General features: G+C 43.6%; 1 long non-coding RNA gene across 1 annotated transcript; it reads right to left on the reverse strand.

Annotated features, from left to right (window-relative positions):
* Window positions 1-16,248: 16,248 nt before the first annotated feature.
* Window positions 16,249-83,604, reverse strand: LOC146862089 (uncharacterized). Its single transcript, XR_014978372.1, has 5 exons — window positions 83,440-83,604; window positions 68,984-69,628; window positions 68,512-68,896; window positions 16,783-16,973; window positions 16,249-16,367 (listed from the first exon to the last, which is right to left on the reverse strand). It is a non-coding gene; the product is annotated as an uncharacterized LOC146862089 (long non-coding RNA).
* Window positions 83,605-144,179: the final 60,575 nt, after the last annotated feature.

The raw sequence follows: 144,179 nt of genomic DNA on the forward strand, positions 1-144,179 counted from the left end.
ATCAATACCAAGAGGCCGAAACGCTCCTTTGATCTTCCCTGTATACAGATACAATTTCCTGAGTGAGCACTTTATTTTTGTGGATCTTGCAATAGTATTGCTGGTTTGCTTCCCTAGCTAATACAGTGAAATCCTTGCCTAGCCGTGGGTGCTTCAAGGAAGCCTTAAGGAGTTTGCTAATAATTTGATATATATATCTATATCTATATATATATATATATATATACAAATATATTTGGCAGAGAGGTAGTCCTCAGGTCAGGGAAGTGCCTTTTGGAGTCAATCTGTTCAGTATTTCCTGAGAAAATTGCAGTTAAAAGCACATAAATATCTATAGCCGCGCACCGTGCGCGCACCGTGCGCACACCGTGCGCGCACCCTGACGTGCGTGAGCGTAATTCTGATTGGTGGTTACATGTCAGTCAACGTTCGAATCGGTCGAAATCAGGAAGTGTAGGCCGCCATTTTGGTTGTTGTGGGTGCGAGACTGAAAAAGAGAGGTGGCGAACGTGAAAAGGGGGCAGGGTAGAGAGTTCCTGACCCCCTAGCCTTTGTCAGGGGGTCCCTAAAGGACCCCGAAGGGTGAAAAAACATTTTTTTTAAAAAAAAAAAATCGCGGGGTGCGCGCAAGGTGCGCGCACGGTGAAAAATATATATAAAAATAAATAAATAATACATACATAACTTAGCATTTAAAAAAACGTACAAATTCACATAAAAAACCATAGGTTTCACACACGTTATATTTAGGAATTAGCATTTAAAAAACCTTGCAAATTCACTTAAAAAACCATAGGTTTCACACATGTTATAGTTAGGTGGACATTTCACTCGTAAAAAACCAATGAAATTCCACCATTATAGTTAGTTCAGATAACTATAACTCGCGCGACCGTCACTCTATCACAAGGATGATGTCATCAGTGATGTCATGAGTGATGCCACTGACCATGTCATGAGTGATGTAATATGTGACGTCATGAGCACTGGATTGCGGGCGCGCGAGTTATAGTTATCTGAACTAACTATAACGGTGGAATTTCATTGTTTTTTTACAAGTGAAATGTCCACCTAGCTATAACATGTGTGAAACCTATGTTTTTTTAAGTGAATATATATATATTCACAGAAAAAACCATAGGTTTCAGGGAGGCTATAGTTAGCTGGACATTTCACTCGTACAAAACCATTAAAATTCCCCCATTATAGTTAGTTCAGCTAACTATAACTCGCGCCCCCGCAATGCACTGCTGATGACGTCACATATTACATCACTCATGACATGGTCAGTGACATCACTGATGACATCATCCAGTGTCTGTGTGTTTCTGTAAAGTTTAAATATGTTTATTATATATAGGGAAAGGCATATTGAAGAGTGAGTGGGTGTATAAGTGTGTGAATGGATGATTTTGTAGGTGCGTGACTGACTATAAGAGAGTGATTAAACGTATCTTACTGAATGCATGGGTTAGTGACTAAACTGTGTGAATATCTGTATCCGCCTGTCTGTTGGTGTGTAAGCGGCTGCATGGGTTTGCAAATAGCTACATGAGTGTCTATATGGGTTATAGATTGGTTGTCTGAGTATCTGTATGGGTGCCTGAGTGTTTGTAAGGTGGGGTGTGTGTGACTCTGTGCACAGATGTGTGAGTGGGTGATTCACTGGGTGCATGGTTTCAAAAGTGCATCTGTGATGGACTGTATGGGTGGGTGAGTGTGTGTATGGTTGTGTTAGTGAGTGAATGTATATTTCAGTGGTACATGTGTGAGTAGCTACATATGTGAAAGGCAGTATATATGTGTGTTGGAGTACATAAATGGCTATAAGTGAGAGTGTGTGATTGTGAGAGTCCTGTACTGAGTGACCATAAGTATGAGTGACTGTACGTGTGAGTGAGTGGATGGGTGTGTAGAACTAAGAATCAGTACGTGGGTATGTAGTTATTGGTGTTGGAGTGTCTATGGTTTTGAAAATGGCAGTCTGTAATTTAGAGTGGGTGTATCAAAGGGTATATTAGGGTGTGAGAAGAGGCATCAAATTATCACATGGAGGATGTCATCAGTGATGTCATCAGTGATGTCATTTCAGATGTCATCAGTCATGTCATCAGTCATGTCACTGACCATGTCATGAGTGATGTAATATGTGACGTCATCAGCAGTGCATTGCGGGGGGCGCAAGTTATAGTTAGCTGAACTAACTGTAATGGGGGAATTTCAATGGTTTTGTACAAGTGAAATGTCCAGCTAACTATAACACCCCTGAAACCTATGGTTTTTTTCTGTGAATTTCTAAGGTTTTTTAAAAAGCTCATTCCTAACTATAACGTGCCTGAAACCTATGGTTTTTTAAGTGAATTTCAAAGGTTTTTTAGATGCTAATTTCTAACTTTAACGTAACTGAAACCTATGGTTTTTAAGTGAATTTCGAAGCTTTTTTAAATGCTAGTTTCTAACTATGCCTACAGAGGTAGGACATGTGAAGAAAGAAGAAAAACACACAGAAAGAAGAAAAAGAAATGCAGAAAGAAGCTACAGAAGTCCTCAAAGACAAAGAAAAGTGCAGGAAGAAGGAAGACGTGCTGAAAAAACAAACAGAGGAGGATGAAAGAGTCTTTGTTGCAAAATCATCCTGTACCCTCACATTTTTCAGATGGGTACTGGTGGTAACTGACTCTGACTAACCAGTCCTAGAGCCAGTGCTATGCTAAAAGACACTTAGAATACAGTTAAAACACCTACATACACTAGGGAACACTATGCGTTGGGGTACCCCTGTATTAGCATGACCTCCTCTGTAAGCCCCTAGTATATAATAGGGCAGGGGTATTAAAACTACCTCTTAAACCATCCCACAGGGTGCGTTTGCACACTGGTGAAGGGAGGGGGGGCTGAGCTGACGTGTGCAAACACGCCCTATGGCCATTTTAATTTAGGGGATAAAGTCCCCTTGAATCCTGAGTGTCCCTTGGGTACAACTAGCCCATCAGGTATCTCTAGTTAGCACCACAGAGCTGCGTTGCAGAGAAAATGGGCACGGCCTGGACCACCTCTCTGCAACGCAGCACAGTGGTGCTTACTGGAAGCACCTGGTGGACTTGTTGGCTCCCATGGGCCTTCATGATTGAAGGGGAGTTATTTCCCCAACTTAAAACGCGCCATAGGGCGTGTTTGCACACGTCACCTCAGGCCCCGTCCCCTCCCTTCCCCACTGTGTAAAGACGCCCTGTGGCCATTTTAAGTTGGGAGATTAACTCCCCTTGAATCCTGAGGGTCCATAGGGGCAAATTAGCCCACTAGGTACCTCCAGTAAGCACCATTGCAGAGAGGTGCAAAAAGGGGCACAGCCTACACCACCTCTCTGCAACGCAGTACAGTGGCAATCCCCCCACGGTCCCGCCAGCTCCCCGCCTCCTGCGAGAGCCGGCATTGCTTTTCCACATGGGAAGCTGCTAACACGCAGCTCCCCGTGTGGAAAAGCAATTTGGTTTGAATTTTGAAAGAGAGAGCAGGTTTCCCTGCTCTCTCTTTCAAAATTCAAACCAAGTTTGCTATGGCAGGGCGGGAGCCACGAGGCTCCCGCCATGCCATAGCACACAGCAGTGTCCTGGGGAGTGGGCACCCGGGACACTGCTGGAGCCGGCCCTGGGGGGTGGTGGTCCCCTGGGCCATCATTGGCTCCAGGGGGGTCGCGCGGACCCCCTCCCACCAATTTACAAAGCCCCGGGGGGTGGTGGTCCCCGGGGCTGGGGGGTCCATCACAGACCCCCCAATTTACATATTTAGAGCCTCGGGGAGGTGGTGGTCCCGGGGGCATGTGGCGGGGCTTGACCCGTCCATTCGCCGCCCCGCTCCCGCCTCCCAGCTGCTCCTCCCTCCCTCCCCGCCTTAAATGGGGGCCGCTGTGCGGCCGCGCCGCTGGCGCACCAGAGGCAAGCCCGTCTGAGCCCGTCCGCGCCTGGACCGCGACTAGCGCCAGGATCCCTGGACCCCGCAAATGCCACGACGCCATACCCCGATACAATGCCAGCACACTCCACGCACTCAACGCCGGTAGAGACCACACCTGCTTCCAAGCTGCCCCAAAACAGACCCACGGACCTTTCACCTGCCGCACCTGCAGCTTCAACTGCGACAGAGCCACCAAACCTCTAAGGACCGGACCCAACCACCTCCACTGCATACTCCTGAACACCCGCTCCACACGCAAACACGCCGTCGAGCTCTGGGACCTGCTCGACACCTCCACACCAGACGATGCCTTCCAGACCAAGAACTGGTGGAACGACTCCTCGGCACCCGACATCGCCATAGCCGTCCCGGACGGCTACAAGATCACCCACAGGGACCGCGCCAATGGAATCGGAGGAGGAATTGCCATCATCCACAAGTCCTCCATCAAGATCTCCACCCACTCAGACGACACCCTCAACACCGCTGAACACCTGCACTTCCGGATCCACACCGACCCCAACACCACCATCAGAGGAACACTCGTCTACAGACCCCCCGGACACCGGGCACAGTTCAGCGACTCCATTGCCGACCTCGCCAGCACCCACACTCTCGCCTCCACAGACTACATCCTCCTCGGGGACCTGAACTCCCACCTCGAAAACAACAACGACGCCAACTCCACCTGCCTGATCGCCAACCTCGGCCTCAGACAACTCGTCACAGCTCCCACCCACGCCGCCGGCCACACACTTGACCCCATCTTCTCCACCAACACCCACGTCTCCTTCGACCACACCACCGAACTCCACTGGACCGACCACCGCTGCATCCATTTCACCTTCAACAAGGCCACCACGCACCACCGCACCCAACAGCTGCCCCGCCGCTGCTGGAGCAAAGTCACAGAGGACCAGCTGACCACCACCCTTGCCCAGAACCCACCCACCGACCACACCGACCCAGACATCGCCACCCGCAATCTCAGACAGTGGATCAACGACTGCGCCAACACCCTCGCCCCGCTCAAGAAACCCTCCAACAGCCACACCAGCAAGAAAGCCACCTGGTTCACCGAAGAGCTCCAGACCTCCAAACGAGCATGCCGAAAACTGAAGAAGAAATGGCTCCACAAACAAACACCAGTCAGCCACGCAGCCCACATGGACGCCACTCGCAGACATCACCACCTCATCAGACTCGCCAAGAGATCTTCCTTCAAAGCCCGCCTAGACAACAACGCACACAACAGCAAAGAGCTCTTCAGCATCGTGAAGGAACTCTCCAACCCCAGCGCCAACGCCAACAACATCCCGCCCTCACAAGAACTGTGCGACGCGCTGGCCACCTTCTTCCACCGCAAGATCGTGGACTTCCATGACAGCTTCAACACCCCAACCGCCCCAACAACGACAGGCCGCACCCACCCGACGAACACTACCCGCATCAACGGCCTGACCTCCTGGACCAAAGTTACCGATGACGAGACACGCAAGGTCATGAACTCCATCCACTCAGGATCACCATCAGACCCCTGCCCACACCACGTATTCAACAAAGCAGACGAAGCCATCGCACCCCAACTATGGAAAGTCATCAACATCTCCTTCGAGACATCTACATTCCCGGAAAGCTGGAAGCACGCCGAGATCAACGCCCTTCTCAAGAAGCCCAAGGCGGATCCCAAGGACCTCAAGAACTTCCGGCCCATCTCCCTGCTCCTGTTCCCAGCGAAGATCATCAAGAAAATCGTCAACATACAACTGACCCTCCACCTCGAGGACAACAACATCTTAGACCCGTCCCAGTCCGGATTCAGAAGAAACCATAGCACCGAGACAGCGCCCTCATCGCCGCCACAGACGACATCAGGCGCCAACTAGACAACGGCGAAACATCAGCCCTTGTCCTCCTGGACCTGTCAGCCGCCTTCGACACGGTCTGCCACCACACAATAAAGACACGCCTCCAAGAAGCCGGAATCCAAGAGAAGGCCTCCAACTGGACCAAGTTCTTCCTCACCGGCAGAACCCAGAGCGTCTGCCACCTTTCCGTTCTGAAGCCACCAACATCATCTACGGCATACCCCAGGGCTCTTCCCTCAGCCCGACACTGTTCAACGTCTACATGGCCCCCCTCGCACAAGTGGCCTGTCAGCATGACCTCAACATCATCTCCTACGCCGACGACACCCAGCTCATCATCTCCCTCACCAAGGACCTGCACACCGCCAAAACCAACCTCCACAAGGGTATGAAGGCCGTCGCCGAATGGTTGAGGAGCAGCCGACTGAAGCTGAACTCAGACAAGACGGAGATCCTCATCCTCGGACCAACCCCATCAGCCTGGGACGACTCCTGGTGGCCAACCACGCTGGGAGCAGCACCAACACCCACTGACTACGCACGCAACCTAGGAATCATCCTCGACTCCTCCCTCTCCATGTCGAAGCAGGTCAACGCCGTCTCCTCCTCCTGCTACAACACCCTCCGCATGCTCCACAGGATCTACAAGTGGATCCCTACTCTGCCTGATCCTCAATATCCCTCGCCGCAGCCACATCACCCCCCACCTGAGAGACCTACACTGGCTCCCCGTCAACAAAAGGATCAACTTCAGACTCCTCACCCACGCACACAAAGCACTCCACGACACCGGACCAGCCTACCTTAACAGCAGACTCAGCTTCTACACCCCCGCCCTCCAACTCCGCTCTGCCAGCCTCACCCTCGCCGCTGTTCCTCGCATCCAACGAGCGACCTCCGGCGGCAGATCCTTCTCCTTCCTCGCCGCCAAGACCTGGAACACCCTGCCTACCCTCCTGCGGCAGACCCAAGACCTACTCACCTTCAGAAGACTCCTCAAGACCTGGCTCTTCGAGAAGTAGCTGCACCTCCACCCCCCCCCCCCCCCTCAGCGCCTTGAGACCCTCACGGGTAAGTAGTGCGCTTTACAAGTAGATTGATTGATTGATTGAGTGATTGATTGACTTTAATACAAAAAGCTGGCGGCCATATTGGCCTGGTCACGATGTGAAAATTCAGGAATTGATACAATAAAGAAAACAAAACAAGTGTTAATATGTACACAATGTCATTTCAGCATATCTTGCCCCGTGACCGCCATACCTGTATGTTCGACAACGGGACTTATTCATAATAAACATACTTAGAATTGCAAACATCAACATAAACAATGGACTACAAATTACTTTAAAGTGAAAGGCTATCGGCCATATTAATCTGGGCACGTTGCATATTATAATGGTTCTTACACGAAAGAAAAGGAAAAAAAGGGGTGTTAATATACACACACTATCCCTAAATAAAGTTCTAGCGATTATAGTTCCATTCCATTCACAGCTCATTTGAGATGTCATGAGTGATGTCATGAGTGATGTAACTGACCATGTCATGAATGATGTAATGTCTGAGGTCATTAGCAGTACATTGCGGGGGCATACGTTATAGTTAGCTCAGGTATCTATAACTGCTGAATCTCACTGGTTGTGTATGAGTGAAATCTGAGTCTAACTATATCTTTGTTTGTTTCAGCAAATTTCTAGTTTTTTTTTTACGTTAAGTAAGATGCATATCACAATGGATGGTGGGGGGTTGTAAGCAGGGCCTGGCATTGTGCTGCCCCCATTCAAGCTTCCTGCTCCTGCCTTCCCTCCTCCTAGCCATCCATTGTCCAAGTCCATGTCCCTGCTCCCTTAGTACAGCTCTGTGTGGCTGTTGTTCTGCCACTGGCCTTCCCGCCTTCTCTGAACAGTTAGCTTGCTGCCCCATCCCCCTCCTCCCTATCCTCTGTTGTCTGAATCCATGGACTAGCCTCCTCACTCCTGCCATGCATGGTCTGATGTGCTGCCACTGCCCTCCATTTAGCATGATGTACCATTCCACTCCTCATGCCCTCCATTACCCAATTCTATGCCCCATCATTGACCTCCTGCTTAGCCTCTGTGCTTAGCTTGCTGCCTCTATTCTCCTTCCCCCTGCCCTTCGATGTCTTTGTGCATGCCCCTGCTCCATCCTTTTTGCCCACCATGTTCCATGGACCAGCCACTCCTATCTACTCTGAGTGTTCTGTTGAGCTGCCACTCCCCTCCCACCTGCCTAGCATTCTCAGATGACTGTAACCTGTCCCTGCCACCTCCACCCTGCCTGTCCACATTCCATGCCCCTATGTCCTTCCTCCTGTCCTCCATGGTCCATTTTACTGCCACACCCGTCTGCCCTCCCTGGTCTGTTGTGTTGCAACTGCTCCTCCTGCCTGCCCCACGTGGTCTGTTGTGAGGCTCCTTCCCCTGAACTCTCTTGTCTGTGCCCAGGTCCTGACCCTCCCTTCTATCCTCCATGGTCCTTTGTGCATGGCCCTGCACCCTCCTTCTTGCCAATCATAGCCATTGTGCTGCCACTAACCCTCCCGCTTGCCATGCATGGTCTTCTGTGCTGCCACAGCCCCTCCCACCTTCCCTGTGTGGTCAGCTACCTACCCCTGACCCCCTTCCACCTTCCCTCCATGGTCTGTGTGTATGCCATCATAGTCTCACTGTTGCTCTCCATGCTGTGTCTTGCTTCTAGTGCCCATCCTGCCTGACCTCCATGGTCATCTTGCTGCTCCTGCCCCCTTGCCCCCAGCCCTCTGTTTCCATGTGCAGACCCCTATTCCCTCCCTCCTGGCTTGTCTGTTCCATTGTAATGCCCCTTATCCGTCCCTCTTGCCCTTTATGGTTTGTTATGCTGCAGCTTTCTCTCCTGTCTGTCCATTATGGTCAGCTAGCTACCATTGCCTCTTTCCCCTCTGTTCTCTGTTGTCCATGTGCATGGTCCTGTCCCCTCCCTATTGCTTTCTATGGATTGTTGTGCTGCACCTCCGTCCCGCATGCCCTGTGTGGTGTATTGTGCTGCTGCAAACCCTGATGCCTGCCCTGTAGGGTCAGTCTGGTGCACCTCTCCATGTCCCTCCTGTCCTCTGTTATCCGAGTCCATGTCCCTACCCCAATTCCTCCTGCCTTTCATGATCCAATGTACCATACTTGCTAAAATTTTGAACTTGTTAAGAGGGAGATTTTGAAAAAAAACTGGGGTATTGATTTTTCCCTTTGACTTACATTGAAAAAGAGGAGATTGTAGACAGGAGACAGATCAAATAAAGCCCATTTGGGCTTAAAAACATTGGATGTTTCCTGGCTGAATCGGGTCTGTTGGCATGTATGGTTCTACAACCACTTCCTCTTCCTTCTCCCCACAATGGTCTATTATATTGCCACAGCCTCTCGTGCTATTCCTGTATTGTTGGTTTGTTGCCCCTGTCCCCCTTTCCACTGTCCTCCATAGTCTGTTGTGCTGCCACTGCCCTTCCTGCCTGTCCAGTGTGGTAAAATTGTTGCCTCTGCACCCTCCTACCTGCCTTCAATTTTCAGAGTCCGTGCCCCTGGCCTCTGCCTCTCAACAGTATCCTAATGAACAACTAGATTGCTAACATTCTATATTTATTACAAAAGTGTGGAACACCTGAAGTCATCTTGATGTAATCAAAACTGTAATACCTAGAGTATTTCCTTTAGAAATTACATATATGAGAGGGTCTTATTTGCATCAAAATTATGGTTAGTGCTCTAAAAAACTAAAATGAGGACTTATTTTCTGAGTTTTCAAATAGCGAAAAAGCACTTTTAAATTATTTGTTATCTTTATGTTTTTTTATCCAGTTGACCACTTGATTAAATGTTGCACTTAAGGGAGAGGATGTGGTGTTACTTCCAGAGCTGCAGACTTTGCAACTTGGGAACCAGGATGGAGTTTCTGCTTCAGCTCGACATTCTGTGATTCTGGTCAAATCACTTAATCTCCCCATGTCTACAACCAAAATGAATTTGTTCTTGTGTGATGTAACCAATGCTCATGTAACGCACTCCAATACCTGACAAGTCTGCACTATATAAAACTGCAAAAACACAAAAAATAAAAAAGGGTTTTGCACACTTCTGTCATTGGGCTACATGTGGGCTACATGTGGGTGATATTTGTACTACATTTGGGCTCTTTTATCTCTGGTGGCCATCTTGGGAGATTTATTTGTTAGGAAGTTTCCTAATTTCCTCATTTACTCCAGTCTCCTCAGTAGGAAATGCTTTCAGTTTTTTACTTTGATTCCATCAAGAAGGTATTCAGATATGTCACATGCCATAAATTCTGAATGTTAGCACTCTAGTTGCTCAAGTAGATCACTGTAGTAAAGCTACTGCTCACCAGGGAAGTCTGCTGCTGGTATTGAAAGTGCATGTTTCAGTCTGCATGTCAGAATTCTTTAATGAAATAGAAGAGGATTTGAGAAGTCACTCAAAATGTGCCCTAATTTTTCTTTCTGCAGCACTAATCATACTTTCTATGGCAAAATGAACCCCCTCATTTTGTTTCTTTTTAAATTATATGTTTTAAGAGTTACCATTTTATTCCAATTAAGATGGCTTCAGGTGTGCAATACGTTTGTCATAAGTAGGACTGTTAACGCTCTAGTTGTTCTTTAGAACACTCTGGGAAGCTGCAGTAGAACACAAAGGAATCAACTGACAGTCTCTGCCCTTGTTGGATGTACATGTTTTACTGAGAATGTCAGACTTCATTCTCACATGACTGAGAAAGATAATGTGAATTTACAGAAAATATGCTCCCAGTTTAGCTTATAGATCACCTCCCAAACCTCTGTGGGAAAAGCATGAGAAAATAGTTTTCTCTCAAACATGATTCATGATATCCAGCAGAAGGCCTTTTCACATGGTAAAATCACCTTAGAACACACCACAATTCCTAAAATGAGTATGGTACCATCAACAAATGATGTATAATGTAACTAAAGTCTTAAAACCTTCTAATAACTGCAATGCTTTTTAATGAGGTGCTATCATGTATATTGGTCCCAAGAGGGCTGCCAACGCTTCTTGGATGAAGTTCTAACAGCCAATCAGATCTCACGATGAGATGTGTGGTTAGGCTCCGCCCAGATATATATATTTCTTTTTCCATTAATATTTTAAAAACTACTGAACTGATTTACACCATTTAACTAAAAGGCAAGACTCTGAACCAAGGGCTACCTTTTTGCTAAATTTGGTGTTATTCCGTTCAGCAGTTCGGGCTGTAGCTGCGACTAAAGGTTCCTATGGAAAATTGCATGGAGAAAACATGTTTTGGGACCCCCCTTTTTTCTCAGCCCCCGCTTGCCAAATCATCCCGAAACTTTCAAGATAGGAGCAGACTGGAGCACCCCACGAGTATTTAAACTTTCGTGAAGATTCGTCAATCGACGCCAAAGTTATTGGGAATAGAATGTTGCGATCTTCCTATTGTAAATAGGTCCTAACTATAACTACCTACTGGCAACCGCCAGTAGGTAATATATATATATATTATATATATAGGTAGTTATAGTTAGGACCAAGTTTCCATAGGAAGAACATTTTTAGTTTTGCTTATAAATTTGGCGTCGTTTGATGAATCTTCATTAAATTTTCCAAACAAATTCTTTGTTCATATCAGCTCCTATGTTGAAAGTTTGGGTGTGATTCGTCAAGGGGGGGCTGAAAAAAAAGAGGGGTCCCAAAACATGTTTTCTCCATGCAATTTCCATAGGAAACTTTAGACAAGGCTACAGGTCGAACGGGTGAACGGTATTACCCCAAATTTGGCAGGGAGAAGGGTCTTGGTCTAGAAAGCACACTTTTGTTTATTTGGTTTAAATCCGTTAAGTAGTTTTGGAGAAATATCAAAATTTTCAGATATCGATATTTGGGAATTCTGCCATATGATTGGCTGAGGCGTTACGAGCACGAGCTTTCTGCTTATTGTCTGCAAGCTGTTGCAACTAGGAAGTGTTGGCAGCCATTTTGTGATTCAGTTGAAATGAGTAAGGGGAAAAAAGGGCGAAAAGAGTAGGAAACAGGAGGATAGGAGCACTGTAACGTGGGGGAGTGCGAAGCGAAGTAGTCACTCCTACCGGTCTGAAAGTGCGGTGTTGCTCAGAGTGACATGGTGCTGAGATGAGATGCTGCTACACTCGGGTATGAAACCGAGAGCCCAAACTGTGAGCTCATTGCTGTAAAGTGATGTGCTCTGGTCTTTGTAGCATACCTGTGCAAGTAGTGTTAGTAAGCGTTTATAACATACAGGGAGTGGGAAGCGAACTACTAAGCTCTACCGTGCGTTTATACTATACCAGAAGTGGGAAGCGAAGTACTCATGCCTACCGGTGTGAAAACTTGGGGATCAAACTGAGCTGATTGCTGTAAAGTGATGGGCTCTGGGCGCTGTAGCATACTGGCCTTTGTAGTATAACTGTATAAGTAGTATTAGTATGCGTTTATACTATACAGGGAGTGGGAAGCAAACTACTCACCCCTACTGGTCTGAAGACTCGGGGATTAAATCGTGAGCTCATTGCTGTAAAGTGATGTGCTATGGGCGCTGTAGCATACCTGTGGAAGTAGTGTTAGTTTGCGTTTATACAGTACAGGGAGTGGAAAGCGAACTACTCACTCCTACCGGTCTCAAGACTCGTGGATGAAACCATGAGCTCATTGCTGTAAAGTAATGTGCTCTGTGAAGTATTACAATGTAAGTCATAGTAGAATGTTAGTGTGTAATGCTACTAGAATGTAAGTATGTAATGTTAGAATGTAGGGCTGTCATGAGGGGGATCTTGTGGAGTTTGTACTCCTTACTTACTTAAAGTCAAAATATTCAAATATAACCAGGATTGGTTTTCCATAAAGTGCCAAGTGCTTCATCTTAAAATACTAGATTTTTAGATAAAATCGTGTGAACATGGCTTCCCTGAAAGTGTTTACAGTCAAGCATAAACTTTAAGTACAGTGATTTTTGTTTGTTTGTGGGAATCACGCATGGTTACATATATTAAAATTTCCTGTGATTCACAATAAAAATAAAATTTTAAAATTTGAGTCCTTTTTTGATCCTTATAAAATTAGCTGCCAATAAAAATCTGCTGGTACCAAATACAATGAGTTTTGAAGTGTCGGTTTTTAGGCTACGCAACATTTCAAGGTATTTTCCGACACATAACTTCCTGCCCAAAGGTTTTATCCATTTGTTTCTTGGCACTCTATAGGCAGGGCAGAAGAATAGAACGTGTGCTACATCCTCTTTAGTTCCTATGTTACATTGGGAACACCTATCATCAATTTCCCCTCTCTCTCTCTGGGCAGACCCCCAATTAGATGTAAAAGACTTGGTCTGGAAAGTGCCGTACCTAAATTTAAGATACAGTACTTTGGCGAGTTGGGGCTCGATCTCATCCAGAAATTGCTCATAGCGGGGGTTTATTTTGAACATCAGAAATTGAGAGGTAAGAGGACCAGCATCACAGTTTGTAACAACATTGTGCATGATAAAATTCCAGTAGATGATTTTTATTTCCTGCTTTGAGGCAGGAATGAGCAGGTTCGGGTTTACCCAGAATCTGCTCAGACCCAAGTCCAGCAGCCATTTGCGAATGTGATTCAACCACGGAAAACTGAGGTTAGTATCTAGGGCCAGGAGTTCACTTAATGATTGTCTATATGTGTGAAGTTCCTCTGTCGTCCAGATTCTTATCCAGTAGGACAGGGTCATCCATACAGCCCTGTGGCCCAAACGTTTGATGCCTAAATCCATCATGAGGGGGGTCAATGGTGTATTTTGTGGGAGTGCAACAAATCTCCTCAAGATCTTATTTTCCCCCTTAGTTAGAGTCGAGAGGGAACCCCCCCCCCTAACTCTGAGCCATATAGCGCAGCAGATTGGGCCCTTGCCTTATAGACTTCCAGGGCTGGGGTAATGGTCTTTGACGTGGTTGCGTGCTGCATTAAAATTGTTCTTGATTTTGTAATCTGCGGGTTCCATGAAAGTTTAGAGTAAATGTTCACACCAAGGTAGATAACATTTGGGACACACTCTAGGCTCATTCCGTTCAGCTCAATATTACGCTTGAAACATTTATGGGGTCTAATTGACATGTATTTAGTCTTTGCGGGATTGATTTCCAAACCTTTTGAATTACAATATTCATTAAGTGAATTCAAAAGGTTTTGCAGACCCTTTGGTGTTTGCGACAATAATACTGTATTGTCAGCAAAGGTAAGAGCACAGACATGATTCCCCCCCAGCTTCGGGGAATCATGGTGAGATCTTTGCAGGAACTCAACCATGTCATTGACATATAAAAGGAAGAGGGTTGGCGCCAGGACACATCCCTGGCGCACACCTCTATTAACTGGTATTTCTTCGGTGAGTTCTACCGCCTGGCCCCAACGTACTCTAGCGAAGTTCTTCTCGTGCAGCCTGACCAACTGTGTTAGGATGTTTTTAGGTACTCCCTGTTGCAGTAAGTTTGACCACAATAGATCTCTAGGGATCGAATCAAAAGCGGCCTTTAAGTCTATAAAGGCCCCATATAGATGGCCGGCTCTTAGCCTGGTATATTTCCAGGCTGTTACTATCAATCTAAACACCTGATCTATGGTGCTCGTCCGTTCCCTAAAACCTGCTTGATAGGGGGAGAGTATGTTATTTACAGACATCCAGTCTTTTAGCTTATCTAGGATTTGTTTTGCGTAAACCTTTTGTGAAATATCCAACAGGCTAATAGGTCTGTAGTTAGCGGGGTCGTCCCTGCCACCCTTTTTGTATATTGGGACAATCTCCGCTCCCTTCCAGGATTCAGGGATTGGCTGCCCTCCTGCAATTGCATTACTCAATAGATTGATGTATGGTACCCACACGTCTGGTGTATGTTTAAAAAGGTCGCCTGGTATTCTATCGGGGCCAGGTGCTTTTGAGGGCTTGATAGTATCCAAGGCCCGTCTAGTATCTTCAATACTAAAGGACAACGGAGCAATCGTGGTTGATGACATAAGGTTTCCGATGTCACAGCTGTGGCCACTCTTCGTAGGAACTAGGGAAGCATACAAGTGGGCAAAATGCCTGTGCCAGGTACCTGGATCCAAATTATGATCGAGAGCTTGGATTCCTGGTTTCTTCCCATTTGCGATAATCCGCCAAAATGAGGATTGATCGCCCGCTTTAGCTGCCATTAGCAATTCTCCCCAACTTGCGTCTTCCCAACTCCTACGAGCTACATTCAGGGTTCTATTATATAATGTCCTCGCTTCTCTAATAGCCAGAGGGTCCTTGGCAAAGAGTGCCTTCATTAGGAGTTGTTTTTTTTCAATACAATCTTTACTAAACCAAGGGAGAAGGTAAAAAGAAGGCAGCACTCACCAATATTTTGAGCTTCCTTGCGTTCTGCTGAAGACCCGTTTTCTTGGTGAAGCTGTTTCTACTCATCCCAGGGTCGTCGGCTCATCGAACTATGTCATCCAACCTCTGGTAGGATTTACATTTTTGGATTTTGGGCTTCCTCTGCCTCTTCACTACACTCTGGTCGCTGTACAACATGTGTGCAAGTAGTGTTAGTATGGGTTTATACTAATTCTGTAGTTATGCAGTAACCAATGCATCATGGCCCTATGGAGCGCCACCTCCCAGGCGCAGCTCATACTATGTACCGGGGTGTGCATCCGCAGGACATTTATGTTTGCTATTACAGGGCGGGAACATGGCTTCCACCCTGTGATAGCAAATCCTTGTTTGCCTTGTTGAAGAGAGAGGAGGAAAACCTCGCATCACTTCAATAAAGCGGATCCGGATGGTAAAAATGGAGAAAAAAAAATGAAGCGGGGTCTCACCCGTTCATTTAAATGAGCCCCCTGGTGGGTAATGTTCCGGGGCCTATTCTATTATTATATTGCGGGGTCTCTGCAGCACTGGGGACCTTAATCTCACATGTAAATTAGGCGCGGGAGGGCTCAGAGATGTTTTGCAGCCTAGGGGATCGCCACCTCCCCGGGTATTGTTCAGTAATTGTTCGGGGGGCTTCGAGGCCAGCTCAAGTCCGGGGATTGTCACCCTCCAGGACTTCACTTAAATATGCAGGGCGGGCGTCGACAGTCCCTGAAGCCTCGGTGGCCCTAGGCAGTGCCTTATTGGTTCTGTAATCACACAGGCAGTACTCATGGTGTTATAAAGCGATACACTCATAGAACCCTTGCAGTTGTAGAATTACCTAGGCTTTATTTATGTATTAGTCTGTTGGTTTATATTTGGTAGGTGCACTGCAAAATTAAAAATGTTTTCTCTCATAACCTCCTATCAACTGCAGATTTTCACAATGAACTACAGCCAAGTGTTGTCAGAAAAAGAAGACCCATACACTCACTTATTTATTGGTAAAAAAAAATTACTTTTATTAAAACAACACAAATAAATGGAAGCGCAACTTTATTGGAACAAACAACAGTAAAACATGAAATAAGTGGGTGGGACTCTTCCGGAAGCAGCGTACAAAACCTGCAAGACAAAAAAGAAACATAAGTATGTGTGCCATGTCCAAGAGAAAAAGAAAGGTAGTCAGAATGAAAGGAAGAAAGTGAGAATGGGACAGAGAGCGAGTGGGTGGAAGGGAGAAGGGGAGGGAGAGTCAAAAGAACAGAGGGAGGAGAAGACAGAGCGTTGGCCTACTGCACCCAGCCCTCACTGTTCACCTCCTGTCACCCGTGTGTCTGGAACGCTGGGGTCCGCGAGAAAGAGTGAGGTCCAGCATGTATTTAAATTGAAACAGAGTTATGAATGAGGCCAGAGATTACATTATTATCTACGGCAACATCGCTTGCCTGCACCTGTGCACCCAGGCTGCTGCACCCCAGCCCTTTCCCCTGCACTGTGCTCAATTGCAGCTTGTGCGCACCAAGGCTTCACTGCTCACCTGCCACAATCGGTGTGTCCAAAGACGTGCCGGTACGACCTCCAACTCCGGGGTGCCGCTCTCAGGGTGGAACAGCAGGTCTCCAGTCGTGAACGGTGTCTTGATACCATGATGGAAGGTGTCAGAATGCCCAGGGCCTCATCACGGGCTGAGCATCCGCTCCGCCAATTATGGTGCCACTAACTCAGTGTCTGAAAAGGGAGAAATAATATAATGCTGGAAACGTCTTGAGGTAAATGAAGGTTTATTTCAAGCTTAATAGAGAACACCAGTTGAGTGCATCCTTCCTTCTTGAAGTACGATCTACCAACTAATAGTGGTAATCGTGGTTCAAAGGTTAAATAATAATATGTTATGCCAACGTTCACATACAAAGGAACAGAGCGCATGCTAAAAGCATAATGTGCACGTGCAATGCAGTGGCGGAAGCCTGTGTGCAAGTACACTTAGTAATCAGCTCACTACAGTGCCCCTAAAGCCAATGCCATGTGTCTGTAGGGCAGCGCTGCCCGCTGGATCAGGCCTACAGTACGGTCCAGCAGGTCCTTAAAATGAGACAGAGATGTGACTGAATGAGGTCAGAGATCACATCATTACGCACGGCAACATCGCTTGTTTGTACCTGTGCACCCAGGCTGATGCAACCCACCCCTCCCGCCGCACCACACTCAATTGCAGCTCCTGTGCACCCAGGCCCCACTGCCCCCCTGCTGTCATTGGTGTGTGTCCAAACACGAAGGCCAGCAGGGTTCACAATTCAGATCTAGTTTTGATTTCCGGGATGGTGTACACCTCATGGATCCCTTTTTTTTTATTGCGCATTGTGATATGCGAGGTGGATGGGCCATATCACCTGAGGCAGTGTGGAATAACTGGGACATGTGGCATCATCGTTATCCTATTTATATGTACACAAAGTGGGCTGGGCTTGCATACGCCAGGCCACCGTAGGGGGTGTGAATAATTATTCCGGGGACCTGGACGTTGTTCAGTTCCTACCTGAGCAGGAAGAGTACTTATGTGTGTGTCCCTGTTGCAGTTTTGACGTCGCACAATCTGCAATTTACATTAATGTAGCATGTATCGGGAGGGAGGCAACTATCGCTAATGAAATGCTGTCTGAAAACATTGAATGGACAACATCACATCTCGTTGTCAAGCTTGTGGATATGCGAAAACACACATGTCAATGGTGTGCGGTATTATTGAAAGTGTTGCTATCGCGAAGAGCACACATGTGAATGTGCTCGGATGGAGGGAGGATCAGCAGTGAGGCTACATCATACACAGTGATAACGCTCATTACAGTCAAGCAATGCATGTCAAACGTGAATCTGAAAGTCTCACATATGACACACTACTATACTGGTAAAGCCTGAAAACAGAGCATACTGCAACACAAATCTACACATTACTCTTTACTGTTTGTCACATGTGATCTAGGATGTGCACTCTGCCCGTGGCTGATGATACCCCTTCGAGCCACCAATACCCAGGCCGAAAGGCAGCACAATAATGCGCACACACCAGGGGCATCGTGTAACACACATTTGTTTTTTGATGTAATGTTTCAGATGCATGGCCATCACACGTGGAAGGCTACTGTGCAGAGCATGAATATTGATCAAGAAGATCGTTGAATGTTGTGTGAACTATAAGATATGTGTACACAACAAAAAACTTTTAAAAAAAGCTCGCTAAGCAGAAGAGGTGTCTCTCATCAAACGCTGTAGAGAGAATGACTAAAATGGGTGGGGTCCTCCAACTGTTACAATGGGAAATGTTATGAACCAATCGAATGCTTTTTTTTAAGGTCACATGGCAATCGCGCACTGAGCGCGCAAGGAGGCCTCACTCGATGTGATTTTGAGAAAATATATTTACCATAATATAAGTTTATTACAGTTAGAAATATATAAATGTTTAAAATGTTTTAGATTATCGCTTGCTATCATATGCACTTTAAACTTATTTAGATATAGTTTTGAGACATAAAAAAATGAGGAAATGGTGTACCCAGCGTGATACCATACGTCTATGACATAACACAGGGCCTGGCAGCGTGCACTCGTCGCATACGGAACGCGCAGCCTGCGTGACCCCATACATATATGAAGCAACACGTGGCTTGGTACCGCGCACCCGTCGCATACCAAACTAGCAGCTGGCGCGACCTTATACGTATATGATGTTAGGCGGGACGCGGTGCTACGAAGCCGTTGGATATGAAATGCGCACCCTTAACGAGTTTTGCAATATGGCGGATAGGATTCACGTGCTGATGGAGCTTGGTACACTACCGGTACAGGAGTCCAGTTTTCTCAACAACAAAAAAAAGATATACATGCCTTTTGTGGAAGATATAAAAAAATTACATAATCTTTCAAATAAAAAAAAGGATAATAGAGTTCCAAAATAGAAAATAAAAATAGAAAAAATATAGGTTTTATAAATATTTAAATATGAAATTAACATTTAAAAAACCTTCGAAATTCACTGAAAAAACCATAGGTTTTACAGACGTTATAGTTAGGAATTAGCATTTAAAAAACCTTAGAAATTCACTGAGAAAACCATAGGTTTCAGGGACGTTATAGTTAGTTGGACATTTGACTCATATAAAACCAGAGAAATTTGCCCGTTATAGTTAGTTGAGCTAACTATGAGTCGCGCGCCCGCAATGCACTGGTGATGACATTACATATTACATCACTCATGACATGGTCAGTGACATCACTCATGACATCACTGATGACATCACTGATGACATCATCCTCGTGATACTCTGATGCACATACTGATGCCCTAATATAAACTTTGATACACGCACTTTAAAATACAGACTGCTATTTTTGAAACCATACACACAACAATGCCAGATATTACATACCACCCACTATTTCCTAGGTCTACACACACATCCAGTCACTAATACATGCAGTTACTCATCAATACAGTACTATAATATGCACTCATACACCTATACATACAGTCACACTCCGCCACTCATCCATAGAGTTACTCACACACCTAGTTAGTCATGCAAAGAATCTATCACATACCCATTTACTCATGTATACAGGTATACACACCAACTCCATTATTTATACACACACCACATCACTTATTTATGCAGATACTAACACATACTTACTGTCTCATACAATCACTGATACAAGCAGACACCCATTTATACACCCACTCTTCAAATAAATTTCTCTCACGTATAGTCATTTATATACTCCAACACTCACATATACTGCCTTAAAACATATGTAGTTACTCACACATATACCACTGAGACATTCATTCACTCACCAACACACCCATACACACTCTAACTCACCCATACAGCCCTTCCCAGATACACTTTTGAATCCATACAACCAGTGAATCACCCACTCAGACATCTATGCACATAGTCACACACCCCCCACCCACCTACACAGACACTCAGGCACCCATACAGATACTGAGACAACAAATCAATAACCCATATAGACACTTGTGTAGATATTCACCAAGCCATGTAGCCACTTATACACCAACTGAGACACTAATACAGACTTTCACACAGTTTAGTCACTAACCCATGCATTCAGTAACATATGTTCAATCACTCACTTATACAGTCAGTCACGCACCTACTAAATAATCCATTCATGCACTTGTAAATCCACTCATTTTTCAATACACCTTGGCATAGATATATATGAAAAATATTGAAACTTTACAGAAACACACATTCACTGGATGATGTCATCAGTGATGTCATCAGTGATGTCATTTGAGATGTCATCAGTGATGTCACTGACCATGTCATGAGTGATGTAATATGTGACGTCATCACCAGTGCATTGCGGGCGCGTGAGTTATAATTAGCTCAATTAACAATAACGGGCGAATTGCTCTGGTTTTATATGAGTCAAATGTCCAACTAACTATAACGTCCCTGAAACCTATGGTTTTTTCAGTGAATTTCTAAGGTGTTTTTTAAATACTAATTCCTAACTATAACGTCTGTAAAACCAATGTTTTTTTCAGTGAATCTCTCTCTCTCTCTCTCTCTCTCTCTCTATATATATATATATATATATATATATTACCTACTGGCGGTCGCCAGTAGGTAGTTATAGTTAGGACCCCTTTTCCATAGGAAATCCGCAACATTCTATTTTGAATAACTTTGGCGCCGGTCGATGAATCCTCGCGAATTTCTCAAAATAGGTGGGGCGCTACGCTCCGCTCCTACCCTGAAAGTCTCGGGGGGATTCGTCAAGCGGGGGCTGAGATAAAAGGGGGGTCCCAAAACGCGTTTTTCCCATGCATTTTTCCATAGGACCTTTAGACAGAGCTACAGCCCGAACGGCTGAACAGAATTACTAGAAATTTGGCAGAGAGGTAGTCCCTATGTCAAGGAAGTGCCTTTTGTAGGTTTGGTGTAAATCTGTTCAGTAGATTCTGAGAAAATAGCCTTTAAATCAATATATATATCTGAGCCCGCTTACGGTACGCTTACCGTACGCTTACCGTACGCGTACGGTGGCGTGCGCGAGCGCGATTCTGATTGGCTCCTAGATCTTAGTAAACATTCGAATCGGCCGAAACCAGGAAGCGGCGTCCGCCATTTTGTCTCTCGCACTGAGTGTTATTTATCAAACATGATGCCCAAAAACATGTTACGGGGCTGTTTTGACAACTCCCTCCCACATAGTCATGTTGAGGGAGTCCCCAAACATCCCCCAAGAGCAAAAACGGTTTTATTTTTTTTTCGGCAATTTCGCCGAGTACGCTTATCGTACGCTTACCGTAAGCGTACGGTAAAAAATAGAAATAAAAAAAACACTATCCACACTTATCCCACCCCCTGTGCTTTTGGTGGCCGTAGGCCACCAAATGTACAGGGCTTATTACATCAGTAAAAAAACTATATTTTGGCAACATGAAATTATAAAATCGAAATAAAAGAAACACTATCCACATTGACCCCACCCCCTGTGCTTTTGGTGGCCGAAGGCCACCAAATGTACAGGGCTTATTAAAGTTGATAAAAACCGTGCACGGAACGCACTGCGTTAAGTGGGCGCGCACGCCTCGAATGGCGTAAAGTAACTTAGCATTTAAAAAACCGTACAAATTCACTGACAAAACCATAGGTTTCACACACGTTATAGTTAGGAATTAGCATTTAAAAAACCTTGCAAATTCACTGAATAAACCATAGGTTTCACACATGTTATAGTTAGCGGAAATTTTACTGATAAAAAACCAATGAAATTGCCCCGTTATAGTTAGTGCTGGCAACTATAACTCACGCGACCGCAATCTTCTGCTGATGACATATGTGTCTTTATAAAAAAAAATATTTGTAATATATGTATAGCTAAAAATGTATGGAAGAAGACATGGGCAAATAAGTGTCTAAATACAGTATTAGCATCAGCAGAGGATTGCGGTCGCGTGAGTTATAGTTGCCAGCACTATCTATAACGGGGCAATTTCATTGGTTTTTTATCAGTAAAATTTCCGCTAACTATAACATGTGTGAAACCTATGGTTTTTTCAGTGAATATATATATATATATATATATATATATATATATATATATATATATATATATATATATAATTATATATATACATATATATATAATAATTATATATATTCACTGAGGTTAAAGGAGGTTACAGTTATAGCTAGCAGAGTTAACTATAACTTGCGCCTCCGCAATGCACTGCTTGTGACCTCACATATTACTTCACTCATGACATGTCCTATGACATAATTTATGACATCACTAATGACATCTCAAATGATAATATTGATGACACCTGAAAAGGGTGGGAAAGTGACTAGTGGGAAACCCTCAGAAGTTCCCTGGGCATCCGTGACATGAAGACATTCTGGAATGTGGTAAACATGGGTAGCCCTGAAGGAAAGCCGGCAATAGAGACAAACGTAGGGGCAAATGTGTGGAAGGACCATTTAGAGTCCCTCTAGTCGAAGGCAAAGCCAGAGGTCAACATAGCGAGCAACGTATGCTACTCCCTGCAGGCTGATCGCTCTAATGTAACCACGATTACCCCTAGATCGGCGGATGATACCCCGATGATTTCCCTCACAGAGGTAACCGGTGCTCTAAACCAAATCGCTCCTGATAAGGCACCAGGGTTAGACAGGATCCCCGGGGATTTATTCAGTAGTGAACCGACTATCTGGGCTCCTTATCTCTGGATTTTATTTAACGCTGTCATGCAAGGCATGGCAATCCCTGCTAGCTGGGCTGGGGCTGAAATAATACCAGTTTGCAAAAAGGGATCCCCGATATCGCTCACAAATTATAGGCCTATAAGCCTTATTGACATTAGCCAAAATGTTTTTGCACGTGTGTTGTTACACTGTCTGCAGAGCTGGATGGAGGAGCACAAACTTCTTAACCCTTTACAAGCAGGGTTTAGAGACAAAATGTCCACATTGGATAAGAACTTCAGGCTACAATTATTACACTGGAAGACCGTGTGTATAGAGGGTGGCAGCCTCTATCTAATTTTTGAATACCTGAAATCTGCATTCGATCTGGTCCCTAGAGATAAGCTGTGTGCAGTCCTGCTAGAGATGGGGGTGCCGTTATATTTGTTTCAAATCATAAAGGGGTTACACAAAGGAAATTACGTGCAAATAAGATTTGACAAGCATGGGGAACTCACCACACCCATCCCTGTAGATAGTGGAGTATGCCAAGGTTGCGTTCTTGTCCCGACCCTTTTTAGTTTTTTTATAAACTGATTAGTTGACTTTATAAATACCAAAAAGGATTTAGATGCACCCAAGCTGGCAGCATGTAAGATCCCGGCCATGATGTTTGCCGACGATACTTTGTTATTATCAAAATCACCAATGGGTATACAGAGGGTCCTAAACAAATTTGACACCTTCTGCAAGGGAAGGGGGCTTGAGATTAATCTGCAAAAAACAAAATTCATGGTATTTAACTCAGCCAAAAGTACCCGATCGAACCCATGTTTAGACGGTAGACCCATTGAGAGGGTATCTGTCTTTGATTATCTCAGCATTACAGTCACTGAAAAAATGGACTGGGGGGCACAAATCAAAAAAACAGCCTGAAGTTAGTGCAAACAACAGGGGGTTTGTCCAAGGTGTTCCGAAACTCTAGCCATAAACCGGTGGGCCCAGTAGTAGATCTATATAAGGTTGAAGCTTGAGATGCTGCCCTATATGGAGCTGAAATATGGGGCCACGGTCGCATTGATAGGCTAACACAAACGGAAAATTCCTTTTTTAGACAATTGTTTGGTCTCCCCGTAGTACCCCACTCATACCACTATGATTAGATCTGAGGAAGAAGTTTCTCTAAGACCCCTTTTATTCTGGAGACGTTTGTGGGTTACCCCAGAATTGCTTGAGTACAGAGAAGAAGTAAGAGAGGTTATGAGTTTACCTGGGGCGAAGAGACTACCATGGCTCATATGTCTGGGTTATCTGTGAGATAATCCAGAAAGTACATGTCCCACAGTCCCAAGGAAAGAGTTAAAGGTTAACTACCGGGAGTATAAACTGGCCCAGCTACAGGGAAACCACTCAGTGGGAAAACTTACTTTATGGAAATCAAAGAGCAGTACATACTAGAGCCGGCACCTAATGACATCAAGCCGGCTGCCGCAAGGAAGCTCTATCTACAATTTAGGCATGGGGTATTACCACTGCGTGCTTTCACGAATAAATGGGCGGGCCTACAAACAATGGGTTGCCCGGCCTGCAATAGCGCAGAATAATCAAGGGGCATATTATCAAGGACGGCGTTAAAAATTATCGCCACTTTAGCGGCAGAAAACTGCGGCTAAAGCGGCGATAATGGGCTTGATAATATGCCCTGGAGAATTCCAATAGAAGTCCATGTTCTGGTGTGAACATGGGCTTCTATTGGAATTCTCCAGGGCATATTATCAAGCCCATTATCGCCGCTTTAGCGGCAGTTTTATGCCGCTAAATCGGCGATAATTTTAACGCCGTCCTTGATAATATGCCCCTTAGATTTTTCACAGCCTGCTGAGCAGAAAATCGGGATTTTATTAAAGACACGGAGGCTAATATTATGCAAATCTCCTTTATTGCCACAGTTCAGCAGCAACAATTGAAGAACATAGAACTTTAATGAACATTCCAATGAGACATAAAAGTCCTCCATGACCATCCATCTTCCTTCCTTGTTAGACTGCGAAGAAAAAAGTTCAAGATGTAGAAAACAGGAATTCAATTGAAGACAGCTATCCAACTCGTGGTCCGGAGGGAAGGAAATTCTTATTCTGAAAGAAAAAGAATAGATTTCCGTAATAACTTCCTAAAACATCATAAAACATCAGGGTTTCATTTAAAAAAAGTGGTGGGATAATATTAGCCTCCGTGTCCTTCATAAAAATCCAGATTTCCTGCTCAGCAGGCTGTGAAAAATCTAAATTTTATGGCACAATACGGAGGCCATATTATGCAATTTCAAAGTGCATTGAGAACATTATCAATCACATTAGAGATTTGTCTGAAATAACAATTCTTAAACATACTATCATTTGACCAGTCTGCTGCTCTAAGTATTTCTTGCAGCCCCCCACCCAGAAAGTAGGCTTTGGAAGCTGATGCACCTCTGAGAGAGTGTGCTTCAAAAATAGAGGTGTCCACACCACTTTCATACATGCCTTCCCTCACCCATCTTGCCAAGGTTGGTGACGAAACTCCCCTATGAGGAGATCTGTGGGAAATTAGTAATTGACTCTCATTCAGTCTCAGACTTTGAGTTCTTTTCTCGTTCTCTTTCAAACATTTAACCACACAGAGTCTTTCATTTTGAGGGAAGAAGGGGTAAAAGATAGAAGAGGACATAATTCTGGTTCTCTTTTTGAGGTAAAAACAAACATCCTCTGGTTGAAAGGCCCTGCTTGAAATATCTAAAGCTTTGACATCTGAAGTTCTTCTGAAGGATACTAGACATAACAAAACGGTAAGTTTAAGTGAGATGCGCTTTAAAGAAAGAGAGGAGTTGTCTCCCCAGGAGGATAGGGTATGAAGTTCAAGTGTAACGTCCCAAAAGGCGGTATATTTAGTGGTTGGAGGGTTAAGAACTCTCATACTTCTCATTATCTTTTTGGTTAGCAAATTCTGTCCGACAGAGAGGCCATTAACTGAGGAGTGGGCTGCAGAAATAGCGGATCTATAGACATTTACGGTCCTGTAAGACAGGCCTGAAGTAAAAAGTTCTGACAGATAGTTAACAACATGTACTAAATCAACTGAAACGGGGTTGAAAACACCAGCGAACCCATTTATTCCATGCCAGTCGATATGCTTTCCTTGTTCCAGATGCCCATGACTCAGAGATGAGTCTGAAAGCATTTGACGAAAGCCCTGGGATTCGCCACTGTCGCCTGAAATCTTCCATGCCGTCACAATCAGAAGACCCTGTTCTACGAGAGGGTGAACGTCCCCTTCTGGACCCAAGAGTATTCCTCTGAACGAAGGTATTAAGATTGGGAAGTCTATGCTCATTTCCATGATGACTGGAAACCAGGTTTGAGATCTCCAAAGGAAAGTTATCACAACGATGCTCGCTCTGTAGCGTCGAGCGTGGAGGAGAAGACGAGGAAGCATTGCAAATGGCGGGAAAGCATAGGGAGCTAAACCGCTCCAATCTTGGAGGAAGGCGTCTACCTTCTGAGCCTGAGGATCCAGTCTCCACCTGAAGAATTCCTTCAGTTGAGTGTTCAACCGGTCCGCAAATAAATCCATCCTGAAGGGACCCCATCTGGAATAGATAGTCAAAACCAGAACCAGTCTACTACACCATTGTTCAAATCAGGAATGTGTTCCGCTATAACTGATATTCCTTTGCTCAAACACTGTACAAGATTTTTTCTTGTTTATGACAAAACCTAGGTGTTCTAGAAGTTGTATTGCGAGGTCCATATGAAGGGAAACGGTCTGTTTTGATTGGGCCATTATAAGGATATTGTCGAGGTATATGATTAGTCTCACTCCCCTTTCCCTGAGCCAAGCAGTTATGGGGCGAAGTACCTTGGTGAAGCAGCAAGGGGCGGACGATAGTCCGAAAGGGAGACTGCAAAATTGGTATAATTTTCCCTCCCATGTGAATTGGAGGAATTTCTGATGAGGTTTCCAGATCGGGATTGTCAGATAAGCGTCTTTTAAGTCCAGTCTTGTCAGCCAGTCCACCTTTCTTAAAATGTCCCTTAAAGGTGTATTCCCTCTATCTTGAAGTGATGGTAGACTACCCAGTGATTTAAGTCTTTTAGATTTATGACAGGTCTCTGTTCTTTGTTCTTCTTCTCTACCAGGAAGATGTTGCTGAGGAAGCCTAATTGTGTTCCCTCGATAATTGCCCCTTTCTTTAGTAAGTCTTTTGTCTCTTGAGAGACCAGATCTCTGTCTTTGGATGAGAAGGTAATCCTTCGTGGGTGTCTTGTCTGGAAGAGGATATCGGTGAAGACTATCTTGTAACCCTTCACTGTATTCAATACCCAAGAGTCTTTAGTTACTAAATCCCAATTGCCAGCAAATTGGCGTAGTCTCCCTCCCACCCTTGGAGGGGTATCTGAAAGATCTTTCAAGGTTCCTACCTGATGAGAAAGAACGTTGTCTCCGCTCGCCTCTGAAGGGTCGTCCGCGGTTCCTATGCCTCTGTGGGTAAAATTGTTGGGTGCCGTAGTTGTTGTTAAATCTGCCGCCACAGCCCATGAAGGGTCTTGAGCGGGGTATTCCACAACTGGGGAAACAACTCCGCATTCTCCCGACCCTGGTAAAAACTCTATCTTGAAAGACTTTTTAAATTTCTTTCTGGGACTTTTGGATGGAACTAAAGGCGCCAACCTACCATTTCCTTGATAAAGTCTTTTCCGAAAAGAAGGCCTTGGGAGTTAGGACCTCCGTCTTTTTTGGCTAATTCGATCAATTTAGGATCGATCTTCAATAGCAGCCATTTCCTTCTCTCCATGGAGATGGCGGTATTGGCATTGCCAATAAGGCATATAGCCCTCTGTACCCATTCTCTAAGTTCTTTAGGGTCCATTTAGTAATTTCCCAGGTAGGCTGATTCGGCCATCTCAAATATATTTGTGAGTAGGCCTATGGTGTTGAGACATGCCTTTCCTGGGGTCTTTGTTGTTCTTAGCTATGAAAGCTACTACCTTGGGATCTAGATCCGGAGTCATAGCCACTTTATTGGGTAGGGAGGGGAGCGGACATTCAGATCAGAGTCTGGATCTTACTTCTTTTGGGATCTCTTTCCTCAACCAAAAGGATAGGTAGTACGTGATGTGTTGAGATGGGGTCCACTCCGGAGATAGGGGGTGTTTAATTAATAAAGGATCGAACATTTCCTCGCCCAATGGATCCACCTGTGCCATGTTGGACCCCGAGGCCTTACATGCCTCTTCAGAGCTTCCCGTTCCCCTCAGTTGTAATTCTTCCACATGAGTATTGAATCCAGAGGAGCAGGATAGCTCGATTTCTGGTTCAGAGCTATCGTCGCTATCTATGTGGATAGGGAGCTCTGGGCCCTTTTCTTGCCCATCTGGGTTGCCCAAGGCACCAGTCTTGTCACCGCCTAGAGAGCGTGAGTGGATGAAGGTTTTAGGTTTCTTTGTGCCCTTTGTTTGGTTTCCTCCAGAAGCCCTCTTCTTGGGAGCCTTGTCTGCTCTGTTATGTTTACTTGTAGAGGGGTGTGATGTATGGGATATGGACTCTATTTTTTTATTTATTGTGTCATCAATCAAGCCCAAAACCTTCTTGAGAGCCTTGTTGACTAGCTCCTCCGATTTCTTCATTCTTATTGGAGTAATATTATAGGTCAAGTGCGGTTTTAATGAGGGTAAACGTTTTTTTATAATGATCCTCTATAGATAAGGGTAGGCCTCTTTTTTTTATATTATAAATTTAAATACATTTTAGTGTGGGTAAGACGTTTTTTATAATGGTCTCTTATGGGTAAAAGTAGCTTTTAGCAGGTCCTACCGAGGAGGTTGTATCCCAATCAGCTGATCCGAGTGATAAAGCCAGTTATTTGGAACTGCCGGTATCACGTCAGGGACAGCTGATTTGTCCCAATTAACTAAAATGGTGCAGGCGTTGTGTCTATTGAATCTTGCGCAAAGTCTTAAAATGGCCGCCACGCACATAGCAACATGGTGGTTGCCTGCCAAGGCACTTTCTTTAATTTGATTTAACCCGGCCCTCCTCGAAGCGTACGATCGCGTCAAGGGGGCCGGAATGAGAGGTTCTCCGTAGCGGATCACTCGCTAAGGGTGTCTCCGGGCGATTTGATGGAGATACAGCGAGGGAAGCGGAGGTACGGCGCGGAGAAATTAGCACGATAGCGCGTTATTCAAAGGGATGCATTGATAGCGCGTTATTCAAAGGGACACGTTGTGTGAGGTACTCATTGTGCGCGCGCGCCGCCAGTGTGAGTTAAAAGTATACAGAGAAATCAGTGAAAGCCTATTCCGGTTCAATATAAAATCGGAGACAAAGCGACAGGGGTAAAATTGTGGGTTAAGACATATAAAAGAGGAAGGGTATGGTTAATACTACTTAATAAAGAGAGAAGGTGAAAGATTCAAAAGGTTTAGTAAAACATTTGAACCAATATGCTTAGCAAGTTAATAATAATCAGCAACTACCAAGAAAGTAGTTATCAATAGTCAGAGAGTATATCAGACAGTCAAAGTCTAAAAAAGCGTTAAGCTGTAAAGTAATACTTGTCTTTCTGAGCAGCAGCAACAAAGAAGGAAGATGGCTGGTCATGGAGGACTTTTATGTCTCATTGGAATGTTCACTGAAGTGCTATGTTCTTCAATGGTTGCTGCTGAGCTGTGGCAATAAAGGAGATTTGCATAATATGGCCTCCGTGTCGTGCCATAAAATCCGAATACCACTTGTTCTTTTTCTGTACTGGCTATAAGAAAGCAATAAAACGATGGCTGGTCCAGATATGCAGAAATTTGGGAAGTAGGCAATGTTCAGAGGCTTTCAGGCTACTAAAATATGATGCTAGCCTCCCCATAGCTTTCTCGGTGGCAGGCTTCTTACTTTCCATGTGGTGTACCCGTAGAGTTTTCCTAAAAACGTCCCCCAAAGATGGTGATTAAATCTGTGCACATCCTTTTGTAACTGAAGGAATTTTATTCAAATTGTATGTGTATGTTACCATCATTTTAATAATGTATTTTTATCATGGTGTATATTACTTCAGTGAGCAGGACTATTAAGAAGTTGAATTGACGTCCAAGGGTTCACAACAATGGTTTTTTTAGCTTTCTCTGATTGAAGTTAATTGTTAATGTATGAAATCTTCTCCAATTAAATAAGGCATAGGACATTTCTTATTCTATATTGTACAAGCACTTTAATGTATCCAGCTATGATTCTAATAAACCCCTTATTGACTGATACAAGCACTTATATACACACACACACACATACTATTGTTTGAATAGTCGATCTGAGAGATAGAGCAAGAACGGAAAAATAGCCTGATATTGTATATTGAACAAATGTACTGCATAAGCAATTATTTGCAGATCGTTAAATCAGGATTGATTATAATATAGATTTCTGCAGGCCACATTATGTACTTAGTACACAATGCCATATGATGTTTGTATATTTTTTTACTTGTTTTTATTATAAATGAAATGTTAGATCCTGTTTGAATGCTTTTATGGTCTCACTGACCAAAATAAAGTTTTACAACAATATTGATGACATCACTAATGACATCATCCAAGCTTCGCTTCTTCACATTATTCTATAAATTAGTATGGCATGAGAGGACTGAAAGTAAGCACAAAATAGCTCAGAATAATATAAAGCATCATTAATGCCATCACAGACACAACTCTCTTAGGTGTAGCAAGCATGTATTATGTGCAACATTGCCCCTATACCATAGACTTTACGGGTAGTCTAGTCAACATTAATAATCAACCATGGATATATGGGAAACCCTCATTGCACAGGGTGCTCAATATGAATACAACTGTTCAGAGAAAGTTAATTTCCTCAAGATACTCAACGTTGGTTCCAAAATTAATGCCCACCTATGGACAGCTTTTACCTGTATAATTTCACCCCTTGGAGATAGAATGCAAGGTGCAAGGTAGCTGATTCAAAACCAACAAATTGGAATATTTGGTAGGGAATGAATCTGGTCAGAAGTATTGACAAAGATTAGTTAGGCAAGTGGTGTATCCAAAGACACTTATGGCAATGCTAGGACTGAGGAAGAGGAGGGTACAAGGAGGATCATTGTATACATGCCAACATTTTATAACAGGAAAGTGGGAGATTTGAAAAAAAAGAATCGGGGAATGTATTTTATCCATTAATTCTATTAAATTAGAGGAAATTTGAGGCAGGAGACGGCTAAAACAAAGCCATTTTTGGCTTCAATAATCATAATTCTCCTGTCTGAATTGGGGTCTCTGGCATGTGTGTGACATTGGAGCGAAACATGATTCTTCTAAAAGCTTTAGCAGAACACTCCTTAATAGCTCAAAAAGGTACAAGACTCACTAGCTCTTATGGGATGTGAATGACAAAATACGTTCCCGTAGCTTCTTACAAGAACACAAACTATTTTAAGAGACGCAAGAGAACTGAGAAGACTTGGGGTGAAATAGTAGGTAGTTTAAATACAGGAAAGAAAATTGATGAATGTATTACTGAAGAACATGTTTTGCTTTGAAGATTAAATAGGACTACGACCTCAGTGGACCAGAACAACCAAACTCCACCATAGACAGGGCCTGATTCACAAAGGTACTTGCGTGTAGAAACAAAAATTACGAGTGCGGAGTCCCTGCACTCGTGGCGAGGTCTCCCAACTCGTGGCGGAATCTCCACACAGAGCACTCTCTGCAGGGCGCCATACGGAGATCAGCCCCAAAGTGTTGAGATACCACACTCGTAACTTTACTACACATAAGTACTTTCGTTAATTGGGCCTACAGTGTTTGTATTCAATCCCTGAATATGAATATCTTGGAACTTACTGAATACCCACAATTTTTTATTTATTTTTTGCAGTTTTATATCGCGCAACCTCAACCTCAAGGTATTGGAGCACTTTAAATGAGAACCAGTTACACTACACAAGGGCACAATTATGTGTCCAGAATTACAAGATGTTGAGCCGCGGCAGAGACCCAAACTCAAACTTTGTTCCATACCTCCAAAGTCAGCTGCTCTGGCCCTTATGCTACATCCCCACCCCAATCAGGCTACACCAGGTAACACCTGGAAAACATGTGCACTGGAAAACTGGTTCAGACAGATAGAAAATGTCCCACATTTGTGTACAATAACTCAAATTCTGCGCTGAGAAAAATGACACTGTCTTATCTTTTTTAATATGAATACTTAGATGATATATGTTTTCAAATTAGATCGCATAAAGTTATGAAAACGAAACGAACTCAAATTCTGTAGCTATTCTGGAACAAACTTCAAGGTGTGTTAGCAGATTTGTCCAGAGGCAAAATTACAGTAAAGTAAAACCGGACACTGGGAATCAAGATTTTACTCTCATGAATGAAAATTTGTTTCTTCAGTAAGCATAAAAAGTTCAATTTTTTTTGCTTTACATTCTTAAGAGCATAATACCGAAGCTAGCATGTGTAACTCCAAATCTGATATGAATTCAATCTCCTGTTTTTTAAATCAATTTCTCCCCTAATGTATCTCAAAGGTGTTAATTCTTTCTCTACTGCAAGGTAAGTGTAGGGAACACGTGTTCTAAACTGACCACACAGAAACAGTAACAGTAACCAATACAGGCAATAAAACACCTGCATCCTTTTTCTGCTAATAAAAGATGAAAGTATGTGGTAAAACTGATTAATACCCTCAAGAGATGCATTTGCATCTCATTATAAGAAGACCCATTTGCAAGTTAAGGATATTTCAGAGAGAGCTATTCCCACATAGATTCATAATCTGCTGAAAGCCCAAGGGACCTTTTAGTTGATTAATGGGAAACAGTTTCCAAGGGGAATTTCTACATTTGCTCATATTCTTACAGGGGGCAGCTTTACATTCGAATTTTATTATGTTGTCAGTAGGAGGGAGCCCCTTTGGAGAGCTATATCTGCCTTTATGCAGGAAACAACTGCTTTCAAAAGTTGACATTTGCCACAAAAATAGGGTGGAGTAAAAACGGCCTAAATAAAAAAAAATGAAAGGATCCTAGTTTCTGAATTCAGCATTTTCTTGGTGACCATAAATATGCATTGGCCTCTAAGGACCCGATTAGCTAACATACGCTAAACCACTTTATTAGCAAGCGTATAATTACTTTGAATATCACAAGATTTTGTTTTATAATGGCAAAAGGATTTATTCACACAAACGTGTAGCCCCACAGGAAGGAAGAGGCCAGGTCTAGAGTGCTTGCCATATACACTCCTACAAATGTACAGGTGTGTGATTTACACATTTCTCTCCGACCTATTCACAGCCTGTGAAAGATTGGATATTTAATCTTGTCCCAGGCAGAGACGCTTTAAGGCAAAGACAAAGAGGACCCTGGCCCAGGGTCCCAGCCTTTCAGGGGGCCCCAGATACAGCTAGCTGTGTTCTGCAGGGAATCTTGCCCTGTTGATCCTGAATAATTCTTAAACAGAATTGTTTTCAAATACCGTTTTCCTTTCATTTAATTTTAATTTGGGTGATGTGTGGTAGTCTATTACAGACATTATGCAGAAAATTGTTTGTTTTTCAACACTAACCAATATTCATAAAAAAACGTTTCCCTTATATCAAAAGAAGAACTCACATATGAAAAATGGGTGGGGGTTCTAATTTTATTTGCAATAATATTAGTGAACTGCTGTACAGTCTAATACTGAAAACACGTCACTATCCTTGTTGAATATTTGATGTGAACACATTTAGAATTTGGACTAGTATGTCTGTGCACTGTCAGTGGCCAGCCCAAAGAGGGCATAAAAGAGCTGAAATTGCATCATGAATCCAAAGCTGTTCTGAACAGAGTCCCCAAATTACGTTTGGCACAGAGCCCCCGAAATCCTTAAGATGTTCCTGGTCACAGGCACGACGAGTAAACCTCTTTCCAAGGTGATAATGAAATGTTCACATTGACAAAGGGGTTCCCAATGGGACAAATGTGAAGAGACAGGAAATTGGACTAGGGGATGGCAATTGTCAAGTGCATTTGTGTACTTTCTACACTTGTGCAGGGAGCAATATCCTAATGTAGTAATATATGCAAAGTCACAATGTTTTCCAGCAGTATGCCTGAAATACTGCATCTGGAAACAAGTGTGAATTCCCAAACTGTCTAAATCTATACACATGTGCTGTAGGATGGGTGTAGTTTTATTTGAGCATGTAAGTTTACTTTACATGTGCAAATTGCCTCTTTTGAAACTCAGGCCTACGGGTCGTGGCTTCGATGTCACTCAAGATGGCCGCTTGAGCGAGGAGCTCCGCCGCACAGGGGACAAGTTGCGGTCTGCTGGTGCGTTTAAGCACCATTTCAGCTTTGAAAACCGGCTGTCCCTGCAGCGGAACCTAGCGGCAGTAAGATTAGCTGCTTGCTGTGACGAAGCGCGCTGCACTTATCTCCAATTTTCACATTGTTACGGCCACCTCAGAATGGCCGCCATTTTGTCATTTCCTTCAAGTAAGTTCCTCAGATGCAGCATGCAGGAAATGCTATTCCTAACATCGTTTCTTGAACCTCTGCAGCAGTATGGATTCCCCGCTGCCCTTTTTTGCATGGCTTCTTCTGGTTTTGGATTTATGTGTCTCTATTCACAATATATTTTCCTCAGGATCCTCTCTGTGACATATAATTTCTGAGGGGATTACTGTTTCAATCCAGTAATCATATTACTCTTTCTCTTACAAAGTTGTTGACCTTTTGCTTTTTCTATAAGTGAGTGCCTACTATTCCTGTGACACTTCAGATACCTCGACAACCTCATTCCTCAACCTAAGGTTTTCAATAGATCTCGGTCACTCTATATATCCTCAGTGGTTCTTTCTAAGGTTCCTAAATGCTGCGATGACCATAATTTAACTTAAGACCTTGGGAACTATCTTCTGCTCAGCGAACTTAAGCTCTTCCTAAACAAGGTTTTTCCACATTGTTTATGATGCCCAAATCTACTCTGACTTTGCCCTAGTAGCTGCTACATACCAAATGTTCTATCATTGATGTTTATTGTGTTTCAGCCTAATATCATACTTTCAATACTTATTTTTTGGGAAGCTTTATTTCACAGATCTTCTATGGTAATCTGTGATGATACTCTCAAGGAGCAATTACTTTTTATACCTTGTTTCTACTGTTTCCACTCACATCAACGATTCCCCCTTTTATGGGTAGATTAAGGAACCCACAATTTGTATTTGTTCTTAAAGGCGGGTCTTCGACGAGATCTGTTCCTCACTCATCAATAGCAGTGCAATCATCTGTTGCTGGAGAAATGGCTGGTGTAGCTTCTGCTCCTACCTCATCATCACAGTCCGCAATAAATAAGAACTCTCCACCCTCTTCAGTGTCAAAACGATTGAAAGATGATCCTCCATCACCAGACAAGTCTTCTCCACCTATTTCCTTGAAATTGTTGCTGGAGGAGAGTCGAGCTTTACGTCCTTTCATGGAGGAAACGAATAGCAAGATGCAGCTCCGAGCTGAAAAGTGGTCTTCAATGGAAAATAGAGTATCTGCAATGGAATAGCAACTTTCAGCTGTTTAAGGTGAAACTCAGAGACTCAATCTTTTGAAAAGAGAGGTGCACAGATTACAAAAACACACTGAAGATTTGAAAAACTGCAACAGGAGAAACAATCTACGCATTTACGGTTTACCTGAAACTTTGGAAGGAGATGACCCGGTATCCGTTTCTCCTCCTTCTTACCAAAGTTGTTGGATATGCCTTCTTCAACCTCACTCAATATTCAGAGAGCTCAGAGACTCGGTCCTCGCCCTTCGTTGTCTACATCTTTGACCAAGCCTAGAGGTGTTATCATTCTCTTCTTAAAATTTTCTGACTTGTCTGTTATCTCTGCTGTTAGGGTGAAACGTAAAATTTCATGGTTAGGCCAATGAGTGTTCCTTTCTCATTATGTTTCTAACGCCACCGCAGCCAGAAGAAGTGAGTTTTTCAACCTTCAAGCCCCTCTCCGTTCTCTTGGAGCCAGATATGGCCTTTTCCATCCATGCACTTTCGAGGTGACTTTCCAAAATAATACTGTATCATTTGAGGATCCTGTGGAACTTCAGAAGTTCATACAATCTCACACTTTGAGTAATATAGACAATACTAGCTCTTCCAATGGTTGAATAGTTTGTATTTGCTTACTTGTAATTACCGTACTTCTCATTGTTATTGAATTGTGGGTCTATGTTCTGACTCTCTATTATATCTCCTCTAACCAGACGATGGGTATTTGATATTTCTCATGTTGTTCTCTTTTTTATATCCTTGCAGGTTCGTATGATGTATTTAATATGTTTGGTCCGTTTTCCTCATTGTTATCTCCTTTACCCTCGGTGTGGCTCCGGCCCTGGTCTTGAGCGCGTCTATTTCCTGTGTGTCGTCACCACCCCAGTGTTATTTCGCTCTTGTCCCCTGCAGGTATGTTTCTTCAGTCGTCCTTTACGGATATGTACTGTCTTCTTTTTGGCTTTCTATTTCCCTTTCTTATATTTCCCTTTTCTCTTTTATGTTTCCTTCCATCCCTTGTCTTTCTACTTTTCTTCTTACTTTCTCTCTACAGATATCCTTTTCCTTCTTGTACTATGTACTGCAATTTTCTGTTCTACTTTTCTGTCATTTCTCTCAACCATACCTTTTTACTTCTATTTGGCTTGGCCTATCATTCTCTCTCTACTCCTTCACTAATGCCAACTTCATAATTTTGATTTCTAAGCCATTTTCTTGCATTCAGTATTGTCTCATGGAATGTATCCTTCAATGTAGCATTGTTATTGGTTCTCTTGTTCTATATATATTGTGTATTTTCGTACATTCAGAGTTGTTATATGGAATGTAAAAGGATTTATTAACCCTATAAAAAGGCAGAGAATTATGTCTCATTTAGCCTCCTATACTCCTGATTTAGCTTTATTACAAGAAACTCATCTATCGGAGGCTGAGGCTCTTAAACTCAAACGTAAATGGGTTGGTTCAGTTCTTGTTTCTCCTAACCACAAAGAAAAATGGTGTTATTATTTTATGCCACAAAAAGTTGAAATGTTCTGTTGTATCGCAAGAAGTTGACACAGATGGTAGATGGAGTTTAGTTAAATTACTTATTAATGATAATATCTCTTTAACTGTCTTCGATATTTATGGCCCAACTCAAACAGATTATTCCCTTTGGCCTACTATTACAAACAAATGTTTACAGCACAAAGATGAATTTTTTATCCTAGGGGAGATTGCAACCAGATCATGTCTCAGATACGTTTTCTCCCTCACAAAGCTCACAAACAATTTCACAACACTATTGCACAGACACATCTCGTAGATGCTTGGAGAGTATGTAACCCAAACCAAACAGAATTCTCTTTTTTCTCCCTAACTCGATTAGATTACCTTTTTCTGTCTAAACCTCTGGCTCAAAATCTCATTTCATCCTCAATCAAACCTATCTTGATTTCTGATCATGCCCCGGTAATTGCTGACTTTGATTTGCTCCCTCCGCAACCCAGATCCTCCAGGTGGAGGTTTAACAACTTCATCCTACAAGATCCAGCTTTTTCTTCCTCTTTCACCTCTTTTGCGAGGAATTTTTCTCTTTTAATGAAGGTTCATCCGTTTCTTCTGCCTTGGTGTGGGACACTTTTAAAGCTGCTGCCCGCGGTTTCATTATTGATTTTGTTTCTAGGAAAAAGAAACATGCCCTTTCTCAACATAAAGCCCTACATGATAACATTAAGTGCTTGGAATATCAATTTTATGCCTCCTCATCAGATTCTACTGTGCAGTAGCTTGTTCGTGCAAAGCTGGATTTTAATAAGATTTCTACAGACAATGCCTCTTCTATTCTTCTTCATAGTAGCGCCCTATACTATGGAGGCCGTAATACGGTGGGTTCTCTTTTGGCTAATTACCTCAAATCCAGAAGGGAAAGAACTTTGATAAATTCAATTCAATCAGAGGATGGGACACTTCTTTTTAAGGATCATACCATTTGGATGAATTTGCCTCCTACGAAAACCTATACACTCCCAAATCTCCAGCATCGTCCTCTCTTATCGATTCATGTCTCAGTAATATCTCTCCATCTTCATCTTCAGGTCTTGACTTCGATTCCCTAGATTCGGATATATCGATCCAGGAGATTACTAATTACCTAGGATCATTAAAGAAAAACAAATCCCCTGGCCCAGACGGATTTTCAGTTGAATTTTTTCTAATATTTTACTACCAAAACTCTTTAATCTTTTTCAATATTTTTGCACAACTGGTGCTGCAAGCGGTACTTTTCTGGAGGCTTCTATTTGCCTTATTCATAAAGAGAGTAAAGATCGGAAATACTGCACAAACTATTGTCCTATTTCTTTGATAAATGTAGATTATAAAATTTTCGCTAAATTATTAGCATTACGCCTTGAATCACTCTTACCTCATTTAATTGGCCCAGAACAGTGTGGCTTCGTCAAGGGTAGACTAACGTCTGACAATTCCCGGCTATTCTTTAATGTTCTAAATATGGCATCTACTCTACCTTATCCCTTAGCTGCAATATCTATTGACTCGGAAAAGGCTTTTGATTGGGTTGATTGGTCGTTTTTATTTAAATCACTCCGCTGGCATGGTTTCGGGCCTAAATTTATTTCCTTAGTTTCATTACTCTATACTACAGCGACTGCCTCTACTATTGTCAATGGTCTTATTTCAAAACATTTTTCCCTTCACCATGGCGTTCAACAGGGTTGCCCCTTATCTCCTCTTCTTTTTATCTTATTTCTGGAACCCTTTTTGTCTCACATTCGTCATAATACTTCTATTTCTGGATTTCTTGATGGAGATCGACACTTTAAGCTCTCTCCCTATGCAGATGATATCTTACTTTTTATATCCAATCCGGAAACTTCTCTCCCCCCCCCCCCTTATTACAAGAAATCTTAAATTTTTCATCGGTATCAGGTTACAAAATTAATTCTGATAAAACAGAAATTCCTCCTATTACCAAATATTGCTCGAAACATCATTTTGATATAACGAGATTTCGCTGGAATACTTAAAAATTTAAATACCTTGGTGTATGGTTTTCCAATTCCATTCCGGATTTGATCAAAATAAAAATGAAAGAAATCCTGGACCGGGTTTCCAAACTATTTTCCTCCTGGAACCCTCTTTTTCTTTCCTGGTGGGGACGTCTTGATTCTATTAAGATGATGGTCACCCCTATAGTTTTATATGTTCTTTCAATGCTGCCTGTTTTTATTCCTTCTCTTCATTTTAAAAAGCTGCACTGTCTTCTTTCTAAATTCCTATGGAATAGTAAAAAATCTAGAATTTCTTTATCTCATCTGAGGAAGTTAAAATCTATTGGAGGTCTAAATTTCCCAAACTTTAGATTATATCATAAAGCCTTTTGTCTCAAACAGGCTTCTCATTGGCTCCATACAGATATCTCCCCTCTTACTCCGTTATGGGTCAATATTGAACATTGCCTTCTCTCCCCTTTCTCTTTTTCAGAGATCCTTGCTTTCACCGCCAAAACTAGCCTCACATTTCTCTCGTTATTTAAACATACGTGCTCAATACTAAGACCTCATTGTCAACCAAAATCAATTTCCAAATATAAATTTTTACGATCTCCTCTCTGGCACAATCGCCTTCTCACCATTAGCAACAGACACTTATTTTGAAGTTCTTGGAGATCCAAGGGTGTCATCTGGATTCAAAATATCTTTGATGGTACTTACCCCTGTTCCTTTCCTCAGTTTCAAACCACTTTACAATGTCCTCGTTCGTTTCTGCACAAATTTCTGTTACTGATGGAGAAGACTCCTTATCTCCACAAGATTCACTTATTAAACTTTTATTGTTACTTCCGAAAGCTTCTCTTATCTATAAATTCTTCAATTCTGCTGATCCAGACCGAGCCAAAACTAAGGTTGAACTTTTATGGGAAGCGGATCTGGGTTGTGAATGGAGCACTGACTTTTGGAACAATCTGGATCAGATTGTTATAAATCTCCAGATCTGCATCCACCACCCAATCTATGTTTTTTCTGTACTATAGATTGTTTTTACTCCTCTATCCATTGCTACTTTTACACACTCTGATGACAAAACTTGCTGGTCATGTGACCATCCCTTAGCTGATTTATATCACCTCCTAATATCTTGTCCCCATGTAGCCTCTTTTTGGCTACAAATTTGGTCAAGGGTCTCCACTATTTTTAATCTCCATACTCCTGTATCAAACACCATCCTTTTTATCGGTAGTCTATCAGACCCACTTGGATTACTCCCTCATGAGCGGGACTTTTTGACCTCATGTTAGCCTTAGCCTTTTAACAGATCACACTTAACTGGAAATGCTCACACAAACTTTCACTCAAATCCTGGTGGAACACTCTATGTCAGTATCATAGATTGGATACTGCTTTTGCATCCTGCATTAATCCACAGCGAAATAGAGATATATTTTGGTTACCACTGACTGTTTATTTTAATAAACTCTCCATTGTTCAGATTTCCCATAACTGTTCTGAAAATGTCCAGCCTCCATGATTTTCTGTTTTACTTCTTTACAAATAATTATTATTGTAATTCTATTTACATATAGCAACTTACATTCCATTTGCTCTGATATATATTTATTGTTATTTGATCCTCAGTTGTAGAGCGTATCTTATTTTTCCCTCTTTTTCCTCCCTTATCCTTTTTCTGTTTTTTTCCTATAAATCCTGAAATTTGTAAATGGCTTTCTACTATGTTTCATGGCATTTTATTCCATATAACTTCATTGTCCTTGTATTTTGTTCTGATTCTTTGCCCAATGTTGTATGATGAATTTTATCTTAATAAAGCTTATTAAACATGAAACTCAGGCCTATAATATCTCAAATGATAAGATATCTCACAAACTCTAAAGCAGAAGGATCATACAGTAAATTCTCACTACAAATGTTGGAGGCAAGCCAGCAGTCACCTTATGGTAGGCTTCCAATTCTGGCACTCCCACCCTCCTCCCTCCGTTCCTTTTCAAAGTCCCTTCTGCCCTATCCTAGTACATTTGCACCCTCACCGCTATTTTAAGGGTACTACCAATCTAGTAACAGGTTTAATAAAAAATGGGTAAAGAGGGAATAGCTTGAGAGAAGAATGAACATTGCAGAAGGGTTACTTTGCTGATATGTATACCGTATATATCTATCAATGGTAATACCTATCAAGCCCTCAAAACCCCCATCCCAGTTTTTTCAAATGATTGAGTAGAATGAACAACTGCAAACCCTCAAGATCTTCTTTTATTGTTATTTCTAAGTATTTTGCAGGGATTTTAGATCAATGCTTTCACGTTATTTTCAGTTATGATACTCTTATCAAATTATATCAGTATAATTTTGATTTTGAAAACATTCAGTTTTTATCCTTGCATTGACAGAATGAGCTGTTACTTTTTAAAAACCGTACTACTTGTTCTCTTTCTCCTTCAGACGCAGGTGGGGTGTAATATTCATAATAAAAGTGAATAGGAACTCACTTATATCTGCCTCGTAATATTCCAACATACTTTTAAACCACTGTTTGTACTGATGTCGTAATTTTTTGTTTGGCTTTGCCAGACTTTACCAAAAGTTTTTTCTGCTCGGATTCATTTTGGAAGATCAAACTTGCTAACATTTACTGGGTGAAAATGGCCCGACAAATCCTGTGACATGCGGATCTTTCTGCAATTATAAGAAAAATCTGGATGCTATGCCCCATTTTCTCACAGAAACTCATAATTGGCTTATGCGTCACATGGCTAAACAATAAAGACCAGGGATATGTATCTACCATGTGCGATAAAAAATGCAAAATTAGTGAGGTACTTGTAATTGAGGTCTGAGGCCCGAGAAGGGACATAAGGCACCTGGAAGGCCACTGTCATGCTTCTCTCTGAATCTGAAAACCTTCTACCAGCTACGCCTTCGATTCTCTTATATCTATGCTAAATATGCATTTAGAGGGAAATTATATTAGTTTCTGGAACTACCAAGAAATGTTTCCATTTCACCTGTTAAAAACACTTTTTCAGTGTAGAATAAACCACTGAAGGCTGGTTTCAAACTTAAATGGGCGCCACTGATACTCTTGACTAAAGTAACTGATTGATTGAGTGATAAATATCTGCCTGTTTTCAGTTTTAATTTGATCCTATTTTAATAAAAAAATTATATACTTTGAAATGTAAACATATGAAATCTATTTTCAATTAACGGATCCACTTGGTGGAAACTGGAAGCACTGCAGGAACATGCTCACTATAGCATCTTATTAAGGCTACATATTACACTTTTGGTATTACCTATTTGGACATTGTATTCTGTCTATAAATTCTGTCATCAGTCACGGCTGTTTTAAAACCACAACTTTTATTTTGGAATATTATTAGATCAGATATCACATTTGATTGATTTGGGTGGGAGGTCGTCATGCATTTATGCAAGCAAGGAGGGTCTATTAACAGAGTTTGATGAGTAATGCAAAATACATGGGTGCTAATTAGTAATGAGATATTTTCATAAGTCACACTGCACAAAATTATTTTGTTCATCAACTTTTTACACATGCAATTCATTAAAAAGCCATAATTATTTGAGAAAGTCAAACATCTGTAGAGGGTGCCGAGAGCACCTCCTAGGAAGACGCTGAGAAGGATGCATTACTGCCGAGCCCTTGCACTGAATTCTGAAATGAGTGAGAAGTGAGAGAAAACTTAGGTGTTTTCAAACAACTTCCTCCGCTCCGATCCATTGTGACTCACTCATCTGCTGTCTGTGAACTGTTTGGATCGATGTTGTTACCAAACATGAATGGTGACAAAACAAACACTATCCTCCAGTCCCAAAGACAACCGAGCTCTCTACGTTTTCCACGATGGCCACCCATAAACAAGGTACTGAGAAAGGAAGAGGACTCCATGAGAAGCTCAAACCAATATCAAGGAGCCCAGCAGAGCTCATTTAGAAACAAATGGGAACTGAACTTGCAGGCCCAATAGATAAAAAACAAGATTATCATCATGCAGGGAAGAAGCGATAATGTAAAGAGTGTCTGCGGGTCTGTAAATAATAACTTTAATAGTGATCCTGGATCTATGTAGTCAGACTCATTTTCCAAGAAAATCGTGTCACCTCTCTCACCTTGTACAAGTAGACACTTTGGTCACTGCAATGACTCAGTTGACAATACAGTTAAAGCAGATCAATCAGCCAGGTTACAGGATCTAACTGGACCCATTGGTGTAAATACCTCTGTTCAATATACATGCATTTAGGGAAACTGCAGAATTTGCAAAGAATTTGCTGAAACATGAAGGGCACCTAATGACCGACCTTTATATGCCACTTGAACCTTGTGAACTATTTTTCTCATAAAACTTATCTGTGCAAAAGTACTTCGTGCATTGATTCTATTTATTCTAAGGACAGTATAAGTACAAAATGTGTATTACTCAGGACTTCATTTCAGACCACTAGACCTCCGCTGTAGACTCAAATAGAGGATAAAGAGATGACCACAGACAACCTGTGCTCCATTACAAAACAGACCTGAAATGGGTGCCTGTCTTAAGTTCTTGTCATGTAGAAATCTTTCAAATATCCTGAGTCGAGTCTCTGATTTCGCTGAATTAGCTACCGAGGACAAAGGAAAAAGAGAGCACTAGAAATTTCGGACTAAGCTATAACACCAGAGAAAAATTTAATAACAAAATTCATCACATGCAAAGAGGTTACAGAAAAACAAACAGAATATGAATCACATATCCTGGTGTTGAATTCCAGGCTGTCCAAAAGATCAAAAAGATCAAATATTTTTCAGGTTTTAATTTCTATAGAGCGAACCAAGAAGGGTCTAAACTCTGAAGCAGAGAAGATATTAGCACAAAACAGCAAATGTATGTTCACACTTTACACCTCCTAACCAGAAGATATGGACGATTAAGACATCCAATCCTCAACATCTATATTTACAAAATACATGTTCAAGACTGTTCTAAGAGACAGTGGGGTGAATAAATATATTTAAGCTGAACAGTCACCCAAATTTGAGACCTTGGCACACAAAATGCTTTTAGTTAAACAAATGTCTGCATTTATAGAGACCTGTAATGATGAGGAAAACAACATTTCTTCTACTGGGGAGTTCAAACAAACAACATCAAGAAAACAAAGAAATTGTAAATCATCAAATACATTCTCTGACACATACATGAGAGGACTTACAGAATGCTCCAGTCTTAGTGGGGGTACTGGAGGGCACTGAAGACACAGATCCATGCATCGTACCAGGGTTGCCAAAACACTTTCACAAATCCATGGGAAAACAGTCTTCGTAGATCAACCTGCCTGATACCGCTCAAAGAGGCCATACTGTACACCTAATACCCTTAGAACAGGCAGTAAACCATGCACTATCATAATTATTTTCAGGACCACCACTTTAAGGAGAAAATATACATCACTGCCAAAGAGCACCGAAAGGTATAAACAGGAAGGGTACTCTTTCTTTGTTACCGTAGACCTTGAGTGGAAAATAGCATCTAATAATAACCACAAAAGAAGAAGGGGGGTGGGGAATAGCATCTACACAGCAGGAGATGAGGGCCCTGATTCCAGAATGTTGAGCCCCAACCATCCCAGTCCTGTTTGGTATTGGGGTCTATCCAAAAATAATGTGGAAGATTCTTTCAAGATTTTCTGGATTCCACGCTGGTTAAACAGTTTTTAACAGAAAGACACTAGCCAACTGACATGGACAGTGTAATTCAGGATGAGCAATTTTATCGAAGACTAATTCTGTCTTTTTTCCACTTTTTTAAAATAAATATTTACATTTAATTGGATATTGTGAACCTACACTGATTGGATATTAAAGACCAAATGAGGTAGTGGTGGATACAGGGTCGCGGCAGCAGAGACGGGAGGAGCCGGTTGCTGAGGTTACATGAAACTATTATGAAGGGTCTTATCATAGTGCCCTAGTCAATTGAATATTATTTGACCACGCGATGAGGAATCATTGATGTTAACATCTACACATTTTTAGAATCGTTCTGGAGGAAAAGTCTCCTCCTTCAAAACTGAATAGGAAAGGAAGGAACAAGCCTTCATGATAGAACTACTGAATGCTATTCCAAAAGGATCCTTCTAATCGTGACTGTCGAGCCGCTGACATTTCCAACATCTATTCGAGCAACTTTGAAGCCTTGAGAAAGTCACGGTGGTTACGAAGCGTGCGTTGGCTGTGATCGAAGTTCTTCACAACAAGGACTGGACCATCATGCATACTATACAAAAATCTATTGTATGAATGTACTAACAAATGTTTATGTGCCAGTCCTCTCTTTTTGTGCTACTATAAATCATTTAATGAATGATCCATTGATAGTTCTCGATGTTTCCTGAAAAAGGAGGGATCTCCCTTCATTTTTGTGTTTCTTTGCTTGATAGATAGTGTATCATACTGGACTTATTGTGAAACATTAGGAGTGCCGGGGTTTCCTTTTCAAACTAATTGGATATTGTGAGCCTTTTTACAACGGGGTGTAAGAGTGACGTGCTTAACTAGCACAATGGTTTCCTCAATATCTCTAACTAAGTTATATCATGTGATGCAGTCACTTTACTTGGCAATACAATTTTGTTAACAATGACTCACTTACAGTTCCATTTTGTTATTCTTTTTCCAAAACATCTTATAAAAAAATTAAGATTATATTAAAGATTTAAAATCGGAAGTTTTACAATTAATTAAAACAAATTCCACCTCACCAGCCATCACCTGGGACTCCACAAAAGTGTACATCAGAGAAATGTCACAATCTTTTTTTTTCTCAGATCAGCAAATCCAAGTTTCAAGAATTGGAACCAGGCAGGCTACACAGATATCACCTAATTGAACCAATAGTTACAAACAAATGACCGCCTTACTGTGACGAATCTTACCAATTCAAACCACTATAGCAAATAGAAATGACTTTCAATCTCCAATCCAAATATGTGACAACAGAGAAAGTCATGATTCAACAGAAGAACAACACTCAAACTATAACCAAAATAGAGACAAGACCATTTTCTACATTTGACTATCAGGAAATCTTGTCTATATTAAAAAATATTACTCCAGTCTATACTATGAGAACCAAAGGAAAGATTTTTCTAAGATTCAGCAGTATCTGAGAGATGGAAGTCTACCCAAAATGAATGAAAGTGGCATTTCAAACTTAACGGTAGAATTCCCGAAAGAAGAGGTCAAATCTGCCATACTGACCATGCCATCTGGTAAAGCCCCGGGCCTGATTATATCCCAGTAGAGATATATTAAATATTAATTGATTGCATTGCTCTCTTATTTTTGGAAGTCTTCAAAGATATCTAAAGAATCTACCATTTCCCTACTTCATGGCATGAAGCCACAATCACAGTCTTTCTGAAAAAATGACAAAGACCCATGTGATTGTAAATCATACTACCCCATTCCACTTTTTGATATGGACCCTAAAATGTACACAACATTTCTGGCTACTAGAATAACTAATGGCATCCTACTACTTATTTCAGGGTTTCAACAAGGTTTTATACCAGGGATTTATAATAATAACAGATATTTGTAAAGAGCGACGTTCACCTTGCAGGTACCTTGGTGCTATAGTATCTAATCCTGATTCCCCACCGAAATGCCGTTCTGCTACTACCCCTCCATTCCATATTCTTTCAACTTGGCCTATTCTCTATTGGGAAGAGCCATGTTTTCAGGTTTTTCCTGAAATTATTCAGATTATCACAGGCTCTGAGGGTAGCTGGGAGCTTATTCCACAGCTGGGCAGCCCTTATCTGGAAGGACCTGCCACCTGCCTTCACTTTCCTGAATTTTGGTATACATACAAGATTGGCTGTGGTGGACCTCAAATTCCTCCGTGGCCTGTAGTGGCTAAATTTCCTTTGTAGCAGCACTGGTCCAGTTCCCTTCAATGTTTTAAATACTTCACAGATTGATTTAGGAACAATCCTTTCTCTAACTGAAAGTAAATGTAGCTCTCTCAGTGCAGCAGAAGAAGAGTCATTTCTTGATTTGTGCAGTACCAATTTAGCTGCAGTAGTCTGAACCCTATACAATCTCTTCACTTGGTAGTCCGGTGCTCCCAAAAGAAGAGCATTGCAATAGTCCAACCTGCTCAGAATTGTACATTGGACTATAGCCTTCTTGCTGACTGAGGCAAAAAAGGAATCATTTTTCTGATGTTCCTTAGTAGACCAAAACACATGGCCGCTGTTTTATTGATGTGTCTCAAGAGATAATTTCTTATCTATGAAGACTCCCAAGTTTCTCAGTGTCTGGGAGGTTTTCAGGTTTTCTGAGCTGGTCCACGACCTGAGGGTTTTCGGGGGGAGATAAGGTTCTTTAGAGGGCGAGCAGCGAAGAAATTCTGTTTTAGCTTCATTAACTTTAAGCAGTTCTTCTTTAGCCAATTGCCCATTTTTCCTATAGGCAGGTATGGAGTTTTGCAATGAGGTTATGACTAATTTTGTGCAGGGACATAATTAGCTGAGTTTCATCAGCATAATTCACAAAGGAGACCCCATGGGACCTTATCAGGGTGAGCAAAGGATGTAAGCAAACATTGAACAAAATCGGGCTCAGCGCCGATCCATGAGGTACCTCATGTTCTAATTTTTTTAACTCTGAGAGGAAAGGGGAGAGAGAGATTGCTTGGTATCTTTCTGCCAGGAATAATGTGATCCAATCAAAAAGGCACCCTCTACTTCTATCTTTTTAAGTCTGAGTAGCAGTATCTGGTGGTTGACGGTGTCAAATACAGACAATAGATCTAATAATATCAGAACTGCAGTCTGACCACCGTCAACCTCCATTCTTAGTTCATCCATAGTTGAGATTAACACTGACTCTGTTGCGTGTGTCGATCTGAAACCATTCTGTTTGTTTTCTGAAATATTATTGTCCTCCAGATAATAGTTGACTTTTTGCTGATACACTTCTCAATCATCTACATGTATAGGGGATTTGAGAGATAAGACGATAGTTACTAGGGTCACCAACTTCAGCCATTGGCTTCTTCAGTAGCGGGTGGCCATTGTTTTCTTCAAGGCCTCTGGCATAATGCTTGTCTGCACACTACACACTTTCAAAAGGCTGGGCACTAGTTCCCCTTCTTTTTCTTTCCACATAAAGGAAGGTAGAGGATCTAATGGGGAGCCGGAGGATATAGCATTTGTTAAAGCTTTGAGAGTCCCTTCTTTCGTAGCTTCTATTCTATCTTATTATGTGTGGATTTCTTCTGTAGAAGTCAGATGTGCTGTATTTTTCTCTCTAGGTGAGTCAGTATTAAATGGGGCATTGTTTAAATCTTTTAAACTTAGATTTTTTTTTTTTCTTTAAACCTGACAAGCTGTCACTTATTCGCAGATGACATACTCATTCTTATACACTCGCGTATTCATAGTCTCAGTATCATAGAACTAATGGCCAAAGAACTCTGCAAACTATTAACTAAAGTCCAGTAACACACAAATCATTGTAGCTTGCGAGGCTACTGATTAAGACATTTGTGTTATGCCTTGAGCCAGGTAATTGGGCAATAGCATTGCTTTGAAACTAGATTAATGCTTCATACATAACTATATGTCTCTTCTACAACATATTAAAGACCACTAGCAAATTGGAAAAATATCCAGATTTCCTTGATAGTTTTAATCAATTTGATCAAAATAAACATTCTTCCAAAAATGTTATATCTTTTGCAAGTTTTACCTCTTTATGTTACAAATACTTGCTTTAAACAATTATTTTCCAAATATTTCTGGCAAGGTAAAAGGGCTCACTGATCCATCAAACAGCTGAAACTGCCAATCAGCAGTGGTGGAGTGGCTGTACCATATTTTAGGTTATACTATTGGGCTTTCTATGGTGATCACATTTCCACAGGTAACTGGGCTTCCCAACTGCGCATGGAGAGTTGTATTAATTCTAGCATAAATCACCACGGGGGATACAGAAAGTGGCGTCAAAATTTGTTCCTTTAGCTTTCATATAAATTTGATAGGGCAGGCATCCAAATGTATCGCCACCATCACAGGGATGTGCGATCAGCCCAAGGTGATCTAGAGTCTTTAAAGCAGCCTGACAGGCCAGGACTGGTGTTTGTCCGATAAATGCATGCATCCCAGGAGGGCAGCACTTGTCAGCCTGTATTAGCTAAAGAAATTCTGCAATTGTCCAAGTAACCAATGGAGCAATCAAGGGACCATACTGATTAAATGAGTCAAAAGTTCTTTATTCAATATTAAAAGTAAAATCATGAAAGAGACAATACAACAAAGTACATTACCTTATGGCAACCGTTAAAATCCAATAAATACAAAACATAAGAACATGCTGATACAATTACATCCAAGGTAGTTTAGTCTCTAAAAAGTCCAGGACATAAGAGTCAAATAAAATGCTATTTGAGTAGCAGGGGACATGTCCATAAATATAAAATGCATATTTCAATCAATAACATACAAATACATTTCTCAACCATCCTTTGATTTCCTATTTCTGGCTGCCATCTTAAACAAGCAGCATACGCTAAAAGAAATGTTCAGCATGCCTAACCACTGTAAAAACAAAAGGGCATTTTTACATTTCTGGAAAGCCAGTGTTTTCAGAACACGTTTGAGGCAAAGTAAAAAGAAAGGTCTATAGAATGTGCAGAAAAACATAAAATGCAACAATGATTGTTCAGTCACCCCAAAACATGGGCAGGCTGGTATTAGGCTTCCCCAAAGCTTTAAGTCACCAGAGAAACATAAAAGAAACCATACTGTACCAGCCCTAAATGTAAAAAGAGCAGACCTTTCCCACCTTGAAAGTTCTGGCTGCAAATAAAATGCCAACTCTCCTGAAGCTTGAAAAATACAATAATCACGTTGATGACAATTGCAAAAAAAACTCCTTCATTCTTTGTGAAATATAACATTTCTGCATGCCGGGACTTCACTAATCCCGAGTCAAGTTTATTTAAGCTAGCTGGGGCAGTAAACATTTCGGGGAGTCCAATGTCACTAAAAGCCTTTTTGATGTATTTCAGCCAGGAAATAAAGGGGCCCTTATCTAAAGCAAAGCAGTCCAAAACAACCTCCCTATTAAAATTTAGGTTAGGATTGGAACATAGCTTAATCCACAATAAGGGTGGTGCCAGCTTGACTGAGTTGAAGACGTATAGTAAATTAAGCTCTGAATGCAAAATAAAATTAGAGCTGGTTGGTGAGAGGGTCTGTAGGCATCTACATATCTAGTTTTCTTCCACCTGAATGGAGGAGATGTTATGGTACCCCCACACCCCTGCTCCAAACGTGGCAGTAGGATTACACTGTGCAGTTTAGATCTTAACATAGGAAGAAATATACCTCCGCCTGCCTTTCAAACAAGGTTAAATAAAGAACCTGCCGCCCTGCTTTGATTCAAAAGGACGTCATTTACCTGGGGCTGCCAAGAGCAGGCTGAATCAAAATTGACCCCAAGGTAACTGAAACTCTGCACAGAACTCAGGGACTGATCTACAATCCATAGGGATGTCAAATTTCTCTTTCCAGGGCCACACACATCAGTAAATTTGACTTTTCAGAATTGGATGACAGATCTCAATTCCCCTTGAATTTAATAAAAGATTCAACCAAGATGCGCAGAGCGTTGGGAGTATGCTCCATTAAAACATCATTATTGGCTTATAATAATGCTGGAACAGAAACGTTGGATAATTTCGGTGCATCTCCAGTGGCTGCAGACGGATGGGTACTTAACTCATTTATGTAAATATTAAGGAGTAGTGGGGCCAAGACACTCCCCTGGCTCACCCCACTAGATAGAGAAAAAACATGACTAGCTTCCCCTGCAGGACCATATCATATCCTGGCCCCCATGTTGTCATCCAGGGTATACAAGAAATTCCCCTCGGGAACCGCCACTCCCAGGACAAGTAAAGCCAGCCAAAGTTTTACCCTATTTACCCTGTCAAATGCGGTGGATAGGCCCATAAATGCCAGGTACTGTGGACCGCACCTGCCGATGGTGTACTTACCCGAAATCAAATGCAGAGTCAGGCACTGATCCACACCCCTGGGAGGAAACAGTTAAATTTTTTTCAAAAGGAGTCTGTGGACCACTAAAGTATTATAAGCCAATGTCTCTTATCGATAGCACAGTGAAAATTCCGGGGAGGGCATTTTTCGATCGTTTACATACCTGGATTAACATTACAGATATTTTGTCACCATGCAAGTATGGTTTCCGCCCTGGACTTTGTACAGTGGATCAGTGCCTGAACCTGCATTTGATTTTGGGAACGTATATCATCGCCAGGTGCTGTTCAATCTACGTGGCCTTTATGGGCCTCTCCACTGCAAGATTTAATGAGCCATTCGCACTCTCATTGTACTGTTGTGGCTTATCTTTGAGACAAGAATATGCTACTGGCAAATAAATGAACTGATCTATTTCATAACTATACTCCCAAATCACTTATTGACCAACAAATTAATGTAATCTTCTTCACTATGATCTCATTAAATGCTTACAAACCAGATCCTATCAGCTAGAGGAAAAACAAGACTTACATTACCACTAGTGCAACATTATTTCTTAAAGATGCTATTTGGCACCATTAAAACTATGATTTCTGCATGATGAGATTGCCTTATTTTAAATCAAAACCTGACAATATACAATTATGGACCATGAAGTCATCCAATTACCTGGGAGTATCAATCACAGAAGAAATTACCAGCACTCTTGGCCCTTGTTCGAAACCGTAGAATTGTTACTCCAACTGGGCTAAGAAATTACGTACACTGTACTTTGTATGACTTCTATACTACCCTGGCCAAACTTGCTACTTGGTATAGTCAAATTCAGCCTTGTTAATGATGCTCTTTTATAACCACTGAAGCTGTGCACATGTTTGTTGATTGCCCAAAGCTAAGATCATTTTGAACTGCTATTTTTCTAAGATGCAAGCAATACAGTTAATCCTGGTTGAATCGTCACCTTGCATAATCCTCCTTGGCAAAATTGTAGAATATTCGGGGGTCAAATTTTCAAAGAAATCATGCAATAAAGCAAGTAAAGTTATTGTGCTGCACTGCATGAATGGGGGAGAGCAGAACAGCACCATATCCAATATGATGTGACACTGTTCTGCTCTCTCCCTGTACTGGCACACTTTTGACCACTATGCCCCAATGGAGACACCCTTGCACCATAGTGGTATGTATAGTTTTTTGTACAGGATGGTATCCTTTCACGTTTGCTGTGGAATGCAGCACACATGCACATAGAGTAAAAGGAGGAGAACTGAAATCATTTTCTTTTTATTGTGCCTAGCCCAAAGAGGCACAGGATTTGGGTGAAAATCCCTGTCTACAATTCTCTGTCCATAGGAATTTGCAGCAAAACCTAAGGTTGCTTGCATGCCCATTCATAAATAATGGAAATGCCCTCTTGATGCAAATTGAGATAGTTTTGCATGAAATATGTGATGCAAACCAGATGCAAAGTCTTGGTAAATCTGGTCCTGGATCTTTTACATACCAGCAACTGTGTGACTGTCAGTTGCAAAGCAGTAGAAATCAGATAGAGCACCTTCCTACAATGAATTATGGAAGGAAGTAAATGTGGCATATAATCTTGATTACCGAATACCAAAGATATTTGGGTCCCTGACTAAGTTTGAATGCAAATTGGGGGAGCTGAGTTTATATCTTATATGTATTATCTGCAAATTACCATCCATTGTGAAGTGCCAACTTCGAATTGGATTAGTGAACAAGAATGCATGAATCTATAAATCTACATTGTGCAAGGTATGAACTTTTTTCCTTTTTATACAGGCTCTCCCTCTCTTCCTTGATCCAAAATGAAAAAAAGGAGCGACCTATACCATAAAAGAATGGTCAATAAAAGGATAAGATAAAACAAAATACAATAAATATATTGTATGCCAAATGCTAACTTTTTATTACATTTCCTGTATACCTCTTGTAGTTTACCTACAAAATACACTTTTACTCAGTATGAGCAGACACCACAAAGACATAAAGCTGGACTGGCACTGACATTTTCCAGTCCAGCCATTAAAAAGCAATGCCTCCAAAAGCAGAATTTACATTTTCAAGGCAAATATTTTGCAAAAATCTACGATACAGCTAGCATCTGGGTAAAGACAAACTGGAGATAGTAAAAACATATCTTTATTTGGGGGAAATGATGTAGCACCTTGAATGATGCCAACCAAATAACTCATTGTATCAGGAAGGCAAAATCACAAGTCATTGGACTCAGGGCCTTTTATAACACAGTGGGCCAGAGGTACTTTTCCCACCTTTTATTTATTTATTTATTCAATTTGTAGGGCGCAACAGCTACCCAAAAAGGGTTTCCCGGCGCCTGGACGGAACTGGATGCAGCAAACAGTACAGGAAAAGGATTATTGATTAAATTACCAAGTTTTTAAGGAACGACAAAACTGGGTATAGATGGTTTCCTTGCGAATAGCAAGAGGGAGGGAATTCCAAAGGGTAGGACCAAGAAACGAAACAGATTTGCCACCCATTCTGGCAAGTTTGAACCTAGGCACTGAACATTTTTAAAGAGTGGCAGAGCGGAGATGGCGAGTAGGTACATAAGGGCAGACAAGAGTGTGCAAATATTCAGGTGCTGAGCCCCACTTAATCTTGAACATGTAGCTCAGTGCTTTATATTGTATCAGTTTTTCAACTCTGAGCCAGTGTAGATTTCGAAGGTGGCCAGAGATGGGAGCAGACCTGGAGACTATACAAAGGAGTCTTGCTGCTGAGTTCTGCACCAATTGCAATCTATGGGTCACAGCCTTGTTAGCACCCAGAAAAAGGACATTTCCGTAATCCAGCCGTGAGGTGATAAGGGCATGGACTACTGTTTTCTGGGTGGCATTGGGTAACATCCAAAGGATCTTCCTAAGCCATTTTAGAATGGTAAAACAAGTGCCTGTGACCTTGTCTGCTTGATGGTGCATCGTCAGGGAATCATCGATATAGAAGCCGATGTTACGGACATGATCTACTGGCAGTAGAAGTGCACCCATCTCGTCAGGCCAATGGAGCGAGCCCCAAAGATCTTTCTTTTTACCCACGATTAAGACCTCGGCTTTATTGCCGTTTAGCTTCAGATAATTCTGGCTCATCCATATTGCAATTTGTCGAAGACCCACCTTCTTGCTGTATATAGGGCAAAACCCACACCATCATTATTATATGATATTTAAACAATTGATGTTACAGATTGGGAGTTTTTGAATAAATCGGAGGGGCAAATATGTAATTTTAATACTTCAATTGTCATACAGGTGTTAAGATTAGAATTTGGACTGATGAATGTTTTTGTACAGGGCACTGAAACAGTGGTACAATGAGGGTACCGGTTGCTGAAGTGATGTGAATTCCCTAAGCAATTGTTTGCATATAGAAATCTTTGAAATGGAAAAAAAGAAACCCTATTTTATATGAATTCTATCTATGCACTAAATCTCTTAGAGCCTAAAGAGGACTAACTGGGTTCTTGGTCAGACATGAAGTTAAAATCCTTTCTAAAGGATGCCTCTAGTAAATTAAGTGTAAAGTTAGATTATCAATACTGTGGAAAAGCTGGAAAGTCAATATATAAGATCTACCTTCTTTTTGGTGAGTAAACCATAGCGATATCTAACTTGGAATCTTGAACATGGTGTTAGACGCTGCTGGTTACTAATACGCTTGAATAATATCCCCTCAAAATTATGAACTGCCAATTGGTCAAAAAGAAAACATTAAAGAAAGACACTGTTTGCAATTTTGTAATCAGAATTTAAATCATGTATTATTTGTCTGCCCTTTATTAGTTCTTTTATGCCGTAAATTCCACAGACCCTTGTTTTTAAAATGTAATGTTCGAACATTAGTTGAAGCTCGTCACTTGCTGTTTTCACCTTCCAATGAAATGTTTTGTGAAGGCATTTCTTAAATGTGTTTTAAATTTGTATTTAATGAATATTACTTTTAAAATTCTATAAGTTGTATATATTTCTGTCCTAATAGTCATTTTTCATGTGGACCTCTTTTTTGAGTTCCAAATTTTGAATAAATAACATAAACTTGAACTGCCACTGATAATACCATGTATGCAGACACACAGGCCCTAGCACTTCAGAGATTTCTACTATGAAGCCCTAGGGCTTGAGCTGTGCGTGCTGTGTCTAGTACACCTTAGAGATCTAACTTCTTTGAATTGCTTCACAAGTTCAGACAGGGCTCGTTATAGCACTGCACTCTAAGGGGGATATTCACAAGGACTTATCTCCGAGTTATCATCACCTTAACGCATCAAAAGTGGAGATAGATTTAACACCCCATTCACAAGCTGTTGCAAACTGCAGACAACGGCAGTATTCCCGCGATAACTGCCTCAAAATGTATCTCCACGGTGGAAACACCAACTAACACTAATGAGATGCAGAGTAGGCGTTCCCATGCAAAAACACACGGAAAAACCACAATACCACTTTCATAACCAACTGCCAGATCCGCGATGCGTGTCAAAACCACGCGATAAGCCGCGGTAGCAGCAGGTACTTAACACCTGCCTCCTGCAAGTGTAAAGCCAGACGATTACCTGCAGTAGGCAATGGAGCCCCGCACACAGCCACACCCGAAGAACAAACAATGCCATGGAGATAATCATGCAGCTAATCATCAGGCAGCTCGGAGCCCCAACAGGGCCACAACACTCACCGACACCACCCTCAGGACCGCCACTACCTCCCGGATCCATCCTCCCAGACCACCACAGAGGCAGCACAAAGTAAGACAGCGGACCAAACACGCACCAGTCTCACAGACCTAATGACCAATGAAGTCATTGCCCACTACAGGCACAAAAGGACAACCATCATCCGCATCATGACCCATATCGGCCACAGGTTGACGGTCCCAACACAGCGGAGAACCAACATCCCTCCGCAGACAAAGCTGCTGGCTGTGCTGCACCTGTTGGCCTCTGGTACCTTCCAACCAACAACTGCCAGAGGGGTCTCACAGCCAGCCTTATCAAAGTTCATCACACCTGTCCTGGATGCAATCCTCAGCTTCATACCCCAGTACCTTCACTTCCCCCATACTGTGCAGGAACAGCAGGAGACCAAGCAAGGCTTCTACGCCATTTCTGGTTTCCCGGCCGTGTTGGGGGCAATAGACTTCACATATGTCCCACTTGTGCCCCCTGCGGATACTACACACCACTACTGCAACAGAAAGCACACACATTCAATCAATGTGCAAGCTATAGTGGACCACTGGGGAATGTTCACCAATGTCGTTGCAAACTACCCTAGCAGTGTGCACGATTCTTACATCTTCCGACAGTCCATCATCAACCAGCACTTCCAGGATGGCACATATGGAACTGGACTGCTCGTTGGTAAGTGCCAAATCAACACACCACACACCTCAAAGCCACCATCACACAATGCACAACTGTGGGAATGCACATGTGACCAAACCACATACAACATGTCAATCAACATGCCCACCTACCAGACACAACAACACTACTCCATGGTGATCCTGGGCTACCCCTGCACACAATACAGCTATATCATGGCACCCCAGCCACACAACAGCTGAACGTGTGTAGATGCGGAATGCAGCCATGTGCGAAGGATGCAAGTGACCTGTGAATGGGAAAATACACAACGACAAGTGAGGCGTGGATGTGCAGGACAGACATGGGTATGCAAACCACAGATATGTCCATGCAGCCCATTGCTGGCACTCACAACGCTGGCCCGCATCACTCCTTTCTCATTGACATACTCCACTGGCGTCCTCTTCGTACCAGTAGGTCCCACATGTGGAACTGTGTCCTGAGTCCTGAATTGCAGTGACCCCGAGTCCGTGGCAGCGGCCACAGCACCAGACTCCCTTTGATCAGTGAGGCATAATTCCATATCGCAGGCCTGCAACACGTGGTGCCACTAACCCTGTTCAACACAAGCCTGCGACACATGGTGCCACTAACCCTGTGCACCATGAGTGACCATCAGCCTCCGGTGGAACATCGTTGGTGTCTGAGCCTGTGGCCTGGGGATTGTCATCAGCAATGGGCAGGTACGGACTTGGTGTCTGGCATGAGTCTGTGGCATTCATATCCACCATGTTGCCGGACACAGCTGGCATGTGCCCTCTGCATCATGCCCTGGAGGTAGACCTCCCATTCTCCCCCGTGACACTCCGCGGAAGGCACCTATGACACATACAAGACCCTGCTCTGCCCTCATGACCCTACCCCAGTCTCCCGCAGGTCAGCGTCCCGTGGCGGTGGACCCGTGTCAGCCACTGTGCATCTGGGGTCACTAACCCTGTGCGACTCAAGTCATCACCCCTTGCTGTTCTGACATTGCATTTCTGTGTGCCTGATAACTGTTGGAGTTGTTGGCAGCACCAGCTACTCACTGAGGGCTGGCTTACACTTACCCCACACACAGCCAGCACAGGCCTCACTGGATTAGTGAGCCTGCCATCACATCCTGCTGAACCAAGTATTGAATCTTTTCTCCCTGCACAGTCACAGGTGATCAAGGATATGCACTCTGCCCTTGGATGATGACACCCCTCCGAGACCAGAACACACCCGCCCAGAGGCAGTACAATGCGGCCCACATACGCACCAGGGGCATCATTGAATGCACATTTGGCACGTTGAAGTCACGTTTCAGGTGCCTGGATGGCACAGGTGGAAAGCTCCTGTACAGCCTGGACATCGTGTGCAAGATGATCATTGCATGTTGTTTGTTGCGCAACATCTGTGTACGCACCAATGCCCCATGAATCCCAGTTCCAGAAGTACCGGACGATGATGGAGACGATGGGGCAGGGGGCCCACATCCCACTGCAGCTGCGGCAGGAATGGCCTGTCGGAAAACCATCATTGGCAATTATTTCTCATGAGCACGTGACAATGTGGCCATCCCTGGCAATCATGGGACAGTAATAAATGTCCATAAGCACAGCATGTGTGAATAAAACATATTTGCAGGTTACAGGTTGTACTTGTACATTGTCATGTCACAGTTTCCTGGTGTGCCCAATGTGATTTGCCATGTTGTGCACATGTACGGCACCAGTTGTGTCCTGTGTTCCGTTGTGGAGGTGTTTCTGTTTGTACCGGGATGTTGTCAATGTCGAGGTGCACTTATACTTATGTGCGTATTCTGCACGGTGGGTGATTCGGTCCTGTGGCTCTGATTTGTCTGCCACTGGTCCCTTTCTTGCGGTGTGCCTGTCAGTTCTGTGCTTCCACGGTGCTGAGGTGTTGTAGACTTGGGTAACTTGTGCTCTATGTCAAGTTGTGACCCTTGGGCATGGTTTGTCCACAGATGCGTCGTTGACATCAGGGGTGGTTGTGTCCGAGTGTGACCTGCTCCTTTCCGGTTGTGGTCCACACTCGCCACCTCAGTGTCGTGCCGTGTACATTGTCATGGTGATTGGACTGCAGCCATGCTACTTGTCATGTGGTGTCTCTTGCATTGTCAGTGTGGCTGACGTATATGCATGTTTGCTGTGTTTCGCACGTGTGCATGTGTTGGTTGTGTGCTTGTTGATGTGTTGTGTGGGTGCCCCTTTGGGCACATGGTGTACGTGGGACTACTTGGTGTTTGTGTGTGTGCTGAAGTGTTCCTGTGGGATCAGGGACATGATCCTGAGTCATTGTGGGAGTGCAGTGTGCTCTGCTTAATTGTGCATGTGTGCCATTGGGCCCATCTCCCCCCGTCCACCCACTCCCTGGTTGGTGCGCACCCCGTTGATGTGGTGTCGGGTCATGTTGGACAGTGTCCGGATCCCAGACTCCTGTCACCGTCTCCCGACTGGTAACTGTGGCCACCATATTCTCCATGTGTTAAGAAGAACAAGGAAACCCTGGAGGTCAGACGGGACCAAGGGTAGAGATATTTTATAACAACAACGTTCCCATACAAGAGAAATAGATATGGTATCGCAATTTTTACAATCAAAAACTGGAAATGTCTGGAAGCTGAGGTAAAGGGATAAATACCATTTTAATAATAATAAGGAGAAAGGCAAACAATTAGTATAAACATGGGTAAGTGAGCAAAACGTGAGTAGGTAAAAAGGAAATCAGCCGAATTCCTTACCACAGGCAAGTGACTTAAAAAGGTGACTTTACAGTAAAGGCAAGAGATGAAAATATATAAAGTCACAGTAGGTTGCAAGTCTCATACTCAATTTACAGGGTACAAAGTATAAATATTAGAGTTTAGAGACGTAGGTCAACGACGTTTCGATCCCCATGAAAATCGTGGGATCTCTTCAGGACAAGACGATAAAGCGAATGCCTGGGAAAGTTGCCTAGGTAGGTATATATGACAAAAAAATGGGGGGAGGGGGGAGGGGAGGGGAAAAAAGGAGGGGGAAAGGGAGAGGAAAAAGGGAAAGGGGAGCAGGAAGGGAAGGGGGAGGGAAAAGGATAAGGGCGGACGGGTAATTATAAATTAAGCAAGGTGCATGAAACTTACTTAAGTGCGAAGCAGTGAGGAGGGACGATGTATAAGGGAAGTGAAAAGGGTGACCGAGGAAGGTACGTGATAAAGTACCAGTACTCATGAATTAAAATATGCCCAAAGGGGGAATAATTGTACATGGAGGAAGATAAGGGGAAAGAATAACGAACGTATGGAGGTACAATTGAAGGATAATGTGGAAAGGTGAAGAAGACTAAAGTAGGGATAGCCAAGATGAGACAAGGATTGAGATGCTGAATAAAAACCAACAGGAATTAAGAGACCAGAATATGTAAGGTAAAAGGAGTAAGGCAGAGAGTATAGTATAGATAAGGTCCCAAAAGGAACTCATGCGGAAAGATTAGGCTAAGATACCGTGAAGCAGAGAGGTCCAGGACGGTAGGAAAGGAGAAGGAAACAAAAAAGGCGATGGAGAGATGAAATTAATAGAAACACAGACGGTGATGAAAAGGTATGGTGGGAGGGGAAAGGGAGCGGGCAAAGAAACTTTACTGGGCGCCGGGCAAGGGGAATAGTCACCAGCAGCCAAGGTAAAGTTGTAGTAAGCCCGTTCAGGGAATGCAGGACGAGTCGTGGGGGCGCGTTAGGGCCGCGTAATTGTCATCGGTGGGCCATAGCCATGGAGTCGGTGGCGATCACTGCCGAAATAGGTACGCGGTATCGTTGGGCGGTCCACGGGAGAAACAAGCCGAAAGGTCCCGGCCGGGACCAATGGAGGTGTGCGTCCTCGGAATGTCGAGTTCTGGGAGGGAAGAAGGAGGGAATTAGGAGGATAAAGGGGACGGAAGTAGGTGTAGGTAGCCGGAGTGGTAGGGGGGATAAACGGGCGTACCAGATTAGGCGGAGGCACCGGTACGGCTGGAGACGCTGAATCGCGGTGAGGAGTGCAGCCGTCCGTCCAAGCGTGAAGGCTAAATACGGGTTATGCGCGCGCAAGGTGGTCAAGAAAGAGAACTTGCAACCTACTGTGACTTTATATATTTTCATCTCTTGCCTTTACTGTAAAGTCACCTTTTTAAGTCACTTGCCTGTGGTAAGGAAATCGGCTGATTTCCTTTTTACCTATTCACGTTTTGCTCACTTACCCTTGTTTATACTAATTGTTTGCCTTTCTCCTTATTATTATTAAAATTGTATTTATCCCTTTACCTTAGCTTCCAGACATTTCCAGTTTTTGATTGTAAAAATTGCGATACCATATCTATTTCTCTTGTATGGGACCGTTGTTGTTATAAAACACCATATTCTCCATGTCATTCAGCTCCAGGTGTTCTGCTGGCCCCCCTCCTCCGGGGTGCATTGCTGCTTTCATGTTGGCAGCGAGTTTCTGCTTGGTTTTGCCATTCACATCAGTCCAGGGCCTCTTGTGCTCTTCCATTGTCCTGCTCTGCCATGCAACGGCATACACATGGTCCGAGGTGGTGTGCCATTTTTGCCGCTTTGTTGCCAATGACACGCTGGAGGTGCAGTTGGTGGTGGTGTTCTGGCTCATCCGTGGCGATAATCGGGTTTTCCTGGCGACTGTACCCCATCTTCCTCTTCCTTTTCTTATTGGCCTTCCATGGGCCCTGTATTCCTGGGTGTTCCTCCGTGGGGATTGTGGGGTTCATGTTGTCCTCTGCAGTTGGTCAGGGTGCATCCGTGGTACTCCGCAGTTGATGCAGTTTTATAGTGGCATTTTCTGTATGCTGTTCTTGTGCTTTTTCCCGCATTACGCGTGGGTATTGCTGGCCTCACGCTGGTTGTCACTGTTTTCTTATCGCGTTTGGGCCCATCGCATGTTTTTTTGCATTGAGGTTTGTGGTTGTATCGCGGACATTGGCCACGTTTTCAGCAGACTATCGCATGGTAACGTCGTGTTGTGAATTCCACGTTGACACAGGGTTATTTTCCCGCGATAGGCTGCGATGTGTAAAGTTGCGTTAACATTTTTTGGAGATGTTTAGCTCATGTTCTTGTGAATATACCCCTAAGTTTCTTTCGATTGCTTAGATTTGAAATTACATCCCAAACCATTACTGCACTGTCTGTGACCATTGCCCACCTCAAACAGTTGCAATAGGTCAACAGGCAATTGCGCAGAATGGCAATTGTACAGTACATGTGTGTATGATGCGTCTTTGACAACATCAATTAGTGCGGAGGAAGAAACCCAATATTTGGGAAAGGGATGTGAGGCCACTCAGCAAAGAAATGCTCTCTGACATTCCTTGGTCCACCAATGGCTTCAAATCTGTTTATCTTTCACCAGATACTATATTTGAATAGTACCCTATTCAAGTGTATCGGGGTGTAAGACAGGCATTTTGGCTCAAACTTTGTTTTTGTTATACATTAATGATCTGGTGACCCATTTAGAGCAGTGCAACCACAGCCCCCTGAGTCTGGCCAACAGCAAGGTCCCGGCCATCCTGTTTGCGGACAACACCCTGATTGCAAAGTGTAAACTTAAGTTGGAGCACTATACAGGAGGCATCTTGAGAGCTCTACAGGGCTCTAGCTTCCGTACTGTAACCCATGCCTTGCAAATCTACCATCCTCAGGCCCTGGTGGGAGCATTATATAGTGGGAAACTCTGGGGCCATGTTAATGTTCATTCTTTAGAGCTGGTGGAGAATTGCTTAATAAATCACCTCACCAACCTCCCCGTCAGTACCCCTTTTGTCCCGCTCTGGCTAGATCTGGGTCTGAGATCTCTCATCCACAGAGTTAGATGCAGACCCTTGCGGTACTGAAGGAGAATCTGGTGCTTAGATGATTTAACACCCTCTCTGACAGGATTAGATGACATATTTAAGCTCCCTCGGGCTGTAAGGATCCCATGGCTGGGGCACATTAAACGTTGTCTAATAGAGATTGGATGTGAGAATCGCTGAGTGCACTCTGGGACTGCATGTAGCATTTCCAAGTCCATGCGAAAGGGGTTGTCCTGGAGCCGTGTAAATGGTGACTTCCATAGGAGGGAAGGATCCTTGACTTAAGCTTTTCTGGAATTTAACTATGGGGGAGTGAATGGATAAAATTAAGCCCCCACAAGCTAGAACTCTGTACATGAAATTCCGGATAGGGACTTTATCTCTGAACATTTGCTGCGAGATGGCATTGCCCCTCTTTAGAACCAGAGACGAGTTGACCCTTCTTCCCAGAAAGCAGGGAATCCATAGAACATTGTCCTGTAGTTTTGCCTGCTTTACCAGGCTCCCAAGAGGTTTTGGCTCCTGTCACTCGGCCACAATCTGGGTGCTAGGGCCTATAGATCTGCTTCAAGGATATTAAGATCCAACACAACTCTACTAATTGTCTTTGTTGTCTCCTGTTTTTTTCTGAGCATGTGCAGATGAAGACAGAAAAGGGTTACTTTGTTGTAACCAGCCCAGGTTTGGGGACTTGTTTGCATTTAATGTTCAACTTTGCAATTGGCTCTGAATATATTAATGATGTGCTATTTGGTATTATGGTCTTGCATCCCCAGTTAATGTATGTTTTTCAATCATTTTAATTCTTCGCTTTATCGAATGACTATCACTCATTGCTGCTATTATAACATATTTTTCCTCTGGATGTCTTAATTGTATGTATTGATGTTTTATCAAATTGATGTATTTGATTGTATGTGCTTTTATGGCAATGTGCCGAAAATCAAGTTTAATATGAATAATACAAAATAATTGTACAGCATTACATGGGTCAAACATACTCTGTCTTTCCCTAGATCTAGCTGCAGATCCAATGAACAAACTAGGAGATGCCTCTAATGCATTGATAATCAGGACGTTAATAAATCTAATTTAAAAGTAACGAGCTACAGAAACAACTTTGCACAACATCTGGGCCAGCTTTAGGGTGGTGTGACGAGTGCAGACGCACCTTGTGCTGACCTCAGGGGGGAGCGGGTGCTGTGTTTACAATAACTTATGGATGGAAAAGTACCTGCTTCAGAGTTACTTGTGTTTCCAACAGTTTTCAGCCAACAATAAAAATGTCAAGATACCTGATTGATGTGCCTGTTGAAGAGAGATGGAGTTAGTCTAGTCCCAGTCTTGACTCATCATAAAGTAGAGCAGAGGGTTAATGTGCCTGCTGCAAACAATGTGTACCATGCAGATCATATAATTGAGTGTGAGTGTACTATGAGTAGCGCTATAAAAAAAAGAAATGTATGTCATTGAGGTGCTATGGAGAGATGATGACACTGTTGCAGAGTGGTAGTGAAGGAATTCGTGCATAAGGTATCATGGGGAGTGCCAAAAAATACTGTCACACAGGGCGCCGCATACACAAAAGTCGGCACCGCATAGCTTATTACTGAAATGTTGTATTTCAACCCCTAACATAGTCAAGAGGGCCGTGTGTTTATTGCATAAGAATTCTTTCCAGCCTTGATGAAAATTGTGCTGGCACTTTTCGCAACTTTGAGTAACTGAGGGCATTTTTTCGTAATAAAAATGAAGCTATCTGTGAAAGTAGATTGTTTTTGCAAAGCAATTTGGACTGTCTGAGTAAGCCATATAAAAGTATTGTAAGACCGATTAAGTGTGTATTTTTAAACTTCTAGCTCTGAGAAAAATCTGATGATCCTAAATACAACCTTGAACCTGGATCTTGATTAGATGTGTTCTCACTCCTTCAATTATTTAAAGAACAGCGTTCAGATAACAGCCAGCCTGTTTTCATTTTCTCAATTTGTTTTACTTGTCAGCGTTATTTTTGCCCAGCTATAAGTGAATTGCTAAAAATCTACATTTGATTCGAAAGTCCAATCTTATTTACGCTTTTCCCTCCCTTCTTTCACCAAACTGCTGGAAAAGACTACTACCGAGTTAGTTTTGGTTGACTAGCGTCTGGTAATGAATTACTTGCAGGCATTGTCCTACAGAACATGAATCAAGCAATAATGGATATGCTGGTATACCAGTACCAATTTTACAAATGATTCATTGGAATCTACATGTTTGTTATTCTACCCAGGTCAGCCTTCATGTTCAGGCAGCACAATAGCCCTTAATGTGAGGTGACTCTAATCTTTGATGGGTCTGCTATCAGGAGTTGCTGGTCGCAAGGCCAAAGACTGTGCGTGACGAGGTTTTTGCTTCAGGTATGGTGATAAAATAGTACTTTACTTTGATAAAAACCTAGCAATTCACTGAAAAAATAAAGGTTAAAGTGATTATAGTTAGGTGAAAATGTAATCAAGGGGTGATTACGAGTTTGGGGGTGTGACCGCTGCAGCCTCCAGGACACCTCAGTCCCGGCAGTCTACAGCACACCGTATTAAGACTTGTGCTGTCTGAAACGCAGACCGCGGTTATGGCGCTGTTCCCACCGGTACCGCGGCGCTTGATCATTTTGGAAATGTCACCTCCGATGACTCAGGGCTGCGGTGTACCCGCTGAGCCTATTACGACTACACAGAGTGTACTGGTGGTCTCCCAGCGGCAGTTACCCAACTGGGGTATATTGCCCTGGTATGCTCGCAACAAATCACCACAACAGTTACCATTGGATGGATTAAAAAACGACACAACTGATGTGCTTTTGCCAAGTGGATATGCCTGCAAACACACCCAATCCCTGACCAGGATCCTTTGCTCCTACAACACAGAAGATAGGAGACACTGCTGTGACTCATGGCAGACCCCTTTTTCTATCATCTCACCATTTAGCACTCTCCACCACCTTTAATTTTTATTTTGCACTTTTTCACCAATATCATTTGTTTGTTTTTTTCTTTCATATAGTCACTCCGATTTTTATTTTTATCATTCCAAGCCCCAAAAACCCCCAGTTCACTGAAGCTGAGTTGACAGTCATGGTGGATACATAGTGAATGAAATCATTAGAGTAGATCCCTAAATATTTGGTTCCCACGTCCAGCATACTCCTCTGTAGGAAAGCAGAATTGTGGGACAGGATATTCAACAGAGTGAAACCTGTTGATATCATCATGCGAACACAGCTGGGAATTAGGGGGAGGTGGACCGACCTCTTGTTGAGGGTGCGTACCAGGTACAACAACCACCACCTGGATACCCAGAGGTCTGGTGGTGGCCCTCCCAGCGTTCCATTACTGTTCTTTCCTCTGGAGGGAGAAGGTATTAGCCATCCTGCATTCTGAGAGCTTGACAGGAAAAGCTGGGGAGTGGACTCTGGTAAGTAACACTTCAATTACTGTCACAATACCACAATGTCCTATTTGCTGCCACCTCTGCTTTTACTATTGTGTTGTCTATCTACTTTCCTAATATGCAATACTCAAAGTATCAGAGATGTTGGTTTGTCTGTGTCAATGTGTATTGTTACATATAAGATCACATGTGTTAAACTCCATGACATGCCACATGTTGGAATGGTGTCTTTAAGTAGATGACCATACAAATATCATCCCAGGACCCATGATATGTGATAATATGTAAATGTATGGTCCATCTCAAATGCATGTTGCCAACAGGTATGTTACACTAACCATTTTTCACTTGTCTGCCATGTCACAACTGATGTTCACTCATCGTGCAGGTTACAATTTGTCAAGTGTTGGTAAGCTTAGATAGAAACGCTACCAGTACTACTATAAGGCCCTGTGACTGGAACTCTAACCAAGATTATACTCCTTCTGCTCCATCCAACTTATCTGCCATGTTACAACTGAAGTTCAGTAATCATGGACTGTGCAATGTACATAACATGCTCCACTCAGATATATGTTTGAATACTTTGCTTGATGGTGTCCTGGTCTCATCAACTGAAACTACTGATGACATCAGAGAAACCATACCAAGTGTGTACCTCTAATGTATGTAAGCCATGAAGGAAACTCAGCTGATTAGCAGTGGCAGGTGAGCTGTTGATGAGTACTCCTTACATGATAAACAATGCTAAATATAAAACCAAGGTGTGTGCTTGCCTGTATTGTACACAACTAGGTTTTGGAATGGTCAAAAATACATGTTACGACAACTCTGTTTTGTTTGCAATATTTTGTATATGTCATGCCTATCCCTAAACCCAAATAGCCACATATCAGCACATTTAATGAGCTGATGAAATCTACTACATGTATTGAATGTCTTCAAATGTCTAGTAACCAACTTCAACTCCACGCAAATAGATGACAATACAAATCTCTATCTATTTTGTTTTTTTCCAGGTTACTTTGACACAGTGTGCATATAGATACCTCACTTCCACCAATAACAATGTTCTATATTTCTCAACAGGTCGATCGGCCACCGCACCTGTCCAAAGGTTGGACACTGAACAGACTTTCTCCCCACCCCAGGATGAAGCTCTCAGTGATGACACCACTCCTGAAGATGTGGACATGGATGACAGTCATGGCCCTTCTGGTATGTCCTGGGCAGACGGCAAGGGCGGGGCTCACTGTGCCCACAACAAGACCTCTCACCCCAGCTGCAACAACACAGCCAACACCTGCACCGCACCGCCAACCTTTGACTCTAGCACAGTAGTACCACCCTGTGCACCCCAGTCCTGGATTCTGAGGTGCCTATCACCACCCCAGTCAATGAGGAACCAGGACCCAGTGGGAGCATGCAGTCTGTGCCAATGGCACAGATCCGTGAGGCTAGGTGTCTTGGGAGGGTAACTGTTGCCCCGCAGAGTGAGCCCATTGGGCTCGCGGATATCCAGGCAGCTATCACCCAAGTCCTGGGAGTCTACCAGGACTCCCAAGGTGTGATGGATCAGGTATTTACCCAAATCCGGGAGATGAAGCAGCTGGAGAGAAATATATACAAGAGGGTTGCCGGCATTGACACCGAGGTGGCCGGCATCAGCACCAACCTGGCCTCCCTGGTTGGGGTGCTGCGGGATATCAACTCTACCCTCTGCAGGGCTTTTCCACCTGCATCTCCCCTTTCCTGTGGTCAAAGTCCATCCAGGCCATCAACATCTTCTGCATCCACAGGAAAGGAGGCCCTGTCAGAGGAGGACACACATGCACGCACCCCTGTCTCAGCAGCTGCAGATCCCCCTCTGTAAAAAAGAGGGGAAATCCAAGCAAAAGTCCAGGAGGTGGGGATGGCCCATCACTGTCAGCAAGAAACCTCAATCCTAATATCCTCCTGTGTGTGTCACGTATTCACTTTGTGGACTATTCCTGCCCATTTTTCTGTATCGGATGGGAGTGGTATGTTGGAGTTTGGACTCCAGAAAATTTAGACTCTACAGCGATGGTTACATCCTCCATGACTGACTACTTCACTTTTGATTTTCACTGTTTAATTTCTAGTACATTTTTTGATCGTATCCTTATTAACGTCTCCTGTTATAATTCTCACATATAAAAATGTAAATGTAGTACTATATGAACTTTGTGATGGATCACAGGATGGTGTACATTTTGCATTAGGACCAACACACCACAAGCAACAAGTTCAATGGCAGCCACGTAGCTACCATCCTATCGCTGTGCAAGCTGTCTTGGTACCGGCTTTGTACACACACCCTGTGACAGACATTCCCAGGACACATCCATGTCCACTTCGTACATCTGAACAGCATCATATACCTGCTAATGTCACACCTCTAAAATGTCCAAATGAAGACTACATGGTGAAGGAATCTAAAACAGACACAGAGAGGGATTAGCTAAGGTACTATACATGTGGCACAAATCACATAATCAACTCTTAGAGAACACAGTCCAAGACAACATTTACAGCTATACAAAGCTACACTTACAAAACAAATGCCTTTCCCTGGATATTGCCAGAGCCATTTATTCCTAGTATGTAGCATTAACATCCTCCTCACAAAATCACAACAACTGTTGCACTAATAGTCAAAGTCATCACATCTCACATCATACTTACACTCAGGAGAAGAAGTTTCGGATGACATCTTCACGTAAGTCTGTTCCTTCCTCTTCACCACTATCATCGTAATCATTTGGCATCCAGGGTTCTCACTCGTGGCTCTTCATGGCCTGCATCCACTGCATTGTAAGGGGTGTTCCGTCACAGGGCAATGTTGTGGAGCATGCAACAGGCCTCAGTGATCTTACACACCTTCCCGGGTGAGTAGAGGAGGGTTCCCCAAATCTTGTCCATACATCTGAATCTGGCTTTCAGGAGCCCAAATGCCTGCTCCACTGGCCGCCATGTTCTTTCATAGGCCTCATTGAAGCAGACTTCCCTGGCATAGTAGGATTCCTCAGTGGTGCCAATAACCATTGCCAGCCAGGATACGTTGAGTCTCCTAGACAGAAGTGCAACAATGAGTTACAAACTTGTAGATTACACTACCTGACATTATTCATGCAAAGTTAGGACAGATCACACTTACCTACAAGCTAGGCCCTGTCCGGTAGTAGTTGTGACATCAGCTGAGGTATGGTGCTATTCCACAGTATGAAGGAATTATGTGCAGATCCTAGGAACCGGGGCACAGGCATTTGAGATGAACAAATCCGGTAAGCAGACAACTTGCTCATTAATATAATATAAGTTCTTCCTGTTGTTGTGCACGTGTTCCCTGGCTTGCAGTGGTACTAAGGCAATATGGGTGCCATCAATGCAGCCAATAACATATGAGATGCAACAAAAACTATAGAAATCAGCCTTCACAGTGGCTAAATCCTCACGTCTGGGGAACTGGGTGTAGCTGTCCACGTCTCTCAACATTACTGTAAGCACCTCTTGGAGTACACAACTGAACATCAGTTGTGACATTCCACCTGAAATAGCAACAGTTAATTGAAAGGAACCTGTGGCCAGAAAATGCAATACTTACATGAGTTTAACAATTGATATGATAGATGTAAGATAAGTGATGTGAGGTAGGAGGTCAGGCTCCAACTGATGACATAAATCCAGGATTGTTTGACCAATTAAAAGATATTTCTGGATGACATGTCTTTCTTCCAAGGTCTTAAGGTCTGGAAATGGGTGGTACACAGGAGGCTGGCGTCTCCTCCCTCTCCCAGGGTACCTGTGTGAGGAGTTATAATAAAATTGTATATTGGTCACAGTGTCCTGAATAACATATATGAAAAGTAAGCCTAAAGTCATGTGACAAAACAAAACAGCTTTATGAAGCAATCAACATATTTCACATCATCATTATCTGCTCTTAAACACCTCTCACTAATCCTCAATGTGGCCTTCACATGTCTGTAACAGAAGTGTGCACATCATCAATTTAGACAAGTAAAATTTTCACAGTATCAAGGTTTTTTTGACATTTCATGTGTAAAACTGTGATCCGCGGTGTACAGTGCGCCGCGCTATATGCACAGTGATGCCCCACACAGATGATGTTTTGTACTGGGCATGACATGTGAAGGGAGTATTTCAAATTTTAACATGCTAGGCCTGATTTGTAGTGGTGGTGACGCACTTAACAGCCACAACTACTGTCTTTCCTGCCGTTAAAATGGCAGATGCCTGACCTCGCATATCGGACTTCTGGGACGACCACCGGCAGTGTAAGTCGACCGCAAGGTGGGCAGTTGCCAGCACGGCGGACACAACCATAGGCTAACGTTGGTGACAGTCGTGGTCCAATGGCTGTGTGCACCTATGCTGATACCTGCGTACGTGGCTAACATGTATGGCACGGTTTGAAAAAAGCTCACTTGTCTCCTGACACTGCTGCTATCAACACCTCCACTTTAGCTGCTGTTTGCCACCACTGGGAGCAATCATGCCAGCCCGCCCCTTCTCTCCAGAGAAGGTGGATACCCTGGTTGATGAGTTCCTTCCCCTGTATGGCCAGTTCTATGGCTCACCAAAGGAACAGGTAACTATCCCAAATATTGTTATTCATTCTAAACACAGTAAAGGTGCACCACAAGAGTTACAGTATGAATACATTTCCAAGTACAATTTTAAAATATATTAAATTCTTTTGATTCTTTATTATTGTTGTAAAAAAATATATATTGCCAGTGTTTACAACAGAAACAACCAATGTGTTTCGTCCATAACAATGGACTTCTTCAGGGCGAAGTTATAGGAAAAGCACATATCCTCCAGTGAGTTTCAAAGACGTGACCACGGTAATCCTCTAACAAGTAAGTCAATAGAATTCATCTAAGTCGCGATGCAGTATTGAAAAGAGGCGACTAAGTAAATGAAGGTGTTCTGAAGTACTACAGTGATACCATTCAGCAAACATTAATTTCAAGTTCTACAACTTATGTTGTCGGATCTTAAAAAGCAGGGGGGGATCATTCACCCCACTGTGGCACCAAAATCAGTGCTCTCGGCCTTAGAGGTCCATGTGATAGTTCTTCGTAAACCCAATGTGATGGAGGCCTCTTTTTCATACAGGGTCAACAACTTTATGAGCCCTATTGACATTCTTGTTGGACGATTACCGTAGTCACATCTTTGAAACTCACCGGACAACTGACAAGACAACTGATGCACCGGGAAATGTCCCTGTAAGCCTGCATATCCATGGTTCTCCCCAAAATGAGTTTTTGGGAACTGAGATAACCCCCTGACCTGATACTTCTTGCCATTGATCCACATTGTCAATGTGCAGTGCTTACTTATGACACTATCCGTACTCACACAGGTCTGTTGTGACTTTTGCATAAGTCATCCTTCCACTGTACAGGCCTACTGCACATCTGACACATGAACAGTGTAAATAGTTGGTAGCTTATGAATAGATTTTGAAATGTCATTCTATAGCTTTGTCAGATTACATCCACTCACAAAACACATACAATGGTATGTTGAATGTCATCCCTGTTACAGAGCCACATATGTCAAAAGATATGTCCTGTGATGGCAGTACATACCACACAAACTTATTGTGGCATAGTTAGATATCTCTATAAGTGGTCCACATGCCCACATATCCCCCAGAGGAAGTTCCCAGGGACACACATGCCCTTTCAATGTGACCTCAGTGTCAGAATGCTGTGTACACTATGGTACTGGGCTCTATGGACCATCTGCATCAAGTCACTTTGTCTGACAGTAAAGGTGTGGGTACAGTCAAGCACAAGTTTTTCATCCTTCAGAAGGTAAAAATGGTATGTTGTGTGTCATGGTACATCACATTACAATCCATGTAGGATGGCCCTGGGCTACATGATGTTAGTGGGCTGGCTTAGTCAGTGTAGTTCATGACCAGGGTTGAGGTGAGTCAGCAGATGACCACACAAGTGTGTATTCATGCTTTAGTAGTGCTTAGCATCTGACATTTACACATGTATTGTGTTGACTCTTGGTGAATGTTTGTGCTAGGTGTAAATAAAAAAAGTGTATCAACCATACAGATATCCTTAAACTTCCAGTTACAATCAGTTTCTACATCTATTGCATCCATACTGGTCAATGCCCATCATAAGAAAGCCATTTGGGGAGCCATCCCCCAGGAAGGTGCGGATCCCCAGGGTCTTCAACCAGCGTAGCATCCAGTGCAGGAAGAGGTGGGAGGACCTGAAGCGCTGTACCCATAAGATCATGGAGGTTTAGCTGTGGAAGTCCTCTCAATCAGGAAGGGGCGCCCGCCGGACCCTGACACTGGTACTGGCCCCTGATACTGGCCCCAATGGCCTGCATGCTGGTGACGACCTACCTGGCGTTTGATGGGCAGTTGAAGGCCCAAAAGCAGCTACACGGGTAGTGAGTCCTGGCCAGAGACATACATGCTACTTTGCCAGCTTTTTTATTACAGACAGGCATTTCCAAACCAAGATTAGTTGTGGCCCTTGTGCCATACACAAGATGAGTCATTGTTTGTGTAGGAATGTTAGTAGGTGCCTGCTGCTGTGCTGTGACTATTGCCTTTATCACCAGGAACACAGCTAAGTCCAGTCCACATCCAATTTCCATTTTTGGAACAGACACCTGGCTGAGTGAAGTGAACGATCATCTCATGTTGTAAGTTGTTCTGGGTGACAATTATACCACACAGGCAACTTGTCTTCCTTGTGTGAAGTGTAAAGTTTCCTAACTACTGTCTCTCAGGTGATGGTGGCACTATTACACGTGACATGACATGGAGTGCACAGTTTATATAGTGACTGTACAACAGTTCCCATTGCTAAGTACTGGTAATACAGTGAAATGAGTGTGCAAACATCACTGGTGACATCTGCATTAGTGCCTACATGTTGACGACTGTGCATTTGCCAGTTGATGGTCCATCTGCAATAGTGTTTCACAACACTCATTCACTGACATGCATAAGGGAGTGAGATGTAGATCTTTACAGATAATATGTGAGTGTCTACACTGATCCTTACAAGGCAATCTGAGTTTGGAATATAAAAGAGTGCTGTGATGTGCCAGCCCATTGGGACTCTAATGATCCCACAATTTGCTGTCATTGATATTCGGTGACACCCAATACCTTCAAAGGTGCCTTGGCTTGTAGGTTTACAATCTATAAATGGTGTTATCATGTGCACCAAGCAGGCTTGGGGATGTTTACAGCTTTAATTAGACTTTTCATGTAGTGGTCATATGATGTAAGTTGGAGTCCAAAGTCTCATCAGTGTGCAATGAGCATTTGCATGCGACATAATGTCTGCCACAGCACTAGCTGATGGTACATCTGTCTTTAGCTGACATTATGTTGTGTTATGAGGGATAGGTAGATCTGTTGGACTTTGGGCCTTGTGTGAGCATTGTGTAAATCTCAAAATGGTATCGATCCTACTTGGTTATATAATTTTACAATAGTATAATACAAGTGCCAAAGTATGCAAGGTGATCAACTATCCTAATATATTCATAGCGATGGAGTGTATCCAAGTACATCAATGCATTTGGCCCTGTATGGGCTTGACATGAGTGGACCCATCACTTTGGTTGTTATGTAGTATGCATGCATGTGTGCATGCTAAATTTGAAGTCTATTGAGTGAACCATGAAGCTGGTGTGATATGTGAACTTCGTAAATGTTTTCTGTTGATTTGTGATGGTCAGGTGTGGAAAAACAGTTGCAAAGAACCCATGCTACATGTCATTTCAGATACATCAAGGGCAAGTGAAGGAGAAGGGGTCAACATTGGTGGGGACACAGCTGGGCACAGTGGTTCGGGATGTGAAACATCAGACACGGAGGGCCCCAGTGATGAAGAGGGTGTGGGGGGTGACATGGAGGACAGCAGCTCAAGCTGTTCATCATCTGAGTCATCCTCCGGTGGACAGTCCCGAGTGATGTGGACCCCCAGCATCATTGCCAACTTCAACCTTGTCTGCCACCCCCAGTTATATCACAGCCCTCTCTTGTCCCCCAACAAGTTGGCTAGCCCCACTCACATAAGAGTGTAGCAGTCTCCTTCACTCCAGGCACCTCAGCCCATGCCCCTTTTGCCCCACTGCCCTGAGTGAGGAGGCTTCTGAGGACCCTCTCTGTGGTCATGTTAACTCTCCAGGGGCAAGGCCACCAACCGACACAGATGGTGGTTTACCCGGAAGGCATTCACACTGCAATGTCTGTCTTACAGAGATCATTTCCCTCAAGGCAGCCTTCCACCCATCCCATCCCAACCTTCCACCCCACCTCCCGCCCCTTCCAAAATCCCTATTCCTATTTCTGTCCCAACCACACGCACACCTAAGCAAGCACACACTTCAACAGACCCAAGCACCACACACAAACAAAAAACACAAAATCACAGGCATGCAAGCACTCACCAGATACCGTCTCACCATCCCCACCACTCACAGCATACCCCCAGGTACCGCAGCAACAGACCCAGACTCCTCCACACTCACACAACCAAGCACCACAGCAGCAGACCCAGACACCTCCACACCCACAAGCACACCCCGGGCACCGGAGCAACAGACCCAGACCCCTACACACACACACACACAACCATACCCCCAGGTACCACAGGAGCTGGCCCAGACCCCTCCACACCAACAAGCATACCCCAAGAACCACAGCAACAGACCCACACCTCTCCACACCCACAACCATAGCTCCAGGTACCACAGCAATAGACCCAGACCCCTCTACACCCACAACTATACCCCCAGGGACCACAGCAACAGCCCCAGATCCCTCCACACCCACAACCATACCCCCAGGAACCACAGCAACATATCCAGATCGCTCCACAACCATAACCATACCCCAGGTACCACAGCAACAGACCCAGAAAACAACCATACCCCCAGGCACCACAGCAACAGACCCAGACACCTCCACAACCACAACCATACCCACAGGCACCAGAGCAACAGACCTAGACCCCTCCACAACACCCAGGACATCCACAGCAAACACAGGCCAAAAACACAAACACTCACAGTCAACCACACAACATACAGTTCAAACAGCAGACACAGCTCAAACTTCCACTTCCACTCCATCTACCTCCCAACCCAAACTCTATCCTGAACATCCTACCCATTTTCCCGTGAAGATGTCTTGTTCGCCCTTGCCCAAAGCCCTGTGTCACCCAAGCGAACCCCTCCTAAAGTAAAAAAAAAACTCCCAAAGGCAAACCCATCCCTTCCACATCTCACTCCACCCCAGAGAAAGTGCACTCCTACAACACATCCAGTACCAAACCTAAAACAAACAAGAACCCTCCCAAAGGTCAACCCATCCCTTCCACATCCCACTCCATCCCAAAGAAAGTGCTTTCCCATCCCACTGAACCCAGCCCAAAACCCCCACAAACTGAAAAAAACTCCTGAAACCCAACTCAACCCACCCCTCCCTAAACCACAACCCTCTCCCAAGTACTTTCTTCAAGGTGCCTACCATGCACAATGGATGCCCCTTTGTGAGGATGTTCCCTGGCAGTGTCAGAAAGGGCAAGTGTGTTGGCACAGCATTGTGCTGTGGCACATTATTCTATCATTGGCTGGCCATTGGCCTTAGTTGGACAATATGGTTTGCAAAATATGATCATTAAACCTTGTCATAGTTTTGAATACGTTTTCCCTGCCATTTCTTTTCTAATGATTTTCTGTTATTGTATAGTTAGTGATGTATGACTACAGTTGTGTTTCTTTCATCCTTCATTGCTGCTACAGTTGATGTGGTTAGTATGATGTGACCTTGGACCCAGTGCAGGAGTTGCACAGGACAAAGGGAAATGGTGGATGGATGTCTATGTGGGATGTAAAAACAAATCGGCAGACATTGCATTGAGTGACTGTTATGTGGTAAGTATTTGAGCTTGGCCTGGCAACTGTCTACATCTTTTAGATTGAACTTCTCTCTATGATGTAGTTTTGATATGTGTTTGAAGTGTTGAAGTTAGATATTTGTTTATCCACACATGTAGTGCTTTAAATGGTCATACATTTGTGGAGTTCTGTCTGGAAATATGTCTATTTTTCAGTGTGTACCTTGCACCTACTTTATCAAGATGCATGACAAATCCTGTTAGTGCTCTGTTTGCTTTAATGACTTGCAGTTACACATTCCCCACACATGCTCCGCACTTGATTATGCTATTGGTTATCCCTGATGTATTTCAATGCACTTGTCCTGTGCACATTGAGCTTTTCAGGCATGTACAAAATGTTCTGTGCCCTAGGGCCCCAGCCTTTCAGGGTTCCCCATGAAAGAGGCATACCTATTCTGCAGAGAGTGTTTCCATTGTGGCCTTGGAATGCTTCTCAGACTGCTTCTTTGTAATCCCATTTACTGACATTGCCTTTTCATGCAAGTGATGTGTGAGATTCCAATACCAAGTTGTAGCAGAGAAGGTGTGCTTCAGTGTAGTTACACATCCCTACAGATGTGCATTTTTATAATATTACAACAGGACCTGGGATGTGTGTAAAGTGAGGGTGTTAGGGAGATTGATAGGTGTCATATTGATGAGAAGGTGTAATTACGTGACACAATTAATGCATACATCACTATCACTGATTATGAGTACCAATGTACATGTGCTGTTACAGTGATTTGGGGACGGAGGGCACCATACAGGTGTATTTGGTTAATACATCTAAATTAATACCACACAGTGACCCAGTAAATATGTTTGATCTTGCCACCCCAAAACCCTTGCTTGGTCAATGGCGGAACATCGTTTTGCTGAGGAGTGTTTGTAAACAGGTATTAGTATTACTTGCCGTAGGTTGCGTCTCTGACGGTGTGGGTGTTGCACATGATCGAGCAGGTACAGCAGTGGCAGGGCATGTATGATTGGCTCCAAGGCAGCATAGGACGTGTAGAGGTGAGCAGAGGTGAGATTCACCCTTATATACCTCCCTTTCTGCCTGCTCAGATGTAATGGGTGGGCGCCCATGGTCACTCTGGCTGTAAAGCAACTCATAATTGGGCTGGCGGTTCCCCTGGTGGTCCGAGTCTCCGACAGGCTCATTGACCTATTCTGCAGCTGCCATGTTCGGATTTGGCTGGTGGTGTCGGCAGGATCGCAGCAGTGTTTCGTTCATGTAACCACATGTCTCATAATTGGGTGGTCAGACCACCGAGGATGTGATGGTTGGAATGCGGGCACAGCGTTTCCCGGACTTCCAAACTCATAAGCAGGCCCTATAAAACCACTACATGGGGTCCCTAGGCCCATCTGTGGCTGGGGAGAGGGTCCCCCCCACAATAAGATCTAAAATGAATCACCAATAGTGTTTAATATATTATTTAAAATGCACCCAATCTTGTGGGAGTCCCTCAAGTTCTGCGTGATTCCCGGGGGATCTCAACTTTAAAAAAAGTATATATATGTATATATTCACCATGGGGCTTCTCTCTGGGACCCCCCCCCCCCACAAAGTCTAGGGGAGCAGGGCATACTTACCCTGCCCCTTATATTATTTTTTAGGACAATCCACAGGATAAGGAACTAAATCACCAAGTCTTGTAAGGGCTACCTGAAATGTTTTTGCTCATGATGCAGCCAGCCAATAAGAGCCTTTCTCCTACGGGAGCAAGAAGGTCCAAGGGTAAAAACGCCCCTTGGTCAATCAGAAGGCTCTCTTTATTAAAATTTGGTTTGGGGACTCTCATGAGTGCCCCTAGAGGTTCAACCATCCAGACATACAAATATTATTTTAGCTTAATATAATATCTCAAAAACTACTGAAAGGATTAACACCAAATCACAAAAAGCACTCTTTCTGGACCAAGATCCAGCTTCTGTAATATATATATAAATATATTGAGGGCATGATTGGTAATCATAAAGTAGAAGGGCTGAAGGCAATGAGAAGTAGGGATGCAAGGGTTGACCGTCCGTGGTGGGTTGGCCATGAAACACACACCTAACTCACAATGGTTGCCACGCACAAAACACCCATTTGCAAGTGGCACTGAAAGAAGGTAGCCAAGCGTGAGTTAAGCATTGTAAGCGTCATGAGTGGTGACGTTTCTGTGGTTTTCTGCATTTGAACCATAACCACTACACAGGTTTTAACTATGTTTTTTCAGTGAAAATATCTATTAATATATACAAATATGTATTTTAGGACTGGGAGAAGGTTGCCATTTATTAATGAGGTTTCCCAGGAACAGTCTATTTTAGACTGGGGTGCAATTAGTAGAGTCACTGGTGTCCAACTTGTTATTCTTACTGAGTGGTTGTACATATGATATCTGTATTCTGCTGGACACATCCTTGGCATTAGAGTTGTTGAATATATTCGTTGTTGAAGCCTCAATTGAAGGTTGAAGGTTGATGGCCGTGTTTCCTTAAAAATTGGTCGGTGAAAAAGTCCTGATGGCCCACTGGCTTTTACCAGATTGTGAAATTCCGGAAGGATAAGTTCTTGAAAACTTAAGGGCCTATTTACTTTCTTCTTTACCCTGGTGTTAAGATTGGAAACTGTTTGCTTCAGTTAGAAGATATAGGTTGAAAGTTTTTGCTTTTTTAATTAAGTTATTTGCCATCTTGTCACAGAAATTGTGTGCTTTCAGGGTGGACACAGCAGTGCAAAGTGGAATGCAAAATTCTAATGGCATTTTCTGAGGCATTAAGCATCAGAAATCCTGAAAGACTCATGAGCTCTTTTTGCTTTTTTAATGGACGGTTTATAAAACCCTTGGTGTCTCTGAAGGCATATTTTGTTGTGGTTAAAGAATGTGCATACTTGTTTTTATAATTATTTCATCATTGATCCATAGTGTCTGTCATTTACTTTTGTTTGCAGAAGATTTATTGTGGATTATTCTGTTGAAAGCTTTGCACCTACAGTCAATCAATTATTCTACTGTAGTTATCTTTTCAACTTTGAAGTAATGTGGGTTTCAAGTTGCTCCCATTTGATTTTATTCTATTCTCCGTATGTAGTCGAGAGCAAAGAAGTGTTGTTTACATGCCTTAATGAGATATTAGAAATTAAAGAAATTACGTGGTGATTGTTACAAGGTATGGGGTTAATACCCTTACACAGCAGGATATTTCTTTCACCCCCACGAGTTCGACAGTTCACCAGCAATCACTCATCATAATTGGAGAGAATTGATGCCCAAAAGTAATAGTATTTTTTAGCTGTACTGTGGAAAAAGTCAAAGCATCAAGGCAATACATCTTTTTTGTATTGGTTACCGGTGTAAGAGCAGCAATGTTCTGTTGTCAAATTACACAAGGAGCTAAGTTTTATTTGTGACAGCTTTTCCACAAAACCTGACTGAGTTTCTTGGGCATGTGGTATCAATCAATCAATCAATCAATCAGGGGAATTGTAAGCGCACTACTCACCTGTGAGGGTCTCAAGGTGCTGGGGGTAGAAGAGTAAGCAGCTCCGCTCAGTCGAACAGCCAGGTCTTGAGTGCCTTCCTGAAGAGTTCAGGGAGGGGGTGCATCTCATGTTGATCAGGAGCTCCTTCCAGGTTCTGGCTCTGAGGATGCGCTGTGTTTCGGCGAGGGCTAAATTAGCGGATCTGAGGATTCATTTGGGTACGTGGAAGGAGATTCTCTCATTGAGGTATTGTGGTCCGTTGTTGTGAAGGCATTTGTAGGCGTGGGTAAGTATCTTCAAAGTGACTCTCTTCTAGAAGGGGAGCCAGTGGAAGTTTTGAAGGTGCTGGGTGATGTGTTCATGTTGGGGCATGCTGAGGACGAGTCTGGCTGCGGTGTTCTATATTGTCTGGAGCTTGCGGAGTAGATACTTGTTGAGCCCGGCGTGGAGGGTAGTTCCGTAGTCCAGTCTGCTGGTTATGAGTGCGTGGGTGACGGTCTTCCTTGACTTGGGAGGATCCATTTGAAGGTCTTTCAGAGGATACGTAGGGTGTTGGAGCAGCCAGCGGCGATGGCGTTGACCTGTCTGTTCATGCAGAGGGAGGAGTCGAGTACGATGGCGAGGTTCCGGGCATGGTTTGTGTGGGTCGGGGGGCTGCCGAGGGTGGTGGGCCACCAAGGGTTGTCCCATGCTGACGGAGAGGTTCAGAGGATGAGGACTTCTGTCTTCTCTGAGCTGAGCTTCAGGAAGCTGTTGCTCATCTAGGATGCAACGTCCTGCATTCCTTCCTGGAAGTTGAGTCTGGTGGTGATGGGGTCTTTGGTGAGGGAGAGGAGGAGCTGGGAGTCGTCAGCGTAGGACACTATGGTGTGCCTGTGCTGTCTGACGATGGCGGCAAGGGGGGCCATGTAGTTGTTGAAGAGGGTAGAACTGAGTGAAGATCCCTGGGGTACTCCACAGTGTGGTGGCGAGTAGGGCGGTCTCGGTGCTGTGGTTGCTGCAGAATCCGGATTGGGAGGTGTCAAGGGTGGAGTTGTCTTCGATGAACCTTGTTAGTTGTGCGTTGACGGTCTTCTCGGCGACCTTTGCTGCAAATGGGAGGAGGGAGATGGGACGGTAGTTTTTGAGGGCCGTGGGATCTGCTGAGGGCTTCTTGAGCAGGGGTCTGACTTCTGTGCATTTCCAGTCGTCGGGGAAGGTGCCGGTCTTGAAGGTAGCGTTGATGGTGTGTTCTGGTGTGTTGGTGGCTCTGTGGTAGATGTGCGGTGGGCAGAGGTCTGTGGGGGCCCCCGAGTGGATGCTTTCCATGGTTGAGGCGGTCTCTTCGGTTGTGACCAGTGTCCAGGAGAAGATGGTGGGCTGGCTGGTGTTGCCGGAGGAGGGGGTGGTTGCAGAGTCCAGTGTCCGGTCGTTGAAGTTGTCGTAGAGGCTTTTGATTTTCAGGTGAAAGTAAGATCCAAGCTTGACTCAGAGGTCCTGGGAATGGGTGATGTCCTTGGTTTCGCTGGAGGGCTTGGTGAATTCCTGGATGATGCGGAAGAGTTCCTTGGAGTTGCTGGAGTTGGCAAGGATTTTGTTGTGGATGACGGTCGTTTTGGTGGTTCTGATGTGTTGGTGGTATTCCGTCATGGCGTTCTTGGAGGTGGTGTGGTCCTCAGGTGTTTTGCTGTTTCTCCAGTTCTTTTGGAGGTGTCTGCAGGTGCGTCTGGGTTCTTGGAGGTCGTTGTTGAACCAGGTGGCTTTCCTGGGGTCCTGTCTGTCGGATTTGCGTAGGGGTGCAAGCTAGTCTGCGCAGTTAGAGATCCATTTGTGCAGTTTTCTGGCTGTGAGATTGGCATCGGCTGCGGTGGTGGGGGTGTCATGGTTGAGGGTGGAGTTGAGATGATCCTCAGTGACTTTGCTCCAGTTCCTTCGCAGATGGCAGGTTTAGGTGGCTTGGGTTTGTTGATGAGGAAGTGTACGCAGTGGTGGTCCCTACATGGAGGTTGTGTGGTGTGGCTGAAATGGACATTGTTTCCTCCTGCGAAATGGGGTCGAGGGTATGTCCTGCCTTGTGAGTAGGTGTGGTGATGACCTGTTTCAGTCCGATGTTCGCAAGGTTGTCCAGGAGGGTGGTGGAGTCGGGGTCGCTGGGGTTGTCGAGGTGGAAGTTCAGGTCTCCGATAAGTATGTAGTTGATGGAGGCGATGGCAAGGGGTGCAATGAGGTCGGTGATGGTGGTGGTGAAAGGGGCATGAGGTCGGGGGGGGCTGTAGGCGAGGATGCTGCAGAGTGTGGTTCTGGGGCTGGTCTGGACCTGGAAGTGAAAGTGTTCAGCAGCAGAGAAGGTGTCGCTCGAGGTGGAGAGGCGAAGGCAGTTTTTGCGCTCAATGGCGAGTCCTCCTCCTGAGTGGTTGGGGACGGCCCTTCTTCTGTATCTTGTATCTGTTCGGGATGACGATGTCAGGCTGGAGAAGGTGTTGATCCAGGTTTCTGTAAAGAAGGCGATGTCTGGTGAGAGGGTGTCGAGGAGGTTCCAGATCTCTACGGCGTGTCTGTGCAGGGAGCGTACGTTGAGGAAGATGCACCTCAAAGCATCGGTGGTGTTGGTGGCTTGGGCAGTGGTGAAGGTCTGGCGGTAGTGACAGCAGGAGAATTGGCCATGGGTGGTGCTTGCCGTGGACAGCTGACAGTTGTTGCTTCTTCCGGGGTTGAGTGCGAGGAGGGCAGCTGCGTCGTAGCAGTGGATGCTCAGAGATCCAGGGTCCCTGGCACTGGCAACGGTCGGGTCGCAGACGGGCTTCTCTTTGGCGTGCATGCTGCCGCTGCCATTAAATAGGGATGGAGAGGGAAGCTCAGCTGGGAGGTGGGAATGGCAGGGGGGAGGGGCCGAGGGGAGCAGTGGCAGACAAGCGGGGATAGAGCAGGCAAAAAGACGAGATGCGGAATGAGAATTAAACAATAAGACACAGAATTAACAATAATACAGGATATCAATACCAATACAGAACCAATACAAAATACCAAAAACCAACGAAGACAGGAGGATGACACAGGGAAAAACTGGCACAGCGGAGGTGACAGGCAAACAGTGGGAGCAGCAGGGCAGGCTCGAACACCTACAAGATCCCTGTCGGCGGCAGCGACACAACTGCGGAGCTGCTGGGAGGGAGCAGGTCCCTGACCAGAGGTCACAGCTTTTGCTTGTATAGAAAAACCCACCCATTCATATTCACAAGATGATGTGGCAGTAAACTGTGGAGCTTATTTACGAGAGGCTTACGCTACTGGAGCATCACTGTTACTGATGCTCCGGCAGCTCAAACCTCTCAACCATATCTATAAGGCCATACACAGCCACTTTGCATGGCCTCATAGATATGGAGTAAGACAAAGCGGCGAAGTCACTGCATTGTCTTACTCTGCGCCAGGAAGGCATTCCATTGGATTTGAATGGGTTTTCCAACACAACACCAATGGGTTTTGTAATTGTAATTGTAATTGTAATTCGCATTTGTAGAGCGTGTTATCAACCTTCAGGTCTCTAAGCTGCCCCAGATTTATTTGACACGTAAATCTGGGGCAGCACCAAAACCTTACGCCTTCCCAGAGCGGGCGTAATAAGTAGAAATATTTTTATCTCTTCTCATTTTTTACCTCTTTCCATGTGTATTGCATTCTGCAGTACACATGGAAAGACGAAAACTTCTCTCTGGATTGTGCACCAGCGCATGGAGAGAGGAGAGGAATGCACTGTATTTCATAAATAAGATGCATTCCTGTCCTTTCACACTGGCGTGGAGCAGCACAGCAAGAATATTGCAGCGCTGTCCTATGCCAGTTTCCCCATAAATCAGGCCCTGTTTTCCTAAACACCCGCAGGAACATTGGGCCTCATTACGATGCTGTTCGGTCCAACCTTCCCACTGCTGTAGCCATGATCGGATTCCGACTGCCGATGCCGGAAAAATTCTCACCCACGGTATTACGAAGGAACCTCTGCTACCACGGCAGTCTCATCTACAGCAGTGCACATATCCCTGAATTAGTTGCTGCAAGTGTGTACAAAATCACAGAAAACGTTTGAATTGTACACATATACCTGACATGTACATCATTGCTGGAGTGTGGCGGAATGTGCACAGTCTATTAAATGTGGGTACATACCTTAGAAGGACTTACCTGAATTGCCTCTCCCACAGGGTCATAGACACCAGGGTTCAGCTGCTTAGCTGTAGGGAGGACCTGAAGAAAGGGATCCATGGTGGAGACTGCTTGGGAAAATTGGAATTAGGTGAGTTTACATCCAAAACTCTTGTTTCCGATGACTCGAGCAAGTTGGTCGGACCGTCATGCTTGGATCGTCAGAAACTCACATCGTAATCCGGACTGCAGTCGGAGATCCCTGCACTGCCCTATGGCTGCTGTTTGTCTATGACTGCCATCCCGGCAGTCGTAGAAAGGCTGTCAGAGTCGGCAGGCTGTCAGTAGTTGGTTGGAGTACACAATGCATGCATCGTAATCCGGTGGTCGGACCAACCGATTCCGAAGATACAGCAGCGGACCAACATCATAATGAGGCCCATCGTCTTTCTTCAGCCTACATCCTTTCAATGGCAGAATCCTGAAAATCATACAGAACGCTTTTGGGTTAGTGGTGAGTACTCCATTGGAATAAAAAGTAGAAACTCCTGACTTCAATGCAAGGCAAGTAAAGCAGTGAGACATATTTAGCAGAACATTATGACCAGGAAGTAACTGTTTGCATCCTGTCTCGGAGTGATGCATTTCTGGAATACACTGTCTCACTCTGTTCTGTGTATGCACCTCTGAACTGTTAAGAGCAGCCAAGTTTTATTTTATGGCGTGGCTGGAGGTACTTATTAGATGCACTGTGTTTTTTGTTTCATTAAGGAAGCAGCAACTTTCAAAAGAGCAAACACTTGAACGGCTTTTAATAAACTTTTAATCCAGACTGGGAATTTCTCCATAGAGATTGAGGGCCTTATTATGATGATGTGGGACCGCCACCGACAGCCCGTTGGTGGCAGTCCCACCGCAATCGGACTCATGACATCCGCCTGCCATATTACAATGGAGAGCAAATGGGTGGTGGTCCACAAAACCAACCGCCTTGCATCTGATGGGGTCCTTGAGCCCGCCGCTGCGGCAGAGGGGGTTGTAATCCCTACCATGTTGGTGATGCCTGCCAGGAACCGCCGTAGGGATTTACAATGTCCATTCTGCCAGTCTTTTCATGGCGGTTAACCCGTCATGAAAATGCTGCCGGAAAGGGACTTTGAGGCCTGTAGCGGGCCCCCTCACCCCTTGGCCCTCTGTTGTGGGCACTATCCCTCCACCATGTGGCAGGCACCACATGGTGCCTGCCACGTAGTGCAGGGATATATGCAGTGTCCCTATTTTGCATTGTGGCAGTTGCTGCAGCTAACAGCACCTGCCGCACTACAAAGTATAGGTATTACAACCGCCGTGGTGGCGGTCACATTGTAACGTCTATGTCAGGACCGCGAACAGCCTGTTGTGTGGTCTTGATTCCCGATAGGGTGGCAGGCGGTCATAAGACCGCCCGCCTTTCTAATCAGCCCCTAATTTACGTATGAGGAGCTTTCTAACTGTAAGATGTTGATGGTCCATCTAGTTTTAGTATGGAATACTACACATGCTTTTATTGTATTTTCCTTGCAGATTGGTTATGAGCATTGAGGTAATAACTCAGAATTTAAGGCCCAGATCACTAATACTTTTTGCAGGGTCTGCATTACTTTTGTAATACTAACCTGGTGCAGAGGATTGTCTTGAAATTTACTTTCCGAAGTAAATCAAGATTTGCTTTGGAAAGTTGATGAAAGTAATGCAAAATAGCGCAATGCACTGTTTAGTGGCCTTTGCGTCAAGGTTCCAAAAAATGGAAGCAAGGAAATATAGCTGAATTAAATAAAATTATCGAAATGTGTTAAAAATATAGATAAATTGGATTTAATGTTAAAAATTTGACCTGAAAATAAAACATACTGTTTATTTATTTTTTAACGTTTTAATACACTTTTTAAGCTTACAAATTAATGTGATGTCATTTAAAAAAAATTTAGTTACATTACTTTTAATTAATTCCATACATCACTTTAAATAATCACTATATTAAAAGATATTATGTTTCACTTTCGGTTGTTTTATTTGATACATCTTCAATTTGTTTTTAATTTAGTCTAATAATTTTAATTTCATTAAATATTTAATTCAAAATTAAGTTAATATTGTAGTTTTTTATTTTATTCTAAATGTAAAATAAATATATCAAAATAATTTACAGTAAAATTTAATGTGAAAATATTCTTAATATTTTTTTTCATGTTTCATAAATTATTTAGATTTTTCCGACACTCTAACATAGGAAGATCTCCACAATGGTGGAAGAGATCTCCATATGGTAAACTATAGAGAAAATAAAAAAGTTCATTATCACGGTTGTAAGTTATCTTTGTGAATAGCCCAATATGAGTGTATCTTTCGAATGGGAAGATCCTCACACAAGTAAGTTTACTAGTTAGTAGAAAATGTGGGAGGCACCTGGGGTGGGGCTTGAAAGAAGGCACACATAACTAAATGGAAAAGGTTTAGGGAGGAGTAAGGAGATATTTATAGATAGCTGGGGAGGGGATGGGAGGTTAGTGAGAGTTCTGCACTGACCCACAAAAGTCTAAGGGCCTCATTATGAGTCTGGCGGTGCAAGACAGGGGTGGTTCACCACTGCCCGCTCCTGCACTGCCAAACCTGTACTCTGCTCACCCGCCAGATTACGATACAAAACGTTGTCTGGCAGGTTCGTAGCGGTCTTGTGGCGAAGCTGTGAGAAGGCTAAGTGAGCCTCTATAACTTCCCCGCTGTGGGACCGTCACAGCATGTTCCAGCATGTCATGGATTGTAAAGTCCATACTGTGCTGGAAATGGGGGGGCTGCATGCACAAGGGGGGAGCACAACATTTGCCCCCCTGAATGCACCTACCTGCATGGGGGAAGGGGGACACTGTAGGGCCCCCTTTATTTTCCCAGATTTACATGGCAGTGCTGACCATTGTGAAACACAAAATATGCATGGCGGTGCCGCAGCAGCACTGCAAGCATGTTCTGAGCCCCTGACCACTGCGCCCCTGTGGAAATATGGATTTTTCTGGTCAGTTATGTCCCCTATCTTGGACCCCAACGGTTCTATGTGCATGTTACAAGTACATGTATGTTCCCTACAGTTCCAGTTATGAAGACGCAAACACATGTGCGTCCACCGTTAACATGTCCTCTTTCAGATCCGCCATGAATAGGCCGGATATTCCATTCCTAAGTATGAAAGGCCACCGCCTTTATATGGTCCACTTATGCCATTTTACAGTTCAGACGAGTAGGCCCTGATTCTGTCATCAAGCTTTTCTTGCTTTCTGCCTCTGAAGCTCCAGTCTGAACCTGCATCTGTGACCATGAACTTTGTCTCATTCCCTGCGCGGCTCACGAAGCCTGACATCAGCCTGTTGCCTGCCAAGAAACTGTATTTCACCTTCGAAATTATCTGCTCCGTTCCCTGCCCAATGCATTCCTGTCTAGTAGTTTAAGTAAACATTCTTCCAGCTACCGAGAAAAGGCCCGGCTTCTCTGTCTTCATGCAAGTAATTCATAGCCCTGTTACTATGGAAGATTCCTGCCCTCGCACCTAGTGTAGACACTTAGACGCTTGTATACGCACTAACAGTCAGTATAGTCAGTATAGAATAAGATTCTACTCTCAGAGACCTCCCTTCTGGATAACATAGTTTTTTAAACATAGGATGTTAGATATGATTTGGGATTAGGTTGACTTGACCCTCCAGACTTCTGTCGCCACATGTAGAGCTAAATGTCAAGTCCCCTTCACCCCCTAGTTGCACGTCAATCACACGTCATACTGCTGCGCGCGCATCTCTGCCAAGTATTTCTGCTGACATTGCGAAATTATTTCATAGGTCCACCCATATGTGACATCACAACCAATGACGTTTCCTTGTTACTCCCAATTACGCCTCTTTCAGCTACGCATGTGAAATGTTATCTTTGCTATCAATTGTTACGCCTCTTGCATTTACTTCACTGTAATGCCTATTGTATAAAAGTGAATAATTATCAATAATGTATGTACTTCACTTCCTGAACCTCCGTGGTGATGGAACTTGGAGGCCACGATTTCGAAATCGTCCATTAGAATAAAACCCATTCCGAACCTCTAATACCACGGATTCTGCCTCTTATTTACTGAGCTATTTTTATTATGTTCTGTATCAAATTAAGTCCCGGTAATTAAATTATTTACCACATAAATGGCGCCCGAATAGGGACACTTTCTCATCTCACGCGCCGGCGGTGCGTTGCAGGCCCGGTCTCCTGCCACAGCTGGACGGACAACAACGCGTACCAGCAGGATTTCCTGTATCTCCCTCCGGTCAAGCGGGGGCGACTGAGGCTGCGATCAACACCCAGACGAGGCGGTGAGAAGTGCGAAGTATCCCGACCAGAGCCTAGCTGAGAGAGCAAGATCCGAGGTATACAGAGGCCCACCAGGTTTCCGATGTCCTGACGTGTCCGAAGTTTTCGAGTCGAGTCGAGTCCAGTACGGTCCAGTTCAGTTCAGTTCCGTTCCGAGGCCTTCCGTTCCGAGCTACCCGGTGAGTACCATTACTGGGGAGGCGTTCTGGCGTGCACATAAGTTGTGCCGGTCCAGACGGGTTTGGGTACACAAATCCGGTCTGCACTGTTTAGCAGTGTATCTGTACTGTTTAGCAGTATATCTAGTATATCAAGTATATAAATCCAGAATAATTTCCGTCAATGTCGAGAATTATGTTTTATGATTAAGTTTTCTTAGATCGTCATCATCATCGTTGCTCAGTTAAAGGTTAAATGTTAAATGTTTTTAATACGTTCTGCATACTGTGGTGTGAATGACTGTTCATTATTGTGTTTTTATTGTATTAAGTTTGTTCAAAATCAAGTATCAGATCAGTTCTCAAAATGCCGCTCTTTTCGAAATTAAGACAGATCACAACTAGAAAAGGGGTACTCGAAGAAGCTGTTCCTATTCCTCCTAGGGACACTCCAGGGTACTTCATGTATCATAAACACGGCTTAGACGCTATATTATTTCTTGATTTATGGGTAGACTACACTAAGGAATTACCAGAAAGTCAGAGGTGGCCCGCAGCTGGGACCTGGGATGCAGAGTGCATCGTGAAAGTAGAGGAAGAGTTATGGAAAAAGAAAGCCAGACAGTCACAGAAAGACGCCATTGAATTATGGCGTAAAGAATCGTATAGACGTACAGAAAAAGCACGTAGACAGGAAGAGAAGAGTAAAGAGAATTCAAATGAAGTCCGAGAAAATCTATTAATTGAAGAAGGTACACGAGTGAAATCAGAACAAGTAGACAGACAAAGACATGCCCTTATGAAGGGTATGTATCCCCTTCTGGCCGAGGGATTACCTAAGGCTACTGCGGGGATACCAAAAAGCCCGCACCTCTGCCCGATACCAAAAGACTTGCCACCCCCATTATTTCCAATAAAGGTACATCCCAAAGGGCATCCTAGAACCGCAGAAGATGTTTTTCTTTCCTCATATTTAGATGACGCAGCTCCCGAGTATGCTAACCCCGCCCCACATAGACCGTCGGCCGGGGAGGTTCAACGCCAAGATCCTGTATCGGTATCTTTACAACAACAAATCCTGACACAAGTTCCAGCAAGCACGTCCGTTTCCACATCTGCTCCTACAGCTACTTCTATAGCTGTGTCCACACCTATAGTTGCTGTATCGCGTTCAACGAATCCTTTCACGCCCGATACCCCAGACGGGGCTACCGGAGGTGCTACTAATATTTTTTCTACGCCACCCAGAATAAATAAACGTACTTTTCAGGAGTCAGCACATCCACGTACCCCCAAACTCATAAATGCACGCACGCTTAAGGAACTTCTTATAGATTGTAGATATGACCCTGTGCCCGGCAAAGAGGACGAAATGATCCTGGCATCATTACGTATCAGACGAGCCACGGTGTATTTAGGGAAGTTACCAGGAATGACTATGCATCTAGATAATATATATCATTTTGTCCAAACAGGGCGAGATTCTGAATGTATTAACAGAGCTATGGAATACCAGAAAGTGGAAATACAGGGGGAACTGTTACGTTTCCTCATAAATTGTGTGATCAGAAATCAAGACCGACCGGGGGTAGACCCGGAAGCAATGCAAATTCTTACCAGATGGAGCCAGAATATATCAGAAGGGAGACATGATAAGCAAAACTGTATAATAGCCATGTGCCGAAAGATCCGTAAAGAAATAGAACGCCTACACGAAGAGAGATTAGCGGTAGACCAGTTCGAACAAAGCGAGGAGGAAGGATCAGGACTGCCCACAGGACAGTCAGAAACCATAGCCTATGTAGGTAGAGGAAGATCTTGTAATAGTACTAGATATTTTACTGACCCGATACGTCCGATATGCCCAGATAATAACAGGAATTTCCAAACACCTATAATAAATATAAAGTCCCCCGAGCATTCGTTCCAAGCCACTGACAAATTACTCCGAGAACGAAGGGGTTATCATTTTCTCGATTCTATGGATGAACAAGAATTAGCCAGGTCAGCCGTTCATTGGGTTGACAGTCCCGGAAAGTATGATGATGATACAGTAGCACACACATTTTTGAATCTCACCCCAGATGAACAGCGTTTAGCTGGGATTTATATGATTCAACAACTTCTTATACTATATAAAAGCCAACATTCAGATCCTGGTCCCTTACCTGATATATTGACTGAATTACTCACGAATAGATGGAAAGGTTCAGGTACTAAGTTAATTAAGGAAATACTAGAATCCAGAAAGCAGTACATTCTTTTTGTATATCCAGAACATGATTCACTGGCCATCAAGGAAAGACCGATGTATTACATGGACAGACAGAATCCCTTACGAGAAGTGCACCCAATAAAGGGCGAGGACAATCAGTTTAAACGTGTATATGTATATACGCCCATATCAAAAATAGAATTGTTGGAAATGAAGAAAGTGGTACCCAGTCATGACAAAGACCCAGCGGGTTTCCACCGAGAAATTAAAGACATGTTACTCATGGGAGAGTATACCTATCCCGACATTATGACAATATTAAAGGTATTGATGCCTGCTGGCATTTATGAAAAACTCAAGGAAAAAGAGTGGGAGGTGGGAGACCAAAAGATAGACTGGACAGCATTAGAAAATGAAGAAAAGGCCCGAGGTCCAGGTTCGGGGCTTGGGGACAAAACTAAAGCACTACCAGGTTTACTAGTTCAGGTACTGCCACGTTTATTAACCACGAAAAAGGAAGACTGGGGTGCAATCTCAGCCTGTAAACAAAAGCAAGATGAAGACACTAGTGATTTCTATGCCCGATTCGAAAAATGTTTTGGTATAAATAGTGGTATAAAAGCAAGTAGCGAGTCATACCCACATCTGTTTGTGACAAAATTAGTTGAAAATTCCTTGCCCCAAGTGAAGAATAGAGTATTAAAATTCGAGAGTACCTGGCAAGGTAATACCCCATCACAAATGTTACAAATGTTACAGTATCATCACAATAGAATTAGAGAGGAACAAGATCATGAACAAAGATGCATGAAAGACACGAAAATGAAAATGCTAGTCTCCCAGACAGTTCCAGCTGAAGGACATAAAAAGGGTACGACACATTCCGGTGAATCAGCAGGACCTGTAAAAGGGACATGCAACTATTGTAAACAACCAGGTCATTATATACACGATTGTCCAGTCCTGAAGCGTAATATCGCCACAGGTATTACAAAAGAAAGACCACGGCCACTTAGACAGGATCAGAATGAACAAGGAGCCCCACAGCATGCACAGTCCATGCCAGCTCCACAACAGTCTATACAGTTTGTGCCAGCTGCACCAGCGCTGCCTGTTGCTGCCACACAAACCACGACACGACAGCTGTACCAGACCGCACAGTACGACTACCCTGATTATCAACGATACGCATGAACCAGCCTAGAGAGGGAAGTTGACTTACCCCTTATCGAGGTCCCTGTAGACCAAGAAGGACCTTATGTACATAGTGAATTATTAGGCCAAGATAGAAAATTCCTACTAGATACAGGGGCAAGTCGAACAACCATAAAACGTAGTGAAGTTCCAGGGGCACCCCTCTCAGGCTCACAGAATATTTCCCTTGGTTTTTCAGGAAAACCTATTGTTAACGAAGTATCACAGCCTCTTCCACTGACGATAGGACCCTTGACCAGAACTACAGATTTGTTGCTTACTAAATCATGTCCAGAAAACTTGTTAGGTATAAAAACACTGAAAGCTCTAGGAGCTATAATATGTTGTTCTCCGGAAGGAGTAAGATTGTTTTTACGTGATTTCAAAGGTCATTATGTGTCTCGAGACATGGATCCCCGACTGCAGACTTTACCTACACATCTATGGGCACAAGGCCCTACTGACGTTGGTTGCATGAATATTACACCATATCGAGTGACACTAAAGGCAGGAGTGGTACTACCACGAATGCGACAATACAAGTTACCACCAGATGCTGTAGTGGCTTTACTACAAATCATTGACGAGCTCATTGCCCAAGGAGTGGTTGTAGAAACAGACTCCAATGTATGTAATTCACAGATAATTCCGATTCTTAAACGAACAGATCCGAAGGCCCCGCCAGTATATCGACTGGTTATTGATCTGCGCGAATTGAACAAATGCATTATGCCACAATTCCCTGTGGTCCCAGATATCTCGTCATTACTGACAGCTATTGATCCTGAAGCAACATTCTTTACTGTAATTGATCTCAAAAATGCCTTTTTCAGCGTCCCTATAGATCCGGAAAGCCAATACTTGTTCGGATTTAGTTTAAATGGACGTAGCTTTAAATTCTCACGCGCACCTCAAGGATTTACAGAAAGCCCCAGCATCTATAGCCAAGCTCTGAAACGAGAACTCGACAGTATCCACATGCCAGTAAACACTGCCCTGCTTCAATATGTCGATGATCTGCTGATCACCGCCAGAAGCGAACCTGAATGTGAGAAAGCATCACTGACAGTTTTACAATTTCTAGCCGAAAGGGGGCACAAGGTGTCCCCTTCTAAGCTGCAATTCTGTGTCCAGCGAGTTGTTTATCTTGGACACTCGCTGTCCAAGGAGGGAAGGCAGCTTACACCCGACCGCATTCAGTTAATAGCTAACATGCCTATACCCAAGACACAAAAGGAGGTGCGGGCTTTTATAGGCCTCACTTCATATTGTAGGCAGTGGATCCCTCAGTATGTATTTCTAGCAAAACCACTCATTCAATTAACAACACAGGAGGCAGCCACATCGACTGTCCTCCCTTGGACTCAGGAACACACACTAGCTTTTGAAAGCTTAAAGAAAGCTCTATGCCAAGCACCTGTTTTAGCAACACCATGTTACAGAAAACATTTTACACTCTTTGTTACAGAACGAGAAGGTACTGCCTTGTCAGTACTCACACAGGAACAAGCAGGATCACACAAACCGTGTGCTTATTTTTCTAGTACATTAGATCCCGTAGCTCAGGCTCTGCCTGCGTGCCTGAAATCAGTGGCAGCAACAGCTTTAGCAATAAGACAAAGCGATGCCATAGTGTTAGGACACCAATTGACAGTACAAGTACCACATGCAGTAGAGGTTCTCTTGAACCGCACACAGACACAACACTTAACTATAGCGCGACTTACAGGGTATGAATTAACATTGTTCCAAACCACATATAGAAATCAGACGTTGTAACACATTGAATCCTGCCACACTGTTACCAGTAAACGGAACAGACCCACTAGCTCATGACTGTATTGACGTTATTACAATCACGACGAAACCCAGACAAGACTTGACAGATGTCCCATTGTCAGACCCAGACCTGACGTTGTATGTAGATGGTTCATGTATGAGAACAAGTACAGGAGAGTTAGTGGCCGCTTACGCAGTCACAACAGACACTGAAATCATTGAAACAAATTGTATAAATACCTTATCCGCTCAAGCAGCAGAGCTCGTCGCTCTGACACAAGCCTGTATTCAAGCCGCAAATAAAAAAGTCAACATATACACTGACTCACGTTATGCATTCGGAGTTGTACATGACTTCGGCGTGCTGTGGCGAGAGAGAGGTTATTTAACTTCTCACGGTGCCCACATTCAGCACGGACCCCTCATTCATGCCTTATTAGATGCAATACATCTACCCACTGCAATATCAATTATGAAATGTAAAGCTCATACGAAAGTTACTGATATCATTTCTCAAGGCAATGATCTAGCTGACAGAACAGCTAAACAGACTGCTCAAACTCAAACATCCGACATGACAAAGACAATAGTCCAGACACCAACACATTGCATGATGGTTAAGGATCCCGCTCTTGATGTAATTGACATACAGACACATGCTACTCCAGACGAAATAAGGAAATGGACTGAATTAGGAGGGATTCAAACGGACCAAGGATGGATGACGAAGGAAAAATCTGTATGGTTCCTTCCTGATTCAATGGTCCAAGTTATTATTAACACTATACATAGTCCAGCACATCTAGGAGAAAAAGCTATGCTAGACAGCATCCAACACATTTGGTTCAATAAACATTTACGAGCAGCAGCTAAACAAAAAGTTCGTACCTGTATGATCTGTTGCAAGTTTAACCCAGGAAAAAGCGTTCCCGTAGAACAGGGTGGATTTCAGTCTCCTGATCACCCTTTCGAAGTCCTCCAGATGGATTATATCCAGATGGAACGATGTCGAGGATTCAAATATGTTCTCGTAGTTGTCTGTGCTCTTTCCCGTTGGACAGAGGCATACCCGGTTTCAGATTACACTGCCCCGACTACTGCCAAACAGTTAGTTCGAGAATTCTTCCCACGATACGGTTTACCACGTGCTGTCTACTCAGATAACGGCCAGCCGTTCTCATCCGAACTAATGAAACACGTTTCACTTTTGTTAGGCTATCAGTGGAAATTCCACTGTGTCCGACACCCCGAGGCAGCAGGTCTCGTAGAAAGACATAATCAGATCCTGAAAATCAGATTGTCCAAAATATGCAGAGAGAAAGGTGTCGACTGGGTAGTAGCCTTACCAGTTGCACTCTTTTACATGAGAATGGTAGCACACTCTCGAACAGGGCTATCCCCGTATGAGGTGATCTTTGGCAGACCACCAAATATGTGGGGGACGCCTATACCACCTAAAATAACTGATATTGACTGTAATATGCTGACAGATTATTTGGCTTCCTTGATGTCTGCACTACAATCTTGTCGTTCACAGGTAGCTGCAGCCTTTCCTGACAACACTGAGGTGAAACCCCATGACGTAATTCCAGGGGATCTCGTTTTAGTGAGGAACTTTGATCGAAAGACTCAGCTGGATCCTAGGTGGAAGTCACCGAAATTGGTCTTGCTCACCACAAGGACAGCCGTGAAGATCGAGGGCAGAAAAGGCTGGGTTCATTCAAGTCATATCAAGAAATTTCATGGACTACCAACGGATGTGAATACCACACCTCGTGTGTCTTCACCCATTGACTCAAAACTTCCTTTTGTTGAAACCAGTAGTCACGAACATTATAAACTAAAACTCAGACCTAACCCGTCGGGAAATTTGATTGTTTAAGTCCTCTCCAAGGTGAAGCGGTTGAATTTGTCCCTGACATGTATCCCTTAGATCTGAATAGAGAAAACACCCGAAAAATGTTGAAACGACATGCATACTGTAAATCACTGCGTAGTCATTGCACAGTGACGTTATTAATTTTGTTTTTCCTAAGTTTCTTGATAATTACTGCAAGTATATTGTTGCACATATATTATCCTATTTCTAGACATGTTTATAATGTTACTGCTGAACATTCTTTTAGTGACCTACCCCCGCATGAATTATCGTATAGATTTGCGCTGCGCAATAACACTTTTATTAGTATGTTACATCATTCCCATCAGGTTAGCAATGCTACAAATTGTTGGATATGTGGCCGACTCCCTCCCTATCAGAATTATAAAGGAATTCTACCTCTTTTTCCATACCCGTTCACACACAACGGCTCCTGTGGAGCATGGTTTAGTTTAATTAATTCCATAGATTCAAATTCTGCAGTTTATCAAGACAACTGGGTATGGGGAAATTTGAACTTAGTTTTACTTAAAGTCTGCTACCCTAACAAGGAGGGACTTCCCAAGAGAACAGGAACTGATCTAGAAAATGAAGTATATGGATTAGGTAATTTTACGCTTAATCTTATGATCCTAAATGTCGAATCCGAAGCTACTCCAATTTTGCCCGCCATGTCAGTATTTTCAGTAAAAGGTGAATTATGTGTAAGAAAGAATGGTTCCATACATATGGGCCATAGTAGATGCACCACTGTAATAGAATTCAGTGATCAAGGCAAGTCGACATTTAGAGCTTCTCGCCATTCCTATTTTTTATGTGGTCAGACGGCATATGTACGTTTGCCTCTAGATTGGGATGGTACCTGCTACATTGGATTTCTTTTGCCACCTGTTTTTCTAGCTCCTCCTGATTATCACAGAAATACTCATTTAGTACACAATAGAGAAAGGAGAGATCTCCCAATAGTCGATTACACTGAAACAGCATGGGAAAAATACACAGATTTCAATAAAGGTCTCTTTCCCTATATAGGTACCGTTACCAATAGTAAGCTGATACGTAGATTAACTAGAACCCTTGAAGCAGTAGTGAACGAAACTATTTCCGCCTTAGGCAATTTAACAGAAGAACAGTCTGCTATGCGGATTGTTGTGCTTCAAAATCGTCTTGTCCTTGACGTCATCCTGGCCGATAGGGGCGGAGCTTGTAGGGTCATCGGATCAAGCTGCTGCGTATTCATACCAGAAAATTCGCCATCTGTATATAAAGCTATAACTCGCCTTCATAAGATTGTAAGTCAGATACACCAGAATCCAGGCACTTGGACTTGGTCCGGGTGGTTTTGGAGTGTGTTATCAGCCTGGGGATGGAGAGTTCTATCCTTCCTAGGTATTGGCCTTCTCATACTATTCAGTTGCTGTCTATGCCTGCAATGTGGACCAGCGATTTGTGGTCTGTGTGCCACATCGTGTATTCCACATCAAGATTTTCGTTCAAGATCCCGGAAGAAGAAAGAAGAACAAATGATGCTATATGAACAGATCAATGGATTGATGAAGATTGATATCTCTTGACGGGCAAGTAGGGGACAAGGAGGGAATGTGGAAATATGGATTTTTCTGGTCAGTTATGTCCCCTATCTTGGACCCCAACGGTTCTATGTGCATGTTACAAGTACATGTATGTTCCCTACAGTTCCAGTTATGAAGACGCAAACACATGTGCGTCCACCGTTAACATGTCCTCTTTCAGATCCGCCATGAATAGGCCGGATATTCCATTCCTAAGTATGAAAGGCCACCGCCTTTATATGGTCCACTTATGCCATTTTACAGTTCAGACGAGTAGGCCCTGATTCTGTCATCAAGCTTTTCTTGCTTTCTGCCTCTGAAGCTCCAGTCTGAACCTGCATCTGTGACCATGAACTTTGTCTCATTCCCTGCGCGGCTCACAAAGCCTGACATCAGCCTGTTGCCTGCCAAGAAACTGTATTTCACCTTCGAAATTATCTGCTCCGTTCCCTGCCCAATTCCTGTCTAGTAGTTTAAGTAAACATTCTTCCAGCTACCGAGAAAAGGCCCGGCTTCTCTGTCTTCATGCAAGTAATTCATAGCCCTGTTACTATGGAAGATTCCTGCCCTCGCACCTAGTGTAGACACTTAGACGCTTGTATACGCACTAACAGTCAGTATAGTCAGTATAGAATAAGATTCTACTCTCAGAGACCTCCCTTCTGGATAACATAGTTTTTTAAACATAGGATGTTAGATATGATTTGGGATTAGGTTGACTTGACCCTCCAGACTTCTGTCGCCACATGTAGAGCTAAATGTCAAGTCCCCTTCACCCCCTAGTTGCACGTCAATCACACGTCATACTGCTGCGCGCGCATCTCTGCCAAGTATTTCTGCTGACATTGCGAAATTATTTCATAGGTCCACCCATATGTGACATCACAACCAATGACGTTTCCTTGTTACTCCCAATTACGCCTCTTTCAGCTACGCATGTGAAATGTTATCTTTGCTATCAATTGTTACGCCTCTTGCATTTACTTCACTGTAATGCCTATTGTATAAAAGTGAATAATTATCAATAATGTATGTACTTCACTTCCTGAACCTCCGTGGTGATGGAACTTGGAGGCTACGATTTCGAAATCGTCCATTAGAATAAAACCCATTCCGAACCTCTAATACCACGGATTCTGCCTCTTATTTACTGAGCTATTTTTATTATGTTCTGTATCAAATTAAGTCCCGGTAATTAAATTATTTACCACACCCCCACCAGGGAATGCGATTCCCTGGTGGTTGCGATAGTCAAATGGCAGTCCGACCGCCAAACTTATAATACCGCGGTCGGACCGCTGGTGCGGCGGTGGCTGGACCACCACGGCTGTGCCCCCATAATTCTAGCAGTCCACGGACAGCCAGACTTGTAATCAGGCCCTAAGCCCATTCCTATTCACAAACGGAACTTCTAAAGTTATTGCTGCCAAAATTGACCCAAAACAGTACTAAGGACCTGATTGTGAGTCTGGCGGTCCGGGGATCGCCATTCTCACGGGGCGCAGCGGTGGCAGTCCAGCCATCGCCACACCGGTGGTCCCACTGCCATGAAAAGGCTGTCGGAAAGGGACTTTGGGCACCCGTTGCAGGGCACCCGGACCCTGTGGGCCTCCACTATGTGGCCATGGGGGCACATTTGTAGCCTCCCTAAACATCATGCACCGTGTGCCAGGCACCATCCTGCAGAGATGGCCGTTGAACGCTTGTGCGACCGTCATCACAATGAGGCCCTAAGTATTGGTGTTGTACACAATAGGTCTTTTGAAAATAGACAGCTAAAAGCTATGTGTAGATGATACCTAAAAGTGCTATATAATTTTCATTCGTACCTGAGGCTCGATTCATGAAGATATAATTTCTTGAAATCCTACGTATAACAGAGATTTCCAATTGGTGAATAGATTCACAAAACTGTTAGATGTAAAAATAACTATGCACATAATGAATATATGAATTAACGAAATAATTATTTTATAAAGCACGCAGATACTCCCAGTAGTGTCCCGCATCTACATACTGACGGTATGGGCAGGTAATAAGCCAAAGCAAATAGCCACGATTTGAGATTATTTCTTATAGATAACTCTGAATTCAATGAATGAAGCTCTACTGGAAGCCAGTTCCATGGCTGTATGACCAAATAGCAGAAGGAGTGACCTCCCATTCTAATCAGTCTAACCCTAGGGACAACAGCAAAAGAAGAATGTGAGGCGCTTTAAGTTCTTTCAGGGAAGTAGTGTACAAGTCTAGCTACCAAATACTATGAGACAGCCGAAAAGTAGCCCTATGGCCAAAACTAAAGTCTTGTGAAGACTTCTCTTCTTCTCACCTTGCAGAAACTGCAGCAATGGAAAATGAGGAGACATAGATGTCCGATCAGGACGTTTGAGGATGAGACATGCGAAGGCATTTTGAACACCTCGAAGTCTATTAATCAAATAATCTGGGAGACGCAGATACAGAACATTAGCATAATCTAACCTAGAACTGATAAGAGCATGCACCACCATCTTTTTTTAATTCAATAGAAACCAAAAATGTTTAAAGGCTTCAAGCAATGCAAAGCAGGTCCCCACTATTGCGGACACTTGCAGTTGGAAGGACAGCACAGCAGGTCGTTGAACCTGACCCCGAAATCCTTTGCAACATTTTAGGCAGGGGTAGAGGAGCGACCCTAGACCAACTACTCAACCACCAAGCACCATGGAAAGACCCAAACAATAGGATCTTAGAGTTATCCATGTTTGTTGCACGGTAGAAGTATTACGTAATATGGCTGGTGGGCCTTATCATATGATACTAACACAATACACAAATGTGGCCCTCAGATTCCCCCTTAGCAGCCTTAGCTCGGTCCTGGTAGCGTGATACAGAGCAGTCAGGCGTACTCATAAAAATATGTGTTAAGCATTTCACAGTATCAACATTGACAATTAGTATGTGACACGACTCAAAAGAAACCTTGACACCAATTTTTAAAATAGACTGTATTAGTATATAAATATAAGCACCAAAACAAACTTTGTATCATACATACAACCAGAGTTGTAAATTTTTGAAGTGTTCCAAAATAAATGCAATAAATCTTTCAAGCTGGTCCCATCAAAGTCAATGGGGAAACACAGGCGACACTCGGTCACTTGCAGGGTGAGTTCAAATGAACCCTCTTTTGTGTAAGGACATGCGGGTCCTTAGACCAAGGCTCAACAGTCACTACTTTGTTACCTTGATCAGGGAGTCTGTGTGCAGAGATTACTTGGCTGTCTCTGTGCTGACGGGATCCGAAGTAGCTGTCAAACTTGCAGCACTTGACAAAACTACATTTGGGGATGGAGTTCCACTCTACCCATGATGAATCGAGGCCTTTGGGGTAATAGGACCCAGGTTCAACAGCTTTATTTTTTACACCTTGCTCAGCGACTCCGGAGGCAGAGATAGCTGGCAGCCTTTTATCACCAGAGGCAGGTCACTCCAAAGATGCTTTGCCACACACTTGATGACTTCAACTTCAGGATGTAGGAACACAGCAGCGGTGTCATTGATAACATTGGTCGCTGTGGCTGTGAGCTTCTGTTGGGCTGGAGATGTCACTCAAGTGGTTGATCACCCGACTGGTGATCTCCAAGGCTTGGCTGCAGCAAATGTAGTCCACGGTTACTTCAGCAGCTGGAGGTTGACAGAAGCGGAGTAGCGGCTTAAATCTTGGTGGAAGCTTAGCTACCACTTCGGACTAGCCAAACACCGATTCCCTTTGGGCTCACTCTCGACAGGCCCTGCGGATCGCAATTCTTGTCACTCAGCCTGTCAATTTTCCTGCAGTTTGCAGGGGAATGGTCCGGCCAATCCAAGGGAGTCTGATTCGGTTTTCTAGGTCCTCTGGAGTCCCTCTTGCTGGGAGCAATGAGCTTGTGCCACAGACATATGTCAAACACATGGTTCCAGTATATGAACTCATCAGGGTACTTAAATGTCCTATCTTTGCACCCAACAGAGTCCATGGTCCTGTTGTCGGTGATGACTTCTTTTTTATGCCTCTTCTCGGATTCAAAGTCAGAACTTAGTTTCTGGTGCCAGGGGAGCCCCTTAAATCTTAGTTAGGGGCATTAAAGGTTAGAGGGTCAGTGGCCAATGGGCTACTGGTCCCTGTGGCTAACCCGCCCCTGAGGTGACAACATCCTGTGGGTGTACATCACCTTTCTACTCAGAGTCCTCTGTTTCCGTGTCTGCCAACATGCCATAAGCCTTCCTTGGCTGTACAGACATCCTAGCCCACCCTAAAGGTGTGGCAAGCCTTTTGGAGGTGTACATCTCATTCATAACTAATTTTCCCACCTGGAAAATTAAGGAAGGGCCTTGTCCTCCGCTGGGGGACAAGTTAATTACATATCAAGGGCGGTGATGCCTTTGAGCCTCACCTCCTTGATTACTCTTTCACTAGCAATTCTGGGATGTGTCCTCCATCCTGCCCCGGTCCTTTGCCTCCCATCCTGTGGACTTGGTAGAACAACTAGCAGGGCTGCAGACTCTTGTCTTGGCAGCAAGCGGCTCGGGGTGCCTTCCAAGGCACTGGGTCACTGTATCCTAGTGAGCACCCACCCAGGGTGGCACCCCTGTGCATGTCAGCTCACCCTCAACATGAGAATCATGTTGGGGTAAAATAGCACAGTGTTTGACACCAAACATGTCACAATTTGTTTGTTCCATAATGGAGCTGGGTAGCTCGAGTTTCCTCTGTCCATGTTACATGTTACACTATGGATCGCCGGTCACTTACAGTAAAACCTTGCTTTACAGGGTTACTGTACGAATATATATGTATAAACATATATATCCACACCTTTAATATAATGCACTCTACCTCCTGGGCTTAGGAGGACAACCTTAAGAGTGATTTACGTATAATAAGGCAGTGGTGTGGCTCTGCAGCACATGGTCTGTGCAGAGTCACTCTCAAGCAGACAGGCTGCTCATGCAGGCCTGTAATGGCTGACCTGCAGAAGCTTCTTTACTCTGGTCACACAGGGTTGCACAATACAGTGCTGCAGCTTCCCTGGTGACCCCTTTGCCACCCTTGCCCTGGGTACCCCTGCTACCATATACTATGGACTTATAAGGGGGCAAAGTACCTGGCCAATTGGGTGTATCAATTAACTTCAATTTTAGGGGAAAGCGCACAGGCATTGGGGCCTGGTTAGCAGGTCCCAGTGACTATCAGAGTCAAAAAGCAGCATCTAGCAGTCTAAAATGGGGCAAAAAGAGGGGGGTTATCTGCAAAGAAGCCCGGTTTCTAACAATGTTGCACATTAGATGAATATCATGGAGCCATTCAAAGACTTCCTGTAAGCAAGACTTTAGAGGGCGAAATACAACTTCAGCCCCTCCTCTCAAAGAAAAAGAGCAGCTGAGTGTTGTCGGAATAAGACCCCCACCATTAACCAAATGATTTTACCAGGATGCCAAAGGGGCCAGATAGACATTAAATAGAGTTGGACTGAGGGAAGGGCCCTGAGGTACCAAACCTAAAAGGGACTTCAACCCAGTGGAGATGGGGGCCACCCACACAGATTGTCCTCTGTTCTGCAGTATTGATTTAATCCAATCTAGGGCGCAACCCCTAAACCTTAGATCAGCAAGGCGCTGTAATAGGATCGCATCAGACACAGTGATGAACGCCGAAGAATGATCAAGTAAAATCAGCACTGCTTTCCCTCTCTGAACCAGCGTCAATTTGATGTATTCAGAAACTTCAAGCAGTGCTGTCTCCATGCTATACTTAGGATGAAATCCAGATTGGCTAGGATGCAGTAGCTTGTCGCAAATAATCCAACAGCTGCTTGTTTATCAAATTCGCAAGTTGAAAGAAGCAAAATAGGTTTAAGTTCAACATTACATTAGGGTCTACATTGGCTTTTTTGAGAAGCGGGACATGTTTAGCCTGTTTGCAGACTGATGGTACGGTAGCTGTTGATAAAGAAATGTTCAAGAGACTTTAAAATTGGCTTAACTTCCTTGACTGCCATAGCCAGCAAAGCAGCAGGCACAGGATGGCCAGAAAGCCAGACTTAGGGGCGGATTACGAGTTTGGTGGTCTCACCGCTGTACTGCAGCGGTCCCAAGGAGAATGCTGAGCCAGCGTATTACAAGTTTTCCATGGAGCTGGTGGTGTGTGGGTGGCGGAGTCATTGTGGCAGCATACTTCGGCAATGGAAATGAGCTAGAAGCCAATGCCGGCCATACTGAGGTGCCTCCAGCCAGTTGGGCACACTGTATCTGTGCATTCTGTTGTGCAAGTGAAACAGTGCACACACCTGATCTGAAGGCATTGGAGGGCACTACATGAGCACCAGCTACATTACACCTGGGCACATTCGCCCTCGTGCCATTACTTTGGCTCATTACCTGCCTTTGTGCTGACTCTTGCATGGGGCTGTCCCCACCAGGAACAGGTCGACGGAAAAGCAGGTCATAATTGCGCTGGTGGTTATCTGCATGGGACCGCCTCCATGGGGCACCTCTGCCTCTGCTGCTGCCACCCCAGTAGCAGAAATCTCAGCAGTCTTGTGGCAGTCTCAGCACACAGTTTGTAATCGAGCAGTCGGACCAACGAGGAGGCAGCGGTAGGCCAGCCGAAAACGAGACTGTAGGACACATCCCGCAGTCATCATAATCATGCCCTTAGTTTCAAAGGTAGCAGCTCCAGATTCTTCTAAGGAGATGGAATTAAACTGCAGGAGCCAACAATGTCTAAGGGCAATCCCAAAGCCCCTTGATAATCCATTGTTTACTAAAAGTAGGGTCGTAGTCAAATGATGCTGGTTCTTAGAAATCTTCACAAAAAACACTGATGGCCTATGACACAGCTCCTGATAATTGAAAATGCCACTGATGCAATGATGGAGGTGCTAGAAACCTTAAAAACCACTTGATAATGTTTAAAATTTTACGTGGCCTGTTTGTGACTAAAACAATTTGATTGTCAAAAAAAGATACTTAGGCTAGTTTGATCGCCAAGTGATATTTTCTCAAAGCTGCTTTATAAATGTTCTTGTCCTTCAACCGATAATATCACTGCCACAATCTCTCTTCCTGTTGGCAGGCACCCTTTTACAATATGAGATCCTGGGTAAACCATGGAGCCGAAGGAACGTGAGTACGTGCCTTCTAGAACAGTGGGGGAGCTAAGATATTGGCAACTGAGGGAAGCCAGCTGTTAACTGCTTCTGCATCAGAACTACCTGAAAGATACGGGGTTAAACTGGCTGGCAAGTTCGTAAGGTTGGCAGGCTTGATTTTCTTTCGGGAGTAATATGTATAAGAGCAAGCAGTACATTTCAAAATTACGTTTATTGCCACAGAGCCAGCAAAATTTAATGACGCCAAAGGCGGCATGGCTGTCACTGGCCATGGACTTGACACTGATGTGCTTGCCCGCTGTGCACATCTGTGCCACAGTCCTCCTTATATGAGGTGCATTCCTTTCTCCTCAGGCAACTAGAGCACAAACAGCCCAAGAGAAGTAAAAATGGCTGCCCTAGCTAAAATAAACAGCTGATCAGTGATCTTAGGCTCAAAAAGTAAGTGCCCTTCCCCAATGATCCAGCCCTGTTGGAAATGGCCCTTTCTAGGATGCTTTCCCTTGACTTTTTGCTGTTGCCACTCCAGGGTTTCTTCTGATCTATGTGCTAGCCTTAGGTCTGTTTTGTGCTTTTGACACTGCCATTCAGTGCCAAAGCACTGTGCTTGTCATATACACACTGTTGATTGGTGTAAACATGATTGGCTGATTTGGGTTAGCTGTAAGTCCCTTGTCTAAAAGTAGGACATATACCTTGGGCATGTAACTCAAATGCTCACCAGTGGTGGCTGGCAGAGGTAGGAGCGGTGGGCGGGACGGGGGTGGGCAGGGTGGGAAATAAATAAAAGCAATTATCTTGCCCTCGCTGCATCGCTGAGTCAGCGATGAGGCGAGCGCAAGGTAAGTGGTTTTATTTATTTTTGTATTTAATTGTACCTAGCCCGTTGTCTGTTGACTTCTCCCCCACTCCGCTCCACCACTCTTACCTGTGCCGGCTGCCAATGTGTGCCACCCACGGAAGTAGTTCTTCAAACGTGCCACAAGTTTGCCATTGCGGGGCCTGTGTGTGCAGGTTACTGTTACTCGGCTTGGTATTTACAAAGCTACTTGCCAAGGTTCTGCATGTCTCTCGCTATATTGGAGTACTCCATGGGGGCATAGTACGGTGTCAGGAAGAGGAAGGGCATGCGTGCATGTATGCTACATGCCCTGGTAGTGAATGGCACCGAATGGTGTGTTCGGAATGGTAGGGCCTTCTTCTCGAATTAGACTGACATGAGGGATCTGTGGAAAGGCTATTGAGCTGCATTTCCTGTGTGAAGAAGAGTGGCAGTATAGTGTTTGTAATCGATGAGTTGGTAATGGCAAATCCTCTCCCGTGGTGGGAGGGGATTCAACATTACTAATGTGGAAATTCCACTTTGAAAGAGTGGTCACATCTGTGTTCTAGGCTATGTGTGCCTGTCAGCCTACCTCCAATCCACATCTGGGTGCTGGGGGACAGTTACATCTGTGCATTTCTGATAAGCCAGCCATAAACTAGGGGTTCAAGGGAAACTGCAGACCATTGACGCCTAACGGGCCTTCCTATGATGGGTTTGTGGGGTGGAATCGGCACCTGCATTCCAAAGGGCAGAGTCTTGGACCCACTAAAGATATTGATCAAGCCTCCCAGGGTAGGCTGGCAGACAGGTCAGAATTTAGAGTGGGTCTGTGTATTTCAAAGGTGGCCTTTTGAACTGATCTCATCTGCATCTGCAAAGCCATTGTGGGTATAACTACTGGGGCTTTGCCCTCTGGAGTTAGAGATGCTTGTGGAATTGGAACCATACTACGCTGGTTCGATGCTGGGACATCCACAAGAGAAACTATTGGGGCAGGAGGGACTGCAACTGGATTATCCACTGACTTGCGATGGCCTGGGGCTTGTTGTGATCTGGGAAGAGGACTGTCACTTGGTGGATTTTGCCTGGATGTTGCTGGCCTGCAGCTAATTGCCAACTGCTGTGGCCTGAATCGCTAAGTACTCTCCAAGTCAGCTGTCTTGCCTCCTGTCCACAAAATCCCAGGGACAGAAAGGATCTCCTAATTTCCACAAGATCCAAAGGACCATGCAGGGTGCGACAAAATGGGTGGAAGTGATCCTCAGTTGGGACAAGGATCGTCCCGACGTGTACAATAATCTCCCTATGCCGAGGAGGGTGCTTGTAATGATCAGCGGCCCACCTAGGGTGCCATAGCTTGAGGAGTTTGAGGAGTGTGGGGTAAGTTTGCTGAGTCGGAGGTACCCAAACTTACAACTAGAAACATGTGCTAGCTCGCATTCTGTAGCGTGTGGTGTGCGAGGGGTGTTGGGGGAAGTTTGCCAAGTCTGCAGGACATGAGCTCGCAGCCTAGACCATCTCCAGCCTCCAGATCGGCAGGACAACAGTACCTGACATCGCGGCCTCAGTCCGAGGTCACCGGCTCCCTCTCCCCAGAACCATGCCACAAGGCACTCTGATGTTGAGAATATCATGACTGGAGCAAGGGGTCTTGTTGTGCCTTGTGTGCACCAACGGCTGGCTACCTGAAGTAACCGCAGCTCGCACCTCCGTTGGAGGGGAAACAAATTTCCGAAGTGGAAACGTGCCAGCTTCCGGTTTCACAGTCTTTGGCCTACGGGGGGTATAGTGATACCACACTCATGTAGGTGCCTGAGGACCTAATCTGAATGGATGAGAACACGTAACTGTTTCCTTCCACTTTAGGTGGTCCCAACAATCTAATCAAAATGTCACCAGCGGGTGCTATGTGTATCGTTGACTGGAGTAATTTGAGTGGCTGAGGGCCTGGGTCATGAGGCATAGTCAAAGCCTGTGATTCATTGACCATTACAACTGTATGGGGCATGCGATATTGGAAATGTTCTGTTTTAAGCTGATATGTTAGCAGGAAAGTGGAATACCACTGAACAGCCTACATGTATGTTTCTGTCGGTTTGATATGGAAGGGATTGCTTGGATCATGAATACCTCGGGGAAGTACGCACATGGGTTTATGTTGCTTACGAGTCTGAGGGGATAACGAGACCAGTGAATACCTATGACTAGTACATATATGTTCATGCCATTATGCTGCTAACGGAAGAGTTTGACAATTGCATATGACTGTAAAGTATATATCCAATGTTGTTTTGATTCCAATGTGCGTGTAATACAAAGAACAATGTTTTATACATACGGTGTGGAGTCTTTTTGTAGCGTACACAGCGTATTGCGAGTGTTGGGGTTGTGCAAATACTTTACAGTTTGACCCTAAGGATAAGCCTGACTGCTCTGTGCCAAGCTATCCAAGGGTGAGCACAGTTTATCAGACAAGTGTATCGTACTCATCCTATCTAGGATGGTGAATTCTGCCAGGCTTCGATGCGTCCCAGCTAGCCAGAAACCGCTGGGTCTAACAAGCCCCAACAAAGTAATGCAAATAATTGGGAGAGATGCGTGGCTAAAATAAAGTAAATTGTTGCAAAAACTGAAAAGTCATCCCAGTAGCAACGGATCAGATCAGCAGTTCCGCAATTCATCCCTAATTCATCAACAGACTAAAACTAATAAGATACTGTGTAATACATCTGATCTCTGGTAAACACATTTTCACTAACCCTACTTGAGGGAGGACTCCACATTGCAGGTTTTGTGCAAGTACAGGTTTAGGAAATGTGTGAATTAAAAAAAAAACTATTCGAATCTGCTCTTCTAATGTAAAATATATTTTCTATGACAAACCTTTTCTCTTGATCCTCCTATGAATTAATTGTTCTGCACTTTCTGCGCTACTTACATCTGGATTGCTCAAATGTAAGCCTAGAAGTGCAGGTATGTGTGCGAAAGGCATTGCAATTCTTTGTAAAAAAAAAACACCAAATCATAGTTATGTGTATCCTCATCTTATTTGAATTGTATTTCTCTAAGTACTCCTCTTCGACTGCCCTGTGAACTATCTTATATCTCTGTGTAACTTCTGCACACAAAGGCCCTCATTATGAAAGGCCCGTTAATGCTAATGGGCCCGGTAAAGTCAGTTACCAGGCCCAGGGAATTGTAAACGTAGCAGGAACACCTCTGATAAGTGGTGTTTCACACGGAGATTGCGCCTACTGCAAACAGGTGATGTGTCTCAATGCAATTTCAGGGAACTACATGCAGGAATCTACAGGCTACGTCTGATTCGCACATCATTTCCCATGAACTCGCAATTACTGGTTTCTGACCAGACCAGAATCATCAGTCTAATTTCCGGGGCAGGGAAAGAAAGTATTTACTCTGTGTCACTCATAGTGAGATATAGAATAAATCCTAGAATTCTTAGGTGTATCTATGTGCCTTCCTGAATCAAGCCTAGGTAAAGTGCAAGTGATGCTTACAGCATTTCTCATATGTGAAGTCTCAGCTTGTGAATAAGTCCTGGGTGTTCAGTGGTACTTCACAGGGGTGAAATACAGCTTATCTTAAAAATCGCTGTGCGTGCCACGAGGCCTCTGTGTTTAACATAGGGTTTTCTTCACGTATGAAAAAATTTGATGGCTTCCAAGCCAGGGTGGAAATTAAAACATCCTGAACCTAAACAGTCTTAAAAGGCTTCTGGCAGGTTTCCGCGTAAGATCACTGTAACATGGAGTTCTTCTGGCAGTCTAGTGACTCTGCAACAGGAACTCATAAAATGGCAACCAGGAAGCTTAGTGACGGCTTGATTAGTGTAGTGCATCCTACCTTTGCGCCATGCTGGCTCCACCTAACTCTGCAGTCCAGATCCAGGACTGGCAGCACGTTCTGACCTGTCCTGTACAATCAATCCAGCTTTCAGCTGCTGACGGATGGGGCTTATGTAGTCGTATAATTCCAGCAATTTCAGCTCTGCTTTGATGTCCTTTCTCGTGCTCTTTCCGTGGCCTTAATTGGTATACTTGCAAGCAGGATATCCATTGTGTACACTATGATTCATCTCTTCTGAGGTCACCTGACAGTGTGGGTTGCTTTCTGTCCAAAAATAGATTCAGCCTCTCTTGCCATGTAGTGAGTAAAAGTCATATTAAAGATTCCTCTACTAACTAGAATGCAGAAAATAGTCACACTAGATTAGGAATTTTACTCTGTTGTGTAGAAGAGCAGCAAAATCATTACTGGGAATGTTTCAGACCTGGCCAGTGAAATAATTTCCCCACAACCAAATATAGATAATGACATAGTAAATTGCCACAGCGCTTCTTTGAGCTTCTGAAATGCCAACACTTTCCTCCTTGATTTGCTTTGTATTGTCCTAAATTCCTTCATTGATCTTCCTTGTTGGAGAGATTTTATGTTACCGAACCATCCCCTTCACTTGGACTAGATTTAGGAGCTTTAGATTACTAATGTATAGGCGAGAGAGTCATAGACTGTTTTCTGAGCACCAAATATTGATGCTGCTCTTTTGTATCACTATTACAGACTTGCAGGTCTTTTTAATACTAGTCCACCTCAAGTTCTTTAGGAGGTTGGGACTTCCCATTGTTATTCTGTAACATAACAGCATTGTCTTAAGAGTCGTGTATTTGAACTTGATTATTAATTTGTAATAAACCGTCTTAGACTTGGCTACCAATTCCTGGTCCTCATTGTGCAGCCAAATGGGTTGCAAAATTAATTGGGAATTTGATTGAATGTAAATGCTAACTCTCATCATCTCTCAGTCGGGTTAAAATTGTCCATCGGAGGACCAATGGTAAGCTAGTGGGTCCAGAAAACGCTGCATCAGTGAATTGTCACAGCCTAAAGCAGCACTGCTTTAAACCTTATCCTTTGAAGCTTTAGGCTTTGGTGCTGCAAAGGATAATGTTTAAAGCCATGTTAATTTAGGTTGTGGTGCTTCAAATGATTACGTTTAAATCAGTGCTTCTTTATGCTGTGGCACATTAAATGATAACATTCAAACTGGGTCTGGCTGAGTACATTAAGCGCTTCTCCTTTCATTGTTATGTAACTGATATGGGATAATGATTTACATTCTTGCGAAAATGTCTCCAATGGTTGGGTAACTGGCGTGGCGTTGCCACCTCCCCTTTTGGTGTACACCTTGTTTTGGTTTTACGCTTTCTGGATGTACCACTTTTGGGTTTTCATCGCTCCACTGTTAAGTCGATTGGTACTTTCTATTCTACTGCTAGTGTGGAGTAGGCCTTGCTTTCTTGGTAGTGAGGTTGGGTGGGGGATGGGGGGATTGTTACTATCACATAACTGTTGTTGTATTTTAATAAGGCTGTTCACTGTAACGGATAATGTTCACCTGGAACCATCATCAGTTATCATGCATGTTACAACTTCAAGATGGCCCAGCTAGGTAATGTGGTGAGTCCTTCCGGCCTCTTTTTAATATCCTGGAATATTCGGGGCCTCAATGATAACCGCAAGAAAAGGCACGTCCTTCATTACTTACTCTGCCATAAAATTGATATCGCTTTCCTACAGGAGGCACATTTACCCACATCCGACTCCATGCGCTTTGCTTCTAGCTGGAGTGCACATAGGTATTTTGCCAACTATAGCAACTACGCCAGGGGTACAGCCGTTCTCATACATAAAAGACTCCCCTTCAGCCCCAGCTATATAGTAACTGACAACGAGGGTAGATACATCATAGCAGCTGGGTCGTTAATGGGACACAAGATCACCCTAATATGCGTTTACGCCCCGAACACTGACTCCCCTGAATTGTTTCACACGCTCTACACCCAACTCATAAAATTGGGTCCTGCTGCCATCTTACTCGACACAGAGAAGGCATTTGACTCCCTGGAGTGGTCCTCTTTTGTGTTGGTTATGCGTCGTATGGGTTTTATTGCCACCACTTCCTTACTCTACTGCCGCCCCACAGCAGGACTCTGACTGAATGGTACACACTCTCTCTCTTTCTCCCTATCTCAGGGTACACCACAGGGCTGATCCCTCTCGCGTCTGTTATTCATCCTAGCTATGGACCCTTTAATTCATGATTTTCAAGAAAAACATTTACAGCGCGACCTACAATTCAACACCGGCCCTCTCCTCGTTTCGCTTGATGCGGACAACATCGTTCTTTATGTAAGGGTGCCTCAGGTCAATTTAGAACCTCTAATAAGAGAAATAATCTGATTTGGTCTGTATTCAGGCCCTTGCATTAACTGGCATAAGTCGGAGATTTTCCCCTTGACTCCCAGCACCAAGTCCTGGGAGTGTGAATTCCCCCTGGAGTGGTGCACGGACTCCATTAAATACTTAGGCATTCACGTCCATTTAGACACAGCTTTAATCATACTGCTCAACGACGGGCGAGCAGTCAGCTCCCTCAAAGCGCAAATAGAGCACTGTCCATCGCGGGTAGAATTGCGATTCTTAAGATGGTGGTCCTGCCCAAGTTTTTATATCTTTTTAACAACATCCCTATTCCCCTCCCCAACCACTTTTTTCTGACACTAAGATCCCTCCTTATCAGATTAATATAGAGGGGTAAACAAGCACGCGTTCGGTGGCAGGTACTTACACTCCCCTATGAGAGAGGGGGTTACGGAGTCCCAGATCTTCACTTATACTATCTGGTAGCCCAATGCAGCTATGCCTATGCTTGGTACCACCCTGATGCCAGGATCCCGTTTCTTCGACCGGAATCTGACTTTGTCTTGCCTGAGAGACTATCCACGGTGCTTCCCAAAGGTGTTCAAAGAGACCCAAATGACATCCAGACTGTGTCCACCACCTGTTGGGCTTGGGAGAAGCTGAGGCTAATTACTGGAACTGCCTCACTGTATTCCACTTGCCTCCCACTCCCCAATGCCCGTTGGCTCCCAATAACATGGGAGAGAGTGGTACAGCGTACGTTAACTAAATTTGAGATTACAAAACTGGGATATCTATACCCCATTGGCCAAGCCTTCTTGGTGCAGGATGTTGGCCGTTTCCCCGACGCCACGTTTATGGACAGCTTCGCACTGAATCGGGTGCGTTTAGCTCTGCGCGTCACTCTGCCTGGTTTCCCGATCGAACCTGACTTATTTGCTCCTCTTTCTCTGATCATAGACAGCGAACAAGGAATTCACCTCATCTCTAAACTATAGAAATCCTGCTCAGAGATCATCCCGGTGAACGACGACAAGCACTGTAGAGACTAGGAGGGCGACCTTAGCTGCCCAATCATGGATGATCAATGGGCTGCATGCTGCGCGGTCACGAAGGATGCCTCCCTAAACAGTAGACACAAATTATTACATTTTAAATTCTTGCACAGAAGGTACATTACCCCGGCCAAATCTCATAAACTGGACCAATCCAGGCCCCACTTGTGTCGCAAATGCACAGCCCCTTATGCAGATTTTGCTCATCTTACATGGATCTGCCCACTCCTACAGCCGTATTGGGAGGCAGTACATAAGACTCTAGGCGAAATGATCAATCTGCCCCTAGATCCCATCCCGGAAGTGGCTCTGCTGTGCTATGTTGTCAATTTTCCCAAAAAGGTGAGGTAATTCACGACGCTAAGTCTATTATTAGCTGAAAGGAGAGGTTGCTATTCATTGGGGTCGCAGATCAGTCCCTACATTGAAGAGCTGGATGGGTAGTTTGGCATCATGCATCACAAATAGCGAGATATACGCCACCCCTGAAACCTCCTCATCTCACCCCAGGGATATCTGGGGACGATTCAGGGCATACGTCGAGTCACACTGGCAACCCCCTGTTACCCAACTGGAACAAGGCATAGTCCTGACTGGGGTGGGCTAACCGGTACGTTGATTTACAACATGATTGATACATGGTATAGTGAATGTTTTAGTAATGATGATTTATTTGCAACAATTCTGCTTTTGTGTCTATAACACATTGGATGTGATGGTTGACAACTGGACGGGTGGGCAAATCTCCTACATTGTGGTGTTGGCCCTGATTATGGGACTTTGTTTTTTCTTCGCTATAGGATGGGACTCTTTGATATCAAAATGCATTACTTGTACATCCTTGCTTAAGTACTACTCGAAAGTGTGATCTGTGACAGTGACCGATCATAATCATACTGAAAATGTAGAAATAAAGTTAAAAATGTTTTTATAACATTCAAAGCAACTCTGATTTAGGATGTGGTGCTTTAAATGACAATGTTTAAAGTAGTTTTTCTTTAGGCTGTGGCACTTGAAATATAGCGTTTAAAGTAGTGCTGCTTTACACCATGGCAGTTCAAATGAAACACTTACAGGCACATGCATCAAGAAAAGCTTTTGCGAATCCGTAATTACAATTATTAAGGAATCGCAATTAAGGACTCTCAAAAGCCTATGCATGTAGGAATCGCTATTAAAATAGCGATTCCTAAACATTCCTTAATTGCGAGTTGCAAATTGTGAGTCGCAATTAAGGAATGCCTTCCCATTCATTCCTATGGGCCCACAGGCCCATAGGAATGAATGGGAGATTGCACGCTCAATTTGCGAGTACCAATAGGTTCTCGCAAATTGAACAAGGAATTTCAAGGGTGCAAGGGCGTCCAAAGGACACCCTGTTGCACCCCTGAAATTGCTTTGTTCACACATGTTGCGCACACACATGCCCCAAGGGCATGTGTGCGCACAACATGTAACTTTGAAAAATGCACTTTAGTGCATTTCTCAAAGTTTTTGCAAATTACCATCAAGTCCAAATTCATGGTAATTTGCGCCCCCTAGTAGCAAAATCGATATTCTTAAGTGGCAAATTGCAATTCCTTAAATACAATCGCAATTTGAGAAATCGCAATTCAATGCGAATTCTCAAATTGCGGGTGTCTTGAACCTTGATGCATCGCAAATGCCCTTTTTGTGGGCGCAAACGGCCTATTTTTGCGAATCGCACCCTTTCCGCTCGCAAAAAAGGTTGATGCATGTGCCTGAAAAATCAGTGCTGCTTTAGGCTGTGGTGCTGCTTTAAACTGCTGAGCAGTCTCATTAAACATGGTGTCATTCAGCAAATCTTTATTGCCTTCTAAGGAGCCACTACAAAGGAAGTTGTGCTGAAGGCATAGAGATCATTGCCTACATGATGGAAATATCTAAATATGGTGGTCGACCTTCCACAAGGTCAGCATAATACATCCCTCCACTGCCCTTGAGGACCCATTTACTGGCCACCAACCTCTAAAGTCAACTATCAAAAACAAAGGTCACTAAATTGACAGAACTTGTGATTGTTAAAGCTATGATTCATGGTTTGAGCACAAGAAAGTGTAGAGTAGCCTGTGTCAGCTTTTTGAAAATAGAAACACAGTCGGTAGATGTTGATGTGGGAAGTGATTCATTGATCCCTGACACAGTGACCACTGACCACTGACCTGAAGTACGTGTCCTCTGGGAACACAAACATTAGAGTCCAAAGCAAATGGTGCACACAGTCTAGATTGACAGTGCCAGAAGTAGAACTTCAGTGATTCAGCAGCAATAAGGTTTGCAGGTATCGTCCTCAAGAAAATCAAAAAAGAAAACACAAAAGGATGGCTTCCGAACAGCTGGTGCGGCTGATGTCAGAATGACCCCCTAAAAGACGATGCTGTAAAAAATGAGGAGGTGGGTCTGACTACAGGGCAGGGGGAAGTCTCTTCATGCATTCTATGATCGTCTTGCATATTGATCTGGCTGATAAAACAGCGAGTATTAAAATGCGACTAGTGCAGTTTAAGAAAAATTGGAGAGGCTCTCAAGAGGGTAGGCATCATTGAGATAGGTCTAGAAAATGCAGTGCAAAAGATATTGGTGTTGGAAAACCCACATGTGAAATAACTATGAAAGTGGAAGATTTAGCTGCTTTTTAAACTTTTGCAGTGGATTCAATCTTGAACTTGGATCCAAGGATAGAAGTCCTTGATAACGGATGCATCTCTACCTTTGAATCCTGGGGAATACCCTCATCTCTACCTGCAGAGTCGCTGGGCATGTTTATGGTTACAGTGTGACAGCTTTTCCCAGGTTGAGCTCTGTTAGATGTTCTTACAGGATGGTTCAGTGAGCTAAATTCTCACTGCTGATAAATGCAGACTTATAAATCATGAGCTGAATACTGGTGTGGTAGATTCACCCTTCGGGGTGGATAAATTCAGTACCATACATTGCAGAATAACATCATTGGTTATTCAGAGCACTTTAATACCTGAAAAAGTTATTTATTTTTCCCTATTTAAAAATGAGTTAACATCATGTTTAAGACTGACAAACTAATCTTTCTCTACTTCTATTAAGCAATGTGCTTTAAATAAATTCAAACTTTAAATTATGTTTTACTAATATGCGCTGCTCACAATAGTTTGAGGACTTCTCCATTACCTGTGTCTGATAACTGATACTGAGAAGTTCTGAGCTCTGTTTACTTTTCAGTGAAGGCTATTTAGATGGCTGCTGGGTAGATAGTGATGTTTTCTTTGCTATTTAGCTGGCCAGTGGCTGAATGGTTGAGATTATTTACTATCTGGATGGATGCCTTGCATATGGCAGAGAAACCTCACTTTATATCCAGGCTGCTGGCTAAATAGTAGACATTCTTCACTGTTTGGTCAGTGGCCTTGCACATCGCAGAGACATGTCACTATTCACCCAGCTGCTGGCTAAATAGTTGAAATTCTGCACTGGTTGACCAACAACCATGCAATTAATAATGAAATTTCACTATTTCCCTGTCTTCTAGCTAAATAGCAGAGATTAGGTACTGCTTGGCCAGCAGCAATGCAAATAGCCAACACACTTTGCTAATTACCTGGCCTGTGGCTAAATAACAAACATTGTGTAATGTTTGCAGCAGTCTGTCAAGCAAATAGTACAGAAACTTCACTATTTGCCTGGCCAATGGCTAACTTTAGCAAGCATTATGCATTGTGTGTCAAGTGGCTGTGCAAATTTCCCAAAAACTTCACTCTTTACCCAGCTGCTGGCACAATGGCAGACTTTATTTGCAATTTACCCAGAGGCCATGCAAATAACAAATAAGCTTCATTATTTACCTAGCCATTGGCTAAAGAACAGAAATGGTGTATTAATTTGCCCATGGCCTTGCAATTAGCAAATACATTCCACTATTTGCCTGACGACTAGTTAAATAACAGACATAGTCCCTCATTATGTCGATCAGGCTGCAACCAATGGCCTGTTGTTTGCAGTCCGACCGACATCTAGTGCTGTGGTCCGACTGCCACATAAAGATGTGTGTTGGTCAGAGGAAGCATGAGGAGGGACTGATCAATGATATTGATGGGCTCAAGGAGCCCGTCTGACCATAGGTCTGAAAGTAATCTCCTACAATGGGGCGGTGCCTGCTCAGGCACTACCGTGGAGGTTTCTATTTCCCTTTCAGGCAGCCTTTCAACGGCAGTCTGACCGCTATTTGAAGGATGTTAGAAACAGACTTTGGGGCCCCCTAGCAGAGCCCCTTCAGTTACAGGTGACCACAACATCCAGTCCCCGTGTGTCAGGCACCACATTGTGCCTGGCACATGGTGCATTGATGTTTGCAAACACCCATTTTTCCAATGCGGGTTGTGCTGTGGCCCTTTTCCGATCGCTGCAGAAGCCGCAATGGAAAAATGGATGCTTCTGACCACCTCATGGACGGTTACTTCCAAATCCGCCGGATGGAACCGCCGACTACCAGTCGGTCGGTTTCCATTCAGACACGATGCCGGTCAGCCATCGTAATCAGGGCCATAATATTAGTAGTAACATAGCAGCCGTGCAAACAATGACAAAGCTTTATTATTTACCTCTTCAATGACTAAATAGCAGAAATTGGATACTGTTTGGCCAACGGACATGCAAATAGAAAATAAACATTATTCATTTGACAGGTGGCTATATAGCAGACGCTATGCACAATTTGCCAATATCTGTGCAAAAAGCAAAGAAACTTCACTGTTTACCACTGTTTACAATTCTGCTGTCTGAACAGCTGAATGTATGTATTATTTTGCCTAGTGCTGATTTCAATAGGTCCTTACCACTGCAGGTTGTATTACACCGTGTGGCACATTGTCAGACATGTACCATCTTCTTAGTGGTTGTGTTTAGCTGGCGAATTGTGGGTTTGTAGTCTTGCCTATGTGAAAAGTATTATGATTCACATGGGAGAATCAGCGGAATGCTCCAATCGTATGACAACAATGTTGAAGATGCTCTGATGTATGGAGTGTGTCTGAAAAAGTAAGATAAATCATTCTCCAATAAGACCTGTGTGTGATCATCTGTGTGGGAAGAGCAATGGTAATCCCTCCAATGAAAACTGGAGTTACACCATACTTTAGACCACATTCCTGTGAATTACTCAAATATTGATTCCTAAATATCATTTGACATGAATATTGTGTCACAAATGTTGTTAATTCAAAAATACGGTGCTATAGAATATGTGCAAGATTATATATTTTTTAATTGTACATCCTTTTATAGACTATTGTTGCTTTTAGTATTATTTTACTATAGTGGTAATCAATATTTAGTTAATTTAGTAAATATTAGTCATTATTAAAATTTTAGGTCATAGTATTATTAGTTTATTTGCTATCAATTTTGTATTACTAGTTTGTCACTTTAAACAAATTTGGTATTTTAATTTGTAAATGATAAGTAATTATTTAAATGTAACAATTGATTAACTATTATTTTATTTATCTAAGTATAATTTGTGATTTAAAATTTTTATTTTTGTTTTTGAGGTGTAAGTAGTAATTGTGGTTTTAGTAGCGGGTTACTGCATTTGGGTGGGAACTTATTTAAATTATATATGTTTTTCAATGTTAATCAATTAGTTATTGTAATTTAAACATTTAATTGGTTATTATTTATGCGATCCAAATAATTGATCATTTTGTAAGCATACATTGTGTTGTCTTTGATTTCTTTTGAATGTTTATATATTAATTTAGAATTTAATTGTAGGTTGATGAGTTTGTAGGGGAATAGTGTGAGATGTTATTTTAAAAGTATTTCATTTTTATGTTAATTTGTTATTGTAATTTACATTTTTAACTGATTATTATTTACATATAGTTATTAATTAACTAATTGTTTCTTTTTAACTATAAATTGTGATTGTTTTTTTAATTTATTTATAAAGTTTTTTTTACAAATTATGATTTAGTAGTGGGTGTTTTGTATACAGTGCGGAATAGGGTGGGGAGTTATTTATTATGTTTTAAATAGATTTTATGATAAATACATAGCCATATTATAATTAATTATGTCAATTTTGAAATTGACTGTTATGTAATTATTTTCTCAATGTAATTAATTTGTAATGGGCTGATGTGTTTTAAATAAGTGTTCGGATAATGTTTATCACTTTTTTTTTGCTCACTACTTTTAAGTAGTTTTTTTATATCACAATGTTTTATCAATATAGATTTGTTCAGTTAAGGTTTGTTAGGGTAATATTGAGGGGAGTAATTTGTATTTTAAATAATTTTATTTTATAATGTGTTTTAATATTTTTATTTAGTATGCTAAACATTTTTCATCATATGAAATGTATTTTTTAATTTTAACATATTAATCATTTTAGGTGATAGATATTTAATCTTGTTATGGACAGTAATTATGTGGTGAAATTATGTATGAGACCTGATTGATGTGCAACACTTTCCCTACTGTTGCTTAGACTAGAGTCTAGACTGAAGGAGGAATGCTAAATCTAACCTCTGAAGTCCAACACTTACACTACTGTTGGTTAGGCTGGAGTGGAAATATTAAATCTAATCCTTTCAAAGCCCAACACAAAGACCAACACCTTCCCTAATGTTGTTTAGACTGTTGTGGGAATAATAAATCTAACAAACCAAATTCCAACACTTTTCCCTCTGTTGCTTAGAATGGAGTGGAAATAATAATAAAAACCCTTCTGAAGTCGAAAATGTTCTATATATTTACTTACTGTTTCTTAAACTGGAGTAGGAACAATATATCTAACACATCCAAAATCCAATTGTTTCCCTACCGTTGATTCGATTGGAGTATGAATTAAAAAAATTATTTGGGGATTTCGTAATAATTTTTATAAATTTGTTAAAATGTATTTGCTTAATTTACCATTGTTAATATTCTTTGTTTTAAATTGCTTTTATTTATTATATTTTATGTTTATATTATATTTATAAAATAACATAAATGTATTGTTTTACTTTATTTTATATATTTAACTAATTTATCTAAATGTTTTGTTATGTCAGTCAAAATGTATTTTTAGCTATTTCTGATATATTCTATTCATATATATATATATTTATATATATACAACCGCAAAAGTTACCTTGAGAGAAGCCACACTAGAGGCATACTTAGGAGCCACTTGGATAAAGAACGCTCTGAAGTCCTTCGATGGCAGCACTAAGGACTACATTATCCAGCATGCCATCAGGAACGCCCATTTGGGCGGGACTTTCACAGATTGAATAAAAGGATGTTCTTCAAATTCCTTGGGTTTGCCTCTATTTGCCAGTGAACAAGGGCTTCAATAGCCCGAAACGCGTATGGCTCTTGAACGAGCGTTTCCCCTGCTGCTTACCTTGCTGCCTGCGGAGTGGTGTGGTGCTTCCTGCGTCTGTGGCTTCTCTTAAGGTAACTTTTGCGGTTGTATATTTATATATATATATATATTATCTACTGGCGGTCGCCAGTAGATAGTTATAGTTAGGACCATGTTTCCATAGGAAATCTCAAAATTCTATTTTGAATAACTTTGGCGCCGGTTGACGAATCCTCGCAAAATTTTCATATATATATATATATATATTTATATATATATATATATATATATATATATATATATATCTGTTTCACATCGATGTCCTCAAATTGAAAACGCACTCGTCTGCTGTTGGATTTGAAATCCCTATATTCTTGAAAAAACCGGCAACTTGCATCCAGAGAATATTTCTACTGCCTTAAAAATATGCACTATGAAATGTCTGGACATCCCAAACCAGTTTTGCTCCTGCATATGAATAAAGCTTTTAACAAGTGTCCTGCAGTGGAGTGCTCTTTTGTCTTTTGGATAAAACTTGGAATCATATATATATATACATATACATGTGTGTGTGAGCAAGCCTGCTGTGTCAGGCGAAACGCATAACTGAAAATAAATCAACTGGTGGTTGAACAACCCCTTGAGTGATCGCTTTATTGGATTTTTTGAAGAATTTGATGTCCGGCGCACTCCTCCGACAACCAACGATCAGCCTGCCTCTGGCGTGGGGACACAGAAGGAGCACATTTCATATTGGATATATATATATTACCTACTGGCGGTCGCCAGTAGGTAGTTATAGTTAGGACCCTGTTTCCATAGGAAATCCGCAACATTCTATTTTGAATAACTTTGGCGCCGGTCGACGAATCCTCGCGAATTTCTCAAAATAGGTGGGGCGCTACGCTCCGCTCCTACCCTGAAAGTCTCGGGGGGATTCGTCAAGCGGGGGCTGAGATAAAAGGGGGGTCCCAAAACGCGTTTTTCCCATGCATTTTTCCATAGGACCTTTAGACAGGGCTACAGCCCGAACGGCTGAACAGAATTATTAGAAATTTGGCAGAGAGGTAGTCCTCAGGTCAAGGAAGTGCCTTTTGTAGGTTTGGTGTAAATCTGTTCAGTAGATTCTGAGAAAATAGCCTTTAAATCAATATATATATCTGAGCCAGCTTACGGCACGCTTACCGTAAGCTTACCGTACGCGTACGGTGGCGTGCGCGAGCGCGATTCTGATTGGCTGTTACATCTAAGTAAACATTCGAATCGGTCGAAACCAGGAAGCGGCGGCCGCCATTTTCTCTCTCGCACTCTGAGGGGGGGGCTGTAAACAAAGGCAAAAAACATATAAAGGGGCTGTTTAGACAGCGCCCATGCACATAGCCATGTTAGTTGAGTCCTCAAAGATCCCCCAAGGCCAAAAACGGTAAATTTTTATTTTTTGAAAATTTCGTCGATTACGCTTACCGTACGCGTACGGTGCGCTTACGCTAAAAATTTTAATAAAAAAAAAAAACACTCTCTGTGCATGGCATATTATTGTCATCACTTACAAATTACATTTAACAGATTACCTATCACAAGGAAGCGCATAATATGTCCTCCATGTGCGCACGGTGCGTAACGTGGGCACGCGGTGCGCGTAGCGCACTGCGTGCCTACCTTGCGTGTACGGCACTAACTGCGTAAAGTGGGCGCGCGGTGCGCGAAGCGCACCGCGTGCTCACTGTGCGCGCACGGAACGAACTGCGTTAAGTGGGCGTGCACACCACGAATGGCGTAAAGTAACTTAGCATTTAAAAAAACGTACAAATTCACTGAAAAAACCATAGGTTTCACACACGTTATAGTTAGGAATTAGCATTTAAAAAACCTTGCTAATTCAATGAAAAAACCATAGGTTTCACACATGTTATAGTTAGCTGGAAATTTTACTGATAAAAAACCAATGAAATTCCCCCGTTATAGTTACTGTAGGCAACTATAACTCACGCGACCGCAATCCTCTGCTGATGACATATGTGTCTTTATGAAAAAAAAATATTTGTAATATATGTATAGCTAAAATTTAATGGAAGAAGACATGGGCAAATAAGTGTCTAAATACAGTATTAGCATCAGCAGAGGATTGCGGTCGCGTGAGTTATAGTTGCCTACAGTAACTATAACGGGGGAATTTCATTGGATTTTTATCAGTAAAATTTCCAGCTAACTATAACATGTGTGAAACCTATGGTTTTTTCATTGAATTAGCAAGGTTTTTTAAATGCTAATTCCTAACTATAACGTGTGTGAAACCTATGGTTTTTTCAGTGAATATATATATATATATATATATATATATATATATATGAAAAAAATCCACGCTCCTGGAATGCCACCGCCACGGCAAGAATCAGGTGCGGCCCACAGTGTGTTAGGTTGCTTAAAATGCATTTATTGCAGGGTTAACAGCATTGATCAATTGAGGCAAGTGCCCAGCATGACGCGTTTCGACAGTTGAAACACTGTCATGATCATGTTTTCTGTTTGCTCTTAGGATTCCTCCCTGCCGCACACGGACACGTACCGCAGAGTAAGTGCTGTACATTAAATATTTATTTTGATGTCGCCATAACGCGTTTCAACTCCTCAAGAGTCTTGATCACATGACATCATTGTGGTTAAGTTTTTTCTTTCTTAAAGTGACAAAGTGCTTTGTGATTTGTGCTGGGAATGTGCACAAGTATGGACATAAAAGAAATACTGTTTTGAAACCGTTTTCCATTTTGTAGAAGTCAGTTTGTTGCATTAATACATCTTCTGCATTAAGAATTTGTCACCATTAAAGCAGAAGACATTATTGTCAATGTCACAAATATCCGTATATAAATATACATATTTGATTAAAAACTGATATCATAAAATTCATTCATCTAAAATAGTTGCATATATCTTAATTGTGCGGTAGTAATTCTTGTTGGACAATCATTAATTTAATTCACTATGTCCTTTGCCATATTCATAAATAATTATATAAAATATATTAGTAATAAAATTGAATAAGTGCATACAGTTTTTTTGTGATGTGCAGCATGCCACTATTACTAGGCATTCACTTTTTTTTCTAAGATCTGCTGCTATAGTAGTTTCTGTAATAAGTCCACATGTGCAAAATGTGCAAAAAGTGTCAGGGCGTAAGTGCGCTAAAATATTTTATCCTTTATGTACAATTATAATTATTCATTGTATCTGCTGATTTCGTGTCAATAATAACATATTGCTAGATGGTAACTCTCTGTAAACCATCTGATCTGCCAAATTCATGGTATCAATACCTTTTGAACCCCATTTCAAAAAGATGAATGTATACGCAGTTCAATCTGCTTTCTTTCATCATGCATGTTTTCTTTTTTGATTTTGTTACAGCTTATTTTATGTAGATTATGTCACATATGTTTAGAAATTAAATATTAAATATATAAATATAGGAAAAACCTAAAATATCAGATGTAAAATACATAAAAAATCCTTCAACCTTGAGTATGCCAGTTCAGATGTTCATTTTTTTAGTATATCTAAAGACAGGTGTGCATATCTCCTGTTGTGTTCAGCCCTCCTGGATGTTTAGAATCCATTTCAAGGATATATCTAGTTTCAAGTCTGCATAGTTTAGCCTCCCTATTTCCTCCTCTTCTATTGGGAGGAACAGAGTCTACAAGGAAGTATGTTCTATCTTGACACCTTGACTTGTGATACTCATTGAAATGTCTTGCAACTGGGTATGTGTTGCCCTGGTTTGTAATCGCTCTAATGTGCTGAAGTACTCGTTTATGGGCTTGAAGTTTTGTACTTCCTATGTATTGCAGCACACAAGGACACACTAGAACATATATACCATACTCTCTTGTGCATGTTAAAAGTTTACTGATCTTGTTCTCCACGGGGCTGAACAGGGTTGTGTATGTAATCTTATTTCTCCCTAGTTGACATGCTTTGCATGTTTTGCATCTGAAAAACACCCTGTGAGACTTCAGCCAGCTGTAGCTTTCAATCAATTCAGGACTGTTTTTTACCAGTTTGCCTCTCATAGAGGTTGTCCTTCTATGTGTAATAGCAACCTTTTGTGACAAAGTATGTCCTATCACTGGATCACCCAATATCAATGGCCAATTACGTGTGATAATACTTCATAATTCTTTATGTTGTCTGCTATATTCCATGATTATTCTAAATTCCTCCGTTTTGGATTCTAGTTGAGTGACCTGTGATGTCTGTTGTTCTCCCTGATTTGTTTGTTTCACTGGTTTGTTTTTAATCAGTTTTAATCTATCTGGAATCGTTGATTTAGCTATTGCCCCTTCAATAGTTTTAAGTGAATATCCCCTTGCTAGGAATCTGACTTTGCTGTCTTCTTGTGCCTCTTTAAGAGATTCTAGGTTGCTATTAACCCTCCTCAATCTCAGCATTTCCCCATAGGGGATGCTGTTTATTAAATGTCTTGGGTGGGCACTAGCGGCATGTAGCGTTGAATTGCCCGCTCTTTCTTTGCGGTATAATTTAGTCTCTATACTGTTGTTTTGGATGTACACCTTAGTATCTAAGAAGTTGACTGTTGTTTCACTTATTGTGGCAGTAAATTGTAAGTTAAGTGAGTTCACATCAATTGAATTGACGAACTCCTGGGCTTCCCTGTGTGTGCCTTTCCAAATAACGAACAGGTCATCAATAAAACGAAGTCATAGTATGATGTTGTTTTGTATACATTCACTATATTCAATTGCAAGAACCAGCTCCTCCCACCAGCCCATGTGTAAACATGCATAGCTGGGGGAGAAGCTGTCTCCCATGGCTACTCCTCGTATTTGTTGATAGTGCAGGTTGTTAAACATGGACACATTGTTTGCTAAGCAATATTCAACCATTTCTATCACCATCTTACTGTGCTGTGACAATGAGCCTGATTTCACAGATAAATAATGGTTCAATACCCTGATGCCGTCAACGGGTCTAGTGCTGGTGTATAATGACGTGACATCTAATGCTATTATAGATAATCATTACGCCATTCACAGTCTTTCACTTTGTTTAAAAAGTCACTGGTATCTTGTACATATGATGGTAAAGATTGAACATGTCCTTGTAAATAAAAGTCTCCATATTGTGACGTATGTTCTAAGAATCCATCACGTGCCGAAATAATGGGTCTACCCAGTGGTTTGCTCACGTTCTTGTGGATCTTAGGAATAAAATAGATCAATTGAGTTATGCGATGTTCATTTTTCAAAAATGTATTTTCATCCATCGCTATTAATCCTTTGGCTTTCCAAGATGACAATTTGGTGTAGTATGTTTTTTATATTTCCTTGAGATCTGTCTCATTTCTTTTAATGTAGCAAGTTTGGTCATTCAATTGTGAAAGTGCCTCTTTTGTATGGTCATCTCTGTCCCAAATCACAAGATTTCCTCCCTTGTCGGGGTTTCTGATGACTATTGAAGCTTCATTTTCCAATTTTTTCATCAGTGTATGGTATCCCACATTGCGTCTGTTGTGTTGTATATAAATATCGGGGTTGCTCCGTGTCCAAGCAGATATGTGGGTGTAGCAAGCCCAGAATAGAAAGGGCAGACTAGAAGAGAAGAGCGCTTCGGGTTCTTGTGTACTCATGTGCGTCTTCTGCCCTTTGCCCCTTGAACTTACCTGTCACTTACAGGTCCTGTCGGTAGGCGAAGTCGGCATTCAGCATTGGGTTGCTCCTCATTGCGTTGTCTTCTTCCCGGAGGAGTTCCACGTCACGACTGGCCTCTCTTCCCCATCAGGGCCCCATCAACCCTGAAATCTACAAAAGAACCGAAAGTTGACAGTTACAAAGATGCAATTCTACCAACTATCACTTGAGACTAATCTTGGCTCATTGTCTGCTTATCTGAAGTATCTCCACGGTGTTGTAGAATCCGTTTTCTTTGGACACGACTGCTAGCTGTATAGAAAGTAAGATTCATTACTACTAAGCATATCCTGAAGTCAAGGAGTTAGTTTTCAATAGTATATAGCCCTGCCTATTTTTTTGGGCATAGTTTTGTTGTTTCTTCTCATTTACATTGGTTCCTTCTCTTCTATTGGGAAATATGTTTTTTTTTTTTTTTCGATGAGATTGTTATTATTTTTCTGAAGTTACATTTCTAAACATGGTTAGTCCATTGATTATTCATTCAGACATTCATTTACTATTATATTGTCATCACCTCATAACATGCATATGCAGGAAGAAAAGTGCTTCTCAGTCTCTGCTATTTATATTAAAGATGGAAGAGGGGAAATTCAAAGGTAGTTGTGACATTGTAATGAAAACACTGCTTTTCTGGGGAACGGTTGGGATTGATGCTATGTATTAGTACCAGGGTGCTTGTTTCCGGTCCCGGGAGGACCCGGCTTGGCAGTTCGGGCTGGACTGTTCCCACAAGGAACAGGGTCAAGACTGATTTGCATATGGCTGGGTCAAAACTGGGGTGGTGTGGTGAGCAAAAGAATGGGGGATTAAACCCAGATCCTTGTGACTGGGGGTGAATGTTTGCATTGTTCAGCATGCCGTCCATCAATTGTTTCTTTTGCATATGTCACCCTAAGTGGGAAGGGTATGCCCAGACGTGGGTCCCGTGCTCACTACACCACTGGATTCAAGCTAGCCTGGCTGATAAAGGGTGATGCCCTGAAACTGGTCCCAGGATGCTTGTTTCCGGTCCAGGGAGGACCTAGCTTGGCAGTTAGGGCTGGACTTGTCCCACAGGGAACAGAGTCAAGACTTATTTGCATATGGGTGGGTCCAAACTGGGGTGGTGTGGTGAGCAAAAGAATGATGGATTAAAACCAGATCCTTGTGACTGGGGATGAATGTTTGCATTGTCCAGCATTCCGTCCATCAATTGTTTCTTTTACATTTGCCACCCTAAGTGGGAAGGGTATGCCCAGACGTAGGTCTCGTGCTCACTAGAACACTGGATTCAAGCTAGCCTGGCTGATGAAGGATGATGCCCTAAAACTGGTCCCAGGATGCTTGTTTCAAGTCCAGGGAGGACCTGGCTTGGCAGATCCTTGCGACTGGGGGTGAATGTTTGCATTGTCCAGCATTCCGTCCATCAATTGTTTCTTTTGTATCTGTCGCCCTAAGTGGGACGGGTATGCCCAGACGTGTGTACCGTGCTCACTACACCACTGGATTCAAGCTAGCCTGGCTGATGAAGGTTGATGCTCTGAAACCGGTCCCAGGATGCTTGTTTCCGGTCCAGGGTGGCCCTGGCTTGGCAGTTCGGGCTGGACTGTTCCCAAAAGGAACAGGGTCAAGACTGATTTGCATATGGCTGGGTCCAAACTGGGGTGGTGTGGTGAGCAAAATAATGATGGATTAAACCCAGATCCTTGTGACTGGGGGTGAATGTTTACATTGTCCAGCATTCCGTCCATCAATTGTTTCTTTTGCATATGTCGCCCTAAGTGGGAAGGGTATGCCCAGACGTAGGTCCCGTGCTCACTAGAACACTGGATTTAAGCTAGCCTGGCTGATGAAGGATGATGCCCTGAAACCAGTCCCAGGATGCTTGTTTCCGGTCCAGGGAGGACCTGGTTTGGCATTTCGGGCTGGACTGTTCCCACAAGGAACAAGGTCAAGTGTGATTTGCATATGGCTGGGTCCAAACTGGGGTGGTGTGGTGAGCAAAAGAATGTTGGATTCAACCCAAATGCTTGTGACTGAGGGTGAATGTTTGCATTGTCCAGCATTCCATCCATCAATTGTTTGTTTTGTATATGTCGCCCTAAGTGGGAAGGGTACGCCCAGACGTGGGTCCTGTGCTCACTACACCACTGGATTCAAGCTAGCCTGGTTAATGAAGGGTGATGCCCTGAAACCGGTCCCAGGATGCTTGTTTCCAGTCCAGGGAGGACCTGTCTTGGCAGTTCGGGTTGGACTGTTCCCACAAGGAACAGGGTCAAGACTGATTTGCATATGGCTGGGTCCAAACTGGGTTGCTGTTGTGAGCAAAAGAATGATGGATTAAACCCTGATCCTTGTGACTGGGGTTGAATGTTTGCATTGTCCAGAATTCCGTTCATCAATTGTTTCTTTTGCATATGTATTAGTTCTCTGCAGTTATACTCATAAATCTTGTCTTGTTACAGGCATTTCTGTGATTCTGAGGATTCCTATGCCGCTCTGGATATCTTGGACGTGTGCCTCTTTTGGTTCCCTTGGTTTCTCCTCGTCCCAATGTCACCAGTGTAGACTTTGACCTTGTTCGGCCTCTGTGCTGACTGGGGGGATTTGGGACCTTGCTACTGGTTTCTGTCTTGCCCCTGCGGAAACACACAAGGTGAGAGTTACATATATATGCATATTCACTGAAATAAACAAAGATTACAGGGACGTTATAGTTCGGCTCAGATTACACTCATACAAAAACAGTGTAATTCAGCAGTTACCTGACCTAACTATAACTTATGGCCCAACAATGCACTGCTTATGACTTCACTTTTTACATTACTCATGACATGGTAAGTGATATCACTGATGACATCATTGGTGATATCTCAAGGGACATCACTGGTGACATCAGTCAGTGAGTATAAGTGTTTCGTGAAAGTTTCTGATAGGTAAAGATATATACTAAGCTACTGTATGCTACTGTATGAGTTAAATTACCATTCTTTTTGTGCTAGGGGCTCTCCCACATTTAACCTGAGCAGCTACTCAGAAGGGTGACTGTCCTTCACCCCTGGATCATAAGGAGGTAGGGTTAGCACCCAGGGGATAATATTGGTGTGAGTCCTGATGAAGCCGGGATAGTACATTTAGCCGGCTGAAACATGTCGATGGTTTTGCAGAGTGAAGGAACTGGTGTCTCACAATAAGCTCCCCAGTCCATCATCCACTGGTACTGTTGTGACCATTTTTTACTCTGGACAGGGTACCCCATATCAAAATTATAATAGGGACTCCTTCGAACCAGTTTTAATCATGTTTTCTGCACATATTTTCACCTGTGATCCCACATCATTGTCAATTGTGTGTTGTATTGTCTTCCCCCTCCCTATTGCTCCACCTCCAGCATTGGTCTGCGCAGAGGTGTGTTAGCAGCCCTATGATGAAGCATGACACAGCTTGCTGTGTGTGAGGGCAGTTTTGATACACGTGTTTGTTTCCCCGACATGTATCGACAGCCATCACAAATTTAAAGTCCCTCTTCTCGGTTGTGTTTCATTACGTGGATGATGTCATCAGCGATTAATGTTTCTTTTTGGCCCTGACCAGGCCTTGGGGGTCAGGGAGTTTTTATCCTGCTCCCTTTTCTTGTTTTTTATAGTTTTTCTCACCTTTTTTCCTGTGTATTTTTTTAATGTAAAGTAATATATAATTTGATCTGTGGATATCATTGATAACTCCCAAACTGCTATACAGATATACACCAAATTACAAAAAGGACGTTTTCTTGACAAAGAGCAAGCTTTCTGCCAAATTTGGTGGAAATCTGTTCAACGGTTCGGCCTGCAGCCATGTCTAAATATTGCAAAATCCCCACAGTCATTGCATGGAGAAAAATCATTTTTGGATCCCGCCTTTTTCTCAGCCCCCGCTTGACGAATCACCCCGAAACATTCAATGCAGAACTAGGCAAAGTAGGCTAATGTTTTGGAAGCTTTTATGAAGATACATCAAACTGTGCCAAAACGTTATCAGCAAAACAAAAAAAGCTTCCTCAATGGGAAACGTTGGCCCAACTACAACTACGTATCGACTACCGCCAGTCCATTTTCCAAACAACATTTTGATGCTGGTGACCCCCATCCTGTCAGGTCGGACCTGGTAAGGAGCGGCAGTCCCTAAATATTCCAAAGAAAAACTTGCTTCATCTTTCAGTCTGTAAAACAAGCCCACCAGTCAATCAGAAGTGACAGACTTTTAATCTCGTCAATGCCCATAGCATAAGGCGTTTTAACTCTTCACAAGTCTTAGTCATATGCAGATGCAGGGAGTGGGCACTCCATTGGTATATAAGTAATTAAAGCAACATCAGTGAGGGAGGACATATATATCAGTCAGTCAGTCAGTCAAAAATCTTTATTCGGCTGCAACCAGCCATAAAAGAATACATCAAAAGATAACACGTTTCTTATTGAAACACAATGTAGTTAATAAAATACGAACATCAAATAGAAGTTCCGTAGATAAAAGAGCATCTACAAGCATAGTACATATCGGCAGCATTTTGAAATTTCATCATTAATCATTGTGGAAGTAGAATAAATACATAAAAAGTCATTTTCCGACAATATTTTGAAGCCCAACTGCGGAAGAAATATATTTATAAATCATTAGGCAGATAAATTAATCTATTAAATAGAGATAGTGCAAAGCAGCCCGACATTTTCTTATATTTAGGAATTTTAAAAGTGGTTTTAGAAAAGCACGTCTTTGATTAATATAAAGTTTACAATAACACATAAAATGCAGCGTGCTCTGCGCAGATTCTGAATCACTGGGGCATAAATCCAATTGAGCATTAGAATATACATTACGTGGATATGAAACCAAAAAGTGAGAGATTACAAACCTGAACCTAATAAGGTAATACAATTTAGCATGACTAAGGTAAAAGGAAAGATAAGGCTCGGTACCTGGGGAACAAATTAGGAGTGAGTGGGCAGCAATCCTTTTTTTGCCATCTCCCGTGTACCTCTTAACGAATATTTATCGAAACAATCCAACAATCCCAAGTTCTCCAATTGAGCTTCAACTTAAGAGATCCAAGGAATTATACTCACCCACTCCAGTTTTAGACAGTCTGTAATGACAACACGATTGAAAGCCGCTTCCTCCATTATCCAGATGTTATGCCACAATAACAAAGGAGCTAATTATATGCGAAAGGACAGGGGAATCACGCCAAGTTCGCTATGACAAATGGTGGCGGCAGTGCTTTTTGGAACACTCAACAAGCGTTTCAAAAATGTATTCTCAGCTCTCTGAAGGGATTCAACATTACAGAAACCCCAAACTCCGGCACGATATAAGGTGATAGAACACGTACGTGCTTTATAAATGTCAGTCATTGCCTTGATAGGGCGGGAGCCTAGGTTTTTTTGTGAATCTAAAAATTTCCTCCAGATTTTGATCCTTGCCTCTACTAGGTGAGACCAAGTATTTTTTGACTCAAAAAGGATTCCTAAGTAAGAAAAGGTGGGCACATAAAGCAATTTCTCAGGGCCCAATTCACAGAACTAACTTAAGACAAAATCCTAAACTTACTACCATTTTTGTATTCAAAGAAGGCACTTACTCATTTTGGTATTCACAGAAGGCACTTACTCAGTCTTAAAGTTAGGATTTTTCTCAGTTTAGGAGTAGTAAAGTTACTACTCCTAAACTGAGAAAAATCCTAACTTTAAGACTTTCGGTATTCACAAAAGGCATTTAGGAGTCCTAAAGGTAGGACTACTAACTTTACTACTCCTAAACTGAGAAAAATCCTAACTTTAAGACTTTCGGTATTCACAGAAGGCATTTAGGAGTCCTAAAGTTAGGAGTCCTAACTTTCCTACTCCTAAACTAAGAAAAATCCTAACTTTAAGACTTTCGGTATTCACAGAAGGCATTTAGGATTCCTAAAGTTAAGACTCCTAACTTCTGTGAATACCGAAATGAGTAAGTGCCTTCTGTGAATACCAAAATTAGTAAGTACCTTCTGTGAATACCAAAATGGTAGTAAGTTTAGGATTTTGTCTTAAGTTAGTTCTGTGAATCGGGCCCTCATTGTTTATAAAACATATCTTTAAAATTGTGGGGTACTTACCCACCACTATAATATGGGATTTCACTACATTTGTCTTCACGCCAAGGTCAACCATGAAATTATTAAAACTAGTTAGGAGCCTTTGCAGCCCCACCCCAGTTCTGGACATTAAAACACGTCTGCATATAATAACGCCGGTAACAGCCTACGGCCTATCTGAGGAACGTCCTCATTCCCATTTTTAATGTGGCTTTCTAGGTCATTTATATACAGATGGAATAAAAATGGGGCAAGGACATAGCCCTGGCGTACCCTGTGTTTCATTTCAATTGTGGAAGTAAGCACCTACCTGCTCCATAACGAACTCACCCTGTGACATCCTGATACATAGCTGTTTTAAAAAGTGCACAATGGCCGATTCGATGCCCATTACCAGCATCTTCTCCCAGAGCCTCCCTCTCTGCACCCAGTCGAAGGCAGATGTCAAATCCATGAACCCTAAAAAAAGGGAACCAGGCTTGGCTAGGGTGTATTTACCTATGACTAGGTACAGATTGAGGCACTGCTCAACAGTGCCGAGGCCTCTCCTGAAACCATATTGGATATCCGAAAACTTACAGTTTTCCATTACCCAAGCCTCCAACTTTTCTAGAATTACTCTGCCCATGATCTTACAGGTACAGTCAATTAAGGATATTGGCCGGTAACATTTGGGATCCGTCCTATCACCTTTTTTTAAAGATGGAAACTATTATCACAGATCTCCAGGAATCAGGGGGGCCCTGAGCCACATAGCAACATAAGATATTTATTAGCAGAGGGAGCCACAAGGGAGTGCTAAGTAGCTAAGAACAGATCGGCGGGGATGCCATCAGGGCCTGAGGTCTTATTCCTCAAGGTCTGTGTTAAGGCCCTGTCCACTTCATCTAATGTAAGGGGTGCCAGGGTTGATGCCCCATATTTAATATTAGTACTAAAACATATATATATATATGTATACATATATTACCTACTGGAAGTCACCAGTAGGCAGTTATACTTAGGACCTAGTTTTGATAGAAAGAGGGTTTTTTCTTTTGCCAATAACTTTGATGCCATTTGACGAATCTTCACCAAATATAAAAAACTGAGATGACGCTCACCTCAGCTGCTGTCTCGAATGTTTTGGGGCGATATGTTAAGCATGGGCCGAGAACCAGGGGGTGCTTAAAAGCGCATTTTCCCCATGTTACTTCCTCTAGAGACCTTTGGAGACAGCTACAGCTCAAACTGCTGAATGGAATTACACCAAATTTGGAAAGAAGGCAGATGTTGGTCAAAGGAAGTGCCTTTTTGTGAGTTGGTGTAAATCTGTTCAGTAGTTGCGGAGAAATTTAAAATAGGAATTCCAGTTGTACATATAGGGACGCGATGGATCCGCGACCCCTCCTGATCTCGTGCTGAGAGCTGATCGGCCTCTAGCACTTACTTCAAACAAGGAAGTGTTGGCAGCCATCTTGTCTTAGAGATTAAAAAAAAAAAAGAAAAGGGGGCAGGGTAGAAACACCCTGACCCCTTAGATGGAGAGGCCATGTGGCCCCCTTCCAGGAGCCATAGATAGCCCTGGTGACCGCCATCCCCCAAGGCCGGCTCCAGCAATGTCCGGGGCTGCTCACCCTCGAGAAATTGCAGTTTGCTGTGGCGGTGCTCCCACCAAGCCATAGCAAACTCTGCTATGCTTCAAGTGAGCAAGAGCATGTAAAATGCTTTTGCTTACTCGAAGCAGAGCAGAATTGCTTTTGGACAGAGGGAGATGTATTTTCAGCAGCTCCTTCTATCCAAAAGTAATGCAGGCTCCCGCAGGACGCAGGGAGCCGGAAGGGTCTGCAAGGGCCTTGAGGCTCCCTCCGCAGTACTAGTGGTGAGTGGGTGCCCACCACTTTACATGGTCAGGCCCTGGGGATGAGGTCCCCGGAGCCCAATTTGGGCCAGAGAACTGTGCAGCCCCCCTACAGATCTGTAAATGGCTCGGCCCTACAGGATGGGGACCCCAGGGCCGAAATCAGCCTGGGGAGGGCCCCGTCCCCTTGTTTAAAATAAAAAAAAGTGGCCAGGCCACAGGGGATGGGGTCTTCGGGACAGAAATCAGCCCAGAGGAGGCCAAGCGGCCCCTCTCCCTTTGAAAAAAAAACTCCCTGTACCTTTGGTTTTTTCAGTGAATTTCTACGATGTAGTTTTATTCTATTTCCTAACTATAACATCCCTTTATTCAGTAAATTCCTATGGTTAGTGAGTAATCGTGTTTGCAGAGGGGTGGAGAAAGGGGGCGGGGCCTCTGACCAGCTCTCATAAATCCCACTGTGTCACACTTACTCCAAGTAACAGGAGGGCTTCTTGGCCCCTAAGGACCCGCAGCTTCCAAGAGGACTTCTTCCCCTAACCAGTAGTGCCCCAGGAGGCACGTTAGCAGAGTGGTGGAGAAAGAGGGCGTGGCCTCTGAAGAACTTTCTGCAATTCCATTGTGTGGGATTTACTGGAGGTAACAGTAAGCCTAAGGCCTAAGGAGGCTCAGCTTCCAAGAGGACTTCATCCCCCAACCAGTAGTTCACCAGGAGGCGAATTTGCAGATCGGTGGAGAAGAGGGGGGTTGGCCTTGGTTGACCTCTGAGCAATCCTGCTGTTTGGGACTTACTGGAGGTAACATGAGGGCTTGTTGGCTCCCAAGGACCCACAGCATTGAAGGGGACTTCATCGCTCAACTAGTAGTGTGCCAGAAGGTGTGTTTGTAGAGTGGTGGAAAAAGGAGGTGTGGCCTCCGACCACCTCTCAGCAATCCCGCTGGGTGGGACTTACAGGAGGTAACAGGAGGGCTTTCTGGCCCATGAGGACCCTCAGGAGGCAAGGGGACTTCCTCCCCTAACAAGTAGTGTGCCAGGAGGTAAGTTTGCTGAGTGGTGGAGAAAGTCGAATGGTCTTCAAAGACCTCTCAGCAATCCTGCTGTGTGGGAGTTTCTGGCGGTAACAAGAGGTCTTGTTGGCCCTCATGGACCCTCTGGAGCCAAGGGGACTTTTTTCGCCAACTAGCAGTGCGCCAGAAAGTGTGTTTGCAGAGTGGTGGAGAAAGTGGACACAGCCTCCAAGTTCTTTCATAAATCCCATTGTCTGAGACTTACTGGAGGTAACAGAAGGGGTTCCTGGCTCCCAAGGACCCTCAGCATCCAAGGAGACTTCATCTCCCAACCAGCACTACTTAAAAGGTAGTAGGGAAAGAAGGAAGGCCACTGGCAACTTGTCTGTCTCACATGCTTTTTTTCAATGGGAGGGGGCTACATGTCCTTCCTTCACTAGACCGATTTGGGCTCCAGGGACCCCATGCCCAGGGCCAGGCCTTTTTATAAAGGGGGACGGGGGATGTGCAGCCCCCTCCCCATGCCAGTTTTGGCGCTGTGTATCCCATCCCTCGGGCCTGACCTTTACTTTTTATTATGATTTTTAAAGTAGAAGAGAGTGGGGCGAGCATCCCCCCTCCAGGGCTTATTTGGCCCCAGGGAACCCATCCCCCAGGGCCCGGCCTTTTTATTTTTTACTTTGTTGAAATAAAAATAATGTGAGGGGGACCGCTTGGCCCCCTTCCTAAGCTAACTTCAGCCCAGCCTCAATTGTGAGCGCCTAGGTCTCAACCCAGGGCACCATCTGCCAATGTTGGGGACCGTGGGGGCATTCACCCCCTGCTGTGACACCCATGAGAAAATGCCAGTTCTTGCATGTTGGAGGCAATATTTAGCATAGCGTCACTCTTGAAAACTGCTGCCATATTGTAGGAAATTCTTGGCACAAGAGGAACCCATGGCAAAACGCTGATGCTAGCACACTGCAGCTAATTATTGCTATAGGGCACTGAGGGAAAAATGCTGGCATACTGGAGATAATTTGTGGCATAAGGGCATCCATGGAAAAATTATTGTGCTGCCATACTGGAGGACATATGGGTCACTCGGTGTATTGATGGTGCAACTTGCAAACTTCTGGCACTGGCAAATTGTGTGTAATTATTGGCTGAAGGGGCACCTAAGGCATTTGGTAAAATGAATGTATTTCTTGACATAGAGAAATCTGTAGCACATTTTGACAAAAATTGGGTTAACTTTTGACAGAGTGAGATCTCATTGACTTAGCACACGATGAAAGGAACTTGAATCGGGAATGTATGCAATTTCAGAGCCAATTGCATTTTAGCAAATGTATATGACAAATGTATTTTGAATTGCACTATATGACTCTTTGTTTTGAAATTTTCTTGTGGGGAGAACTCGTGTCACTCTGAAATCTCCCTACATGAGGTGGGGCTCACTCACTTTGCTCGCTACAATTCAGGGCAAATATTATGTCTCACCACTTTCAAAGATCACCAGTCATCACTGCAAGAACAGAAGGTAAACAGTACCTTGATGAGCGCTATATGCTTGCTGCAGCTTCCACTGGGAACATTACATTGTGCTTTAAGTTATGTAAAATAAACACATTCCTCATTGTAATGCACACTCTTCTGATTAAATGAAAACTGAACAAACAAGAACACCGTTTTAATCAAGTTCTTGACATGTTTGATTGTTGTAAATGCATGAAAAATGATCTATTTGTATAAAACATTCTTTCTCTGCCCTTCACACGAATGACAGTGACTTCCAAATGATAAAAAAGAAAATGTATTGCTAAAAAGGAATAACTTAAGCCAATAATATAGTTCGCATTAAATATCAGGACTATATCACTGATTACATGCTTGCATTATAACAATTGTGTTTTTATCTTTCTTCTGCTCTTCCTATAATTTTTAAAAACATTCTACTTGCGGTATTCACTATGGGGCATATGCATCAACCAAAGTAATACCGATTCCTTAATAGCGAAAAATAAGGAATCGCCATTAAGGAATCGGTAATTGGCATGCATCAACAGATTCGGTAAAATTTAGCGATTCCTTAAAAATCGCTAAATTTACCGATTCCTTAATAGCGGGGCACGCAAACGGCCCCACTAGCAAATAGCGAGTTCGGTAATACCGATTTGGCTAATAGCGAGTTCGGTAATACCGAATTAGCAATTACCGAATCGGTAATAGCGAAATCGCAAATTGCCGCGTCGCACCGGGAACAGGCTGATGACATCACCAACCAGGAAATACTGCTGCCCCACCCACATAGCCTCGACAGAGGAGCAGACAGGAGCTGGAAAGAAGGACAGGCTGTGCAGAGTGAGGCCACACAGATTCTGCCAGTCACAGCACACATCCATCATGTCGCAGGAAGTGCCATCCAGCGCTGAATCTGCACGCAAGCGCAAGAAGAAGTTTTCAGACAGGGAGCTGGAGTACCTCATCGAGGGAGTGGCCAGCAAACACGACCGCCTCTTTGGCAAGCTGTCCCTCAAGGTGCCTGAGACCGAGAAGCGGCGCATCTGGCAGCGCATCCGTGAGAGGGTCAATGCGGTTGGCGTCACTAGCCGCAGCATCGACGATCTCAAAAAACGGTGGTATGACCTCCGGAAGCGCGCAAAAGAGAGGATTGCTGAGAGGCTCCGGGAGGCAAGAAGGACTGGAGGCGGAACAAGCACTGCACCATCCAACACAGCCCTGGAGGACCTTGTGGAAGGGACGATAGAGCGGGAAGCCGTCGTGGGGGTGATCCAGATGGACACGTCCGGCGCAGCCACAAGTGCCCAAGGTAAGATGCATGCCTGTGCCACACCCAGCATAGCGTAAATCCATACCCATGCCCCCAGCCCAATCTCACTGTGTCTGCAGCTCTGGCACAGACAGTTCCACACATGACACTACTGCATCTTGGGAGTTGTAGTCTAGTCAGCCCAGAGTGCAGGCACAGGCGTAAATCCTCACACAACACATATTTTGTACATGGCTGTAGACTGTTCATTTGTTGGACCACAGAGGGACATTGATGGGTACAACACTATGTAGGTGTAATCATCCCACTAATCATGCACTGTTTCACACACAGATGCATCACCTGGGGACTCTGACGACAGCGACCAGCTGATCATATCTGAGACACCCGTGGAGTCAGACCAGGAGACTGTGCAGGATGCGCACGCACCGCCAACACCTGCCACCCCACCAGCACAACCTCCACCAGCGCCACAATCATCGGCACCACCACCTGCGCCACAAGCAACGGCACCAGCAAGCCAGCCTGCAGCCAGTGCAGCCACAATACCGCAGAGGCACAGGCACCAAGTTGCGCCCTTGCAGGAGATGGCAACCCCCCCCCCGCAATTGGCACCCACGCAGCGCACATCCACACCACCTGCTGCACCACATGGAGGCTCAAGACACGCACGGCGTCATAGGGCCCGTCGCAGTTCCGTCTCCTCAGCTGACCAGGATGTCCCAACAACCTCTGCAATTGAGGAGAGGATGCTGCGCACACAGAACCTGCAGGGAAGACATGTGGCTAGCATCAGCTGCAACATCGTGCGCCTAGCGAGGGAGATGCGCGCCATGACTGCAGCAGTCACCGACATGGGCTCCGCGGTCAGGGACATGGGCACGGCGGTCAGGGACCAGACCACTGCGGTTGCTGATGGCAATGCTCAGCTCAGGGAGGAGGTACGTGAGCTCACCCGTGCCATCAGGGAGGGCCATGAGTCCCAGAGGAGGAGTAACCGGCAGCTAATGTTGCGTTCTGCCGCCGCTACCAAGGCCATACAACGGCACAGCAACTGCACCGCTGTGTTGGCACGCCGCACAGTCTCCCTGCAGGTGGACCTTGGGCACTTCTGCGGTGATGTTGCCAAGTCACTGGGACACATCACCACTGCTGTGGAACAACTGCAGAGCAGCACATGCAGTGCTGCAGCATTGGGAGGGGATGACACCAGTGAGGCTGCCTCCAGTGTCAGCAGCGTGTCACTGGCAGAGGCCAGCACCAGGCGCCGAAGTTCGCGTGCCTCCACGGGGACAGGCCGTGGTGAGGGTTTGGATGCACCTGAGCGGAGGCTTGGTGCACGTGGCAAGCGGCACTAGAAATTTGGACATGCTGCAGGTCCATGGTGGAGCAACCATGGCCATCCAATTATTCTGTTTGCACAGGCCTGACTTTAAGGAACCTTTTATTTACATTTATGCAATCGGAGCATGATTCACAATGCTAGTTCTGTTGCACAATCCTCTGTGCTACTGTGCATTAAACAGTTGCACCCAACACCAACTTGTAATGTCTCATTTTACCCAGGGTCAAAAATGATTTTGCGTTATGTCTGTCCGCCTCCTATGGCCCTCTGCTGTGTTAGGGATGTGTGCCGGTCGTCGTTGGGCGGGTGGTTGGTCAGCCTGGGGGTCGTCATCCCTGTCCACCTCCATGGGTATCCCCCTTCTGGTGGCAATGTTGTGCAGCATTGCACATACAGCAATTATTCGACAGCATGTGTCTGGTTGGTATAGCATTGCGCCGCCAGTCTTGTGGAGGATACGGAAGCGGCTCTTGAGAATCCCAAAAGTCCGCTCTATCACATTCCTCGTGCTGATGTGTGCAGCGTTGTAGCGATGTTCCTGCGGGGTTGCTGGATTTAGGTATGGGGTTAGTATGTATTCCCGCAGGGCGTAAGCACTGTCACCTAGAAGATAGAAGCATAGACTTAGCATTGGTGATGTACATACATGTGTGGTGTTGGTGTGGGGAAGCGTAGTTCTACTTACCTAACAGGAGTCCCTCTCCAAATTCGCCATTGAGTAGTCGCCTGTGCATTCCACTGTTGCGGACGATGTATGAGTCGTGTGTGCTCCCTGGGAATTGTGCCACTAGGTCCGTTATGATGTTGTTGGCATCGCACACAACCTGCACGTTGATCGAGTGGTATGACTTGCGGTTCCTGAAAAGGTACTCATTTGCTGACGGAGGGCATATGGGGATATGCGTGCAGTCGATGCATCCAATCACATGTGGAAATTGTGCCACCTGGTAGAATGCCTGTTTGGTGCGGTCCAACTGCTGTGGGGTTGTGGGGAAGCTGATGTGTCTGTGGAGCATTGTCAGCATGGCATCTAGGAATTTTTGGAAGAAGCGTGACAGTGCGCTTTGCGAGACACCTCCGGCAACCGCAATTACCCCCTGGAAACTCCCTGAGGCCAGTAGGTGCAGGCTGCATAGTACCTGAACGTGCGCAGGGATTGCATTTGTCCGGTGGGTCTGGTGCTGCAGTATTGGTTCCAGGTCTGCAATCAGGCGCATGATCATAGCGCGATTGAGGTGATATTTCTGGTACACCTCGTCCTCATTCTGGCCGAGCAGGGTTATGCGCAGTCTGAACACTCGCTCCTGGACCCTTCTCCTGCGCTGTCCTGCTGCATTGATCCGCATCCTCCTTGCAAGCACGTAGAGGGCAGCCATTTTGTGGGAGCCAACAGGGTCTCCTGGGCCAAATTTAAGGGTTTAGTGATTGCCTCAACCATTTGCACATGTAGGAATATTTTTTTTTTTTTTTTGTGACTTTACCTTCAGGTTTTGATTCCCCTTATTTAGCTCTGGCAAAATAGCGATTTTTGGGATTTTCGTTATTAGCGACTTTTGTTGCATTGGGGTGCGATTCGTTATTTGCTATTGGCAATTTCCGGGAGCTAATAGTGATTTCGGTAATTGCGAATTCGGTATTTAGCGATTCGGTAAATTAGCATTTTGGGTATTAGCGATTCGGTATGTCCGAGGTTATTTATTTAGCGATTCGTTATTTGCTCGGGTTTTGGGTTGATGCATTGGGATTGGGTATTTTTAACAGAATACCGGGAGCTATTACCGAATCGGTATTTTACCGACTGGATTTTGGCTTAATGCATAAGGGTGTGTGGGAACTATTCAATGCTGACAATTTTGTTATATAAATAATTTTGGTTTTCACTGCTGTTCTGTTTTATGTGTCACTATATCTTCTTCTGAAGCACACATAATTTTTCATGTAATACAAAGAGAAATGACCAATGGTCCCTGGCAAATCGTATGAGCACTGTGATAGAAGTGGTATCTAAAATACGGATTTGTCTGGGTTGTGTTGCTAACTTACTCATACAATTATTATAGGAATGCAGCAATGTCAATTATTGAATGTCACAAGGGTTCAGATTATGTGATATCACTTCTTCGGTAATATCATGGTCAAAGGTCATACAATAGCACTTCCTTTGAGGCCATTATGATCAACCGGCATGTGATGTGACTTTCCAGGCATTATGGTGAGTGGGAGTCCATGACTCAGAGAGGCTTATTTACAAGGCCCATGCTCCACGTTTGCGTCATTTTTAACATAGGAAAAGTGACGCAAAATTGGCGCAAGGGGTTTGTAAATCTGCCAACGACCTGCTCTCCTGGCTACTCTAGTTAGTTGAGAACACCCTCAGACTGTACAAAGGGGAATAGTATGGCATTCCTCATATAGTGTTAAAGTTGACATCTATGTAGCAAAAGTTTGAAAATATAGGATGGTGGTGGCTGCAGCTGCTTGTTTATGCTGGTTTTAGCAGGGTGCTTCTAGGGTGTATGTTGGTAAGTGACATTGCACTGCTGTTGATTTGGGAGCACTTTTACAATTATATAGATTTTTGAAAGTCCATTGACACTTTGTCAATCATGCCTGCAGAAATCATTGCTTTATAAGCGGGTCAGTTTATTTTCATGTTACACAAATACATCTTTTTGTTTATCTTCCACCTAAGCTATCATCACTAGCTATCGTAGTATGATCATCAGACCTTCCGGCTCACCCATCTACCAAAATAGACAGGGAACTGAGAGAACGTTCTCTTGGAATGAAATCCATTTTAACGCTGAACAGATGGGCCTATTCACAAACAGCACTTTTATAGCTACTACTGCCAAAGAAGAACCAAAACAGAGTTAAATGTACTTCAGCCGAAACCTAGAGTGAGGGTAGCACAACAAATGGGCACTCATAGGTACTTCAATGCCATCACACAATGGGGACAGTAACTTAAAATAGAACGTCATAGGGAATAATGTTAAAATAAATGAATTTATTTAATTTATGTTTTAAAATATACCCATTTATTCTTTGGTTAAAACAAATAAACACAAATGAACAATAAATAATATTTTATTATAAAATATCTTAATAACCATTTTCAAATTAAAATTAAATGAAACTTTTATTTTTATAGAAAATACTTACATTATTTAAAATGTACTTTCTGTGTAATTGTTATTAATTTATAGCATATACTAAATAAATATAAAAAAAATTATTTTGACGGAATTGATTTAATACACTTGCATTTTTAATATTTAATTCAGAATTAAGTTAATAATGCAATAGTGTTTTTGCTTTTTTTAATCTTGTTCTACATTTACAAAATATATAAAATTAGTTTATATTAATAATATATAATAAGTAGGCCTGCAACTGAAGTATTCCATTCTGCCATCCTGGTGCCAGGGCATGCGCTTGACAGGGGTGTGACCTGGCGTTCTTGCCTGCGGTGTCTGGGGGACCACGTCGATGCTCCTGTTCGTCCTGCACTTCCATTACACGAATGCCCTACTGCTCCCACTTTGAGTTATCACCTGATTGAAGCCCTGCCAGGGTATTCCAATACTGAATTACTTAGTTCCTTTGTTGCCGCCAAAGCTGAACTCCTTAAATTTGGTTGTCCAATGGCTCTCCAGGCCCCTACAACTAACTGGCACTGAATTGGCGGGGATGAGTGTGACGCTGTAGCGCTTTTGTTGGTGTTTTATTTTCTCTCCTCCAGTGGTGACCTCATAGACGGGTGTGACATGGCACGCAGCTCAGTCCCATTTTGGGACGCAGCATATGTGCATCCATAACTCGACTGGTTGTGGTCAACACCTTACTATTAGTGGGACAGGGGCTGTGACTGTGGTCACCTTTCATTGACTCAATCCACTATCCTGCTCAGCTGTAGAAAGGGCAATGTTGGAAGATCCAGCAAGATTTATTGCACTCATACACTTACTGTGAGCACTGCGGTCATGCACTGCCTCTGTTAAAACCTGTGAAACTCCGCCTTACTTGGACTGCCACCCTTCACCCATGCTCAAGAACCCACTCCTTGCCGTATTTTGCCTGCCAAGTTTGATTGAGCACCATGTTGCTGCACTTCGACCTACTCACCTTGCATCCCTGTGCTGATCCTCTTGATCACGTATGTAGAGGACCTGGACCACACGCCGGTCATTAGGAGTCTATGAATCATACTCCCTACCATCTATGCCATCTGCACTGGTCTTCTGGCTCACTCCCCGACCACTTTAAATCAATCATTGATGGGGTGGACCATCTCTCCATGCTACCTGATATACAGGGGCTGCTCGTGCTGCACAACCACTGGTGTGCAAGCGTGCCCTGCATGTCGATGCACCCTCTCTGACTATGTCACTGGTCTTCATTACTTTGTCTCCTCAAAATGCTAACACAGTCACTCCTATTCCCCAGCAAGGTCCCTCTCAAAGAAACTGAGCCTGGTACTGTGCTGCTGTGTAACAACATACTCCCCAACATAAGTAAGCAGTCCCACCCTCACTACCCCTCAATACCCCTGTGTCACCAAGCTGTCTGCCCAACACATGGGTCACCTACACTCCGGCACCACAAGTGCGCCCTCACACCAATCTGATGTTCCTGGATCAATGTCTGACACAATGAAACCTTCGACCAATTCTGATGGCCCGCAGTGCTTGAAAACAAACTAGATATAGTGCTAGTGGCTATTGAAAAATCAAGAATCTCTCTTGAAAACCAGATTGACACAGCCACAGTGGACCTTACTCTCCTCCATGCTGATCATTGGAAAATGGCAGACAGGATACACAAAACACAACAGTCACTAACCACGTTACAACCTCAAGCGCAAGCAACGGAAACTCATATCAGCTAACTTACTGACCAGATACGCATACTGGAGGAGAGGGAGAATGATGAAGAGGGGCGCTCCAGACAGAAAAACATCTGAGTTGTAGGCCTTCCTGAAAATACTGAGGGACAAGATGTTGTCGCTTACGTCGAACACTGGATCCATGGAATTGTCTCTCCTCGGCCTTCTCACCATTCCTCTCTGATGAACGGGCACATCGCGTACCAGCCCGGCGGCCTCCGCCGGAAGACAATGCTAGACTTTTGCTCTTCAAGGTGCTACATTATCGGGACTGTGACCTTATCCTCAGAGAAGCTTGCAAGATTACTGACCTCGCTGTGGACAATGTCTGAGCTTTTTCCAGATTATAAGTGGGTGGTGCAGCACCAGAGGAGCTTGTTCATATCAGTCAAGCTCTGATTGCATGAACTTGATGCGAAGTATTCTCTCTTATTCCCAGCAAAACCCAAGATCTTGATGGATGGAAAGTATTATTTCTTCACGGACCCCAAGGAGGCCTGGGACTGGATCAAACTAGCTGGCCCTGCATTGCCCCGCCCCTCTCAACCTGGAGACAGGGTGCTGGCGCTCCAAAGAAGAGACAAACACCACAGGAAGTGCCGTAGGGATGAATACCCTCCATGTGTTTGATCAGCACCTAATCTGGAACAAGCAATACAAAAGCAGTGGTATGCTTTGCAGATGGCTATCAGCATGTGAGACCACGCAATCCAATCTAATGCTGACAGGGACTCGGTTGGGTCCTCCAGTGAGGACAGCTATTCTGCCACTTGGCCCTCTAAACCAGACACCATTGCGATTCCAGATGGGATGCCACAAACTGCAGATGACCTAATTTGAAGTCGCAGAAAACCTGATACTTCTTACCTGATGAATTCCATCTGCCAGCCACGGTACAGTGACCTCTTACCAATTGTTGCACATTTGGTTGTAGGCTGTCACAGGTTTAACCATAGAACCTTCTCCTTCCTCCTTTCATCGCTCTCCTCCCCTCTCTCTCCCCTCTTTTGCTTCCCCTGCCTCCCTCCCCCTTGTCCCATTACACTCCCCTCTTTGCTATCTGGTGCAGTTATCTGACAACCATCCTTGAGGCACATGCCTTATAGTTGTGTTCCTTATACCGTAGAACCTACAGTTACTCCTGTACGGTATTACTGATTGAGTTACAAGTAAGGGAGAGTCTCAGTCATTCTCACCCCTTACACTGATCTGAGGTAGTCGTTTGGTCTGTTACTTCATGTGTGCAATGTTATATAGTTTGGACAAATGCATGTTGACGATCTGCCCTAATGGAATGATATATTTGACGTACATAGTTCCTTTTCTTTTGTTTGATGTTTGGTTTTTCGTCTCATAC

Source organism: Triturus cristatus, chromosome 2_2 (assembly GCF_964204655.1).
Source record: "Triturus cristatus chromosome 2_2, aTriCri1.1, whole genome shotgun sequence".
NCBI classification, from domain to species: domain Eukaryota; kingdom Metazoa; phylum Chordata; class Amphibia; order Caudata; family Salamandridae; genus Triturus; species Triturus cristatus.